We start from the raw sequence: 144,179 nt of genomic DNA, 5'->3' as shown, positions 1-144,179 counted from the left end.
AGAATGTTTGTCACAAAAAAAATAAACTGATCAGAAAAAGAAAAAGAAAGAAAATGATTGCACTCCCTTAAACGAGAGAAAAATGTCCACAAAAGAGAGCTTGAATTAATCATTTTGTTAGCCATTGCTTATATTGTAATCAAAATTTGAGGGGGAAATAATACAGTGATCAGTATTTCAGTGCTCCGGGTTGTATTTATGTATTTAATTTCCAACTAACAGACAGACAGTCACACACTTCGAGTGTGCAGACGTTTCCTTAAGGCAGGAGCTGTAAAAGAGATTATTAAGTCTCAATTCTGACATTCTTATGGCTTTTTAAAAAGACTATTAGTCCATCTTTCTCCCTGTACTCACACTTAGTTCAGACAGCCATTATATGTTGAGGTAAGCTGCACTGAGTATAAAGTCTGTCATTTTTATTGCCCTTACATTCGGCAACACCAACGTGCTCCTAATGTTGTTTTAAGTGACTTTGCTTCTGTTTCTTATTTTCCATCACCTCCTCTCTTCTTCTCTGTTTCTGTCTTGATGTTGTCGTCATCGTACAAATGGACGCTTCTCATGAGATGTGGAGTGGCGTAAGCGCATGAATAATTTGTATCTAATATCCCTTCTGCTCTGAGCAATATAAACATGCTTCTCCTCGGTGTCTCACCTCTCCTGATCTCCTATTCTCTGCCTCGCCTCTCTCTTCTCACTCAATCACTATCTCTGTTTCTCCCTCTCTCCTCTCCATCGCTCCGTGCTTTCTTTCCTCCCAGACGTCACTAAACAGGCTTAGAGAGAAAATGGAAGTGGTTTATCACTCAGGTCCATTATGTTAGCGTTCAGTAGATAGGGCCAAAGGACAACATGATTAATTGAGTAGGCTTCTGTGCAAGAGCGTATATGTCTGTGTTGTGATATTTAAATATTACTGTATGCATTTCTCCTTTAGCATGCCGCATGTATCTCTGCTTTAATGCATCACATTGGCTAAGTATTATTTTATTTGCAAACGCAAATTGCATTGTGTGACTAAATAGAATAAACAGAATACACCACAGGTCAAGGGTAAACGTTTATCACCATTGGTTTCATGGCAAATGTGTCAAAAATCCACTGATCCACTGAGACAGTTTAAAAAGTGTTTATAAGGACGTTTTTTAATCTATGTCGCAGAACTTCTATGTGTCGTCTCCACCAGACAAAGCTAAATGGCTGATTGGACAACATCTAATAATATTCCAATGAGAAATACACCAAAGTGCATTATAAGTACTGATAATCCAGAGCTGGATTTAGGTTCTTTAGGAAAGTTAATGGAGAATTAATAAAATTATAACACAATCTCTGCAACGATGGCAACAGAAGCATGTTAGCAGGGCAGCTGAAGCAGCTTAAGTCTTTGTCTAAGTCCCAGAGTTCCATTCAGAAACAGTTTTGATTGTTGGTCAGTCAGTTCTCGTCTTAGTGTCAGTTGAATCAATTTGGCTTTTCAATGCAAAACATCAAATATTTGTTTCCCTTTTTCACCGCAGTTCCTTTTTTCATTTTCTTCGTGGCATGGACTTCAGTCAGTGCCCTGTAAGCGTTGCGGCACTGACTGAGACAATAAGACACATTCCTGAAGGTTTTCTTTGGAGGAGAGGAGAACAGTGGGGTCATCTCCCATTAAAAACCTTGATATGGTATAGACTAAATGAGATCCTGGTTTGTACTTTGTGCAGCCTGACTTGGTGTTGTTCCTGCATTGCTCTTTATGATGATGTTGCTAAAATCTGCAAATACAGGATATGTTCTCGACCGATCAAAGTATGATTTTTAGGAAGCTGTCCTACCTGCAACGACAAGCTCACTATCACTTTATCATGGCGTTTAGGAAGTACTGGAAGTGTACGTCTGAATTTCATGTGTTTTTACACACACAGTGTGAAGCATGAGAGGAAGCTGAGAAAGTATCTCTGGAGTACTTGTCATATTAATAGAAAGCATACTATTGAACTTATACCTGTAATATGATACATTATCTTACTTTGGCATACATAAAGTCCAGAGGGATTAAGACACATTCAGACACTTGCAGATAGTACAGATAAAAACATCAGTCCCTGGCTAATTATTGGCCAATCCAAACAGGAGCAGATTGACTCTTGCTTGTTTGTTATAAAAGAAAAAAGAAAAGAAGTGAAAAGTTAATGATGTAGTCTCTTGCACAGCAAAGCTTTGTTTGTTGGCAGCCTGCAGCAGTTCAGCTAATCTTAAACCTCTATTTGAAGCCTTACATGTTGTTTAAAAAAAACAATGCGGCTGTGAACTTAAACATATGGTATACACAAAGTAATTGAAATCATCTATCTGAAAGGCTTTAGTCGGATTGCTGCAAATGCAATCAGCTGTGGGACACTACACCTTGCAGCTAACACATCACAATTAATGTGTCACCTCGCTGTGTGCTTGTTTTGTGAACACATTACAAATACTGTTTCAGTGTCAAGCGTTCAACTCACAGGCTGACATTTCAATGATGACAGCTTCAGGCGAAGGCATCTGTTCGCGCCTTTGTGTATATGAAATGTTTATTGAAATCCACACACACTTTGTATGCACCTTTTGACTGTTTCCAACTTTTTATTTTGTGAACATTTTTTGACTGAAGCCTAAAGCATCGTTCTGATTTTTAAATGGAGAAATGGCAACACCTGTCAAAGATGTTTAAGACTTCAATCAGGCATCATTTAACACCCCTCTATAGTGATAGAGAAGGGCCTGAACTGAACTCCCTCCATGCTCTGCAGACTGTCCTTTAAGTGAAATAACAATTTAACAGTTGTATGCAAAGGCTCAACAGCGCCTCTATTTTTTGAGGAAACTAAGAAATTTTAATGTTGACAGCACTATGTTGAAATTATTTTACAAGACTGTTATTGAAAGTGTGCTGACCTTTTGTATTCAGTGTTGGGGAGGAGCACTGTCCTTACAAAATAAGAACAAACTGGACAAAGTTGTTAAACTAGGCAGCAAGATAACTGGGAAGCAAATGTACAGCATTTCTTTCCTGACAGACCGGTACACAGTGAATTTAGCCATCGAGATTACAGCTGACCCTCTGCACCCCCTTTGGTCAGAGTATGAACTCTTGAATTCAGGGCGCAGGTACAGAATGCCCAGGATGAGGACTAAAAGAGGCATTACATCCTTTGTACCGTGCAGTATTCAGCTGCTTAATAAGAACTGATTATACAGGACGAACTCGGCACTCTGCACTTCATTTAACTTGCTGAAATCCCTCATTGAATCATGTGATGCTTTAGTGTGTTTTTATGTGTTCTTATGTGCTGTCCTGTAAATTTTTGTTTGTATTGTGTTTTTTAGCTCTCTGTGCAAGGCAAATTCCCCTAGGGGCAATAAAGGTTTCATTCATTCATTCAGTCAACCAAAAATGTGCAATTTGTTTGTGTTTTCAGAAGGTTTCAATAGTTAAAACTATCATTTGTGGTCTTATGTTCTCCTTCCTTGGACAAAGCCAAAAACCAGCTGAACTGTGAGTAACTCCAACGCTTTTAACTTCCCTGTGGGCAGGTTGAGCTGCGTGCAAAGCACTGTAACTCTGAAATGCACTTCAGTGAGACAGCCTCAGAAGAGACAGGATTCTACATTTAAGAAGCATATGCTCCCTAAAAATAAATTCATGCCACCTTTAAAAATTGAAAGACACCATGTGAGTATCTTTTAGTTATTTTCTGCAATTTTGCATTTCCTTTCTCTGGTTTAATTATTTCTTTCCAGTTCAGGAGTGTGTCACCAAACCCTGCAGGACACACTGCCACAGAAACTGAGGGGGCGTCGTGATATATTATTATAGAGGCATTACCAATAAATACAGCTAAAGCAGGGATTTTAATGGTGTTCTGAGTGCATTAGCCTGCTGAGACTTATTCCATTCTCTCACTACTCTGTTTCTCGCTCTGCCAGGGGATTTGTTGGGTTGACTCAGTTTTCTCAGGTATCACTGGGGACACAGTAAGGTGAGAATGAGGATGACGGAGGGAGGTAGAGTATTGAGAGGCTGGAGGAGGGAGGGTGGTCTGATGGATGAACAGGGCAGGTACTACTGTTTCTGTTCAAGACATCAAATCTGGAATAAAGGCAGAAAGGGATAGTAGTTTAATGACGGTGTCATTGGAGTGCCTAGTCATGGCATGATATTACAAAGTTGTCCAAAATACTGTCATAAAAGTAATACTAGCTGAACATATCGTGAAAAATAACCATATTTATCACAGACAACTATTTTGAAAAAGTATCAATTTTCAGTTGGCTGTCTGTCAACTTTGCATGACAGAAGTTATAAATACCAGTCGAGGAGGGCTGGGATCTTATTCTTATAATTACCACCGTTTTTTTCCCAACTGTGTGAGTCCATCTTAGATTCCTCATATAAAGAAAAATCCAGCGAATACTTCAGGTTAAAATAAGACCTTAACAATCATTGGATGGTACACTGATTCATTATAAATTCACACTCTCTGGACGATCCACCTTTCTGTGATGTGATGTGATTGTCAAGAACTTGTTGCTTCAGTTTGCCCTGAAGGGCTTTTTGCCAGGAACCTCTTTGACCAGGAATACCTGAACAGCTGACTGTGTTCTGCGTAAGAGGCCATGTTGGATATGAATTTTAGCCCATGAGTTCCTGACATTCAGACCCTGAAATGTTTCCGGACTTGCCTTTCAACCCATTCAAAAGCAGCAGCAGCTGGTCTATGTCAGAGGTATTGTTACAACTCAAAATAGTCTCTTTGGTTTAGGTGAGAGGAAAGCCTTGGTGAAGTGTGTTGAGAAAGGAGGAGCATCGATCTGGAATGATGATAGTTTCTGAGATGATAGAAAGACAACTTGTTCAATACCATGATTTTTCCAATACATAATCAAGTAATTAACAATCAACATTAAATGTACCTGTTTAAGTTTAGGTATAACAGCTATTTGTTTTGGGTTAGGATAATTAGTAAAGACAGGAACCTGGTTTAACAAAAGCAGTCTCCTTGGTGAAAGCCTTGTGGTTGACCTACAGTATTGGCTGTCCTACTGGCTATAGCCAATCAGAACACTCCAGTAAAAGCCTATGAAAGCACAGCAGCGTTCTCAGAGCACTGCTGGACAGCTGGAGTCCCGAGACCAAGGAGATCCCGTGGTAATTACAGATTACCTCGCGGCAGCGCAAGATAATGCGGTGTATGTGGTATAAAACTGTATAAAAACAAAAATATACACATCAATAAACAAACATAAGGTCATTGTTCTCAACTTCCACTAGGTAACCTGGATGTTTTAATGTTGTTTAGGTGTCTGACTTCTTGCCACACTCGATCTGCTCTGTGGTAAATTGATTCACCGTGCTCCGGCATCGGGCAAAAATAGAATCCTTACGTATCTGCTGCAGAGGGCTCCGGACAACCGGAGCTGGGATGGAGCTGGGATGGAGCTGAGATGCAGCGCAGCCGAACCATGGGGAGCACACACATTGAATAAAATAAAAACCTATCGGCTCCACTGACCAAACACGCCGCAGGTGGAATTAAACACTTAGTTCAGTATTCTTCATCTGGTTTTATGACAGGGGCAAAAGACATTTTTAAACAGAGGTTCTCCAACAACGCATAACAGAGTTCTTACCCAACTTTATGTTTTTTTTTTTTACAAAGAACCAAACAACCTTATCATAATGCTGTGCCAGTTTGTGATTTTCACAGTGTTACAAGAGCAAAAAGGTACAAAATCTAAGCACACTGCTGTTCAGTTCTTCCCTCTGCTTCCCCGGGTTACAGAGACACAGTTCAGCCTCTGTTACCACTTCCAATGCTGGCTTTATGACGGAACAATTTCGCCGCACCATTTTGCCTTTATACCTTTACAAAGACAGGGAGGTCAATAAAATAGTGAACTGTACTCAGACTTGAACAGCATTGGACGTCAAGACCCACAGAATACCGTTTAAATGTTTCCCTTTACAGACAACTGTGCATGTCCCAATTACAAAATTCACAACAACTTCACATCACATATCTCAAAGGTGAAGCAGAAGTGTTTTTCCAGAGATTCAAAACGTTTTTTTTTTCAACACTTTTCCACAAAATTATTCTCAAGTTTTTCTGAACACATCTGTAATCTCTGATTATTCTTTGCAGCTGTGAGAAGCTCCTCCAGCTCCTTTGTGCATTGCATTCTGGGAGAACAGTGTCTGTCCCTTTGCACAAGTCTGCTAAGTTTCTTGGAGTGCACTTTTTTTTAGTCCGTTGTTTCCAGTGTGAACACACTACACACTTTTTTGTAAATCCTGCTTTGGATTAGTATGTATGGAGTTATGGATACAGCTTTCAACTCTGCCAGCTCTGTCTGTTTCGGTTCTCTGTTCCTCTCTCTCTTTCTCCTCATCCTTCTCTGTCTTTTTCTCCTTCTCATCCCTACTTGTATATTCAAGAATCCACTCTTCTATTTTATTCCCTCAAAAGTCTTGCTCAAATAACACTTTAGCTTGCAGAACACAGTTGACTGCTTATAAAATACAATATTGAACTTAAACTTGCAATGATTCAACATTAAAACCATAATTGGCATTCAGGTTATTTGGACATCTCTAATGGATGGATCTATGGATGATAGTAGTGTTTACAGCAGCAGAGTTTAAGGGGTTGAGAGTTAGGAAGGAGAGGGAGGGTGAGACAGAGGCGGAAAGAGAAAGAGAAAGCTTTTTGCAACCTGCCACCAGAGACATCACAGTTTTTCTGCTCAGAGAGTTTTCACTCGTTAGGAAGAACAGGTTTGTGTGTGTGTATGTGTGAGCGTGTGTGCCCAGCTAAGCCTCGACTTGTTAGCACCGCCGGGAATGCCTTCCACTCTCCTGTCCTCTTGTGCACTCTGCCGTGACTTTTGTCTTTTCTTCTTTTGGATTTAGGTTTTTTTTTTTTCAATTGACCCCATCTCTTCTTTCTTTACTTCTCCTGCTGTTATGCCTTTTTTTTTATGTCTTTCCACGTCTATCACAGATTGCCCTTCTTCTTCCGCAAGGTAGTTTCTGAGTTTTTTTTTTTTCTTCTTATGTACCTGTGCCATTAGGTCCATATCCTATCCCTTTACACCTGAGTGTCTCTGACAGGCTGTGAACACTCATGGAATCCTTTACTGTCAATAATGGATTAACCAACATGCAAAAAGGAGTATGATGTCAAAAAGAAAGGATGAAGTAAATAAAACAACAGAGATGTGTTTTTCGTATTCAGAAATAACCACTATGTGTGAGCTGAAGTTAAGAAAGAAAAAGTGATGCCGATTTTGTGACAGAGTAAAAGAAGAAGACAGGCAGGCAGAGAAAGTTAGTTTTCCATGTCCACCTCAAGAAACTGATTATTGGTGACTGTTTCCAACAAGCTTCATACGACTCAGTAAAATCTGTTTTTCAAACATCAAAAACGCTCTGAACGAGGACGGATACCTCGGCGCAGAGGGTCGTGACACTTCAAGAGATGAGGATGAGATGCGAGATGACAGGCAGACAGATGGATAGACATGCAGGCAGACATGGAATAGAATCGGTCGGTAGGAGGTAAAATTGACTCAGACGTGGGTCGTGTCAAACAGGGCATTGCAAAGACAAATTGTATTTTTCATCCAGTCTACGACAGGTTTAGTGCAGCGAGCAGCAGCCTGGGTTTATGAGAGCTGAAACTTTATTCCAGGGATGAATCTCTCCATCCAATGCCTTTGCTCCCTTAAACTGTCAAACTATATCCTCAAGTTATGGCAGAAGTGATCAATAGTAAAAGGAAAAAAGATTGAAAAAAATATGTTGCAAGGTTAAATAATATGAATAAATCCTTGTCACTGATGTTGCTTGACCAAGAATTTATAATTTCTTCTACTGAGCGTGATGGTAAAAGTGACTCTTGCCTGTTCAATCGTAACATTAAAACAAGGGATGAAACTTAATGATGCAACAGTTATTTTGTGGACAAATATGTAAAGGTGATCACAAGACTCATCCCATGTAAACATCCATAATGCAAAGTAAACTTTCAACAACAAAAAAAGCATTCAGAGAGTGCAAAAATACCTTTACAGTGGTTTCTGGTGTACATAATTAGTAAGAGTAACAGCATTACATGTTTGGATATTTTTCTGATAGCATACACATGGTGCTGAAATGTCATGTGTCAGTTTTGCATTTATAATTTACTTCTGATTTGGCAAAATGTGACATGCTTAAGCTCGTTCATATAAACCAGAAAACACTGCTAGTTATGCTTAGACTGAAATAACATTGTGAACATTGTCCTTAGTCTTGTGAAAATGTCTCATAATATCAACTATGTTCACCATTCATTGCATTCATTTTTACAAAATCAGCAACATGTTTTAAATGCATGATATGCAAGTGTTACATAAAGGGAATATTATGTTGTGATTTGCTTTATACTTGTTTTTTCATAGAATGATATTATCCCTTTATGACTAAAGTACTTTAACTACTGATTAACCACTCATTGGTTTGACCTTAAGGTAGCAATAAACCATGCAGCAATTACCCTCACTGTTGGTTTATTGTTACATTCGGATGTAAGAAACTTTCAACTTCAAAAGAGGTCATTTCATCCGATGCAAAAAGCATCAGTTTTACATGACAAGGTTTGAAGATGTGCTTTTCAGAGGTTTGAAGATAAATGGATTTCATTAAAGATCTGAAACATTGACAGTGGGGGTCCTGCCACAAAGAACTCAAATCTGTTTTCACGGTTAGAAGCCAGAAAGGTCAAGTGTTGCATTTTCGTTCACGTTCCCTCTGCTCCCCTTCTGTCATTCATTCTGAAGTAATCTTCATCTCCTCGATTCCTTCTTCTCTCCCCCTCTCTCAACATGTTTCTTCACTTTTGACAATGTCAACTCCTCTGTCATTACCTCCTGTTTTTCTGCTGCTCTTCCACCCCATCCCCATCCCTATCCCCGCACACACACACACACACACACACCTCCATACGCATATTTATAGCATACTGTAACATACATTTGACCCCTATTGTGCAGAATGTATGATTCATAAATTTTTAGTGTCCTGTGTGGAAAAATCCCCCCCCACCCCCAAGCCTTTCTCTCTCTCTTCCTCTCTCTCTTTGCATTGGTAAAGATACTTTATGAATGGTTTAAGAGGGCAATGTAAAGACAAGTGGCTGCACGTATCTAATGAGTGCTGTTGACTCCCATTAGTGCCGGAAATAGAGCTACATGTGGTAACAATCAAAATCAATTCAGTCCTCTACAATTGAATAGGATTTGGCCCATTTCAGCATGGTGGGGATTTGTATACTATGAAACATTGCCAGGAGGAATATGTGTAGGTTAATATTATATATAGGCTACATTATGTTTGTCAGCATGGGTAAAGGCACATGTATGTATGGAAAGATGGTGTGTTGCTGAATGTTATAGAAGGCAGGTTTACCAAAGCTTAGCTGTTGTTCTTTCTGGGCGCCTCGAAATAATCTGGTGTGTGGCTTTACTTATGATCAGCAGGACAGTATGTGTCATATCATTGAGAGTGTTTTGTTTTTCAGAATCCTCATTTCCATGCATGGGATTGACCATTACAGGCTTTGTTTTAGTAGGTTGTATCCTTCAGCCTCTAGGTGTAAGTGCTGTAAAATATGTATGAATTTATCCATGTTTCATAAAATGAAGACAATTTTAAAAAAACTTCTGAAGGCAACACAACTTCACCTCTAAGTTTTGGAAATGTCACCAATACAGTATGGTACTAAACTAAACAGAACGCTAGACCCCATGTCTGCAACAGAGATTGTCTTATCATATTATATTAGGGCCTGACCAATGTAGGATAATATCGGCCGATATATTATCAGCTAGACGATTAATTGGTCGGGCTCTGTTCTATATGGTAAAGAAATCCACCCTGCTCCACTGAAACTAGCAAAGAACGTCTACAGTTCTCTTGTTCAAACTATTCTGAGTGAATCAATACAACTTCAGTAGCATACTTAAACGCTAAAAACCTTTACTTAGATGATTTATGGATCTGGCCATCTGCCCAGCCTGGTTAAGGAATCTATGTTTAGAAATTATGGCAAATTTTGGTCTCGTCCATTCTGTAGTTTGTCTTTTGACTATGTAAACTAAATGTTACAATTACATTTAAAAGCATCCATTTAAAAGAAGCCCCGGTTGGATTTTTGTAGTTTAATTTCTGTTAATGTTACTTGTTCATCTTTGAGGTGTCATATATACCTCAGGTAGGTACCTTAATTCAGTAGCTATAGGGTGTCATATTCACTCACACTTTGTCTGCTATCCCCCCTTCCCCCCTATTGGACCATACCTTTATTAATGCAGCCTATTGGAGTACCACTGGAATTACCTGTTTCCATGGCTTTTGATCTTTTTCTTTTCTTTGTTTTGTTTTCCAGCTGGAGCACACTGTGTAAAGAAAAAAAAAACAAGGTTGCATTCATTCACCTACATTTCATGATTTTTAAATGGTAAAAAAATAAACATATAATTCCTAGAATTTATATTTCTAAAGCTAGAGTCTGCTTTGCCTATATTAAAAATACCTAGGGGTTGGAACATGTTTGAATTAAATAACTATAGGATAATTCTAGAAAGCAGAAAGGAAAAACAAACATGATGGTTTAAGGGATGAGAACTGGGTTACAGACTGAGGTTATTATTAGAGATAACAGAAGTAAAATTAGAGGATTTAAATCAGGTTTAATTAAAGGTCCAATAGGTAAGATAGCTACTAAATGAACTCAGACATAATCAGACATTAAGTAAACATGATTTGTTTCAAGTACTGGCTCCTCTGACAACGACGCAGCAGCCAGTATGTCCTCCTTCCAAGCTTCGAGTCCAGTCTGTAATGATCTGTATTTATTTTAACCAGAGAAGTAGGAGGTCTTAAGGCTCTGCACACAGCTGTTTTGGAAGCTCCTCCGTTTGCTAGGTAAACGGCAAACCAACACGTGTTGCAGTGATGGAAGCGTGTATGCAAACTGGTTCAGATATAAATGATTCTACCTGACCGAAAAAGCCTTGACATTTTTCTACTAAACTCCACTCCCAGAAACATGGTCAAAGCAGGACTAATATTGTAGATTATTTTGAAAGTTTAAGAGAGGTAAGAAAGTATAAAGGTTTCAAGGCCGATGCAGAGCTGGTTTAATACTGAAGTTTCAGTGTCTGCAACATAGCCATTTGGACTGCAGTACCCATTTCTAACACTAGGTCTACATATTGCTTCTTTAATGGTTTAATGTAATGGTTTCAAGAGTTTAAATCATCCAAGTAACTGATGTGTTGGTTTTGTTTGTTTGAATCTGTCAGACAATGGAGATCTCCATTCTAAAAAAAAAAAAAAAAGTAAACACAGGGGGGGTTAGGGGCTCCATTCCCTGTGTAGCTAATAGTTAGCATTGAGCTCAACAGGTTTATATATGTAGTTCTATAAAAGCCCCTACTTTTTTTTTTTTTGTGCCTTTAATTGAGAGAACCTGGGCCGCCCGCTTGGAAGACTATAGGTGGCGCGCGCACTAACCACTGCGCCACCAGCACCCAGCCCCTACTTTTTTTCTGGATTTTGAAGCCCTTCGGTGCCTATGATTGTCACTGTCACATGGTCATCACCTGGGTACTGGAAGTTCGACCAAAATAAGATATCACAATATTCTCCAACTCTGTCTGGCTAACAGCAGTGATCGTATCCGCTTCATGCACTTCATTTTTTCCCCATATAAAGAGACTATCAAGTGTCTCCTGTAGTGAAATGTACATGTTTTTATACCGTTTTTATGAAAGCCTACATGTTCAAGTTGATATGTAATACAATGCAGCTGAAGTTTCATATTTAGTCGACAAATAAAGTAAAGTACTTGGAAAACATTCCATATCTATTTATTAACATATTAACATATTGAAAGACTACTACTTCATGAAAAGTGTGAAGGTCATTTATCCAGTACCACTTCTTCCCTAACAAGGTAAATAGCAATTTGATCACATTTGCTCCTCAGATAAGCATATCAAGGGTACTCAACTCTGACATATTCTGTATCTGCTTCACATCCAATATGTCCTACAAGCAATATATGAATGAAATGGGTCTACAAGGCGTAACATGGTTAGTGTGTTTTGTGGTTACATTGTGAAGGTCAAGGCGGTGGATGGGAATGTTACAAGTTCATCTTCGATGCTATGGACAGATGTTAGCATCACCAATTACCTTTAACGGTGTCCATGTTAAGAATATGAAATGGTTTTGAAACATCCAAAGTAAATGTACTAGAACACTGTTCCTAAACTTTGCACAAAAGGCCTGATTTGATTTTCTTTTTTTATTTACTTCTGCTTCTCTGACATTTTTTTCCCAGTGTATATGTCCTGGTATGTGGTGAAATTCAATTGGAAGAACTGTCAGCTTTCTTAAATCATCTCCCTCGATGGCGGGTAAATCAGTCAAGTGAAATTCAGACCTCCGAGCCTGCAGCACCTTTGGGGCAGAGCATCGTATTCTCCCCGGGCTGAGGTGTTCTTTCCTGGGAGACAGACAGCCTAATAGAGGGTCATCCATCCGGAGCCTCGAGTGCAGCCTGGCTGATCAATAGGGCAAACACACACAGACACACACACATACACACATTTATGTATTGTGTATAATACAAGGACACAAGGCTGTGCAGGCAAGCACAACCAACAACACTCCGGAGAGTAGCTGCAAAGTTACACGTGCACATAGACATACATTCACAAACATATAAAAAATAATGCAAACACAAAAGGAAGAGATGCATCTAAAAACACATATACATAATGTGTACACACACCAGCATCCCAGCTCCTGGAGGACATGTTGAGCCTACAGTGATCCGTCTTCATAGCAGCAGCATCTGCTCTTGTCCCTGTCTGTCTGTACAATGTATGAGTGGGAGGTAATTGCAGTGCACAACGCCATCACAGTGACATTAACTCATGATGGGGATTAAGTGAAGTCCAATACTGCAGTACCAACATTATCACCCCCGGCCTCTTTTTTAAAGGCATATCATGTTGTTCCTGTCATTCTTGTTTAAATGTTTAGTATTTTTCAATTGTCTGCAACCAGACAAATGCATTCAGCTGGATTACTTTCACGGACCAACTACATAATAACTCGCACCATCATAAAGGCTTACAACAGATTTTAAAAAGATTGTTTTAATAGCTGATCCGCTCTGTGGTGTATAAGTGTATGCAGGACTCAAACAACGTCACTAAGGCTGTTTGTGGCTTTGGTCTAAGCCCACAGAGCTCAGTGGGTGAGGAGAGAGAATCTCCAGAGTCCAAAGATGCAGATTTGCCTGATCTGTATTATTTGAAAAGAAAGAAAGCTAGAGCATTCAATCTCTTTGTAAAAAGAAAGCTCAGGCTTCTGTCCTCTGGTTCTACATTTTGCAGGTTTAAGGTCATAATGTTATGATGCATGCAGTGTAAAACCCCATTGCACTCTGATTTTTAAAACCATCTAATATAGAAAATAAAAAAATGCATACACATAGATTAAATCATTTGTGGAGTGTTTCAAAATATTGTGTTTATGTTTTTAGGCGTTAAAGATCATGAACTATTTAAGTATTTGCACCAAGACATTTCAATACAAAATATATGCTTAAAGATTCACTAACTATGTAGGGAAACCTTCTAATTTATCTGAAATATCTATGTTATTTGTAGTCCTTGTACATTTAGCAGGGTTGTGTCCAGACGTTTTTTGAATGGGGTAGCCCAACATGGGCACTGACTTTTGCAGAGGTGGCCTGAAGTGTGATGTGCACACAAACACACCCAAATAAATATCCATTATTAATAGTCCCTTTTAACATAAGCCCCGCCTCTGATAGGGCAAATAGCCAATCACAGTTGGATCATAGGATTTTTGGGCTGGCACCTAGGGTGGCCAATCAGATTTCTTGGGGACCGGTGCCACCCCTGGCAACCCCTTTGGACACACCACTGCAACAAAGCTCTGCAAAAAATACACATAGACACACATTCACAAACAAATTTAAAAACAAAATAAAATAAAAAAAGTGTGTAAAGAGCAAAATGAGTTAAACGGCCATATGAGATTCAGAACATTGGCGATAGATCAGTCTGCAGGAGTTTGTTCAACTATGTCAGGCATTCTGTGCCTTCAAAGCAGTTTTGTCAGATTATTCCAAATCGTGTCACATATAATCCTCACTCCTGCAAATCTGATGAGTCATTATTACCACTAAATAGTATCACACAAAGGTCACAACAAGTCATTTTAATCTGAATGCTGTGTTATTTTAGTAACTGTAACACACTACTGCTTAAATTTTTTAAATTATCAGATTCATTTAATCACGTTACATTTAATCCCTAACTCTCCCTCATCCTGATGAGTCATCAGTCCCATTAAGAAACAGTCACACATATTACACAGTTGTAATCCTTCATAGCCTTTTATCTCACTTTGCTCTCAGCTAGCTCCCTTATCTTCATAAAAGCAAGCTTTTATCCTGTGTTTTGCTCAAAGCACTGTCTTGGGGGTAGGGCGGAGTGTTTATGTGTGTGTGTGTGTGTGTGTGTATGTGGGGGCTCCTCTTACATCTAAACCAGATTTCATAATTAGCATCCAGCCCCTTGTAGCACAGCGTGTTTCTTCATTGTGCATTGGTTAAATGTCATCACCTTTTATGAGATTTTACAATAAGCCTCCCTTATCTTTCAGGGAACAACCTTTTATCCAATATTTTGTTCATAGCGATGTCTTGTTGGCCTCTGCAATCAAATTTCTTGTTCTTATCGTATCCCTCTTGTTGCCAGTTGCACTATTTTCATTCATAGCTATTTGTTGGGAGATAAAAATTCTGACGAATTGTAGTGCCTGCTACTATTCCAAATGCTATTCTTTTCTGCTTTTTCTGCAGTGTTTTGCAGCGCCTTTAAACTCTTTATTACAAGGTTCTGGCAATGACAGCTAGACACTGACAACATTTTAGAGGTCATTTGGTTGGCACTAAGATCTAGTGTACCTATCAGCACGGCAGTGCTAGTGCCATGTTCCTACCATATGAGTGACATAGCTGACTGATACAAATGTCTTTTGTATGTAATCCAATGTAATCCAAACCTGAAATGTAAATGCAGGAATGTAAGATCATTACCCGACAGCTGGAGAAAGGCATCACTGTCGAGGTGGCTAACACAGTGGGATATATGGGGTAAAACTCGCCCCAGGCGGAGAGAAACTGAATGAATAGTCTAGCCTTTCTCACTGGAAACCATTGTTTCTGAATGGTCATTTGGCTGATGCACTCAAGGCAGACGATTCAGCAGAAGGTTGATAAACCCTGCCTATTCACCCCTTTTTTGTGTCAAAACCCTTGATAGAAGTAATGCCTCATGCATTTTTGTGAGAAAAAAAAAGGAAACAAGTTATAATGGCTGTCTTATCAGAGTTTGTTTTTTTTGTAGTTAACCCAGCAGCATATCCACGGTACAATTCCTAGAATTTGGCTTTCCATTCTTTATGCTGAGGGCAAAGCTTATAGAAGGATTGATAAAGTTGCCATGGAGACAAATATTAAAAAGTAAAATGAACTGAATCAGTCTATTATGGCAAAGGCATTATCAGGGTCACAAACTATGCAGCAATAATGATCCAAACTTGGATCACTGCAGGGAGAGGCAGCTGTTGTGAGAAGGCAAAAGAAACAGACAGAGTTAGTGTTTAAATATACAAAACAAACTAGAACAAATTTGGCAGGTGTAGTGGATGGAAAACACTTTCCCAGCACCTTATGTTGAGCTGCCCCTGAACTTGGCAGTTAACCTTCAGCTGCACAGTTGCAAATAGTAAAATGTGTAGCTGCCAGATAGAGTAGAAATATGAAGAAATGTTTTACATGGTGTTTCTGGATATGACCAAGCATGCTGTGTCTGGATTACCGTAAGTACAGAGAGAGGATAGTTTAGATGCACTCAGGTATAAATCAGTAGTTTTCATTCCTCACGATTTGTATTGCTTTTTTAATTCCCATGACCACTTCTGGTGAGTCTGTATACAAAAGTGAGGCAGATGGCAATGAGTTAAACCTGCAATCATTTGTCTCATAGCCTGCAGGGGGTACTCAGTTGGTTGTAAAAAAATAAATAAGATTGTATGTAAGTAAAATAACACTACTTTCCATTTAGTTTGTAGCCTCAGTAAGACTTTTGCAAATGAGTTTCTGTTCTTGATCACTTGTTTCAAGTCTTCTATAACACAGCATGATATTCACTGTGTGAATAATAGACCTTTAACAGTAGAAACGATGATAGAGGAGGATTTTCTTCTTCACACAAGTAACACAATTTTTTAATATCGGCTGTGTTGACAAGGCAATCTGTAAAGTATCGACCAGTGTATTTAACACCCAGTGTGCAGGCAAGAGTTAATGCAGTGGTTTGATGTTACTGTTGTTGATGTGGTGATCCAAATGTCAAATTTAATACCAACATACAATCAACACCCCATATTTTAAGTTACAAAGAGGTTTTATGTCCCCAAGGAGGGACTGAAATCACTTGAGAACATGCACACAGCGATAAGGACACAAAAAGTGCAGAATACCTATGGGGGCGATGAAATCTAACCAGGCATGTAATCTGAAGATTTCTACCAGAGGAATATTCACTTTTCTACCAGTCTAATGCCACATCCCTCTGTCATCAGGGATAGTGATCCTCCTTCTGCCTCTGCTCCTGCAGGAGCAGACGCTCTCACTTTCTAAAGTAAACATCACCAGATGGAAATGGACTTTTTCTGAGTCCCATTTTACTGTCTATGTGTGTGTATATATATATATTTTTTTTTTACTATTCTGCACCATGCACCTCTCTCTCTCTTCTTGGATTTCCTTCCTAAGAGCAAATATCCCTTTCCAATACACACACACACACACACACACACACACACACACACACACACACACACTGTAATGGGCCGAAGGGCTCCCATGTGTCCAAAGGGGGAAAGCCAATCGTCCCGTCGTGGTATTGCTGCTTTATGAAAAATGTATGACAGGATATGATACAAAGCAAAACTCATACCTACACTGTTGTGAATTAATCATTTGATTTTAAGAGCACTCAATCCCTCTTCCACTGGCTTTAAAATCTTTTTAGCCATGTTTACTTTTTCTGTAACCAGCTGGGTCAGTACTTTGGAACAAGCATTTTCTTCTTCTGCATCTTTAATGTTTCTTTCTAGCTTGCTCTCTGTCATTCTTTCTCTTTTTTTTTTGTCCAAATCCATCCTGCAAACTTCTCTATCTCTTTTGAAACCACAGCTATGACTTAGTAAACACTTGTCTAATCATTCTGCCCTTTCCAGAAATCCGATAGGCTACCAGCTTCCGGTTTGAAATATCATCAATATTTAATTAAGTGATTATCTTTTTAGGACACAACACAGATAGAAAACGGAAAGAGGCTTAAAAGTTGGCTCCAGTTCATCCATAATCCTCTTGTCAAAATGTCTGCCCCCGCAGTGGTGTTAATGTTCAACCACCTGACCAAATTAAAGTCCCACGGATGAAAAAAAAAGAGAGAGTGATGGAATTACGGCACAGAGTGCTTTTAAAGAACTGCGTTTTGTTTCAGGCAAGTGAGCAGCTTGTCCACTGACTTTTTCCTGCTTCTCCTTTAAGTTCTCACAATGCTCTGAGCTCTGCTGGGAGATGTAGCCACTCTTTGTAGTTGCAAAAAGTAGTTTGTATACCCCTGACAGTGGTATGTAGGCGAAAGATAAAGGGAAGAGGATGAACTATGACCATGTAGTGCCGTAAAAGGACATCACCTGCTAATACTGTCTGAAAAATCAACTCTTATGTATCTAATGCATGGAAGCTGGTCCGCCATTGTCTGAAACCAAGGAAGCCTTGAGTCAAACATGTGAGCACATCTCTCACAATATAGAACACAAATAGCTTTTTATGGCAGCCTAGGTGTGTTCCATGCCACCTCCAACAGGATATTTGATATAGCAAATAACTCGTCGTTCTTTAAAGAACATTACACAAATGAAATGAAATGAATAATCTGCATTATACCATAGTCCTTGGTCTGTGACATCCATCAGCTTCAAAAAATAATAGCACCAGAAAAACAGAAAAAAACAAAAGCAGAAATCTCAGAGTGTTATTCATTCCATATCAACAGATACCTTTGGGCGGCTGTGGCTCAGTTGGTACAGTCGGTCGTTTCTTAACCGGAAGGTCGGGGTTCGATCCCAAGCTCATGCAGCCACGTGTCCGATGTGTCCATGGGCGAGACACTAAACCTCAAGTTTCTCCTGCTGCTTTGTCATCGCCGTTTGAATGTGTACTAATGGGATTAATTACTTCTGATGGTCACTTCAAATAGAATACCTCTGCCATCAGTGTGTGAATGGGTAGGTGTGACCTGCGTTGCAAAAGCGCTTAGAGTAGTCTGAAGACTACCAAAGTAGTTACAGTATAGTATAGGGCCAAAATGAGACCGAAAGGCAAACATAAGATAAAGTAAAGACAAAGTAAAAACAAGAACACAAAAGATGTCAAGTGGAGACAGAAGTATGATGACAGTAATTGAATATGAATAAAGAGAGTTAAACAAAAAAAAACAGGATATGTTCTACATTTTCCAGTTGAACTGCATTCTGAGGTTTAATCATAGAGGCTTTCTGGTAAGGAAGCTGAACACTTCCATTATTATAGCTGAAAAAACCTCCCTGAGCCCTGTTAATTTTTTAAGAAAGTCATCCCGTTGTTACTTCCTGGAGGTAGGATCTGCCGCTACACAATCAAACCCATAAGTGTTCTATTACTTGCTGAAATTGCAGCATTTCTTAGAGGCCATTATGCCTTTGTATGGAACTGTCAGCGAGCAAAATAGCTCTTTAAACCTGCTTTGGTTTTAGTAGTGGGGGTCTTTTAACAGCTACTGGGGCTAAAACCACAAATGCTAGTATCAATAGTAACCAAGCTTGGCAGTTGCAGTCTTCAGTGGCAGGATGTTGCTGTCACAGTCGGGCATTGAGTTCTATGGTAGGTAACTCAACACTACTGACTCGTACTTCCCCCATGAATATGAAGGAAATTGATGCCCGTTTCTCATCCATTCCTTGTGGAAATACCACAGATCCATTTAACATTTGAATCACTAATGAAAAAAAATATAATTCTTTACAATCTTTTCATTCCAATTTTGTACTAAAAAAAAACAACAATTGCAGACAAGTTATTAGTCCCAGACCATTGAAAACTTCGCCTTGGCTTGTGCTTTAGTACCGTCTGGGTCTTTTCAGGCATCTGCTACGCATTAAGAGCATATTGCTGTAAGAGTCTCCACTGCTGGGGAAGCTCCTGGACAGTGGGATCTACCCATTAAGACGCATAACTATTAAATCTGTGTTGTTGTTGGAGGTGATAAATCAGCAGCTCTGAATAATTTACCAGTATGGAGGAGGAAAGGGATGAGACATTTTAAAGGTACAACATGAAGAATGGAAAGATCCCATTTCTCTCTTTCACCTTCTCTGGCTTTGGGAAGGAATCATACTGCTTACCTCCAAACACACACATATACACACCCATACCTCTCTTTCTCTATTGTTTGTGGGATCATGTATCACTATGGGCAGGGGTCTTATCAGGCTAAACCTTGATTTGGCATGTATCAAACTCTGGTCTTATCTTAATTATGTTTCCAGACGTTTTCAATCGACAAAGCTATCTATTGATAGAGATTGAGTTTGGATAAGGGTTATCCAAAGGTTTGACAAAGAGCAGAGTGAAGTCTGCAGTAACCTCTGTGTAAGTGGTTGTTTCCTTTCTAAACTGCACCAAGCACAGTATCCCACATGGTCAGTGTTCCTCCAAAAGGTCAGAATTTCCAGATCTGAATCTAGTCTAGGTGGACGTTTGCCTGCTCTTTCATCTTAGAAAACAGAGAGGTCTGTTCTTAAGATAAATTAAGGCAGACAGTGTCATCTAAAATGTAATTTTCTATGATTAAAAGCAACACCAGTATTAAAAGTTGATTTCTCTAAAGTTAAATTGCTTGGGTCATAATCACTTGAGTGTCTTACCTTATAAGTAAAGATTTTCTGTAGAATGATCTGGAATTCTTCTTCTGTAACTTTCATTTCCAATTAATCTATTCATTTTTGTCACAACCTGTACCACTACTTTTGTCTATTTTTTTTTTTTTTTTTTTTTTTTACTTTTGGTTGTGAGATTCATACATTTTTCAATATATTTTTTCTTTCTTCTCTTATTTCTTACAATGCAGTATCATTTATATTGCCAAGCTAACAGCTGACATTGTGTCTATGTTAGCATTGGCTTATTCTTACCCTACACAATGGACAAACAGGATTCTGGTCAACACCAGCCCCGTCTTACATGCGAGGTGAAGATACCAATGTTCAGGGTTTCTGATGTTAACAGTCCAGCTTGCAACTGGAAAAGTGAAAATGTAGTTAGAGCTGAGGGACAACATTTAGGAGTGGAGATTAGCTGCACTCACAAATTCTGCATCGATAAGCAAAATCTGGAGATACACAGTTCTAACAGGACTTCAGCTACAAAGAGCACTTTTAATACTAATAAGGATGCAATGTAAAAAAAAAAAAAAAAAGGCTATTTTCGTAAAAGGTGGCATTATACAAACATTTACCAGAGTAGTGTTATAATGTTTGTTAAGGCAATGTTGGTGAGTGACTATGATGACACACATTTGGTATTTGGTGGTGTGCAGGAAAAAAGAACCAAAAAAGAAGCAAAATTGAGCAAAAACTTAAACATTCTACCTGCATGTACTCAAGTCAAGATAGTTATTCAGAACCTGGCCCTCTTTGCACATAAGTGAACGGTTGTAAACACAGTCCTAGTTTTTAAAGCAGCCTTCAGCAGCCTGTTCTCAGAAATCAAGATGGTACTGTTATTGTGCAAATTTTCAATGGGCTTAGGCCTTAAATGTGTCACTACTTTTATGTTTCTTTTCTGTCCAATTATTTTCATGGGAGGAAAACAAACCCAAAGATGATGGCCTGCAGATTTAATCATGCTTTAATAAAGACGGTGTCAAAAACATGAAACCTACTGTATAATTAACACACAAGCAAAGTAAAGAAAACACACATTTGAGCTAGATTCAAAGACAGCATCATGGACAGATAGACATTTTTCAACATGATTGTTGTGAATATTTTATTTCCATCTGGTAATAGTATCTGCTTCTTACATGGATAAGAATCCATGTGAAAGTTTGAGTAGTTTCATTGAATTCTTTGCATCTTGGCGGCTAAAGGAAGACATTAACATTTCCAGGGTTTAGGAGGAAGACTCCCTCTGCGGCCCCCCGTGCTGGTGAGTGAATGCACTTATGAGAGTGTAAGGCACTTTGTATAAAAGCAAATGGCATCTGCTACTCTGCTTTATCAGCTGCATGAAGCCTCATCTCTGTTTAAACAGAGTCATGTCTGAGTGGTTAGCTTTATCAGAAGCGTGAGGTTGTGATGTCCACATGTGAGACATCTTTGTTTTAAAAGTGGGTCACTAAAAGAGACTTAAAATAGCTTACTGGATATCAATTGTGTTATTTACTTTTGTGTTCATGCCACATTTGTTTTTAAATGAAATTAGCATAATCTATATCCATTGCCACGTGGCTGGATGGAAATATTCTTAAAATGCTTTGCTGCCTGGTTCTGTTTTTCACTACTACTCGTGTGACATGTCAACTAAATGAACATTCAGAAGCAAAGCAAATTAAGCAGGATTCAGCAATGGATATTTGGCAGGTGCCAGTGTTTGCCTAACTGATCCCATTGCCTGCCTCCTGTTTGCCCAAAAGCACAGCACATCCTCTTGAGCGATCTAACATAATTTGGATTCAGTGACGCGGATATTTGAATATGCCCATCTCATGTTCTGATCTCAGACTTCATTTACATCAGTGACTTTTTTTGCCACCAGCCTAGCCAAGTATGAAAGAAAACAAATATCAACATCAACATTTGGCTGTATTCGTGTCATTTAAACTGTAGCACAAGGCTACACATGAGAGCTGTTCTTTAATAAATTCAAGTTGTACATCAAAGTTCCAGTCTAAACACTATCATCCTCGCCACATTGAGTACTCACCGTGTGCTTAAGTTGTAGCCCTCTTCAGACCAATTGGTATTTAACCTGTCAGTCCATCTTTGAATATCCAATTACTAGTCAACAATGCACAGGTTCAAATGTTTCCACCAATCAGAACAACAGAACATCTGACATAGCTGCTGGCTGCTAGGTTAGCTATTATGAATATCCAACGTATATGCAACTTGACATACATAACCTGAACCATCAGTTGGTAAACAGCTTTGTTTGGCTTTAGCTTATTGAAGAGGAATGGGAATTTGTTTGAAAAGGAGGAAAAACAGCCACATTTGCCAGAACAAATTTATTTTCCATTCGAAAAAAGTGGTCTGGTTCATTGGCTATCAGAACCTACTTGCAACACAAAACTTTCGAGGGACTTTATCCAGACATAAAGCCCAGAAATATTTTCATCCTACTGTTGATGCATCAAGCATAGGTACAGATCAAAAGTTTGGTGTCGATCCCAATGTGTTCTACTTGACGATGTTCTTGTTATCAACCCTAAATGTATAAAACATTGCAAGGTCTTTCTTGAATGGCAAATCCCTGTTCCTGTTAGCTCCTTAGCCCTGACATGTATTTACATTTATGAGGAGGTGCATGTTGAGCTTCTGCCTTCGTGGCATAAATCAACCTTTAATGCCAGGTATGTTTCGATGACATGCTTGCCTCTGATGTCAAGCTTCCAAACTCTTGGAGCCGGGGTTGTTAAGGATTACAGCTCAGCTGTTTGTCAGTGCTCCAAGATCAAAGGCAATAACACACACTCACGTGAATGCAGAAGACCATAAACTCTACATTTGTTCAGATGGAAATTCAGATACATACAACCCTGATTTCTGCATGCATATGAAAAAGCCCTGTGTGACAGTGCAGAGGTGTGTGGAAAGGCTTCTGGGTAATGAAGCAGACATTTTAATAAGGTCTCTACAAGTCAGAGATTTGATTCTCTTTCTTTCCCTCATGCTGCCTCTGACACTCACGCATACCTGCACACACCATTTAATTTAAATCCCTCCCAGGCTGAGTGGTCAAGGGGGGAGTTTAGAGAGGGGGAGGAACATGTAATGAATATTGGGACATATATTAACTGTCACAATGGGACGTCCACTTTCACTTTCTCATCTTCTGTGTTGCCTTTCTGCGGGGTCACTCAGCCTTTCGCTCCCCCTCTGAGCAATAGCGGCTTGTCTGCCTTTGACACTCGTCCTTACACAGTCAGACTGGCTAATACACTTCTTGTAGACACGGGGGATGGCAGAGGATGGTAAGGAAAAAGGAAAAAGGAAAAAGGAAAATGGGGAGGGAGTAGACTTTGAGATGGAGAAAAGTAAAATGAGGGGGCCTTGAAACCACTTGTCTTTTTAAGTATTCAAATATGTATTTACTGCAGCAGATTTTCAAACAATTGACTTGGGCTTTGTAAAATGTGAACCCTATTTTATCCATTCATCCATTGTCTTCTGCTTATCTGGGGTCGGGTTGTGGTGGCAGCAGGCTAAGTAAGTCAACCCAGACATCCCTCTCTCCAGCAACATTTTCCAGCTCCTTTGGGGGATTCTGGGGGGTTCCAAGACCAGATGGGACATGTTATCCCTCCAGCAAACTCTGTGTCTATTCTTCCACTTGGACATGCCCGGAGAACGCAATTTAGAAGCCGAATCAGTGACATGGGGTAACCCTGTTGGAGGTCAACACACACTGGGAACATTTGAACTGACTTTTGGCTGATTATGGGGACACTACAGATGAGCCCGAACCCAATTATTAATTCGCAAAGGCACAAATGATGAGATGGATTCAGATATTTTTATATCTGATTGTGCTCATTATTTTTTGGAATAATAAAAAAAAAAAGAGTAAATTTTTAAGTTGTGCGCTTCAATGACGCATGCGCCACTTGAGACCCTGCAGGTCCAGTCATCTTCGTCTGCCCCTTCAGCTTCATTTCAGTCAAAGAGTTGCAACGGGCAGGAAGCTAGAATTTTAGCGGGATGTGTGCATTTCATCCATTTAAAAAAGCCCCGGTCAAAGATTGATTCCTTTAGTCCACGTTACAGAAGTCATTCGCTAGAAATTGTGGACCTCGTCTCTCTACTTGCCGTCAGAAGACTGCACACCGGCGGTGTAGCCGTCTCTCACCTGAACTAGTAGTTACTGGATGTAACTTAAGTTCTATGAGTATGTGTGTAGCCATTGAGGAGGAGAGAGGCCAAGGCTACTTGTAGGAGCTACTGTTGGCAGGCACTGGCATACGACAGCCTGGTATATGAACCCCATATTCCTGCTGTACCACCACTAAACCCCAAAGGACACAATCATAGGCCTTCTCAGAATCCACAGAATCCCTGGAGACTGGAAAAGCAAACTCCCATGCTCCCCTAAGAAGCCCTGCAAAGGTAAGGAATCCTTTTTTAGCTCCAATCTGAACATGTAAGTAAAATGTTTAAAATAAAGCTTTATATTAAAGATATGTTACATTTCCATCAGCAAACACGAAAGTAAACATACATCATAACACTGAGATAACCACACAGAGAGAGGAAACTCAGGGGTGCAGGTATTGTAACCACAGCAGGGGCACTTGTCTGCCATCTTTTACTGAGACAACCTGCGAGAGAGATCAGGGGAGGAGGAGAAACTGAAAAATGCAAGGGGTGGAGGGAGCACAGGGGAGGAGGAGAGGGGTTTTCATGAAGCTCAGTGGAGCATTGATGTGTCTCTGTCCAGCTGAGAGCAAAGAGATAGAGAAGGTATCTGCAGTACCAGGGGGTCTGCAGAGACTCACACATATGATGAACAAAGAGAGTAAGGACGGAGACTAGAAAGGTAAGGCGTGGTGCGGGAGAGCAGGATATGTGATAAAGAGCAAGAGAGACAGAAGTAGGGGATTAAGAGAAGACTGCGGTGATAATTGTCAACCATCAAGATCACTCTCTTCAGATTTTGTTTTTGCAGCCAGCTCCGCCTTTTGGGGAGAATGAGGTAGATCCCTAAAACTGCATCAGACAAGATTTATTTTGTGAAATCACACCAGTGTGGTCGGCCTAAATTACACATCAATGCTGCAAATGGAGAAAAAACAGAATGGCATTCACAAAAAAAGAATCTGACCTTACATATCATCCTGTCTTGTTTATGTTATATAAATCCCTGCACATTTTGTATTTCACACTTGTATTACCATATCTACAATTCTACAATTCACTTAGCAGACGCTTTTATCCAAAGCGACAAGTACAACACAAGCAAGGATCTAGAAAAAAGGGAACAATGTCAGTAAGAGTAAACGATCAGCTTTGAGTCCCATTGGACACACAGGAGCTGACAGGCATTGCACAGAGGCAAAGCACAACATTGACGGCAGTTCTTGAGAGCTCTAATCAGTATAGAAACCATCTTATAAGTCATCGTTATCAAACAAAAACAATCGTCACAACCATCATCATCATCAATAATAGTTGTAAGTTGAATATATATGAATTATTGTTTGGAAGTTTGGGGCAAAAGCAACTTACAACCATTATGCATACTTCAAAAGAGAGCGATCAGGATAGTACACAAGGGGCCTGATTTACTAAAGGTTTGCGTGTCTTAAAACGTGTGCAAACTTGATACCACCAGCAAAAAATATGCTATCTGATCTACTAATGGCGCGCAGTGAGGATTGCGTCTTTCAAATGAGCAAAACGACACGCATTGTCCATTTAGCACGTTTGTCTTAATGAATATGCAATATGGGGCGTTTCTGTCCTAGCGTGCAAAATACTGGGAGGAGAAAATACAAAGAACTGAAGTTAGTACAAGCATTGCGATTTACCAAGCCCGACAAAAATTGATTGTGACGGTGTCTGTATTTAACACCTTTGAAAAGAACGTGCTAACCCAGGATAGCAGTGTTACGCACAACAGGCTGAAGTTATTGTAGTTAGGAGGAGACATAAGGACGATCAAAGAAGGCATACAGATCGCGTTATTCCCCAAGCATGTTAATATGTTTGGAATGAGAGCAGGAAACACCCTGATTAAACTATATTGTTACCTATTTTTAGCCAACAAAACTGAACATTCACAGCCTCTGCATTCTAAAGAATTTCAACATTTACATTTATTTCTTCCTATTTCCCTCATTTCGCAAACATTATATTTTAAACTGGGGATTTCCTTTTTCTCGGGTTGCGCGTCTCTGCCTAAGCTCGTGCCGTCTGGTGCGCTCCTCTCCATAGTGCACTCGTCTCCTCCCTCTACAGCCCGCTGCCGCTACGCTTGGATGGGGGGGACCTCACCACTGCTTGTACCCCCATCTTCGATACCTCTTGCCAGAGCATTTATGTCCGATCAGACACAGCACTGGCCACCTGTCTTGTGCGCAACAATGTGCAGAGTGTCGCGGCTGAGCGCCACAGAGGAGACAGCTGTCCAAACTCTCCATGACGTAAATGTCCTCTCTGTGTATGTGTTTGGTTTTATATCTGACCTTCTTTCTTATGTCACTTATTTTTCAATGGTCAATTAATAATTATTCATTTCATCCTAACTAGCTGGATCCAAGTGTAGTGAGAGTTGATGTGTGCACTTCTATTAAATGTACATTGTGAACATCCCCATTACTTAAACATGGTGATTACACATCCTGAATGGGACCTCTATTCTTTGTATTAAAAATTAATAGACAGTAGAGGAAGGAGAGGGAAGAAAATGAGGATGGGGATGGGGATGGGCTGGGGGGGGGGGCAAGAGTAATAATGGCGGGGGAGAAGATTTAAGGAGGCTAGAGAAGAGGAAAAGGACAGAGCTCTTGCTTTCAAACACAAAGCCTCGAAGCTATAGTACATTGGAGCTTTCAATAAACCAAGAAATAAGAGAGTAGTTTGTGAATCAAGAATAGGAGTTAAATACTGCATTGCTTTTTCTAATAGTTTGAGCATTTGTAGCAGCTGAAAGTAGCTTTCAACCTTCTAAATGTTCCTTGTACTTTTTGAACGGTTCATTTCAAACATGAAACTTTTTCGAGGCTTACTTGTAGGGTCTCTTCTGTTTTCTTTGATATGAACTGTAGCTCTGGTGGCACAAAAAAAGCTATTGTATTTATTATTAAGACACAACAAGTGGGCTCATTACAAACTATCCTTTTACCACAACATTTTTAGAGACATTGCAAATGAAGACAATTCAACAACCTTTTAATGTATTGGTGGATCCTTATTCAATTATTATTGTGCCATGCTCTATTTAAGGGGCTGGTAATTATGTATGTCAGTTTCTGATAAGTTTCCACTTACAACGATTAAAGGCATCTATGTTTTTTAACTAAAACACTATGGGTCTGTATAACAACATGATTGTATGGCTTTTGCGACCGCTGATCCTGTGTGAATGATTTCAAAAGAAACTGTTGATTTTACGGCAAACAGCGTCTCTGTCCGCTGGTGCTGTTAGGGGGTATTCCAATGAGCCATTATGCAGTCGTTTGGTTAGGGGCCCCTTTTTTGCAAACTTACTCATTTCAAAAAGAATGTAGTTCACGAACGCTGGTTCAAATAGCCACACGCAGTGAGAAGAAGTACAACATTTCTGTCTGCAAAGAGTTTTTGCTCCCCATTATTCACAATACAAGGGATATCATGCACCAACTTTCCAGTGATCAGAAAAAACAATTCTGCCTTATTTGAACAGATTTGGCAAGTGCAAAAGCCACACAATCATTTTGTGAATCAGGCCCTCGGCTCTTACAAAGCATCACACTGTTTGGCTGCAGCCGGGACGACAGACATTGTATATTCAAACATTTATGCTCAGCACTTTGCCTATAATTGACAAATAGTAAAAAATATTGAAACCCAAATGTCTCTGCGAATGCCTCGACGGCAAAGTGAGACACATTTCTCTGTGGTGTGTTGTTTAATATGTGCAGGGAGATGTGCTTTATTGAAGGGGAGCTTTCTTTGATCGGGAAGACAGAGCATTTGTTTCGTCTCATCCCAGACGTGCCCGTTGTACATCAGAACTTTTTCACATTTATTGCAACAAAGAAAGTCCACTTCTGATCCATCGTTGTCAGTTTGTTTTGAGAAATTCATCCAAATGTCAGACTTGTCTTGCTTTGTTTTTGTGTTTTAAAAAACAACTTTAATTACTTTTCCACATCATTTGTTCATTCCATCATTGTAAACACTAGATATCCGGGACTGCCCTCTCCCACTCCACAGCAACAAGTATAACCGCCTGCTGCTCCGCCTGCTGCTCCGCATGCAGCCATTTAGCCACAGCATCTCCTTTGGTTTTGAGCGAACATGCATAGTGCAAATAATCAATACTGATGAGTAGAGACTGACCATAGGATTAGATGTTATATTGTAACGAGTAACAAGGTGTCCAATATTAAAGTAGGGGAGTAAAGGTATCAAAGATGAAATGTCGTCAAGTAAATGTAAAAGTTAAATTCTTTGGTAAGGTACAGATTTTCTAAAAACCTACTTAACAATCTACTTGAACGTGTTACTTAAACACTGCATTTCGGAATTTTTGTGGCAGCAATCCATTCTTAACGAATCAGGCTCGATGTGATTCGCCATCAAGATATGAGTTCCAGGATTTTTGAGTCTCAGGTTTGGGGTTTTTATTAAATCAAAAATGTCTAACAATTTTAGGAAAAAAAAGCTACAATGTTGGCTTCAAGGTCAAGATCTTTCTTTTCAATTAAACACAGATTTCAGGGTCATTTTTTTCTCATCCAAGTCTCATCAATTCTGTTCCAACTAAAACACAATTTTCTTGTGGAAATGGAACATCTCTGCCCCAGTCAAGTGTTTTTACGAGCAGAAGTTCGACAATTTAATTAACAATAATATTACATCACCAGAAAGGCGCCCGAGTGAGAAGCTCTTATCCCCCTGCTCTCCCCTCTTACAATTTCTCTTGAAATTTTATGCACAACAGTATTTCCCATTTATTGCTAACTGCCTTTATATTATTACCCATATAAAATCTAGCAACTCTCTTTAACTTGTGTGGTTTACTGGTGACCTTGTTTTATTGGCATTTTAGTGAATTTAATGTTTGAGCTTTTTTAGTTAAAGGCTCCGCTGACCTGCTTAGAAGCTGAGGACAGGGGTTAAGTCACATCATCGAGGATAGTTGTTGCCCTCCTTGAGAAAAGAGTGAGATAATGACTAAACAGTTTCTCTAGTTACTGCATGTAGCTAAAAATGAAGAAGCATTTAACTTTTCTGTTTCTTTACTGTCTCCAAATCAAAGAGATGCGGACATATTGCAAACATCTCAGGTGCCTCTGATTCACACAACAAAACTTTTGTGTGTACCCTTTCTCTGCAGTTTACACCATGCGTTATCATTTACACCCACATCTTGTGTCTGTTATACATTTCCAGCTCTTGTTGGTTACCAAGTACAGTGAGAAACTTCAATTTCTGGTAAGAAAAACAAGTAGAACCTTTGGGGGAGGATCACCTCAACAACTACCTTTGGAGCTGAGTAACTGTGAAATAAATTCAGGATGCAACATGTCAATACTGGATAATAGGAGCGCACAAACAAATAGATGAATAACAAAGACTGGTTGTTCTTTCTCAAGTATTAACTCCAGCAAATATACAATGTTTCTCCATTCTGCATCTGTCTTATGTATTCTAGTCCTTATTTTATTATTGTATTTTTTCTCCCTTTATTTAACTGATGTACATATTTTTGATTTTTAACTTCTTGTTATTTTTGATAATTATATTCCTGTTTCCTGTTTCTTGAGCTGTTGTGACAAAAAAATGTCCCCCGTGGGGATCAATAAAGTTTATCTTTATCTTTATCTTTATCCTGTAACCGTTCCCAATTTCTTTCACTTGAAAGTAGGTAATCATTACAGCCAGAGTAAGAGACGACCACTACCCATATTGCAGTTCATTCAAGTGTCAATATCAATGTTCCGCAATGTGTTGAAAATGATAGAAGACCTTCAAATGGTAGTTATACCAAGTGGTAATGGGCCTTTTTATGGTCAAGGGGACCTCCAAAGAAATCTGATGCACATAGTGCTGCTTGTCAGAGGATAAGACCATTCAAACATTTAAGGGAATCCCATCTAGAAACTTTAGTGTGGAGACTGGTCCTCAGTGGAGGAAATGTGCGACATAATGGCCTTAATGAATGGTTCCAAGTAATTCAACCTAATGGACTAATGGATAGTTATTTTCACATTTATTAAGCGTTGCATTAAGTATATGTATAGTCACTCTTGTTCCGGTTTGATTTTTTTTCAGCAGCTATTTTTGATCCCGATATATTCATTTATGTGGGTGTTAATGAATGTGTTGGTATTCAGTCAGTAGGGAGTCATGAGGCTAGAGCCATGGGTATTGATGTAAACAAATGTTTGTCTGTTAGGTAAGAAAGTATGAAATACTTAAGTATTCGTATCATAGCAACAACCACTTTAGGTTTTAACCACTTTATTAGTTGTATTGTAAGACACGTTTCCTTTTTTCTATATAAGCTAGTGTTACATTGAGAATGGACCTTTCATCAGGTACTGTGATTGATAAATCGTTCTTTGTGAACATAACACTGTGTGGCTCCATTGTGTTCATTTAAAATAGAACTTATGAAACAGGTGACCAGTAGATAGAACATTGTAATAAAATGTAAATGAAAGCTATGGCCTTATTCACACTGCCCGCTGAAGACGCAATAGTCACCCCCCAGTGACATCTTGCCTTAAATATGAATGCCATAGAGGGGGGGGACAAAGTAAATGGTTAAGACTTTAACTTGTATAGCTCTATTCTAAGCTTCGGAATACTCAAAGCACTTTTTACACCGCAAGTCACACCTACCCATCCACATCACATTCACACACTGTTGTCATGTTTCTCTTCACATCCTGCTTCGGAAATTAAGACAAATTTTGTGCTGATGAGATTAAAGTACAAGACACTTACAAAACGAAAACCAAACAAGGAGAAAATACAAACAGTATTCCTCTAAACATCAAGCAGTAAACTATCTGACTTCAGCTGCAACAAAAAAAACAAAACAAGGAAATGCCATGCGTGATGTTAAACAAGAAGGAGAGGTAAATGTTTCAAGAGAAAGCAAAACCAGCGAGTAGTGTACAAGTCAAGACAGACGCATTAAGGAGTAACAAGTAACCTCACGACCTCCCAGATTTTTGATCATATTACTTTCTGAGGTTTTAACCTACACACACATGCATTTTTATTTTTCAAAAACATCATTATGTCCTTCAAAGCTCATGCCTTACACCCGAAGACACTTTCTTTACTCCACAGAGAGCGTCTTGTTTTTCTATAACCTTGTCTTGAATAGGCAAGGATAAGCACCCTCATCTAAAAGCAAAACAGGAAGCTAGGGTATGGAGAGGAAATGATAAGTGACTTTATGCATAGTTCCACAATGAGACTCATTTTACATGTGTGATTTTCTCTGTACAATTTTCAAAGAATGACTGGGAAAAAAATGTGGATTTTACAAGGTGCATTGCACCTCAAAATACTGATTTGTTCGCCTCTCAGTTATAATGTATTTTCAGGATGCAGTTAATGTGCAGGGAAAGACAAGCAACACACCATCAGAGGACAAAATAAAATATTCAAGCAGTTATATGTACAGTAGTCTTATTTAAGTGTGGATGGACCATGACGGGTTGTTTGAATTTAGGCTATTAGTGACTGTACTGAAAAGTGATTATTTATTGCAAGATATTAAGCAAGTCCTTAGATGACAACATGACGTTTTCTTAATGCTTTCTAATCTTGTACTGTTGATTGGGGGTCTCCAAAAAATATTTTACATACTTTGTAAAGCAAATGTGTTCTTTTGTTTACCAATGTTGTTTATCAATGCATTACTGTAAACTGGAGATGTGTGGAGTCAAGGCTTAGAATCGTTGTTGGATATTATGTGAATACTTTTTAAACTATTTAATTGGCTAAATAGAGCCAATCAAACTGTTCTTTTCTGCTCTGTACTTTGTGCCCCTGAATCTCTGAAAGTATTGAAGTGCCTTAACAAGGCAAGGCTGTACAGTGCAAAAAATAATGTAATGTTGCATGAATGAAATAGCCTTGGTTGCAGATCAGAAATGTTTTCAATGAAACATTTTTTTAAACTTTTAAAATGACTTACAAGTACTTAACTAGGCAAGATAGCCTCTTCTTTTTATGTTGCAAGGATTTGTTATGATGAATTAAGTTTGATGGCAGTTACATTTCAGTTTAAATAAGAATACACATTTTGGATTTAAAAACAGTAATTTATAACAAAAGATATAGTTCTTGCAATCCACAAGTATCCATTCAAGTTAGAATAGGAGTGAGGTTTGCTTTATCACCTTTTCCTCACAAGAGATGGACATGTGACTTTTCTCATGACAGCATGTTCCCACAGTGGTGATCTTCATCTGTGACACCAATCAAAACAACAGCCGGACTCCCTTCAGTGCTGAAGTGGCTCTGATTGGCTTTTGATGTTCCCTTCTCATGGGAAAACTCTGTGATCTCAATATACAACAGGGCTTATTCAAGGCAGATTCATGTTGTGTGCGGAATATCAAAAATGTATTTTCTCGGGTATTACACAGGCGACATTGCAAATCAGTTCTGGTGGAAAGACTCGTCTCGTTCCTGTTGTGATTTTATTCTGATATTCTTGTGTGTTTGTATAAGCCACTTGATCCCCAAATGTTCCCTGGGATCAAGAATGTCTCCATATTGAATGCAAGTAAAACAATATATCTGTAAACTACTCATCTGTCATGAGGGATGGGTATTGCTATTTTATTGATAATGCTTATCTATTCAGATACTTATAAATACTCTTCTCAAAACTACACTCCATTGTTAGGTGCAAAAAATAAATGCATGACATAAAAAGATTTTAAAAGACTCAAATTTATTTTTTAGCATGTCTGGTAACATAAGCTCTGTTACATTCTGCAGTAGAAGCCCAACTTTGGGGGCACATTTGAATGTCCTTAAACTATAACATACACTCATATTCAATACATCACTTTACACACGTCACACGTCAATTTAAATCTAAACTGTTAGTGAATTACTTCAAAGAAGAATATGTCCTCTTGTCAGGGCTGTTTAAAGCCTGTCAGACATGGGCTGATATAACTTTTATGTTGGCAACATTGGTTAGTACAAACACAAAATCTATAAACAGCAATTTCACCATTTAAGGGGATTTATTTTATGTTTACATTACAAAAAAAAGTAATTTAAAATAAATCAATTGTTACTTAATGCATTATGGAATTTTTTAAAAATACATCCCCCAAACATCTTAAATATCCCATAAACTGTCTGTAGCACACAAACTCTTGACTTTTTAACTATCTTATGTATATTAGTCTGTAATGTGCCTCCCAGTACATTTGGAGATTTTCTACAACACACTAAAATGCTGATATTTTTAATTGAGATCTTCATATTACTGAAACTAAATATGTCAAGGCACTGGATAGTAATTTAATGATAAGACATGTTGTTCTCCCCTGAGCCGAGAGACACGCACCAACTGAAAGTATGAGAGGGAGTGCCTGCATTCATGTGGACAGAGGAGCAGATCCGACATTATTATCAAATTATCATTTGATTCTACAATTCACTTAGCAGACGCTTTTATCCAAAGCGAGGTACATCAGAGAGTAAGTACAACACAAGCAAGGATCTAGAAAAAAGGGAACAATGTCAGTAAGAGCAAACGATCAGCTTTGAGTCCGATTGGACACACAGGTGCTGACAGGCATTGCACAGAGGCAAAGCACAACATTGACGGCAGTCCTTCAGAGCTCTAATCAGTATAGAAACCATCTTATAAGTCATCGTTATCAAACAAAAACAATCGTCACAACCATCATCATCATCAATGATATCGAAACCATCATCATTAAGTTAATAGGTATTCATGAAAGAGCTGGGTCTTTAGCTTTTTCTTAAAGGTGCAGAGGGACTCTGCAGATCGAATGGAGTTTGGAAGTTCATTCCACCACCGGGGGGCGACAAAGGAGAAGAGTCTAGTCAGACACTTAGGACCTTGTTGTGAAGGTTGGATCAGCCGCCTTTCATTGGCAGAGCGTAGTGGGCGGGAGGGAGTGTAGACCTGGATGAGAGAGTTAAAGTAAGGAGGAGACATTTTTGTCTGTTTTGTAAGCGAGCAGCAGAGTTTTAAATTTGATGCAAGCAGTAACTGTTAGCCAGTGTAAGGAGATGAACAGCGGAGTGACATGTGCTCTTTTAGGAAGGTTGAAGACCAGCCGTGCTTCTGCATTTTGTATCATTTGAACCCGTGAACAGCTGGGTATCGTCAGCATAGCAGTGGTATGACAAGCCATGAGAGCGGATTATTGAACCAAGTGAGCTTGTGTATATGGAGAAGAGAAGGGGACCAAGCACTGACCCTTGAGGTATCCCTGTGGATAAGCTGTGCACTTTGGACACTTCTCCCTTCCACGACACTCTAAAGGATCGCCCAGAGAGGTAGGACACGAACCAGCAGAGGGCAGATCCTGAGATGCCAAGTTCAGAGAGCGTGGATAGGAGGATTGAGCTTGACTTTGTCAAAGGCAGCAGACAGGTCTAGCAGTAATAGAACTGAGGACTGACCCGCAGCTCTGGCAGCTCGTAGCGATTCGGTTACTGACAGTAGTGCAGTTTCAGTAGAGTGGACCCGCTTAAAGCCTGACTGATTTGGGTCAAACAGATTGTCTCTGGACAGGAACTTGGTTAAAGACTGTGCGCTCAAGTATTTTTGACAGAAAGGGCAGAAGAGAAACCGGTCTGTAATTTTCAACCTGGGCTGGGTTTAGTGTGGGTTTTTTGAGCAGAGGGGTTACCCGAGCTTGCTTGAATGCGGTGGGGAACACACCCGTTGACAGAGAGGAGTTGATGATATGCTGAAGTGCAGCATTAAGCAGAGAGGAAATGGTCTGCAGGAGGCTTGATGGTATTGGGTCCAGAGGACAGGTGGTGGGCCGAGAGCACAAGCTTAGAGACTTCGTCCTCAGTCAGAGAGGAGAATGAGTCGAGTGAGGCACTTTTGGTTGGGGCCTTTGGGCTGAGTTGGTCAGGCTCAAAAAACTGGTTACTGATGGTTGCAACCTTTTCAGTAAAATACGAGGCAAACATGTCTGGTGTGAACAGATCGGAGAGTGGAGGAGGAGGTGGTTGAAGCAGTGAGTTAAAAGCAGAAAACATTTTTCTTGTATCTGTGGCATTGCATATCTGGTTCTGATAATATGTTGTCTTGGCCGTTTTCAGGCTGGAGGAGAATGGGACAAGTCTTTGCTTATAGTCATTGAGGTCAGCGGACTGTTTGGATTTTTGCCATTTTCTCTCTGCTGACCTCAGCCCTGCTCTTTGCTCTCTTATGACTTCCGTGAGCCATGGGCTAGGGTGGGTTTTGCGAGCTTGTTCAGAGATGAGGCTAGTGTGGAGCAGAGTGTGTCTGTAGCCTCGTCTGTAGAGAGTGCGGTAAAGACCTTTTGGGCAGGCATGGCAGCTATTACCTCGTTAGACAGCTGAGCTGGTTTAATGCCTTTAAGCCTTTAAGTGTATTTACCAGCAGACCAACGTTTAGTGTACCTGTGGAGAAGGTCAGTGAAGAGAGAGAGAATGATACGGCTGGAGCTTAAGTAACTTCAGCACATTGTGCCCAGGTGTGCTGAGTTACTCTAATTAGTGAGCTGCTGTGGCAAGCGACCGGTTAGAGACAAAACTCAAAAGATGTCTATGAAAACACTACACTCATTTTTCAAATGTAAATTAGCTTCATAACTGCTAACTCTGGCAAAACAGTTGTGTTATGCATGGCCTGCTGTCAAAATAAACCGAACTGATGACACTACAGAGGCATCACACTATCGAACACTGACATCTGTTCTGAGCTGAGCCTCCGCACACACACTTCTAAAAATGTTCAGAGAGGGGCGCTGGTGGTGTGGCGGTTGGTGCGCGCGCCCCATGTATGGAGACTGTAGTCCGTCCTCCAGGAGGGCGGCCCGGGTTCGATTCCAACCTGTGGCTCCTTTTCCCGCATGTCATTCCCTACTCTCTCTCCCTGATTTCCAACTCTGTCCACTGTCCTATCTCTCCATTAAAGGCACAAAAGCCCAAAAATAAATCTTAAAGGTGCTATATGTAACTTTTAAATCGTTTTTTATCGCCCATTAATAAGCGAACGGTTAACTGATGTGAAAAAGTAGATATTCACTGTCTATCTGTGTTGCCTGTCTAAAAATTTTCCCCAGGTCGTATTTTCCACGAAAGCTCCAGGAAGTGACATTTTATGCACGTTCTCAACGTCCTCCTCACTCCTCTCCGCTTACACAGATCAACAGTACAAACTCATCACACACTCCCGGTCTTCACCTCCACAGCCAGAGGACGCCTTCCACACACTTCTATCCGCCCTAGGAGCTCTCAAAGGCGGATAAACTCATCACACACTCCTGCTCTCAGCCAGTGCCTGCCGAGACTGTCGTTTGTAGGATGGAGAATGAATACAGACACACAGACTCCTTCACATGTGTATGACCACTTACCTCCTCTGTAAACATTATGCCGGTAAATATCCAGTGTCTTGCGGCCGATGATGATGCTTGTTTGTGTACGTACGAGCATGTATGACGAGCATGCGAGGGAGAGCGAGCAACAGGTTACTGGTGCAGTTCGCCTAATGGCAATGCTGTGTCGCTACATACGCAATATTTTTGAAAGTTACATATAGCCCCTTTAAAAAAAAAAAAAAAAATGTTCAGGGAAAACAAGTTGCAACTGGTTAGTTTAAACTTTTGTTTTACTTTTTGTGGGCCTTTCTGTCTTTGTTAGCTAGGACAGCTGATGAGAGACAGGAAACATTGGGAGAAGAGAGTGGGGGGATGACATGCAGCAAAAGGCCAAAGTAGGGTTCCAACCCACGGCCTCTTCAACAAGGAATATAGCCTCTGCACATGCTACATAGCCGCTAAGCTATATGAGTTGGCATTCAAGGTTCTTTGTAGATTGTGGATAAAAAATATTTTCTCTACAATCTGACTGCTTGGTCTAAAAATAAAGATCCAGACATTATGTAGCTTCTCTGGGTCAAGGGTTAACCAAGCTACAGCCAATCCATTTCCCATCCATCGTGACTTTTTTTCCGTGTGTGTGTGTGTTTGTGTAGTGGGATCAAACTGAGAGAAATCTATCCAGTAAATCAATCATTCTCCATCACGCGAAGATTAAATGTCTACTAAATCAGCAACTCTTAAGAACACACACACGCACAAACACACACACACACACACACACACACACACACACAGGCATAAAAATATGGTCACATGGATATGTTTGGTGTACTTTTCACCTACAATTTGCTGTCTTAGCTTTTTGACCCAACAAGATCACACACAAACCGACACAGTTGTAATTATGTGGAACGTTCAGTGTCCATCATTTTTTCATAGATGTCACCATTCTGTAAGCAATAAAGCTGGTCTAAAGAACAGGGGCTACATGAAAAAGGACAGTAATAGTGTTTGATTACGTGTCTCAGTTTGACTTAGTGTTGTGTGTTCCAGCAGACACTTCAAGAGAAGACTTTCTTACTGAACCACATCGTCCCTTAAAGGTCATCTTTACCAGTTTAAAGACACAGACACACAAACACAGTCAGGCAGGCATGTGCAAGCACATGAACACAGCATGCTGTTTGTCATGTCTATTAAAGTGTGACTGGTTGTCTGTCATGGAAACTGGCAGTTCATTAGCCAGCTAGCAAGCTATGGAATTAGTCTCTCATGACAGAAACATGCAGACATGTGTTAAAAAGCAAGAGACCTAAATCCAACACACATCACTTGCTGAAAAAAAAACCTGATGCACTGCAGCAATTACGCAAACATGCTTCAAGGCATTTTATATACAGTTGCAGGAAAAAGTATGTGAACCCTTTGGAATTTCCTAGTTTTCTGATTAAATTGGTCATAAAATGTGTTCTGATCTTCATCTAAGTCTCAACAATAGACAAACACAGTCTGCTTAAACTAATACCACAGAAACAATTATATGTTTTCGTTGAACAAAACATCTAAATATTCACAGTGCAGGGTGGAAAAAGTATGTGAACCCCTAGGCAAATGACTTCTCCAAGAGCTAATTGGAGTCAGGAGTCAGCCAACCTGGAGTCCAATCAATGAGACGAGATTGGATGTGTTGGTTAAAGCTGCCCTGCTCTTTAAAAAACACACTCCAGTTTTCTACTCTCAAGAAGCATTGCCTGATGTGAACCATGCCTCGCACAAAAGAACTGTCAGAAGACCGACGATAAAGAATTGTTGACTTGCCTAAAGCTGGAAAGGGTTACAAAAGAATCTCTAAAAGCCTTGATGTTCATCAGTCCATGGTAAGACAAATTGTCTATAAATGGAGAAAGTTCAGCACTGTTGCTACTCTCCCTAGAAGTGGCCGTCCTGTAAAGATGACTGCAAGAGCACAGTGCAAAATGCTCAATGAGGTGAAGAAGAATCCTAGAGTGTCAGCTAAAGACTTACACAAATCTCTGGCACATGCTAACATCTCTGTTGGCGAATCTACGATTCGTAAAACACTAAACAAGAATGGAGTTCATGGGAGGACACCACGGGGAAAGCCACTGCCGTCCAACAAAAACATTGTGCACGTTTGAAGTTTGCAAAAGAGCACCTGGATATTCCACAGCACTACTGGCAAAACATCCTGTGGATAGATGAAACCAAAGTTGAGTTGTTTAGAAGGAACACACAACACTATGTGTGGAGAAAAAAAGGCACAGCACACCAACATCAAAACCTCATCCCAACTGTGAAGTATGGTGGAGGGGGCATCATGGTTTGGGGCTGCATCAGGGTCTGGACAGATTGCTATCATTGACGGAAAAATTAATTCCCAAGTTTATCAAGACATTTTGCAGGAAAACTTAAGGCCATCTGTCCACCAATTGAAGCTCAACAGAAGATGGGTGATGCAACAGGACAACGAACCCAAAGCACAGAAGTAAATCAACAACAGAATGGATTCAACAGAAGAAAATACACCTTCTGGAGTGGTCCAGTCAGAGTCCTGACCTCAAACAGATAGAGATGCCGTGGCATGACCTCATGAGAGCGATTCACACCAGACATCCCAAGAATATTGCTGAACTGAAAAAGTTTTGTAAAGAGGAATGGTCCAAAATTCCTCCTGACTGTTGTGCAGACTGATCTGATCTGCAACTATAGGAAACGTTTGGTTGAAGTTATTGCTGCCAAAGGAGGGTCAACCAGTTATTAAATCCAAGGGTTCACATAGTTTTTCCACCGTGCACTGTGAATGTTTATATGTTGTGTTCAATGAAAACATATAATTGTTTGTGTGGTATTAGTTTAAGCAGACTGTGTTTGTCTATTGTTGAGACTTAGATGAAGATCAGAACACATTTTATGGCCAATTTATGCAGAAAACTAGGTAATTCCAAAGGGTTCACATACTTTTTCTTGCAACTGTATATTGTGTGGAAGAGTGTTCTCTATTGTAAACTTTCATGCATGTAGGACAATAAACAAAAAAACATGGTAATGTTTATTTCAAAGGGTAAAATCCAAAAGTGAATGAAACAGAAAAAATGACCCAGAAATGATTCATTTTACTCTGGAAAGCTTAGGCTCATTTTATCTTTGCTCCTACTCCATTGTCTTTCAGCCCTAAACTAATTAAAATGTATGGATTCTTTACTCATGTAGAACAGACAGAACTGTGGACCTTTTTCAGGTCCAAGTCTTCTGTGTGGCTTTCACTCAAATGATCATCACAGATTGAGCCACATCACTTTTTAGAAATTTTTAACATCCAGGATCTGAGAAGCAATTTATATTTCCCTATGACCTCCAACTTTCAAAGGAAAGTAGGCCTACACTGGCATACTTTAGCATCTATATCTCCTGAATTGATAGTCCTAGTAATTAATGTATCGATAATTCTTGAATCTATTTATCAAGGAAACCCCCCTGCGTATTAATTTAAAGAGGGAAATGTAGGTATTAATGTATTGAATGGCAAAATCAAAATTCAGTATTTAAGTGTATGTGAGGATTGTCTGGTTGGGGCAATTTCCACTCCCCCTATGGACAGAGCAGTACTCTATATCTCTTTGCTCATCTTGTCCTGTATAAATAGTGTTTTCTGATAAAAAGCCTCATCCTTCTTTCTTTTGGCAGTCAAATGTAGCACTATAAATCTTTGCTGAGGAAAACATAAACAAAGGCAGCTCTTGCAGCACGCTGAAACTCACATCATCTGACAACTACCTGGCTGCAGTGGTTACAAGGATTATGAAATAACATGTAAAAAAAAATCATCTTGTGCGGATGATCCAGTTTGCTTTTGTAGCTTATAAAGAGGCATCGGTAATTCCTGGGAATATCATAACCACATAAAAACTCCTCACAGGAGCTTAAAGAATGTTGAAGTTGTTTAGATCTATGTAAAACTGCAATAATGTGACTAATTCATAATCAATGCAGGAGGTCCATGGATGCTTTATTGGATGTCCCTGTGTATATTCAATGTGTAACCAGAAACTGATTGTGTCAGAGGAGCAGGTTTTCAACATTACAGAAGTACATTACAGAAAATGTTATAAAATAACCCCACATGATCCTCCCCTCCCGTACCTGAGAAGGATCTTCACTGACATGAAGAAAAACACGTACACATAAAAGGATACATTTCATAAGCTCAAAAATCATCCAGTATCAATCATTAGCACTTTGGTTTTCACTCCTTCCAATGAACTAAATCATTAAGATCAAGCTCCAACAAGAACATTTGATTTATTTCCAAGTGCACAATTTTCCAAAATTGAATGTGAAAGATATTTATCAGGTATGCTCTTCTGCTAAAAAACAAACTCCAAAGAGAAGTACACACACCTGACCTGGTGGTCTTCACCAATTTGAATACCCATAGAGGGCCTCTTACTGAGGGCTTCATGAGGTACTTGACCCCTTTAAATGCAATGCTCTTTAGGCACCTCTGCATGATTTCTAAACTAAGCCATTTTTATTTCCATTTAATTTCCTTTGGTTAATTATCAAAAATCATTAAGGGATACAATGTAATAATGTCAAGCATTTGACTGTATGGCTGGGAGTGTTTGATATTGCCATTGATAGCGCTCTTAAAATGTTGGACGCTCTGGTAGATCCTTGCCATTAGAAGCATTGCTGGTTAAGAAACATTTTGGGCTGATGATGAACAGGGTTCAACAAATCTTCCCATCGTATGTCATGTTGTTTGCAAAGAAGATTTATTTTTACATGAAAGAGATTTCATGTGATTCAAGAGATTTCAAATATCTCATCTAAGCTAACTGTCCAAAGCTTTGAAACATCTTCTGTTGGAGTTGGGTATCCTTCACAGAACTGTACACAAGGCCAAAAGACCGTAGCACTCCTGTTCCATAATATGTGCTCGATTTTTCCACACACAATAGTTTTACTTAGGAGGAGAAGAGTGACAAGGTCAACATCACGACATTCATTCCAGTGTCTGTACTGTATGGTATCTATCTGCCACCTCTGCTCCTGTGTTATGGTACATATTTGTTAGAAATGTATTCTGAAATGCTTCACATTAATGATTGCCATTGAGACCAGCATTAGCAGTTGAGTCATCATCTGTTATGACATTATTAATCTGAATTCCTCAGTATTCTCTGTAAAGATCACATGTATATTTTTTTTATTTTTTTTATTTTATAACACCATTTTAATTTTAAACCACATGGATAGCTCCAAAATAAGGAGTTTTACACTCATCCTAGCCGATTTACACCTATAGCATCTATGCTACTTAGGAATCCTGTTCTTTATAAATGATAATGCAGTCTTTCTTATCAGTCTTATTGGTTGGTTGTTTTGAGCACTTTATACATATTTTCAGTAACAGTTTCATTTTGTCATGAATCTAAACAGCAATCCCAAGTTTTAATGTTTAGCCAAATATTTTCCTCACTGGTTGTACTTTCTTCTACCAAGCATGGCCATGGTCACGTGTGATTTATGGTGTGTATCATGACAAAGATTATTTCCTGAAACACAGCTCAATTGGGGCAATCAGTTTTCTTTTCCAATTCCAACTCGGATGTACTACTGACATATGAATAAGCATGTAGGTCTCTTGGCTGGTGCACAAGCATTTTGGACCTGCACCATAATTTTTTCCCGGTTCAGTTAAGTCAGCCATGGTTATCATTCTTGTTTTAGCATCATACGCCTGCATGGTTGATTAGTAACAACATATTTAAACCTCATTTAATGTCCAACACGCCTATGAACTCTCAGGTGCATTCAACTTAATTTGGTTATTTAAAAGATACTGCCTGTGCAATTGACAACTGCTCAGCTGTAAATGACACAAATGATTGTGATGCTCTGTGACAGATTGGAGTCCAGTGTTGGATAGGGCCCTGTCGGTTTGAATGAGTGACGAATAAACTAGCTCGCTAATTTAAAGACTGCCTAATGAAAGTCTGACTGGCCAGCTCAATTACTTGCTGATAGATAATAGAGAACATCCTCCCTAACTGCTTCTATACCTCCCCTTCAGTACACCTGTCTTTATGCTTGACTCCTTCCTTCAGTCTCCCCCTCATTACTTCCTCTTATTTTCCAAACCTCCACTTTTCTCTTTCTCAATTCTTTTCTAACCTAGAACTCTCTCAGTCCTAAATCCTGGACTGTATTTACCTCCCTTCCTTATTTCTTTCCCTTCATTTAATATGTCTGTGTCATTATTCCCCTGTTACCTTTATTTGTTTTGGTCTTCTGTTGTCACTCAGAGCCTTCACTTTTTTCTTCACAGAAGACAGCAAGATGTTACAAACTTAATCTGCAAGTGTTGTTTCCTCGAGGTGAAAGGTGAAGAGACGACTACCTATGCCAGAAAAATCTTTTGGAATTTGACTGCGGGAGCGTTCGGAAAAAAGTTGCTGATAAAAGGTTATTTTGATGGGCAGATAGAAGCTACTTCAAAGCCACTTGAGACACAGTTGCAATCACTTATAGATTCAGCTGGGGTGGTTGAAATGTGATCTTGACCTTGAAAAATGTTGTTTTTTTGTTGTTGCTGGGATTACTGATAGTAAATGCTGATAGTCTGCTTTGTCAGCAACTCATGCCAACCATTACCTTTTTTATTCCTTGAACATCTATACATATTTGGTCGTCTTGTTGCATACAATGCCTTGAAATGCAATCACTCAAAGCAACTCTGGACAGCAGAGTGTATGTATTAGTTATCCACAGCATTGAACATAAGGAGGTCAAGACTTTTTTACTTACTGTTGTATTCTTATATTGTCTACTTTGTCATTTGTGTCACTGCCCATATTTGCTCAGTGGCAGTTTTCTCTGACGCCATGCTTGGATGGGAAGCTCAGACACTGTTATAATGTAGTACTGCTGTGTTTCAGGTTGCTAGTCATATACCTTTCTAATAATTATTATCATATCAATCCTGACTGATGAACAACTAAAAAGCCAACGAGTGTTTAAATCCGAAGGGATATGTTGGTGATGTTTCAAGATACTACAGCATATTGGATAAATGTTTAGCTACATTAAGACAACTGCTTATAGCAGCATTCAAGCACTTTTAACATTATGTTAGCTATATTATGTTTGAATAATGTAAAACTATCTAGCATCAAGCATTCTACTTGATATTACACTTACAGGTAGCAGTGATGTTGACAGCAATTCTGGAGAGTGATTTTACAGTTTTGTCATTTATATTAGACAAAAAGGAAAGGAAGGTTATATTCCAAGTTAACTAAATCTAAGCTTGGACCTAAATACTTGTCAACACTTTCTAGCTTACATAATGTTATCGTGTTCTTCCTGAGGTGGCTTATGGGTTATCAAAGTTTTTTTTTTCTTTGAAATATGGTCAATGTCAATTGTCTGTTCAGTTGCTCTAAGAGTGTTCCAATGATAACATTTTCAGGTGCACAACATTCAAACAACTAACAACCCGGAAAAAAGCAGAATAGACATCTTTTCATGGCCGCTGTGCCGAAAATATTGTGACTTTCAAAAAATAATTCAAACCTTTGCTTCCACTTGATAAGCCTCAATGTACAATAGCTAACACTTTCCTTGGCTGGACTCAAAGGTGCGTTTGGCTGTAGTTCTTCACAGCAACACTGACAACTTTAATTCAATAATGTGGCTTAAAGGAACAGAAATATGGACTTGAGGACCACAATTTCATTGTACCCTGTGTTTCTCTCAATATGGACCTTGAAGACCACTATTTCATTGTACCTTGTGTTTCTTTCAAGTGCCATTCAACCTCAACATATTATTCTCAAATATAAGTCAATGTTTTACGCCCAAGCAAAAATAAATAAAATATGCTTAACTACAAAACTATTGTTGCACATGCATTCTCACAATAGGGCTCATGAAACCCCAAACTTCAATTTTCTGTGGACTCCATCAGACTTTTGAATTTTTTTTCCTGGGACTGGTCAGAGCAACAACAACAACATACCTAAGTTGGATGTCTTGGTGACATTTTCTTTTACATTACCAAACTAGATGCAACATTAACTGTTTATTGTTAAAATCATGTGTTAACAATTCAAAGGAAGGGAAAGTAAAATTTAACAATAAAGTGAGGGAGAGAAGGGGGAGAAGAACATGAGTGTAATCCACAGGGAGACACCTGAGCAGAGAAAACAGTGACAGAAACAGAGATGAAACTCATCCAATCATCCCCCCTGTTGCATCAAAGACAGACCAAACAAAAATCACCCGAATTCCTCCTTTGTTCCACTGAGCCCTAGTGACTTAGAATCCGCTGTTGCTGCTGCTGTGATAGATTTCAAGGAAATAACCCGTCATTTTCCACTCAGCAAAATCATCCATTAGGCTCCAATCGAAAGCACCAGGCTTTATCTGTCTCAAAGACGCAGGGAGAGAAGCATATAGAGAGATACTGGGGGGAGAAAATTCATACATATTAAAATCTGCCAGGGAGACAGAGTGCACAAGGGAGGCGATGGGATGCAAAAATGAAATCAAAAACTCAATTGAGTGGCACAACAGATAGATATGGAGATATAATTTGGCTGATTTAGTTTTGTGTCATGTGTGATTTTGTGCTATCACTCACAATAAACATGGAGATATCAACAGGCCTGGTGGGTAGCAGTGATGAAATTGTTGGATGTAGTGTGCCTTCTGTTATTGGTATTTCCACTTTTTTAATGTTTTGGTGGGAGAATAAGAAATCCGATATGCCACTTGGTGCAAAAGTAGTTTCATGTTTTACACAAGATTAGACAGTATGTATATTTTTAGCAAGTGGAGATAAGACTCCTTTTACTGGTAAAATGTCTAAATGTGGAAATACCATACACCATGTTAGGTTTGTATTTGCTGTAAAAGGAATAGTGCCCCGTACAATAACTTAATTTGATATAAAACTGAAGATTTCAACTCAATACCCAACAAACAGAATGTCTAGGCATTCAGGTCAGCTTATTTACTGCCAAAAGAGCCTTTGTTTACATTTGTTTATCTTTTGTAAAGATTTATTTCAGGGCTTTTTGCCTTCATTTGAAATGAGAGTAGATAGTATAGGAAACCTGGGAGGGAGAGTGGGGAATGACATGCAGAAAAAGAATCCACAGGTCCGACTTAAACCCAGGCACCCGCCCTTTTTACATTATCCAAAGATTCTCTGAAAGAGATACAGCAATCAGCCATAACATTATGACAACTGACAGGTGAAGTGAATAACATTGATTATCCTCTTACAATGGCATTTGTCACCAAGTGGGATATGTGGACATTTTGTCCTCGAAGTAATTGTTTTGGGAGAAGGAAAAGGGGCCATGGTAAGAATGTGAACGGCTTTGACAAGCGGCAAATCTGTAATGGCTAGATGATTGGGTCAGAGAAGCTCCAAAACTGCTGATCTTGTGGAATGTCCCCAGTCTGCAATGGTGAGTATCTACCAAAGGTGGTACACAGAAGAAAAAGCTGTGAACCAGAGGCCGGGGGACCAAAACTCATAAGCATGAGGAGGGAAGCTTATGTGGTTCAATCCAACAGAAGAGTTATTAAAGCTCACATTGCTGAAACAGTTTATACTGATTCTGAAATAAAGGTTTCATATGCCAGTGCATTCACAGTTTGTTGTGTTAGGGGCTGCTTAGCTGCGGACTAGTCAGGTGTCCATGCTGAACCCTGTCCACCCTGAAAGCGCCTAGAATGAGCACAGCAAAGGTTCTCTAGCTAAAGCTATTGTGCCAGATACCGCAGAACATCCTCAGAGGTCTGATGGAGTCCATGTCTCATCAGGTCAGGCCTTTTCTGGACCTGGCCAGACAAGAGGGGAACCTACACAATACTATGTTTTACTTTAAAAAAAAAAAATGTTTTGTTTATAATACAAGTGTTGATTATAGTTGTCCCACGTCATCATTAATTATTATCCAGCAACAATATCTGATCATTTGATATATGTCTGAATTGTTTGTATTTTTTTTTACTCTGTTTGCACAAGGACAGTTTGTTAAAAAGGTTTAATAATTTTGGACTTGCTGATCACTTGATTCTTTCAGTGTGAACAGAACGACATCTTACTGTAAAAAAAACAGGAAAGATGTTTGTTTATGTTTGTCTTTATTTTTTTTTTCATTTTAAGCCAAGCTTGTTAGCTGTATTACATCACATTCTCCCTCTCTTAAACCCTCCTGCAGTCTCTCATCCCCGACCCCTCTCTTTCTCTTAAATAAAGGAAATGCCTTATAAAATAACCATTGAAAATGTGGGACTGACCTCCACTCCCTACTGGTTTGGCGTGCTGAGGCTTACTGGTTGGTGAATAGTGAATATTGATATTTTGTCCCAACTAGGGACTTATGTGTTGTTGAATCTATGTATGCCCTGGAACCCCTACGTTTACAGACACACACAGAGAGACACGTTGACACAAACCCAAAGACACAAAGGTGTACACAAAACCCACTGATGTTTAAAAGACAGAATTTTGCATTACAACTGCAAAATTCTTCTCAAAATACATTTTTATTATAAAAATGCACTCTATTCACACAAACACCTCAATGATGTACACAGAAGCTTAAGGCTGTTACAAATGCACAAAAAAACTAAGCTGAAGATGCACTTATTCCCACGCAGAATTCTACCTCCCTCCTTTCATTCAGGTACGTGTTTAGGGATCTGATCAGAATTTCAATTCCTCTCCGCAGACACAGAGGATGATTGACGGCTGTCGTTTTCTCACTGTGCTATTCCCTAGCTGTCTTTCTCTTCACACATTACCCTCCGCTCTCGCCATCTGTCTATGTTTCTGTCTCACTCCCCCTGTCTTGCTTTCTGCCTCATATGCTTTGTAGTCTACGGCAGTCTGAGATCGGTGATTTGTTTAAATAACTTTCTACCTGCATGTGAAATCCACATTCTGCAGGGATCTCAAACAGCTACAGCTCACAGTTTAGTTACTGCTGGTATAGGCTTTTCTAAATGGTTTACAAATCTGTTGGGTGTGGTTACAGGTTCAGCAAAACTCTCAACAAATCAAATCAAACTTTGAAATAAGAGAGATGACAATCGAACAGCCTGGTACAACGGTACTTTAAAGAGGAGGATCATAGTCAGAAAAAATGAACTAGTACATATCTGGGACCGATCCTACAGTTATTTGATCAGACTAAACAAATGATCCAAATCTTTTTTGGACTTACTTGAAGGAGGAGGATTTACAAGTTTGTATTTAACAAAGACTTGTTAAAGTTTTCTTCTAAAACTCCCGGCTAAGAAAAGTCCAGAGTCAACCAAGGCAACACCATACATGAAAATCCGGGCAGATGACAGGGTCTCTATTTTATCTTTTAGGAAAAAGCTACTGACTCCAAAAACTCAACAAATGCCTAAATCCATTTGTTATGTCCTTACATCATTGACTGTATTATTTAGGCGGGTAAGTCAAAATAAATTAAGAATATATTTGTTAAATATGAATAAGTAAAACCACTGCCTGAGAGGTTTTGTTGTCAGTCCTATTTGAACATTTTTTTGTTAGCAGGACTCAGAAGTTTTTCCTCACATGTCCTCCAACCTACATGTTTGGGTGGTGCCTAAACTACTACCGGGTTACTGTACTACTTTACAGCGTTTAGGCACTCCAACGTTATGTCATTTGGGACTTGATCTCAGATCTCCTTGTAATAAATCCTTTTTATTTATTTTTTTACTCTTCCATTTGCTTTGATGGCCACACCAGCCTGATTTTATTGCTCTTCACTTTAATAACTGCGATCTTTAGGAGACATGGCCAACAAGAAGCCAAGCATTACGGTTACATATTTGATGCGTGAAGTCACAAAATGTGATGGAATTTCTCCTTGAAATGGCTCGACATTACGACTGAGTTCGACTCGAAATGCTCCATCTTGTACAAAGCTGTATTCTCAAGGTCCATACAACCCAAATACCTAATATTGGGTGATAAATCAGTGTCTTATTCTATTTCTACACCCAATATTGATATCTTTCTCATATTTATCTTTGACTTTACCACTTAGAAGTCATGTTTACATTAAGATCGCATACACAAAAAAGTAATCTAATCAGGCTGTTGACACAGAAATAGCAATTAAACATTTGAGGAATAAACATGAATTCAATGTTTACAGCTTGGCTATTGAAAGAAGTCGTCGATCTGAGTATGTCAGCATTGACTGTGTTAAAAAACTGCCAGTAGGAATGTAAAGTGAAAATCATTTGACTGTTAATATCCTCTGTTTCAAGGACTTTTTGATTTAAGGAAGTCTTAAACAAGCAACTAGACTTACCTGTCAATTCTCTTTGGATCTTTGCATGTAGTATCTGTGTTTAAAGCTAAATTGAATATTGATTACTTTTAATATTAAGGACACTTTTTCATGAGCATGTATTCAACTTCTAAATGAAGATGCAACCATCACGGCGGTCCAATCCTCAAACTGATTTTGGCACTGTTAAGCCCTCAGAATGTGCAAACCAAAGTTGACAGGTAGCAGTCGTACGGATTTATGTTCTTTCACTGTACCAGTTTGAGTCTCTCAGAGGCAGAACATTGGAGAGAAATGTACTGCGACGGCTGAGGCAGCAGTAATGGAAGATAAGTGCAGGGTCAGAGCAGGATTGTGGGATTCTGTCTGGCTCTATGTGAGTCTATTTCAAAGTTGAGTTTCCCTTTAAGTAGTTGGAGTTATATCTCCACCCATATAAAACAACGATAGTTCATTTCCACAAAATGGCCCAATAAAGTTTTATGGTATTGTATCATTTCTTTTTATGATATCGTATCACATACTGCAGGCGACTTCATCTCATTTTACTGAGATGAAAACAAAAACCGGCTCATCTGAAATGAGATGTAACCCATGGAGTTATAAGGCAAACTCTTTTAGTGCTGCAAACTCTCAAAAAGGAGGAAATAACCGAACGGCAGAACCAACTACAGTGTTTGCAAAACGAGGGATTTTAGTCATTGAGTGCTTACTATGAAATTAGGTTTTATAATGTAGAAAACAAACACACGGACACACACACACACACACACACACACACACATACATACACACTTGTTCAGTAGATAATGAAAATAGCTTGTGTGGGGATAATTCCAAATTCCTGACATTACAGTAATACACCTGCTTTATTTGAAAAACATTTTCCTTCCAAAAAATTATTTTCCTTCTTTTATGATTTTAATGTTAAATTCTTCTTCCTATATTTAGTGGCCAAACTACACACACAAATGCATACACAAACACCCACATGTTCTGTGCTAGATTTACTCCACTGGTTGATAGAGGTTTGGTTGATGTTACATTGATTCAGCTTAATTCACACAACCCCTTCATACATGTTATGTTCATCTTGCCCTTACTAAGCCAGTCATCATTCTACTGTATCATTGTACCATTTCTGCTAACGCTTAGTCATTTAAATTACTAAAAAAAGGCATGTTGGATACAGACACATGAAAATACTATACATAGCTTCATGAAAAGTTTTAGATTATTTAATCAATAGAAGCTTCACTCTCTATTAACTCCCTTAGGACCTCCCCCAATGTTTCCAACTCTACTTCATTATAAGTAGAGTTCGGTATAACTCCATGTCCCAGAAATGAAAATGTTTTCTCTGAGCACAATGGTCCTAATAAAGATTAGAGCAGTGTTGCTAAAACCTGCTATAGATAGCAGATAGTAAATATTAAAATATTAACCCAATGGTTCCCACTCTTTTTCTGCCATGCCCAACTAAATTGAAAATATTTTTAAGTGACCACCCCGACCCCTGACCATACACATCAACATATATCAACGTGCACTAAACACAGTCAGTCACACTCTTTGCGAGGGATTCCTAGATTTTGGGAATTTATGTCAAACATTGGCTTCAAAAAGTACAGAATATCATTTCAGTGTTTGACAAAAACTGAAAAAACTAACAAGCCACTTTGAAAGAGGAAACAATTACAAGTGACACTGCAACATGAATAATGTTTGCCTTTAAAACATGTTTCAAACGTACACTTCTGAGAAGGACTTGAATTCACTAATCTTTTATGTTTTAACACTATTGTCTGTTTTCCCAGTCTGTGTCAAAGTAAGCCACAGGTGTTCCAGATTAGCCTGGCCATGAAAATACTAAAAGTGACCTTTCTGTGCCTTCAGTGAACTGAGCAGGGCACACCTGACTGCCAACTTTCAGTGCCACAGAGTTTCAGAAAAAAATCAGCCCACTGTGATGATGGTTCAGGTTCAGGATTTTTTGGTTTTCTTTATTTTTAACTCTGAGAAAAACAATACCTGTTGTTTTGAATCCAGGCGTCATTTATACTGACTGAACATGCTGAGGAAAGGCGTTAGAAGAAGAGGAGAGGAATGGAAATGAGTTGTAGAGAGAGAAAGAGAGAGAGAAATTCCAACAAACAGACAAGAGAGGGGAGCACAGGGTGGGAAATGAGTGGGAGAGTAGGAGGGATGAGACTGTTTACTTTTTGGTGGTAGACTATTCTGTTCAACTGCATGTTTTTCATTGAGTTGAAATGAAGAAATGTTGAATACAGCTGACTGCCTTGGATGAAGGTCATTGTGCAACGTCAGACACAAGTTAAACTAAACAGACAGACAAGGAGACATGAGAATGGGGGAATGGATGGAGGTGTTTTTGTTTTAGAGGAGTTGATCTAACATCACTTCACAGTCCATCTGTTTCCGTTGTTGATTTAGCCGAAATTGAGAAATTCTGCGCTTGGGTCCTTGTTGTGAAAAGTTGAATGCAAACAAAAAAGAGGCAAGCAGAGGAGATTAGAGGTAAAGAAAGCAGGGGAGTGTTTACTTTTACCAATTAGCCTGTCAGGCCTCCACAGCGCATTTCTATCCGATGTTGACTTTGTGGTGAAATACTGGAGTGAGGAAACTTTGGAGCAGAGCTTCCTCTTGGGTAACATCACATCTAAACAAATCTTAATGCCATCAGAGCCTTTCAGAAAGCTCAAAACTTTTGAAAGGTCAACTTTTCTTTCTGCCTTTGATGCCAATATATATATATAGACAGTATATATTTCACGACAGTTTGCAATGCTGCGGTCATGTTTTGATTCTGTCTCTGGAAGGAAATATTTGCTATGCATCGGGGAGACGAAGTCAAAATGTAATTACAATGGAGACGATCAAGAAAAGGCCCGAGCCGTGTTTCTGTTTGGGATATCAGACAAGAGAAGAAGAGTGTAAACATGGACATGAGGTAGGAAGAGAACAAAGGAAAGGATCAGATCCTGAGGTTGGACTGAGACATGTAGAGTTGTAGAGAAGCGTTAGAATATGATAGATGCTAATTATGATAACTTCATGAAGTCATGAAAGTATTCTTGGGGAAAAGGAGATAGTTTTATTTTAAGCAACAACACAGACACTATCCATCGATCATCACCTTGTATTGAGTTTCATTTAACAACAATTCATCTTTCTTCTTTATTGGTTTCTTCTCAGTATTAAAACTGAAAAACGTTGTTAGGGATTTATTTTGTTCTGTGTTCATTCATACAGGTAGATAAAAGATGAATGGGGAAATCTAAATAAACAACCAGTTGCATGATGTTAACCACAGCTACAAATCTGAGTAGATACTTGAGAGAGATGTTGGAGTAGTGTTGTGGGGAATGTCAAACCTCATTGTTCAGTCCAATTGGTTTGCAATTGGTGCAGACCAAAACTATCATTAAATGAAAGGGTCTAAACCCTTAATTGTTGCCAACTAGGGGACAGAACCAAAAAGAATCGAGGTCCACGGCGGACCAAGATTTGTGTAAGTCCCCAACAGTAATCTGTAGAGGAACAAAGTGACAGATGGGAAAGGACAAGAGACAAGGATCTTTAGAAATCAGACAGCAATTGTCATATCAGATCAAATCAAATTACAGAGTTGATAGTATTCCAGTGGGACAAATGTTGAACACAAGTTGTTTTCATCCAGAGACACAGTAAAGCAAACCTTGACCCCACAAACTCACAGTGTCATATCCATCTCATCACACCGACTCCTTCACGTGGGTGGGGACCTTGAATTCAACCCAGTGTTGTGCAACATTCATGTCTGGAGAGCGATGGGAGGTTGGGCACAGGCAGATATTTTTTTTCTCGTCATTGCATTCCACATCTGGTAGAGAATGGTAATCGAGGAAAGAAGGTTTCAGTGATTCGGTGGGCGAAGTAAGACTATGAATCCAGATTAGAACAAATTGAAACGTTTTTTGGTTTTTTTTAAAGGAAAAATTTCCATTAGCATTTCAGCCTTATAATTCTGCAATAGCATTGGTAAGGCATTGTGTTTTTGATGTTCTTTTTGGGAGTATTTTCACACATGAATATGACTTATCTGTTCAGCCTTAGCTAAAAGGTTATGTCAGTCCACGAGTTAAGAAGTTTTTACCAGGGTTAAATAATATAAGTCAAATATTTTTCTTCTTTTATATTTTGCAAAATATAGGCATAGTACATTTTGAACAAAATAAATTATCAGTGTACAAACATGAATAAAATATTGTTGGTGTTTCATAAACCATCACATTTTTAGTTACAAAGATGTGCAATTTTTAATGAGCAGAGAGAAAAGGGGATCCGGTGGATAAAGAACCTTCAGATGCTTTGTATGTTGCTGCATCTGGTTTCTAGTTTGGTTCATTTTAACTGTGCAATCAAATCTTAGCTGGTCGGACACAATGGCTGTGCACAATGAAAATATAACATGTTTCAATTTGAAAGGAGATCAGAGAAATAAAGGCTCCAGCTCTTGTTGGTTTTATTTTGACATTAATTCCAACAAAATGATTCAATCAATGAGCTGCATATGATCATTGTTTGAGAGGTTTATAATAAAAAGTTTTCAAATCTGTGTGTTGTGTGTCGTTAAAGCCTACCTCACACTCTAACACAGTCATCAATCCTGGCATCAGTAATCTTTTGCACATAACCTTACCTCTAAAAACAGTAACAGCAACAGCTTTTACAGATTTGTATCTGGAAATGTAATTTAATGTTGCTATATTAGTGGTTGTGATAATCATATATGAAGCTCTCTGACAGAAAGCCTTTCCAGCTTTGATTGATAGTAAATCAGACTGTGTAGCATCTTAGAAATGGCTGCCTACTTTCCTTCCCTCCCAGTAAAAGCCTTCTGAGGGCTCCTCTGAGATTAATAATATTGGACAACATGCTTAATGACAGACTGTTAGCCTAATGAGGATCTGAGGTTCGGGCTAAAGCACATCCAATGACTTCGACTCTGTGTACCAAGATCTTTCTGCAGCTGTTCTATAGGCTTGGGCTTGCTGAAATGGGGTTGGTTAGGAGGACTCAGGGAAAGGTAATGGGTGGTGAGGTAATTTTGACAGACACAGGCTCTAGACTGGTGCCATTATTTGCAAGGACGAGTCAGAGAGAGGTAGAGAAAGAGCGAGGGAGAGGGACATCCAGAGACAGACAGACAGAGACAGAAGGTGATTAGTGTGAGACGTGGTGCCACTGCAAGGCTGGATCTATAGAAATAGCCTCTTAACATGATGTATGAGGTACACACAGCAACAAAAAAAACACACTAGAGCTAGAGTTGGTAGCTTTTTGTTGTCAGCAAGGCTGGAAAAAACAACTGGGTAAAGAGTGTGTTATACATCTTGTGCCACTGTTATCATGAAACATTGATAATAAACATTGATAATATGTCAAACACACAGCAATTGTATTTTAATCGGTGTGTTTGCCAGCTGCTCCGTACTTTCTATAATACCCCGATTTATCCTCAACACAAATTATTCAGCTGCTGGTAGTTTTATTGTTTTTAGAAGATCAACACATTCTCAAAACGTTCACAGACTATGTTCTTTTTTTCTTCAAATAACAGCCTCCAACTAGTAGATTAAATAGTCTGTGTATAGAGTTGTGGGCTCTCCTAAGTATATCATAGGCAAAAGGGATTAATGCAGTTTAGTGCTTTAATCAGTGGACCATGAAACCAGCTGATATTTCAGTCATAGTTGTAAAGAGCTGTACCGCAGGTTACATTAGCACTGTAACTTGCAGAGCACCCCGCTCACCTGGGAAAAGTCCTGCTGAGAGTGATGGTGTGCCTTTAGATGCTGATCCTGATATATACACAACTGGCAGTCTAGCTTGTTTATAACATTATGCTGGATGACAGTCCCCCTACATTTCTTTTATAGTTTATATGCTAACGTAATGTTCTCAAACAATGTTGTAATTATGATGGGTGAGATCCAAAAGTAGTTTCGCGTGTACTTCATGTTGGTCTTTTTGAATATTGTTGATTCATCCAGGTTTGTGTCCAGTCTTTTTTTGATTGGGATGGTCCAGTTGAGGCACCGACTCGATGCAGGGGTGACGTGAAATTTGTCTGCACACACACACACACGCATTAATTTCATGTATTAACCCATTCTATCTCAACTCAACTCATCACATCTACATTTAAGTTACTCAACAAAGGGGCCACAAAAATCTTTTTAGCTTCCTTCTATAAGGACTTTAAGAGAAGATGCACGTCCAAAGTCACAACTCCAAGTTTTTCAAAAATTGCATGCAAACTCCTGCACACTGTCCGACTTGCAAAAATACATTTATTGGCAATGTTTGGTTATGAAACATGTCCATGTCTTTAATTGGTAGTTAGACAGCCTGCAGGAGTTTGCTTGCAAATTGTCATGGAATCCATTCCCACGCATGTGAGCAATTTATTCACAATTCAAAATCAGAGGCCGGTGTGCACCGTCAGCTTTTCCCAAGTCGAGAGTGGGTACCTGGAGCGCATCACAAAGACAGACAGACGCACAAACAAGAAAGGAGCACAAAGCCCCACAAAGGCAGATCCCATAATAACAAAACATTTTAACACACTTATGACTCACAGTCATAACATACATAGCCAGAGAAATTCCAGAAAAATGGTCTGAATTCACTGGGGCTCCAAGGCCACTCCCAGGCCCTTCCCTAAAGAAGAGGCTTGACCAGAGCTTAAGGTGGGTGATTAAATTCATGAATGGTCAAATATAGGCTTCTTCACAGATTATCTGTTTAGCATCTACAGACACAGTGAAAGAGTAGGACCGTAACCATGTAGATAAGATAATATAAATCAATAGCACTTACTGTATGTTCTGATGTATGTTTCAGCCTGCTGACTTTGGCTGATGCCTCCAATTTCTTGTTGGGATCCTGAAGTATGACTCCAGTACTCCCCAGTCCATTGTGGCCCTAAGCTTTCATGTAAAGTTACACTTACTTGTTCCCCTTCCTCTATGGAGTTACCAATTTCATCCAGAAGAAAAAGGACATGGTGAAATTTGCTACAGCAAAGTGCCGATACATCAGTTTCCATCGGTGCAAAATTACCACAGTGGCACCACCAGCTGTCCCCAGCTTGAGCCAGCTCTCGCCCCTCTCTCTGTAGTGCCAACATTACAGTACAAGCATACAGTATAATTTCCTCCATATCCAACCTAACACCGCTTTCTGCCTTGTTCTTCCAACATGTTTTTCATTGGCTGACTGCCCCTCTCTAGAGGCGGCTTTCCATGTGCAGGCACAGAAAATTTGGAAGTACAGGTAGTAGTCGGAGGGTATTTGAATACTCTGCCGGGTGGGTTGCTGGTATTTCTGCAGGGAGCTGTTTGTCCAGTTAACACAGAGGGAGAGTGAACCACTGTTCAGTTACATATAATTTCTTTGTTATAGTGATAAGCACCTGTTTTGCCAAATGATAGCAGTGGGGATTAATGATTTTTCCCTTTGTCATTCTCTTGACATGGGATGAATGTAGCATTGATTGATTGAAGCATCGAAACATAACAACAGGTCTCTCAACATAATTTCTAGCACATACTGTACGAAGGTGGTTTGATGTTCCTTTAAAGCCATCCTAGAATGCATCACACACATACTGTATACCTGTGTCCTTTCATGTCCATTGTCCCTTCCTTTGAGGACATGGTGTGTCATGTTGGATGGTTTTGGTCATTTTGAACAATAGCATTGCCACTCTGGTGCCTTTTCATCCCCCCCCCCCTTCTCTTAGAAAATGAGAAAAAATATAAACAGGCATGGAGAAAATGACATAAAAGCAACAGCTCTGTATCGTTAGGATAATGGTCCATTATCTGCTGAGTTACATATCCAGGGTTTTGCAATTGCAGTAAAAAAAACATGGTTTACTGTTCTAGTAGTTCTTCCCCTGCCCTAAACACGTTTGTACATTTTGTGATATAACTTCATTTCACTTGTTTTTTAAGCATTGAACTCCGTGAACTGTGCCGAACCTGACAGTACATCACCCACACATTTCTAGAAACGTGAACGGTAAGGCCCCATAATCCGCTGAGGGATGAACACTGTTTGCATATTCCCATCATATAATTCAATTTTCACTTCATGTGAGAGAGTGAGCGGCAAAAAAACAACAACTGTTTGTTCTTGAATCCCAAACTGTGTAATAGATTACTTTTCGGCATGCGATCGTAATAGTGGAGACAATGTGTCACGTCATTTTTTGCATGTTGAGTGTGTGTATTGAGTGCAGTGTTTGGCAGTGTTTAAGAGGTGGACATGAGGCTGAGTAGATGGTCGAAATTACTTTGAAAAGAGAGGGAGGAAGACGGAAACAGACGGGGGAGAGGTAGAACAAGAAAATAAGGAAGGAAAGAGAGCAAGGATAGACAGCCTCAAACAAATACTAGGAAATAACAGTGGTGATGACTATAGTCTGAGGTGAACTAAGGTTTTAAAGCCTCTCAAGGTTTGACGAAGAATTCCTTTTGCCTCAGATGGGATCCAAAGTTTGTTTCTTCTTTGTGAATCAGTTTCTGACTTTCAACAAACCGCCGACCAGCTTGGCTATTGTGGAGCCGAGTGAAGTGAAATGACCTCTCAATCCAAGTTTAGCGGAGTGTGTAATGTTGTTGAGACTGCGTGGTAACTTTGCCCTCCTAAATTTGCCATTAAAGAGAGTTTCTTTTAAAAGTACTGGGTAAGATAAGGGCAATTGCCAGGTCTGAAAACTGTTAAAGGCAAAAGGTACAAGCCAAATTGTTCTCTGTGGACAAACTTTCAATTGAATGTAATAAGTAACAACAGTCACAATGTTTGTGTGTGTTCTTCACTTGGTTTTCTCCTGCATCAATGAAGGTCAAAATATGTTTTTGTTGATTATAAGTGAAAAGAAACACAAGATATTTGTGCCCTAATCTGATGATTAGTGAATGGTTTCTTATTGGTTTAAGGTTCTGAAAGTGATCCACAATCATGCATCATTCTCACATTCTTGAAAGCATTTAATAATATTTTGAACAGAAAGTCGTTTTGTCGACGTGTCTTGTCGAGGCGGCCGCCATGATGAGCTGCCATGACAGAGAGAATGTTTATTGTTGCTGTGGAAACACCGGATGTTACGTCAAAGACCGCTACATATGGAAGCAGGAGCTGCTACTGAAAGCTGCCGTACTGTTGCTGAATGTGCTGCTGTGATAAGAATGTCATGTAAATTATACCGTAAAATCCGGTGTATAAGACGCACTTTTAATACCTATTTTTTCGTCTTAAAAGTGGGCTGCGTCTTATACACCGGTGCGACCAATATACCAGTATAAAATACTGAAACACGCGCTATCATTACAGCGGGTGCAGCAGCCCCTATCACTGCAACCTGATGCGATTAAAAAAAAACATCCCCATTCATTGTGTATTGAAAGCTGGCTGCACGCTGTGCTGGGAAAGACGGCGACACAGACCAGGCTGGCTGCGCGACTTTTTCCACATCTTTTCTTCCTTAAATAAACCTTGTGGAGTGCTCTTTTGATTGAAAGAGTCCTATATTAAAGTTAGCTAGGAGTCTGTACTTCACAACTTTCCCTGCAGGCTGAGAGCTCCACTACCGTACTGTAGCTAGTGGGAGTGCAAACTCCCGAAAGTGAAAACAGACGGAACTAAAAGAGCGGCACAGCTGCAAAGAAACTGCATGTTGTAGACGTTGCTGAACACAATATAAATCGCCACGCAGGAAGACCGCTTAAACTTTTTTTTCTCTCTAAGAGACCTTCAAAACAGGGTGCGACTTATATTCCGGATTTTACGGTAATTGGAAACATCTTCAGTTAACATATTCTCTTCCTCAGGTCTGTTCTGCCCATTCGTCTTTACTACTACCGCTACTCCCCCAGCAGAGAGAACTCCCATGATTCCCCTGCTCGCCTCGATGGGATCTTTTGTTATTGTAGTACTGATTGAGAGCCCCCTTACAAAGTAAGTTGTAATAATAAGCCACAAAAGGTGTTAATTTTATAATGATCAGGTTGATTCGAAGCCGTAAGCTCTCAGAAGTGTTTGACCTACTGCCCTCCGTGTACAATATCACAACAATATGAGCACAATGCCGGGTTTGTATATCAAATAATGACACAGCTAATCAGCTTATGTATTCATGTTGGCTGTAATCTTTTAATCCCGCATCCAGATAAAAGACAGACGAATCTGATGAATCTGATACTGAATCCCCCTTGTTGTTTTGTTATCATCAGATAAAAGTAAAGAACCGAAAAGGAAAAAAAAAAAAAAAAAAAAAAGAACTGTACTGCACCGTACTCTCTCTGTGTGCACAGGAGGCTAACATGGAGGGAACAAGAAGATACAGCACTCACACAGACGGTACAAAAGGACTGGACCAACATGTGCTGAAAAACACATCATCTGTTTGAACCATGAAAGTAAAGAGACAAACAGTAAACAAAGGAAGAAAAAGCTTGGGAACAAAGTGTATCTGCATGTGGAAGCTGTGTTTCAAAGGAAAAGAAAGAAAATGCCATGTTATACATGTTATCCATTGCGAATGGCTAATGGATTGTAAAAGGCATGAATAGAAAAATAGTACAGGAGAAATATTAATGGAGACAATCATTTGCATGCTTTTCTACACAATCTGCTTTTTATGATTCATAAAAGGCAGCATTAAGAAACCGCATGATTCATGGTGGAAAAATAAGCCTTCATTTTCTCAAACTAATGTGTAACCCTTTCACCATCGGCTCCTCACTTGTACTGTATATCACTTCATGTAGCGCTGAATAAAGTATGAACCCCTTTAAAATCAAATACTGTCTAATGGTGAAAGAGACTTCTCATTGCAAAATTACTATCAAGGGTAAATGATGACTCTTGAGTGCACCCGATGGACAAGTGGTTAGGGCGTGCACCCCATGTACAGAGGCTGTGGACGGAAGTAGACGGCCCAGGTTCAAATCCGACCTGTGGCTCCTGTCATGCATGTCATTCCCCACTCTCTCTGTCCTGGATTTCTGACTCTATCCACTGTCCTATCTCTACAATAAAAGGCATAAAAATGCCTTCCCTTCTGTGTCAGTTCATTGTATGTGTGTGTCGGTTGTTGTATGTCAGTTTACCCACGGCTCCTTGTTTTCTCCTGTTTGGATTTTTGGAAGTAAGTTTTTGTTTAATGAAATATTTTTGTTAATTGGGTCCTCCTCTCAGTGATTGTTGAACATTACTACTCATAAGCAGTAGAAGTGTTCCAATAATTGAACTATGATCTTCGAGGTGACGCATTCTACATTCCATATTATTCATATCATTTTGAGTACGACCAGCAACTTTTCAAAAATAGTTTTGACGTTCAAGAAATTATTGTTATATTTCAGCTGATGTCATTTTGCAAAACCAACATATTCAGCAGGGTGTCTTTTTGATGACAACAATGAAACTGGTGGATTTGGAGAATTGAAATCACCTTCAATTCCATATATTCAGACTTCATTCAATATATTAATTTCCTGAACGGCTTGCCATATATATATTATAATATTTATTCACTCAATAAAAGCATAATTGGTTTCATAAAACTGAAGAAACAGGGTGGATTTACAGAGTTTAAATATTCAGAGTATTCTGATTTCTCCCTGCTTGTTTATTGCACTTGTAAAAAAAAAATCTCTCAACATTATACATCATGCATAAGTGTCTCTTAAACTATATTATAAGCAGCCAGAGATTGAAGTGTTTTTACAGTATGTCAAAAGTCCTACAGTGACCCAGAGTCAGGGTCCCGAATTGATTGACCATAATGAGAGCGCTAATATGAAATATAATATCCAGCAGTAATTGGATGGTGCTCTTTGGTAATGGTTTTACTGTGAGAGTCCATTAAACAGGAGCAAACTCTTCAGTTTGAAATAAAATGGTTTCACTAACGCAGCATTGTTCTGATCTGAGTCCCAGGGTAAGAAACTAAATTCACTCCATTTGGGTCCTTTGCTTGGAATGTTAAACTCAGTGGAATAACATAAAGAGACAAAGGGGAGCGGGGTGAGTACTGAACCATTTTAAACAATGACACCTGTCAAACAGAAAAACACCAGACCTCCTTTATGAAATTAGATATCCAAGTCCAGCTTTTGACAAGTGACACCAACTCTAATAAATGTGCTGTTAGGTTGAAACGACCAATCACTGAGGAATATAGAGTTATTGGATGTCTGAAAACTCTCCTGCCAGTTCTAGAGGTCCAAAGTTTTTTATTTTAGAGCAACAATAAAATGGATGTATTAATTCATCTATTTTTTAGATACATACTATGATGGTCAGCAGGGGGTCACAGATACGTTAGGAATGCCCTACACATATCTTACAGTTCTCTACTACCCAAACACACACCCAATGAACAAAAATGATGCTAGAAGATACATGAGAGAGTAAGTGAGGAGCTCTCTTCACAAATATCCATGTCTGCAAGAGCTAGTGATCCAAGCTATTCTTGCTGAGTCAGAGTGAAAAACCCAAGGACACAAGTAAGGATTCTGATGTTATGTTGCAGGTGTTATGCCTTGAATGCTGTGCTCTCATTTGCTTTAAGTTGTCACTTATGCCATTGTTGGTCAATTAAAGATATGTGAAACTTAAAGATTTGGAAGTACAGATCTTAAAACTGCTTGAAATCTTTAAAACCAGGATGCTTCAGTAACTTTCTCACACTGCGTCTTTGACAAGTTATAATCTGCTGTTATAATCAATAAGAATTCATGTTGATTTGTTTCTGATTTGGTTGCTTTTGTGATCTTAAGAAAAACTCTATTACCTGTTATTTCATTGCTTAAACCTTGAAGTATTTACTCGGCATAACTTGCACTAGATTGGATTTCCTCTGTTCCAGTGAGACTACTCAGTATCCAAAATATTCAAACATTATAAAGCTGATGTGTTGCATTTCATTTAAGATGATTTATAAGAAAATTACAGAATGTGTCATGCTGGTGAATTGTATTGCACTGTTTCAAAACACTGAGGACGGCCTGTCATGTCAGCTTTAAAAGAAAAAAAGTCTGATTCATGTGTTCACTCACAGGGCCTGATTTACTAAAGGTTTGCGTGTCTTAAAACGTGTGCAAACTTGATACCACCAGCAAAAAAGTGCTATCTGATCTACTAACGGCGCGCAGTGAGGATTGCATCTTTCATATGAGCAAAACAACACGCATTGTCCATTTAGTACATTTGTCTTAATGAATATGCAATATGGGGCGTTTCTGTCCTAGCGTGCAAATACTGGGAGGAGAAAATGCAAAGAACTCAAGTTAGTACACACATTGCGATGATTGTGACGGTGTCTGTATTTAACACCTTTGAAAAGAACGTGCTAACCCAGGATAGCAGTGTTACGCACAACAGGCTGCTGTTATTGTAGTTAGGTGGAGACATAAGGACGATCAAAGAAGGCATACAGATCGCGTTATTCCTCAAACATGTTAATATGTTTGGAATGAGAGCAGGAAACACCCTGATTAAACTGTATTGTTACCTATTTTTAGCCAACAAAACTGAACATTCACAGCCTCTGCATTCTAAAGAATTTCAACATTCACATTTATTTCTTCCTATTTCCCTCATTTCGCAAACATCATATTTTAAACTGGGGATTTCCTTTTTCTCGGGCTGCGCGTCTCTGCCTAAGCTCGTGCCGTCTGGTGCGCTCCTCTCCATAGTGCACTCGTCTCCTCCCTCTACAGCCCGCTGCCGCTACGCTTGGATGGGGGGGACCTCACCACTGCTTGTACCCCCATCTTCGATACCTCTTGCCAGAGCATTTATGGCCGATCAGACACAGCACTGGCCACCTGTCTTGTGCGCAACAATGTGCCGAGTGTCACGCCTGAGCGCCACAGAGGAGACAGCTCGCACCTTCTGCGCAATGTATGACAACTCATGGTCAAAAGATGGAGGGAAGAAAAGAGAGGCCCTGTTTAATGCCGAGGTTTTCTGATAAGCAAAATTTTATTTTTTCAATATTCAGTTTTATCTGCTATAACTCGAATACTGTACGTTTAATGTCTCTTCCACTGATACCTATTTTGCACCTGTTGTCATTCACGCAAATTTGCTTAGTAGATCACCCGCAAAACGCCCACCAACCAAACGTGCAATTTGTTGAAACGAACACGCAATTTAGTAATCTTTCATTGGGATCTTAGTAAATCAGGCCCACAGTGTGATGAGCAATCAATGTTCTAATAGAAACTTATTATCATGTACTTATTTCTACACTATTAATAAAAAAGGTAAATATGTATTTCTTACTTTGCTCAGTTTTGCATGCTGCTTCCTCTGTAATACAAGTGAATTGAATGAGGTGGAAATAATGTGTCGTGTTGCCCTTGAGCTTTTCAAATGAATCCTGTCGCTTGAGTTCAGTGACAGGTGGATACTCAAGGCCGCTGCACTCTCAGCGATCAGCGCTAATGCACTCACACTCTCCTGTGCTTTGTTCCCTCTGCTTTTCACATGATGTCGGTCACCAGAGCATCTTTTTTTTTTTCAGAGAGCTGATGGAATAATTCACAAAGACAACCCCCCCCTCCTCCGCCATATCGTCATGTTCTTCCACAACCTCATCTTTGTCTCCCCTTTTCCTTCCTTTCCTTCTACTAAACTACCCATCGTCCCTCCCCTGCCATTATTTTCAAATTTTATTGACTCGTAAAACAAAAGGGTAGCTAGTAAAAAAAAAGAACCTAGATGACGGACCGGAAAACCACAGCCCAAGCAATGACACCAGCAACGTTTTTTTTTTTCTTCTTACTTTAATTAATTAACCAGTAGAGGAAGGACTCATACTGCAAAGAAAGCACACCATGGTTAAGATTTATGGACTTGTGCTTGTTAATTATTCAACAGAAAATGTCTCACTAAATGTCATGTAACAATATTTAATGCTGTATAACATTTAGAGCAGCAGGTGAAAAGAGGTAAAAGAGGATACTTGAGTGCAGAAATGTTCAACCTCCATAACACTTAGTCTTCTTTGTCCTCACGAGGGACAGAATGCTCAGGGTCCATGGTTTGAAATCTTCACCTAAAGCATTACATCGTATCAGTGTGACGGTTTCAACACAGACTAGCTCGATTCAATATCAGAGTTGAGAGTGATTACAATTTAAAAAAAAAAAAAAAATCTTATATCCATTTATAAATAATATATTCTGAATATTTAGCCTCTGATGGTCTATTTTTTTTTATTTATTTTTTTTAATCTTGGTGCTTTTGCCACTGTCGACCCTGTGTTGTCACTGTGTTTTACGCTCCATTTATCATGATATAATCAAGAGCCAACCTCCTGTGTTGGAATATGAAACCAATGCAGAAGTGCAAAATCCTTCAGTTCGGAAGTCACATACACACCACAGCCAAAAAAAAAGCCAGTTTTTAAAATAGAAATAAACATGTTTACAGCCTGGTACAAAGAATCAAAATAGGTCCGTACGGAGGTAAACATTTTTTACAATGCATCCATTTTGATTTGACGATTGATACTTGTTATCCATTGTTATTGCTATCCAGGTGCATAGCTGACCTGGTTGACAGGCAACGCGGTATGCTGCCTTTTCAAGACGCATCAGCTCCAGCTCTCAGCCTTTCATTAGGTTGACTGAAAGTTAGGCTGAGACAGGATTTCCAGCATGTTGGCTGCTGCCGATGAGCCTCCGGTGGCCCCCTGCAGTAACAGATGGCTGACGTCACTCAGGCTTTGTCCATTAATATTTCCAGGCGATGGATATAATCAATTTCTGAATGCAAATAGAGTAAATGTATTTGCTTTTCATTTTAGAACAAAGACATACGTCTGTATGTAAATCTAAATCTGGGACCCCTCTTTTGTTTAACATATCCAAACTGTATATTTATCCTAAAGTCCAAACATAATGGCTGTATTGTCTGAGAACACCCACATCTTTCTTCTTCTTATTTCTCCATCCTGTCAGTCAGCACTCAGGGGGCAGTTTGACCACACAACACTCACGCATACTTCTCTTCCTCTCTTCTGAGAGCAAGAGGTCTTTTGTCTTATGAGCTTTACTCATACACTTTAGCTCAGCTAAACACGACTTCACACAAAGCCATCTGCATTCACAGGAATTTTCCCAGAATAGCACGAAAGACAGAGTGGAAAAAGGAAAAAGGAACAAAGAAAGTCTGAGATGACTCTCCTGGTTAATTGTCCATTGCCCTGGGACTCTGGCTCAACCCACGGCTCATTAGCCGAGAGTTTCAACCTCCAGTGACACACACACAGATGATCGCTGCATTTTATCCCCGATCTGCAGCTTTTTACAAAGTCATTTATGTAATTAAATATTACCAGTTGTTGTTTTATTGCTCAATGATTAAACCCAACGGCTGAAGTACTAAACCCAGTGAAGAAAAAAATCACAGATGCCAGTGAGGAAATTAACTTCTGTGTCTGGGTGAGATGAAAATGACTCTGTGAAGTTTGAATGGGTCATTACAGGCTGAATGTGTATCCCTCTGTGACAATTTCACATGCACTTCACAAAAGCTCTGTAACAATGAGATAGAGGACAGTAGAAATACATAATGGTTGATATACTTGACTTCTTCTGTTTCAAATACTTAATGTGGATAGACTTTTGGAAACTGAATGTGTTAAAATCAGCACTGCAGCAAAAGTTCAATCAACACTTGGCAATATCAGTGCTATCAGTTTGTTTGCAACCTACTGAAATGTTTTGGTTATCGCTTTCTCTGAAATAACTTTTTAATTAGCTTTTCTGGATCTCTGTCAGTGTTCTAAGAGTAAATTCAATTGTATAATGGTTGCAAGTGCAGATCCACAGGTCGGAATTATTGGTTTCTATTCAGTAGATCTATAATTGCACACCATTTAACATCTTGGCATGGTTATATGCTCATGACACAATGGAGATGAAAAATGAAGCCTCTGAATGATACCTGATGATAAAGATGTTGCTGGATTAATACCAGTTTGACAGTATCAATCGAAAACTACATCATAAATACATCCTACTACAAAAACATAGACATTTTGTCCCGTAAATGTGAGAGCAGGGCAGAGAGACGTGGTAAAAATGGTCCATCTTCCTGCCGGTTGCGATGAGAAGGTGCTAAATGAAACCACAAATCCTTTTTTTTCCCCCCTCATGTCACTTTTATCAATGCAACACCCTGAAAGGCTCAATTATTGAAACTACAAGGTCAAAACCCTTTAGATGTGGATGAGAAGTATCAAAGGAGAAGTCTGTGCACTGCTCTTTTCAGTGATCACAGCCAAAGGTCAATTGGTCTTTGATGATCAACAAAAAAGCTAGAGCTAACCGGTAACTGTGTGTGCCCTATTGGATTTAAAAGGCTTTTTGAATGTTGGAAGGTATAGCGGCTGGTTATGTCTCCTATTAAGAAAACTTTATTTTCCTCTACAGTCATGCTGGGTCACAGGGTTTGGACTGCTGTGAGTTCAAGTGCAGACTAAAGCTGAGAGAAGATGTTAGCTTGTGTTTGTTCAGAATACAACACTTATGATGTTGGCAGGTTAATATTTATCAAACACATATAAAGACAACAAGGGTACAACAGCTGAAACATCGCAAGAGAAGGCAGTGAGCATGTTGCAGATTCAGACATCTTTATTAATACCAGAAATGTAATAAGTGTTTTTTTCATAGAGTTTCAGAGGCATTGATGAATAGTGCTTAAAGGCAGAATGTATTTCTGTCACTGCTTCTGATTACTGGTTCAACAATCACATGAGTTCAGACAGTTAGTGTTTTTTAGCTATGGCAACTAGTGATGGGAAGTTCGGCTCAGCTCCCAAAGAAGAGCTGGCTCTTTCGACTCCCAAACGGCTCTTAATTTAGGATCTTTTGTAGCCTCATATTTTAGCTTAACTTTGCAAAAATTAATGGTTTGTGTGTCGAAAACCCTTTTTGCTTGCATTTATTCTGTTACAAAAGCATTCTTACCCTTGTTAAATATTTTAATCAAACTTTTTAATTGCACAAATACAAAAAACTGCAAACAAATCCACAGAACAGAACCAGAACTCTTCAATCAAACATTATGGATGTCCTCAGTGCAGGTTGGCCTTGCGAAAAAATTAGATGCCTCAGCTTGGATTGGCTGATGCGATTCCTTCTTTCTGTAAGTATCTGCCCAGTTTTTGAGAAGATTCTCTCGGAAGGAACAGATGTTGCCACAATACAGTGTCAACAAAGTCTTCCCTCCTTCACCAGGCGTGGGAAGACTGAGGTCTTGGCCTGCCACCATCCTCAAGATAGGATCTCACCTCCATTACAGCATCAGCTGTAGGATTTCTCCTAGCAGCATCACCTGTAGCTCTTTCATCAAAGAGCCTCCAAACAGGTTCAGAGGTTTAGAAATTTTCGGTCCATGGCTGAACAAAGAGCTACAACCATTTCCTTTACTTTCTGCACGGTTACTGGCCATACTGACCAATCAAAACAAAGTACTGCTATGAGCAGAGCTGGGGCTAACCCACTGTGAGAGCTAAGCAGTGAAAGGAAAAAACTGGGAGCCGGCTCTCACTCGATGAGAGTTGGCTCTTCTGATTCACTAATGGCAACTTTAACTCACGCTATCAAATACTGTTACAATACCACAGCAAACAAATTTTTGTCCCTAAGATAAAGAGATGCACACTTGACAACCACTTAAACATAACGATTTTTACAACATGACTTTATCCTGGTTTCCAAGAAGAAATCATTATAAAAAGTATATTGCAACATTATACACATTTTAAAGAAATGTAGACAGTTCAAGAACCTTCCCAAGAACTTAGTTTAGTTTTTAGTGTTTTTAAAGTATTATCTGCACTAACTTCAGGATTTGATCAGGACAGTGGATAAGTATCTATCCCATCTTACACCATAAGCCTTTATTTAATGTTATTAATGTTTAATCATCGGAAAGACTAGTGTAATTCCTAATAACCATGTAACTGTTAATACAATTTATTTCTATTACTATGATAATAACAATTTTAAATCATTTTACAAAAAACATGGACAAGTGTAAGAAAAGAGCTGCTTAGTTTTTATAGGTGATATTGCCAATGGAGAGTGAAAAGGGTTACTGTATGAATCTTTATAATCTAAGTATAAGATTAATTTGATTATTTTATCTCTTCATCAAAAAAGACTATAACCTTTTTATTTTTGAGAATAACTCTTTTCTGTTGCTATTGACGTGACCAGCCCGGACTTGGCAGCCTAATATTCAAACTAAATACAGTCTTGTAGGTCTAGTATAACGAAGCAGGACTGTGAATGGAGACAGACGACAGATCATAAATGTGGTTGAGAGAGAGAAGATAGAGAAGGACAGGAGCGACGAGTCAGTAAAGAAAGAGGAAGTCGATGCTTGACCTACAAGCCTGCATTCAGTCACAGCCACTGAACCCACAACAATGAGTTTGTCAGGCAAATATTTGTATTAAATACACCACGCCAAGGAGAGAAGAAGGATGAGAAGACAAGAAACAAAACAGGGAAAGAAACCTATATTATATGAAGAAGACCCAAGAGTAGGTGAGGCGGATAAGGAATCATGAAAGGCGAAAAAGTGCAAAGAAACACCACTGTGACAAACGCCCTTTTCAGTCAACCACTTGTGGAGTTGTCAGAGTAATAGTCATGTTAAATACGCCCGCACAGGCGGTGCATTGTAGAGACAGTCTGCAATATCTGGGCCATCATAAAGAACCATTAAGACTGGCTAATATAGAAAGTTCCCTCAGCCCAGAAAATGAAGTCATCAGAGCAGTTAAGAGGATGGCCTGCGGCGGGGATGAAAAAAAAGAGGAAGATGGAAAATGATGGAGAGAGTAAGCGGAGATGAAGAGAGAGAGAGAGAGAGAATAGAAGAGGAAGGCTGAGAAAGTGTGCGTGTTTGCAGAAAACAAAAAAGCAAGTGAAAGAACGAGAACAAACTGTCCCAGCGGACAACTCATCCAGGATCTAATATAGTCGTATTCCCTCTGTATGTCTGTTAATTACTTCCTCCGTAGCCATAACGGTGAAAAGTGTGGGCTGGTAGGAATACCTGGAAAATGAACTGCGAGCACAGCTAACTGTATCTGGGTTAATTACTTCATCTGCTGTTGCAACGATGAAGAGCTCCATTTCTTGCTAACTGCCTCAAGCTTATGTTCAACATGGCTTTACAGAGGCTCACATAAATGAGGGTGAACTCAAATCGCATGCAAACGTACGTGAAAATAATGTTCCTCCACAATGAAAGTGACCATAGAGCAATGTGGGAAAATCATTTTCATTGTCTATTTAATAAGAAATAATAACAATGACTGGTTTGTTTTACTAACAACTGTATTCATTGTTTAGGATAGAGTTTCAGAAAAGATGTAGGTAAAAAAAAAACTCTCCATGTTTGGGGAATTCAAAGCATATGGATGCTTGTAGTCTGAATGTTAAAATTCACTGAAGTAAAGACTTGAAGTACAAGATGGAAACATTTGTATTACGCAATGCTGATCCAGCATACTGTACTGTACTGTCAATTCAACACTGTTAAAAGCCCTTGGCTGTGTTGCCAAACTGCAGGTGATGAGTTGACTCATATATGCAAAATCGTAAGCACTATACACAATGTGTTGCAGTCTCTACCAAGCAGTAGATGTTGGGCCTACAGAGAGAATCAACAGTGCTAACACAACAGACTCAATCCTCACTTCACTTCACCAGGACATCATTAAAGTGATGTCCTGTTTTTATCATTCTCTGCAAGCATTGTGATTAAGCAGGGTTCTTTTTCAAACAGATGAAGAAAAGATCAATGATGTGACAAACAACAGACTGCTGAGGTTGAATAGAATCTGAAAAACACATCCAAAAAACACCCCGGAAATGACAGATAATTGCCATTGATCTTCAAGCTTGTTTCTTTAACCAAAATATTTTTGTTTCGTATAATGAACTTCATACCAAACACAGGACGTAAACACACCTTATCAAGATGACCGTTCAAGTGAACAATAGATAAATTCAACATTTTAAATGGAACAGTAGCATGAGTTTATTATAACTTCAACATATCTTGGGCTGCCATGTGTGAAATTTACTCTTAGTGACTTGCCGTAAAAATTCACAGAGTCTGAGTCACAGGGTGTAAATTTAGTGTATTGGCCTACCAACCTAGTTCCCCTTCTGTTGTCAGCCTGAAGTGGAAATAACCGAACAGGCATTAAACAATAAGCTCTGAAAATAGCAGCCTAAATGCAGCCAATGAAAGGTACTGTCAATGATTCAAATGTGCTATCAAGCAAGCCTTAACATCTTCTTTCCTTATGTTGTTAACAGTTTTTAACGTTTTCTATGGTGTTGTATTTAATTATTTAAATGCAAGGGCTAACCTCCCCTCTGCAAATGGTCCTCTAAAACCAGTTTGCTTCAAAAGGACAATTTCAATGCATCCTAGGACAATAGAGCCACCAAAGACAATTCCGATTGGTTTGTATCAAAGAGTGTTTTTTCCCCTTAATGCAGTGGTGTGATGAGTTCAGCGGACCTTTCTGTGCAACTGGCATAGTGCAGAGTGGAGATATATCTGGTATTATAAATATGGAATAAGCTTGAATAAGCCAATAACGTTCACCTTGTTGGCAGGATTGTTATGAGCATTTCAAAGGTTTTCATTAGATCAGGCTGGTTGGTCTGGGACAGCGTCGCCTTCTAGGCCAGCAGCTCTGTTTCAACACTCCACACGTTTACACACTTTCATCAGTCACATATAATTAGCTTCTAGTCCTTTTCCTTCTCTCTGCGAATAACAACTCACAAAGTGTCTTTCGCTGGCCTCCGTACATTCCCCCCCCCCCCTGTCTTCTCCCTGTCATTGACAACTGATCTCATACACAACAATGTGCTGAAGGCAATCTCTGCAGAGCACGACATAAAAGAGAGTGTGAGCATGAAAGAGCGAGCAGAAACAGAGGGAGAGTGGGAGTGTGCTCTAACAATACAGCGCTTTATTAAAATGTCAAACACAAAGGACTACAGAAAAGGGGATATTAACTGGTACCAGAAGCATATTAGGCAGAAGTAGATTTCTTTGGAGTGGGATGGAAATGTCAGTAGAACTAATTTTACTCTGACCTCAAACGTCTAAGCTAGCATGGTGTGCTCTACTGCTTTGAAAAAAATGGTATACGATTAATTGATGGGTAAATCAAAACTAAAAGCACAAAACTTCACATTAATTTGAATATGATTTTATTAAAATCAAAACCTATGAAGGTCTAAAATAGTTACTTTGAATGGTTACCATATTTATTTTTCAAGAACAAAGATGGAATATTTAATGTTGTAACAGTAAAAAACACCATTTCCAAACCTCTAAAAGGAAGAGATGTTTTTCTACCAACCTTATTGCTTGTCAAAGCTACAAGATTTACATTTAATCAAGAAGACAATTATAGGCAAAGACACAGAATGCTTTTCTTGATCGACAGTTGCTTGACCTCTTTAAAGTAGGCTATATTGTTGGGTTTTTCCATGTCACTTTAATCAAATAAGAATGTTGGAGACATGTAAAATGACTTGCTTTGGTTACAATCTCTCTTTTCTTTTGTATGTATCATGTTATCCTCTCACTAAAGTACTGCCTTTCAGACCATAGAGATTTTATGCAATATTTCTTTGGCTTGTGTTTTATCAGCTCACAGAAGATGCATAATGCAGTCTGCTCGGCAGCCAATTGCCAATTTTGGGCTGTTATAGCAGCCATTATGACTGAGAGGTTTATATGTGGAAATTTTCATTTTGGTTGAGTTTTTGAACTCAATATGATTGGAAGTTGCGACTTTATGTACAAAATCACAAACTTAACAGAAGAGGTGTCATGATTGGAAAACAAGGAGGTGTGGACCCAAGTGCAGAATTAACTGAACTATTTATTTTAACAAAAAGCCAAACAAAAACTTACTTCAAAAGTTCAACAAAATACACAGGGATCAAAAACAGGGAGCCACAGAGGCGCACGAGCAAAAACTGACATACCAAAGAACGACATACATACAACTGACATAGAGGGGAAGAAACACAGAGACTAAATAGACATAGGGTAATCAGACACAGGTGAGACTAACAAGACACAGGTGAAGACAATCAGGGCACTCACACTGGGAAACACACAGGGGCAGGAATACAAGAAACACTGAGGACAACCACAAACTAAATCATGAAACACTAAAGATACACAGAACTCAAGAATCTAACAAAACACACTAGAACACAGAGATACACGAGGATAATAAATGACAAAATAAAACAGAAAACACTGAAGACAAAACTAGGAAACACACAAGGGAAAAACCAGCAACACTAGGGAACATTAACACACAAGGGAAACAAGCAACACTGGGATAAAACAGGGAAACTCAAAAACAAAACCAAATCATGACAAGAGGCAGGTATAGCATCTTGGTTTCAAAAGTAAAGTCAATGCAGGAATGCTTCACTGTGTCATCTTTCTGATGGCGAGTTAGGGAAGACTCAACTGGTACTGAAAAGACATCTGATTGTATTCTTCTGATTTGTTTCCTTTGTAAACATTTTCTTAATTTTTTTCTTCTTGTTCGTCAATAAAGCAATATGTTCATTTATTATGATTAGAGTAGACAATGAAGCCGGGTGTGCTTTAGGGTGAGTCTTTCTGTAATTGACAACTCACCACCACTCCGACATGTCGATCATGGAGATGTATGTATGGGGATCAATCCTGTGGTCCAAATATAGTCAGCTGTGGCTCAAAAAATGGGCTACAAAATGGTAGTACCCAAACCAATGGGTGATTTAGCTGGCAGTATTAACTGACTACCAAAGGAAACTCCTTCAAACAAGAATGGGAAGGAATATAACTGTTTGCTGGTGTCTAAGGTCTCAGAAAACCAATTTACCTCTGCTTGTCAGAGCAGTCACTGAAGTGAACATAAAAAGTACTTTCTGACAATGAAAAAAAAATAATAAATGAAATCACTAAAGGAAATAGCACATTCCAAAAGAATATTCCTCGCCAATAAAACAGTGGGACCTTAGGAACTGTGAGAACTTTTGTCTTTTCTTCTCTTCCTAAAGCAAGATGTGCTGCACAAAACACGACTTTCACACAGTTGACGCATAAAGCAGAACTGTGGGAAATAGAGAGTGTGAAACTGACAAAATGGAATGAAAACATTGTGAAAGTTTGGGATTTTGGGGGGGTTTCTGGGAACTTTTCTTCCCTCTTGATTTCCTTGCCAGCAGAAAAAAAAAAATCAAGCCCATGTTTTTCGTCTCCATTAAATCACAGAGACAAAAAATTACAAGGACAATGTTAAAGGAGCTGGTCAGGTCAGCTGGAAGTCTATGGACAATTATCATTCTATCTGATAAAGTGAATATGAAGGTAAAAATAAATTGATTTCTCTCCATTCACCTCTGTTTTCTCTGTTCTTGGCTCATCCCCCTGTTGTTCATTGTCTACCTCTATCGCTCTGTCTCCATATTGTTGGAGGAGAAAAGGGATCAGGAGACTGGGAGCTGTCTACACTCTTTATAGCTCAAAAAAGAAGTCAACAAATGCACACTCACAAGCTTGTACAAACACACAGATAGAAGACACACAAATGCAATATGAATCACTGTACGGACAGAACAAAAAAAAAAGAATAATCGTCTATCTCTTTACTCAAAGAGCATACATCTCCCCAAAGCTCCCTTTATATATCAATGTACAGACAGGCTTCTGTGCATATTTGTTATGAAAGGTGATTTTAAGGATATGTAGGGGCTTTCTTCAAGGCAGCAATTTTCAACAGGATATGCAGTATGCTGTCTTATTATTTGTTGATTATTGTGCAGTTGCCCAGGAGCCCTTACAGGGGCAACGGAGAATGATGTATTTTAAAGAGAAATATAGTTAACAGTTATACGAGCAAAAGTTAATTTCACAACAGAAGTTTTCCACAATAAACTTGTCATGCAGTACACCAAGAGTCTCAACAAATTTGAATGTTTTGAAAGTCAATGTTTGACCTGAGTTAACAGGATCAACCCACAAATTATTTCTGCTGAGGTCACTAGATAGAAAGGTTTGGCAGCCTACGCTTTGGTGCACCAAAGCTCGGTTCGGCGTAGGTGGGAACCAATCGGCAACCTTGGGTTTTGAAAAATGAAGCCAATGCGGTAGTTCAAAGTCCTGCAGTTCCTCTAGAGTCCGCTAGACCTCACAGACACAGGACTTGCAAAAAAGCTGTTTTTACCGCATAAATAACCATGTTTACAGCCTGGTTATTGTCATCACTGGCACACACTGTACGGGTGGTCATTTTTTTTTTAAATGGCTCTGTTTTGAATAGGAAAAGATACGTGTTATCTATAGTCAGGCAAACATGATTGACATTTGGGTGCGATGCAATGGCTCGTCAAGAGGCTTAAAACCCGCCTCAGCTCCAGCTCTCAGCCTGTTGTTAGGTTGACTGGAAGTTAGGCTGACTGGAAGTTAGGCTGAGAAAACATTTCCAGCATGGTGGCTGCTGCTGATGAGCCTGCTGCCGTAACAGATGGCTGACATCACTCGCGCTTCGTCCAATAAGATTTACAGTCTATGGTGAGAACGCATTCTTGACCAAACAATGGAAGTGAACCAAAAAGCAGTACGTTGTGGGTTGAATTTGGCCGTAAACGATGTCAAACCGAATGACTCCAATGAACTTCATCTGTGAAAGCGACCTTATTTGAATACTGATATTCTTCTGTTGATACCAATTTAAACTTTGCTTCAAATTGATGGATTAACACTTTTTCGTTGTATACCTACAGCAAGTGTTCACTCGAGGGCCCCCGGAAATTGTAGGTTATTAAGTTGTTCCAGCAGCATGGGTTCTAGCCCAGCTTGAGAAGATGACCCCCATTTTCTTTCTCCCAAAAATGTGTTTATTTCAAATGGTGGTGGTACAACAGGGATTTACAAAACACAAGTGGATTGTAAAGTGATTTACGTAAACAAACTTAGTCATATACGTTTTTGATATGTCAATAAGCTTTGTTATCAGAGTCTTGTACCCTGAGAATCAACCTTGAAGATACTCTGCTTATATTTTTGAGTATTGTGTGCAGTATTGTCCTTGTTCAGGGCTCTTGCGGCTTTGCTCTGCCCAAACAGGACACGCCATAATTCTCCTAAGCACTATGCATGACAAATTCTCGCACACAATTGAATGCCTGAATGAACACGAAACCTAATCTTGCATAGCCAGACGTCTGCCTCATCAACTTCTCTGAGTCTGGAGAAATTGAAGCACAAAAGTTGGTCAAAAAAAAAAGAGCAGGGACACAGGGAGTTGTCTTTGTAAGTTATACCAGCAAATAATAATAATGTAGAGAACTTGCCTTTCCAAAACCAAAACCAATCGAAGGTGCAGTTTTCTCAGGAAAAAGTGAAGATTAAAGTGGAAAAGGGACAGTAAGAAAGAAAGAACAAACCACTGGAACTTGACAGGAGCTGGACAAAAAGAGAAGTAATAAGTCTGTCTGACAGCTTGGTCTTTTTTGGGGGTCAGAAGGTCAACCTTCAACACAAAATTGGTCTTTCAATAGCAACAGACATCAGAGGTAATTTTATTTATGACACCTTATTCAACAACCATAGAAGGATTGGATGAAGACATTTTAAAAGTTGTTTTTTTTTCTGCAAGAGGCACAGGGCTATTGTAAATGTTTGTTCACCATTTAAACCAAACGATTTCAAACTTTCTGTCATGGTGGGGTTTTGGACAGTGCTCTTGCATTGTAATGATAAAAAGTATTAAATAAATGGCAAAGATATAAAGTATGTCTTAATGTTTAGAGAAGTTCCACCATTTTTACAATTTTTTCCTTCCCGAAATCTACTCAAATACGTGGACATGAATATTTGGCGTTGGAGTTAGGCATTGACTGACATATTGCAGACATTAAAAATCATGTCCGAGTCAGTATTGCCGGCTAGAGATAATTCTGTCACTTTTGGAAAAACTCTGTTTGACTAAATCTTTTGAGGAACAGGATACGTTATCAATACTTGATCAGATTGAATAACTATAGCTTCCTTAATAAAAAAATCAGCTCTTAAATAATTTTTCATGCATTAAGTTTGATAGTAAAGACTCTTTTTTTATTTATTCAAGTTAAATGCAACGAATAAAAGTTAATTCACATGAAGCACAGTTCCAAGTTCAGTGAATTAGGTTAAAGGTTGAATAACCAGGCAGCCCATGGTAATGTCTACAACCTGTTTTGTTTTTTTTCCTGATGAATAAGTAAACTCTGTGTCATTGTTACGACATAAGGACTCTTTTGGAGAACAGTGACACAGTGAGGGGGGCATGCAAAAGAGAGGGATGGAAAGAGACAGAGTGAGCAGAAGAAAGAAGAAAGATAAGAGTATTTAGCCCATTATTTCCACGGGCGAGGTCAAAATGAATAAGAGTCAGCGAGAGAATGAAAAGTCGTCTTCAAAGAGCAGAGAAGACTTGGCTATTATTCTCTGTCTGAAAAGTGACACCCCACTCTAAGTGTTCCGCTTTAGGATGGCCTTGGGAGGTTAGAACCATGAATGTCAAAGTTGATTTCACACTCTGTAACTCTCTGGACTGTCTGATAGATGTGGCAGCCGTGCACGCACATACACACTTATGTCTGTGAGGAAATACTGTATTCAGGCAAACACACAGACGTGCATGGAAACACACAGGGCAGACAAATAGAGATGCTAACATGTATGCATTAACAGAGTCTCGAATAGAGGATTTCAAGCAATTTAGGAGATTCACTTTTTTGCTTTTTCAGAAAAGACAGCAGGAAAAAGAAGTGATGCCGTTTTTTTTATTTTGGTTATTGTATGAATTAAACAAAGCAAACGCAGTTTAGGAGGGCTGGGGTGGCATTTGATCAGTTGGGAAAGTCGGTTGTCTTTCAACCGCAACGTCAGGGGTTCGATCCCCAGCTCCTGCAGCCATATGTCGATGTCCTTGGGCATGACACTTTATCCCAAATTGCTCCCATTGCTACATCAGCAGCCTGTGAATGTGTATGAATGGATTAGTTAATATAGATGAACACTTAAAATGCGTTTTTTTTTCTAGTCAGAAGACTAGAAAAGCGATATAAAAGCTCAAGTTACCATTATAATTAAACACAGCCGCCCCACCTAATAACTGTTGGCATGGCAGGGCCAGCTGTTTCAGAATTGTTTTCATCTCTTTAGCTCAGCTAAGCTAAATAGCTGCTGGAGCCTTATTTTGAATGGGCAGATGGCAAAAATGGTTTCAAACTCATCATTGCACTTTTGCCTAGAACGTATAGATTTAAGTAAAGAAGACCAAGTCGTTTTGTGGATTGAACGCAAATTGGTTTATTTCTGGATGGTGGACAACCAAACATTGCAGGGGGGGGACAAAATAGCCAGCTGTCAGCTACCTGCTGTGGACTGCATGCAGAGTGTTTACAGATGATTGTGCATAAGGGTCCAATAAACACACTGTGTTTAATGTCAGTAAAACAAAAGCAACAACTTGAATATATGTCAAAATGTTCATAACTCCATGTTCTATTCTGATTTAAAGTAAAAGTTATTAAATGAATGTCAGAACACTTTCCTTGTTAGACTTGTAACAGTTATACGTTGTAAATGTATTGCTTGAGGAGAAGATAGGAAGATATTTTTATTTCCAATGGATGTGTGAACACCTCCTTTAAAACATTGAAGAGAACATAGAAAAATTGGTAGTGACTCCTGTCTTGCCGTGAACAGTCGGTGGTGTACATTGGATCTGTAGTTAGGGGTTTGGTAAGTGCTCAGCAATTAGATATAAGTGCTGTTTGCTGATAGTGGCAGATTACTGCTGCTGGAACCAAAGTGCTCGCTGTCTGTCAAATTATCAGCAGAAGATGAGGCTGAGGTAGCAATTTGTCCTCAGAAACAGAATGGAGTTAGCCTTATTTGCCACACGTGTGTAAATAAACCTTCCAATCGAGATCAGCACGGTGTCAGGCCTTCAAATACCACCTTATTGTGTGCTTTGTGCTTTAAGTAAGCAAAGGAATAACTTGTAAAGCTCATTGTTATTCTACATTAAAATACAGTTCTGATTCTATTGAATTATTTCAGCCTTTGTTTGTTAAGAAAGAAACATTCTTTACCACTTTACACTATTCTTTCCTTGGCCCTGTTACAATGACGGCCTCTAGCCTGTATAAATGTAGAATTGTAGCAACTCCACAAGTAAAGGTAAAAAACATGAAGTTCTCGTATGTATCAAAGGTTTTTTTCTGAATGCTAAAATAAAGTTTTCCAACAAGGAGTTACTAATGTGTAGAAATGGCGATAATTGTTTGATCTAGACTATTATATCTTGAGCCATTGTTTGTGTACTTTTTCATCAATCAGGAAGCTTTAAAATGAGAACAGTTGCTTGGATTTGCGACATTAATGACTTAAACCTGGAGCATAACAGTAAGAAAGAAAGTGACCAAACAATGGAAGTGAAACTTTTATGTGTGCTGTCATGTGTTTACGGTCAGACTAGAAACATAAAAAGCCAGAATGGATTTGAAGTTGAGAGGATAAATCTAAAACTGGATTAGGGCCAGACCAATATGGGATTTTCGGGGGCCGATACCAATATCCACGTTCAGGAAATCATATTCCGACATATCGGCCAATATATTTCTTAGATCTATGTTTGATCTATAGAGATGGATAGATCTAGATATATAAATGTATTACTTTGATCCTTAAATGCAGTTATCAAACACAAAAGATGTACTGTAAAATGAAAACAAGGTGGTCACAACTGCCAGAAAGACAACTGCTAATGTAATTCAATGAAACTCAAATGAAATGCTATATGACTGGTGAATAAATGTAGTAATATCTGCACATTTCTGCGATAAATTTAGCCAATACAGATAGTCACTGGATGCGCTAATATCAGATGATATTATCAGCTGGACGATTAATCGGTCGGGCTCTAGACTGGATTGCATGGAAATTTCAGTTAGTAGAGATTAATAGAACGCTAAACAATCATTAGCTGATAGCCAATAGGAATCCGGGGGATTGAACCCCCCCCCAAACAACCCCCTACACATAACATTAAATGCAAGTTCATATCATGAAGAAAAAGTGACAGTCTTGGAAGACAGTACAACATATTACAAAACATGTGTGCTTAAAAAGCACACCAAACTGAAGATTTTTGATATGCCGGGAGCTTGTCTGACGTTCTGATTCCCTGAGGTCATAACAGACAAAACAGAGCAAAGCAACAGACAGGTGACTCAGTGTGACATGGGGAGCCACTTTCTATTGACACAGAAAACATAGTCACACTAGTTTTTTTTTCCAACTGAGATAAATCATAAGCACCCTGCAGTGCAGATAATATCTCGGAAATATGTCACTTAGTCGAGACTAGCAGCATTTAGTTGCTGACTAAGGCCTGCAACTGTGAGAAGCATAAGCTGTTTTGGGAGATACATTCATTCTAATTCCTCCAGGAAACAGCAGCATGTTTGCATGCACGCAGCATTTTAAACACCGACTCACATCCTGCTTGAGGACATAACAGGTTATTTCAGGATGCACGCTAAACCTCAAATCACAGTTATTACAGTGAGAACAAAATGAATGAAAGATGGATAAGTAGGAGTTTAAAAAAAAATCAGCACAAGCAGGATTCTCAGTTGTTTGAAGCATCACTGTAAAAGTGTTCCTGGTATGAAGTAAAAATGTGTTACAATTCTACAATTAATTTAACAGATGATTTTGTGTAAAACAAACAATATGAGAGAGTACAACACAAGCAAAGTTCTAGAGAGAGGGAATCTCTCTAAGCTTTCATTTGCAGAGCATAATGGGAAAGAGGCAGTGTAGACCTGGATGACAATTTCCACATAGTCCTTGCAAAAACTTGTCAAGTTGAACAGAGTACATCAACCAAGACAGGAAGTCAGACAAGGGAATGCACAGAGCATCCGGTCAATTTCAAAATATAACACACCATCAATATGTTGTTTGCACGTTATTATCTTTATTCTCGCGTGTGATGGAATCATGACACTGACATAATGCGGCATGACTATGTGGAAAATGGGAGTGAGAGAGTTTAGGTAAGGAGGAGCTGTTTTTTGTTGTAACCAAGCAGCAGGGTGTTGATTTTGATATACGAGCAGTAACTTGAGGGACCAGCCGGGGTGATCGGGGAGCTCAGTATTTGGTATTTGAGTTAAAGGTGGCATTCATTAATCCATTTAGAGATATCCGTAAGTCATGACGAAATTCTTGCTGAGACTATCATGTCATCTGGCGGGAATAACAGGAGTATAGAAATGGTATGGAAAATTGTTGGAGCGGATAATTGCACCAAGTGAGGTGGTGTCTATTTAGAAGAGAAGGGGACAGAGCACTGACCCTTGAGGCATCCCTGTTGATAAATTGTGTGCTTCAGACACTTCTCCCTTTCCAAGACACTCTAAAAGATCTCCCTGAGAGGTAGGACACAAACCAGCAGAGGGCAGATCTTGAGATTTGCCAGTTCAGAGAGTGTGTCATGTTTCTTATCAAGGTTTCACCTGACCAATGCATGATCAATAATACACTTTTCTTTCTCTAATAACAACCTTTTTGCTGCTTATTTTGTTTCTATTCATGTGTACACTCAACATTGTGCTCCTGCTGTGTCAGCATGTTTTTTTTAATCAATTGCAAAATGCATAATAATTATTTTTTTACCTGAGAAACCTTTGAGCCATTAAATGTAGATCTTCAATTTTCATGAGTGTGCTGATGCTTTTTGCACAATCATTCTGTAAAATCTCACTTAAAATATTAAATTGCCAGATAATTTGATCTGATTTGGTAGCAGTGGTACTAAAGAGGAATCATTATTCATTTCAGTCTGTTTCATAAACAGCTAAATCCTCCTCATTGTAGCTTTGAACTAAAAAAAATCTATTATATTAAAGACAAAAAATGTGTCCACAAACAGGTCATGAGTCCATGTGGCTGAAAATGCCTATTATCACACCTGGTCTCTGTCACAGAAACATGCACAAGCTCTAACAAATCAGCCTCAACTTGTGAAGGTCAACTTTAGTGTGTACAGACCATTCTTCATCTCTCCATGGGATTTTCGCCTTCTCTCTTTCCCACTGTTATTCTCTACTCTATTTTATATGTTGATTTTCTCTGTTTTCTCCTTTCCCACTGCTTTTGTCTCTCGTCTCTTTGCATCACCTCCAGTCTTTCATCCCCAGCACACCCTTACACCCACACTTTTATGGCTCCCTTTTCCCCGTCTCCTCCCACGCCATTGCCTCTGGTCTAGCTGTCACCCCCTGTCATGCAGAAGCACAATGCCGCTGCTTGTTTTAGAAAATAGGATGCTCCATTGTCTGACTGTCTGCTCAACAAGGTGCTCCTGTTGTACATTTCTCTTCTCCTCTCCTTGCCTTCACCTCACTGAGAAAGATGGAGGGATGATTAGAAGGAGGAGACAAACCTTGAGTGAGGGATGTTGGAAGTAGGGAAATGTGGAGAAGGAGAGAATGAGGGGTATAGGGCGGATGTGTGAAAATCACAGAGCTAGAGTGAGCGTGAGAGCTCTCCCATCTCTCAATCTTTCAGTCTGTTTCATCAGTTGATTGCTCCTATCAGACAGATTGAAGGAGGCTCCATCTCTCTGTCTGACCGCCTCGATAACAGCACTGCAACTTGATTAGCTTTTCATCACCAGCCATCGCTTTCCACTCAAAATTCTCTCTCTTTTTTTCAATTTCTATCAGGTCCCTTATTTAAGCAGGCAAGTTGCCAGAAATAATGCTTTTATTTGAAGCATCAGTTTGTGGGGCATTAGTTGTAGGAGAGGGGAGGATTATGCACAAAACAACACTCAACAGTTACACACCTGAGGGTGGATGAAGTCCCACTGCAGTCAACTTAAATACATCTTCAGTACACCTTGGATAACCATTGGTTTTAAGTGTTCTCCACTTCTATTCTGTAAACCATCAACAAAAATGTGTCAATTGCTCCTGCAGGAAATTTCCCATTTTATGAGAATAGTCTTCATAATAATCAAATAGATAGAGCTGAGATTTGGTAGTTTCAATTTTGTACATTCAACACATGGGGATCATAGAGCAGAAGCCTAGAGAATGATAAACTAATAAAGTGACAAAGCTACCATATGTCACTGCTCCAGATAGACTTAACTAGTATCATTGTTGTGCTTATATTGTCATTTTTTTTCTTTTTGTTTACATTTATTTTTGGGCTTTTTGCCTTCATTGGATAGGAAAGTGGATAGAGTAGGAAACCAGGGAGAGAGAGTGGGAAAATGACATGCGGGAAGGAAGCCACAGGCCAGACTTGAACCCTGATTGCCCGCTTTGAAGACTATAGCCTTTGTAGGCCATCTGTGCCGTATCGTTTTATAGTTTGTTTGAAATTGGTCAATTTCTCTGTTGGACTGTCATTGGTATAAAGTAAGGCTGATGAATTGAGCTGAGAGGATATTGAGCTATATATAAAGTATCTAGAGTGTAATAAAAAAGCTGTGTTTTATATGTGGGCATGTTCAAGACATTTGTCAGGGAGTGTGGGAAAGTTAAAGTATGATATAGTGAGAAAAAATCCACTGCAGAGATTATATTCCAGATTGTGTGTGGTAATTTAAATCATGAGTGGAATGCATGCAAAATGTAATATAAAACTGAACGTATTGAAGGGAAGTCATGTCTAATCTGAGTAACCCATCCCATGAAAAATGTTCTAGTGTGGTTGACTATATTTTAGCAGATTAGCAAGAGTGAAGTTCAGACAAGTCAGCAGGTAGCCAATTAGGCAGCCACCTCGGCAGGAAGCATGATGTGGAAGTAGTTTAACATTTTGACAGTCATCCAATTAACTGACCTTGGATTTCACATGTGTTCCTAAAAGTCTACATATTTTCTCTGTTTTATTTTAGGGAGAAAAAAAAAACATTAATTGAATGCCACAGCCAGTCAGTCAGCTAGCCAGGCAAAGGTTTGTCCGGTCAGCCCAGCTCGTGTGTTATCTATGCACTTCATAGTGGACTTTAAATCCTCTGATAAATGCAGCTGCTGTATTTTGTCACCACACTTACCTGGAAGTCCTCAAGTTTTCTACAAAGCATGCCAGTGAGCTAATGAAGGAATATGTGCAGTATGTAAAATAGGCTAACATTTTTTTTTCTGCCATTCATAACAAAAGGTGTATATCTGCAGGCCTATTAAGGGGAAAAGGCTATTCAGGCAAATAGCCAAAAACTGTAAAATAAATCTCTCCCTAGACATACAGTAATAGTATAATTTCCACACAACTGCATACAATCACTTACTCATCCTGTCAGCCAATCAAACACAGGGTCGGTGTGCAGCCTGCAAACTGATCTGCGATACTGACATTTGAAATAGTGATGGCCCCACATGTTCAAACTTTATCTCCACTCTTATACATTAGGAGTTCAAGTGCTGGATAAATCATTGCCACTGAATTCTATATTAATAATAATCACATCACCCTGAGAGTCCACAGTGACTTATAGTTTTATAGATGGATCATGCTGCAGTTCAATGCTTCAAGTGATCTGTGTGTAAGTGTGAGAGAGAGAGTGAGAGCGAGAGGGAGAGAAAGTTCAGTGCAAAGGAGCCACATAGCAATCATCTTTGAAGTCATATCTTTACATACCCACACAAACACACCAACGCCAACACACAGATTTATTGTTGACAGAAGCTTTACAATAGGCATCCATTTCCAGCAACAGAAGTTAGAATGACACTAGATATAGTGGTATCAATATAAAAAGGATGAATGAAATGCTGTTAGAGATACAGTGGAGTATAGATTTTTCCTACCATAAATATATATTTCATATATATACGTTTTACCATATATATATAATGCACTTTATATTAAAGTCACAATATTCACCATTAAGGAGTTGCTTATTAGCATGCCAATAATAAACTTTTTGACTGCTATATTAGTCATTAATAAGCACTTATTAGTTCCCTATTCTACCCGACCATAGTCTGTAGCTAAGAGATGACCCTCAATACCTTCCTAATTACTGCTCATTGATAGTAAGTTAGGAAGTTGTTGAATATAAAATATGATTTTAATATGCCTTGCTTAGAAGTAAGCTTAAAGGCTTTATATGCGATTTTTCACACTTAAATATAATATAAATCAAGTATATCCTCTGAAAATAACTCTGTGAGTCATGACTGTCTACAATGGGTGTAACACCCGAGTCCCACTGTCTGTGATGTTTTCCGAGTTTTCCGAGTCATATTTTCTGTTTGTTGACATCGCCGGCCCGACGGATGACTCCTCCCCTCACGAATAAAAGTTGTTTAATTGAGGGACTAGAGAAAAGAAGAATAACATACTGTACTCACTGCTTAACTGTGTTTCTAGATCAAGCTCATTTCGGGTAAATTTACATGCAGTGTGAAGATACGAGCATAATAAAGATCGCTAGCATTAGCATGCTAACCCACAATGCACCGCGAGTTGTTTTGGTTACATGCTGGTGCTCAAGGGCGACATCTGCTGGATCAAAAAATCGCATATAAAGCTTTTGTCGGTCAACATTTGATGTGTTGCTGGGATTGCATGTTGTGAATTTGTTCGATCTCTTTTGCTCTCCACATGGACTGTTTTTCTTGCACACAACCAAAACCCACCCAATCTTGATTCTTTAATATTATTTGAACTATGACCGTAAAACAGAACACTTCCACTCTAAAATAATGATCTAAAGACTAAATCAGAAAGCTGTAATTAGGCCAATGGTGACCTAGTTAAACTGTAAATTATGATGGATTAAAGCTGCTTTGAGGAACTTTTGGTAAGTGTCAATTGTGATGACCCCTATGGACAAAGCCATATGTCTTATCTCTTTGCTTGTCCTGTCCTGTGCATGTGTAGGTAGTGTTTTCTGATGAAAAATGATCCTACTTCTTTCTTCTAACAGTCCGACATCTCCCTCAATGTGAATCATTGCTGTGGAAAATGTCAACAAACGCTGTTTTGCCAGTGGTTACAAGCATTAAAAATTCCAAAATAGTAGTGTCAATCTTTGTTTTTATAGGTGATAAAGATGCGTAAATATTCATTACAGTCTGCTTCTTAACCAGCTAAAAACTCCTCGCAGGGTCAAAATTAAATAGTTTAGTTTTCTCGCTAAGTGCTGCTCACTTTGTAAAACCTGAAGTATCATCTGACAGCTTGTTTACCACCCAATCAACGTCTCTTTAACACTGCCAGCTTATTTTCAAATTAGCTTGATGACTACAGTATTATAATTGCTGATGGTTTAAACACTCAAACTGAGTGCAGCTTGTTACAGTCGCTCTTCTATCAGTTAATATCTGCAATCTAAAGGCGGTAAAATGAAGTGAAACAACTACTTTTTCAGGGTTTGATAGTAAAGAGACAAAACAGATACTGTCATTGTTATTAAGACTTGCTTTCATATGACACTCATTACACAGGTAACCTTTCTTGACCTCATTGGCCAATGCAGTTAGCTGGGGTCATTGTATTGAAATGTATCGATGGTAGTTTCAATATGCCTTGCAATTAGTGTCGGACATGACTGCAGGCCAATAGGTCGTACAGGTGAATGGATTTATGTTCGTGCTCTGCTGATGCATTTCACACAAAATAGAGGAGGCAGCTTGAAGCCATTCGGCATGTGTTTGAAGCATGAACATATTCTAAAAAAGAGGTTGACATAAGAATGGCATTGCTTTTTTTCTTTCTGGCTACTCTTAACGATAAAGCTTGAAGAAGAGGACTTTTTATTTGTGGGTTAAAGTTAGGGTTAGGGTAGGGTTAGGGTTAGGGTTAAGCTGCAGAGACAAAAAGGACCTGCCATTGATTATATGTCGTCTTTGTTAACTGTAATTACAGCAGTATTAAATTATAATCACAGTGCTAGTGTAACATTTCAGTGTTATTCACATTGAGATAACATTGTACGGCACCTTCACTCTCATGCATGCACCATTTGAAGTAGAAATGGAAACGTCTTTCACTTATAGAAGGATTGGGATGGATTTATTTAGCATGTATTATATGTGATTAATAAATCAACATTCACTGATATTTCTTGTCATGTTCCTTTAAAGTATTCGAAAAGGGACTTAACTTGATTCATGTTGCTCATGCTGCCAGCTTTCTCTGCCAGCTCCTCCAATAGAAGTAAGTCGTCTTACACTGCTAGTGTAAAGTTGACACTCAATATATGTGTTTGTGTGTGTGTGTGTGTGTGTGTGTGTGTGTGTGTGTGTGTGTGTGTGTGTGTGTGTGTGTGTGTGTGTGTGTGTGTGTGTGTGTGCGCGCATGTGTAGTGTGTGTTAAGTCTATGAATTTTAGGCTTTTGTGTGGGGATGACAGTTTGGGAGCTTAGAGAGAGGAGGAGGAGACGAAAGAACACGAGTACAGACAGAGAAGGAGGAGAGGGGGTAAGGAGCTGGAGAGGGAAGGAGAAGATTCATGACTTCAGTTTATTTCCTTCCTTTATTCCTTTTTTTATGTTCCTCTCGCCCTGTGACACACACACACGCACGCGCACACGCACACACACACACACACACTTATACTCTCAGTCTGTCAGTCAGTCAGTCAGTCCCAGCAGACACTCTCCAGAGGAGATAAAGGCTGAAAGACAGACAGGGGTCACACTGTATTAGCTAGCCACAGGGACCGTTGTGAGTGTGTGTGAAGAATATTATACTCTAGAACAAACATTGCACAACCGAGTTTAAGGAAGTCAAAAACAAGCAGAGCATGTTTTCTTGAACCCTAATATTAATGTCAGCTGGATGCATTGTACCAACGATTGTTCCAAGATTGACCCTTCAGACGTTGCATCGTTAGAGACATGACACAGCTCTGGACCTCTCGCTTGGTTAATCAATAATAAGCTATTGAATTATTTAAAAATGGATATATGAGTAATTTTATCATGGGTGCTGTTTTGGAATTAAACATCTATACCACTCTTCTACCTCCGGTTTCAGACTGGAGACACGGCAGCTTAGTGGCGGCTGCGTATTCATTCCAGCGTACATCTTCTCAAGTCAGAGCTTTCACACTTCTGACATTAGCAGCGCAGCTCATGCATGCGTGTGGTGCTTCTCGCACACATGTGATGCATCTGAAACTCACACTAAATACAATAGAAGGCTTGCACTTGGTTTAACCGTGAGCCACGTTCAGTTCTTAGAAAGAATGGACAATAAAATGATTGTATAATACCCATATGAGCAATATTTGCAGTATACATCTACATCGAGAAGATGAACATGGAATATGTGAAACGCAAGAAAACCAAAGTGTGGTAATGCTTCCGGTTTGATTTTCAAAGTAAAGGCCCGTTCTAGCATTTCTGTGCAGAAAGTGCCTTGGCTCATACAAAATGCTTTTATTCTGAAGCTGGTCCGGGACAGTTGTCCATTATTAAATCAAGTTACCCTCAAGAAAACTTACTGGGTTCCCAAATTAACGTTTTTGAAATAAAACATATTCATGAAACTCAAAGGCTTTAAGTCCATTGTGTAAAAAATTTAATTACTTGAGGTTAAGAGTGATATTTCTCTGTCCCTTTCTCCTTCTGCTCGGAGAATTGTTGCCATGCACTTAATCTTAGTACCTATACTAAGTTGATTTTTTTCTGATAAACGCAGCTACCAAAACTTTTATATAGACATTTGAAACCACTAAGTATTTGGCACACAACCTAGTAAGGTGAATAGTTAATAATATGTCTTTATCAACATCTATTTATTATAGCACACACGTCTTTCCTGTAAAGACTAAATCTTTATTTTTATGAAACATACACAGTACCAAAACCTGTATGAAAAAATATAGAGTTTACAGACTTTATAGAAGTTTCCAAAGTCAGTGGAACGGCCCGCCTGAGGACTTGAGAGGGGCCCCAACACTAAACACATTTTAAAGTAGATTAAAAACCTTTCTGGAGTATGTGGGCCTAGAGAGGTCACATCCACGGAGGCTATACTCCTCCAAGCGGTGGTCCGAGTTCAAGTCTGACCTGCAGCTCTTTTCCTGCATGTCATTCTCCACTCTCTCTCCAGATTTTCTTCTTTATACACCGTCATAGCTAAATAAATGCAAAAGCCCCACAAATGAAAAAAATCTTTAAAACCTTTTATCATCAGTTTTTGGCTTAACTTTTAACGTGTTTATGCACATGCATGGTGTTGTGCTTATCTGGACACTTTATATTCAGATGTGCAGGGGTGTGGGTGAATGTATGCAATTTTTAGGCATGTATGTATGAGCTCTGAATCTTTTATGACCCTTTTCTCTGTGTGCATTTCATGATAGTGTTGTTTCTTCGGTTTAAGTGAAACACATTGTGTTGCCCTGTGTATGAAATATGCTCCAGTATATAAATAAAGTTTGACTTGACTTTACTTATTTTAGGGAAAACTTATGAAGAAAGACTTGGCTGATAGCAGCAGGGACAAACAGGCAATACCTAACCAACAAAAAATCTGGGTGAATATCATGACAGCCAGACCCAAAGCAGCAGCCGTCATGCACTGCAGCCAAAACGCATTCAACACACAGCCAGTCTGAAGCAGGCCTAAGATGTTCTGCAGCGGCCTGACATACAAATACAGCGTCTCCTTCTTGTAACTGAGAGGACGTTATTCACACACAAATAAGAAAAAAAACAATACTAGTTTTCACATCCCTCATGCCATACTTTAAACATGTACAGAATACGGTTTAACCACATACAGCTCATGTAGCTCAGAGTGTGATAGACCTACAGGATTAAAACAGTGACAAAGCACCTTCACATGCTTCAGCATGTTTGAACAATGGTAGAAGAGGGAATTATTTTTAAAAAAATCACATTGTCCTGGAGAGAAAACACTGTATATTACGTTGTGTTACATGTATAAATTACTGAGTCATTTCATCATTAATGGTATAAATACTGCTATAATTGATATTTACCCAGCCTACACTAAAAAAAAAAATCTGGTAATACACTTTATTTTGATTTTGAATTTACATTGACTTAATAACGGAATGTCAAAAAACTATTTCTCACAAAGCCAATATACCGATAATTTCCACATGTTTAGCTGTATATTGTATTCAAATCATTCAGTAACAATATCACATTTAGTACGCAGAGTGTATGGTGATGGCAGGAGAAACATATGAGAATGAAGAATGTATTGTCATCTCCGTTGAAAGACCTACATCTTTAATAGTTTACATTATTTATCCTTCACAATCAATGTCATAGCAAAGAATAGTGACAGCAGAGCGAGAGTGGTCACTTTTTGCTCTCCTGGTTAGTGGGGCTCCATGATTTCCCATGGGGACTCTGTCCTTTGCCCGTTCATTTTTAACAGGATTTTTTGCTTCATCAGCAGGTTTGCAGGGTCAGTGGGGCAGTATGACACTGCACATTTATATCAGACAAAAAGAGAGACAGAAGATAGAAAAGACAATGTGAAGCACTTTTACCACTGAAGGAACGTTATATTGACATGTATGTTTTTAAAAGAAGTTACTGATTTAAAATTTGAGGTATTCATTATTTTATTCACATTTATGTGAAATGCCTCTGAAACAACATTTAGTCCATCATAAAAACCCCTCAATGATTAAAAAAATAACAAAATTGCAATTTGGAGTGTCCTTACCTTCATGTTATTCATATTCTATAGTGACACTGCGATAGTGGCCACTAAGGGTGTTTTTACATTAAGCACAATTGTCTTTGTACCGTGCCCCAGCACGATTGCTCCCCCTCCCCCACTGGTCTGCAATCCCCTTTGTAACATCGTTCAGTGCCCAAGTACACTTGTGTATGCACACAGTCCGATACAGCAGGTGGCAGTATGCACATAGTTGGTTTGCAAATCCGCCAAGAAAAAGTAATAACCATGGTAACCACTAGCGGGCTAAGTCGATCCTGCTAACTGTGGATGTTTTTGTTATTTCTGAGAGGACAACAACGACCCTCTTTCTACTTCCACATCTAACTTACAGCTCAGAGGACATAACAGGCCTGTGCTGCTCGGATCTGACAGTTTTTGAAGTGACAGGAGGAGGAGTTTAGAATTACGTCATATAGCGGTCCACTTCCTTGTTTGAGCACATGCACATCTCACGCGGACCGTACTGCAGTACACGAGTCATGCCAGAGACCGCCTCTTCAAGTAGACTCAAGCTTAGTACCCGAGTACGGTATTAGTACAGTACGTTTGTGTTTACAATGATCGAATGAGCCGGCCGACTCTGGTGTCAGGCATACTTGGACTTGGTCTCTAACCTGAAACCACACTAAAACTACAAGGGGCTCTGTCACAGTAACATGTTATAAGAACCAATTCAAGTGAAGCTCTGGTTCTCTTATATAGTTTTACACTTATTTCCTAATTAAATGTAGAGGTAGTGAGCAATCACATCTGGACCCTATATATAAAAAGTCTTTTTGAACAAGCGTTCTCCCATTCTCCACTTTTTGGCTCTTTACAGAGAAGTCACACTTCCAGCTGGCACTGAACATTGTCATTTGATTTAAATTGTAGTCGACAAATAAAATCTGATTACATTTGAATGCAAGTCTTGTTGATATTCCAAGCCTTTGAAGCTAAAAAGAAATAGCATCCTATAATATGCTACCTCATGTCATTAACCAAGTGTTGCCACATGATAAGAAGACAATCACAGAGGGGAAATGGAAAACAACTTTGGAGTTACATTTCTTTTTGTTTTTTCACATCAGCATGTTTAGGAATAAGACTAAATCCAGCGTTAGAGTTTTATATCTTCTGAACACCCTTGTGAATTTTTGACTATTCATCCAAAAAGTTATTCAAAAATAGCTAATCAAGCGGCATTTATTTGCTGTCTCTAAGGTGCCCTCCCATTCACAAGCATGTACACAGCTGAAAGGTGCTGGTTTTACAGTTGGGAGCATATTTTTGACTTGCTCAAGGACACTATGACATGTTGACATGTGGCATAAGGAGTTTGTGTGTTCTGTGTGATAACTGTGCCACTCATGTCACTCTCCCCCCCCCTTCCATCTCCCTGTGCATGTGTATTTAGTGGATATGTGTATCCATCAAGGTTGCTTGAAAGCTTGAGCTGCGATTCTGTCAGTAATATGTTTATGTGTGTGTGTGTGTGTGTGTGTGTGTGTGTGTGTGTGTGTGTGTGTGTGTGTGTGTGTGTGTGTGTGTGTGTGTGTGTGTGTGTGTGTGTGCGTGTGTGTATTGAGAGTGATGATACATACATCAGCTTTTTGCCTGTCTCTCTCTTTCTATTTCTCTCTCTCTCTCACACACACACACACACACACACACACACACACACACACACACACACACACACACACACACACACACACACACACACACACACACACACTGTTTCTTATGTACAAGGACATAGGTGCCTAGAAGTACATGTGCACCTATCTGACTCACACACATACACAGGTCAATTTAAGGATCCATTATTCATGTGTGTGTGTGTGTGTGTGTGTGTGTGTGTGTGTGTGTGTGTGTGTGTGTGTGTGTGTGTGTGTAATGACCATGCTATTACAGGGTTCAGCACTGGACAGATTGGTTAGACATGTGATTGATGTGTCTCTTTGTTTATATGTACATGTAGGTGTGTACATGTGTGTCTCTTATGACAGACAAGGTTAACTTGTTTTCAGTTTCTGATGTAAACAAGAACATTACATCCATGATTGGACAGGAAGGAGCGAATGAAGGGGTCCAGTGGTTACAGAATGTCAGTTCAATGACGTTAGTTTTCATATATGTATTGCACTTTTCCTATTATCTTTTCAATCAGGCTCTCAACCAGAGGGACAATTGAAACACTGGATAAGAATTTGACATGTTTTTATGGATCTTGATTGAGCCTCGATGCTGAACGCTTTGTTTATTTAAAATGTGAAACCCTTTTTTTCAAATGTGAGTGCTTGTAATAAAAGCATCAGATGAATCTTAAAAGTTTGTTATAAGATAGAAGATACTTTTTAAACTCTCTCCTTAGATTTAGGGAACATTTTAACACAAACTAAAAGGTAAACATCAGGTTACTCCTGTTGACTGTATGTCCTATGTTGGGTTTTTTAAAAATATTTAGTTTAAACTGTTCACTATGCAGCTCCCAGGCATTAAAAATGCAAATTGATTAAAGTTGAAAAAAAAAAGTACTTTGCAGAATCTCCTCTAAAGGTTGCATTTGTATCACACACCACATGAACAGAGCGCAATGAATAGCTCCCCAAGCAAGAGCTACAGTTTGTGCATCTAATGCTGCTCTACTTCTCTTTTAAACTATGTGCCTGGTGAAGAGGGAAATGTTCGGTGGCTGCTGACTGCTAATCAAAGGCTGATGTATAATTTACATTGGGCCTGTACACAGTTATGCATGACTACAAATTCAGGTTAATTGTAGACGTTAGCAGCAAGCTGAGGATTTTCCCTCAGATGATCTAGCAGAGAAAAGAATGAGTCAATGAATACATCTGTATATATATTTTTTCTTTGAACAATAATTGCATTTTGAGGTCCTCTGAGGACACTTGTATGTAGATTTTGGATAAAAATGAGCCACAACAAAAAAAAAGGCATGAAATTGCTTTACTTCATCAGGTGTATGTTACATCTTTGTTCTTACTGTGAAATCTTCAATGTTCATATATTGAAGCACATAGTGATTGTTGCATTTAAAGGTAAAATAAGTGCAGCTTCACAGTGCAATCACTGTGATCCTCAGTGGAGTCCAGGGAAAGTTAGATGAAAAAAAACTTCTGATAATTGACTTCATGACTTAAAGATAATCTGATGATGTAATTTGAGTAATTCACAGCACATACTGTATAATGCTGGAACACTACAGTGCACATTTTTCTAAATACATAACTTATGTTGATCTATGTTGACAAAATATCACTTTAACATCCAACCAGTCAGTTTGTTGATATCAGGTGTGTGTACGTAGTAAAGTAGGTTTCTATAGTTTATACATCTATTAACAATGTAGTTTTGTCAAAGCTGATTGGTCTGATCATTTTCTATGAGAAGCACGGCCGAGTGAGCTCTTGTCTCGTCTCATTGCTGGAAAAATTACACTCAAGACTGTTTTTAAACCATCAGCTAATTTGGAAGGGCACCTCATTTGTCTTTCTTAAAAGATAAGTTTTCTGAGAAAGAACATGTTGGTCTTGTTAAAAGGAAAGCGTCGTGACACTGAACTGAAGATGTCATTTTAAATGTGGACGTTTGTGACTGTGAACAAAGTATGGTCATGGTAATAACACTAGCTCAGGCTCAGTGTCATGATAATCCACCAATAATTCAAAGTAATGGTTACAGGTGAATTATTATGACACTGAGCCTGAGCTAGTGTTTTGCTGCTGCCAGTGACCTTATGATTATTTTACAAGACATTGTCATGTTAACAGTGTATTAGAGTTGATAAAGTAGTTTCTCTGGGGAAAGTGAGCAGCAGTCTGCCATTTTAATTGTCAAAAAGTGTTGATGGAGAGATCTGAATGTGACAGAGAAAGGGAAACTCAGTCTTTGATGTTCAAGTTAGGGATTTCATCTCAAAGTATGATCTACCTTTGTTTAACCGCAATGGAAGACAATTTGTCCTAAGGCGTGTACATAAAAGGTCTGTTTTTCATGTTTCCTGCCATATGTGACAGTTTGAATGGGAGTGTCAGTTAGCTTCAGCAATTCTAAAATATTACTGTATTGGTGCAGTGGTCAGCGCTGTAGCCTCACAGTGAGAAGATTCCTGGTTCGAGTTCCCAGACTGGAGTTTGCATGTTCTCCCCGTGCATGCGTTGCGAGTTCTCCACCAGATAGGGGGCGGGTGTGGCTCAGTTTGTAGAGTTGTCGTCTCTAAATCGGAAGGTCAAGGGTACGATCCCCAGCGCCTGCAGCAACATGTCCAATGTGCCCTTGGGCAAGACACTTAACCCCAAATTTGTCCCGCTGCTTCTTCGGCGGCGTATGAATGCGTATGAATGGGATTAATTACTTCTGATGGTCTCACTACATAGTGACCACTACCATCAGTGTGTGAATGGGTAGGTGTGGCATGCAGTGTAAAAGCGCTTTGAGTGGTCTGAAGACTAGAAAAGCGCTATATAAGCTCAAGTCAATGTACCATTTACTCCGGCCTCCTCTACTGTCCAAAGACATGCTAGTTAGGTTAGCTTGTTGGTGACTCTACATTGATTGTAGGTGTGTGGCTGGTTGTCTGTCTACATATGTCAGCCCTGTGATTGACTGGCCAACAGTCCAGTACACCGCCTCCTGCCCAATGACAGCTGGAATCGGCTCCATCGCCCTTGCGACCCCGAACTAGAAAAGTGGTATTGAATGGATGGATTGATGACAGCAATATCTTAAACTAGAAAGAAGCAAATTGCCAATCAGCTCAAGACCTCCTTCCAGTTGGTTTAACTTGAGTAGTAATAAATAAATAATAAATTAAAGCAAACAAACAATTGGACACAACAATAGAACAATACAACACACAACAGAGATGATCTTCATTATCGTTAGAATCCTGTACAGCTGAATGATTTCTGAGAAAGAAATGTTTTTTTTAGCAAAGATAATATCTGCATTTTGCTCACTTTGAATTGACCACACCAAAGGAGGCTTCTCCGTACTAACACAAAAACCTCTGCTGTCAAATATAAGTAATTGATCCAGTGACACAATGGATTAACTCGTGCTCCTTAAAGTCCTGTACCTTACTCAGCACATGACGGTCTAATATAAGCAATTAAAACACAAGATAATGAGGGATGGGGATAAGAGTGCTTTCATGTGAATTCTGGTGACGTGGATGTGTTGTTCCTCACTGGATCTCCTCTCCCGTGAGAGAACACCTGACCAGTTTTGTGTTTTAGCGTAAAGGACTGCTGCTCTCTTGGGGTTGGCTCAATTTGAAAATGCCAGCTGCAGCACCAACAACCATCTAGGGAAAGGTGGGAATGATTGGCTGCTGACAGGCAGAGTCTCTAAAATACTGACATGCAGATACTACCTCTTTATCTCTTGGAAGTAAATAAAATCAATGCTAAACAGGATACAGCAGTGATTCCCCAGGGAATGAGTGCATTATTTCATCAAAGTTAGAAATGATGTACCATGGGATGTAATGTATGAACACAAATCAGTCATTTGTACACTTGCTATGTTAGTTAACTTAATCTCTTTTTTCAATAAAGTACATTTTCCAACGGACTCTTTGGGCATATTATCGTTTACCTGCAGGTTATACAGTATATATTTAATTTGGCTAAAACATTGTTAATGTCAAGTGTCCATAATAAAGATGTATACTTTACATGTTCATACCTATATGTAACAACGGTTTGCAGTCCAATTTGTGCCCCATTCAAAATACCATTCTGTTTGGGTCTAGTGGTTAAGTAAGACATGGAATGCTTTTGATATAACCCTGGTCTCCTTAAAACAACTCACAATATTTTTTTCAACAACACATGTGGGGACATCCTGAGATTTTGTTTGACGTCTAGCTTTGCATTAAAAGCCTCACCACCCATGGGTTTTTGCGGTTGGTATAACTATCAAAGTTTGAAACTACATCCTTCAGCTGATCTTAAAAGCTTAAACTGGTGGAGGTTTATGTGTCCTGTGTCTCCTGAACAATGCCCCGCTCCAGTGCAGAGCATTAGAAATCATACAGGCTCTCAAATTTAGTAAATGTTTCTCTTTCATACTAAAGATAAACTTTATTCATCCCATATTTGGTTGTTATAATAGCTCAAAAAAAGAGGAGTACAATCAGCAAAAAATAGTAAAAACTTAAAAGCTAACATATTTACAGTAGATATAGTACTAGAAATATACACTATGTGAACGTTCACTTGTTGAAAGACAGAACTGTTATTTACAAAAACACACACAGTGTGTAGCATCTTGATTGTAATGAACATTATGACACAGTCAGGTAAAACCTCTCACATGGGAGTGTGGTGGTGGTGATAATGTTGAATAATCTGACTGCAGTTGGAATATATGACCTGCTGTAGCCCTCTTTCTTGCAGGGTGGATACAACCAGTTGAATTTAGTATTGCTGTTGCAAAATTTGACATCTATATTGATTGATTTGGTATACAGTCCCAATAAACTGTATTAAGGAGAACGTCGCAAATTACATTGAAAAGGTTTGTGAAACAAAAGCACTTGTGAAATCACACATTTTCCCTTGTGCTTTAAAAGCCGGTGGTTTAAAAACATCAGAAAGAATTGATGGTTACAGGTTGTAGGGAAAAGTAAAACATCGAGCAAAATTGTCTGTAGGCATTTATGCAGAACCACACACTCTGAGGTAATGGAATGGTAAATCATTAAAATGCTGCTATTTAGGGTTTGAGTTAGTGATTACATAGCCAAAAGACTGATAACAATTTGGAAAACAGAAGAATAAAATTGTTATTTTCTGTAAACAACAGAACATCAGTTGCATATAAAAAGTTTTCGTCTCTTTGTTTTTTAAGGCATTTGTTGTTGAGAATGAACATGAGCCTGTTTGTGTGAGGCGTCATCACGTCATGTGAGCGAGAGGCGGAGTGGTAATTACCAGTCCATCTGACTAATAAACTCAGAGCATTAATGCAATCAACCTCAACAGCAATTAATTGAACATCTGCTCTGATCAAATGTGTCTCTGCCATGTTTTGATGATGTATCCACACACAATTATTCCCAACATCTGATGAGAACAATTAGTCGTCTTGACACGGTGTTGCCGTCTAATTATCAAATATCGCTGATCCGCATCACACCAGTCCAAACCGTTCTCTTCTGCTGTCCTTCACTAATTTTATTCAACAAGAGTGTCTGTCTTTTACAGATAATTACATTTGTTTTTGTGGAAATGTTTGTTGTTCATGTCCAAAGTTTCATGAACAAGTTTCTTGTATTGTGTCGCAGTGACACACGGCAGTGAAATGCATTTTTTTTTATACTTTCACTATATTACTGTCATTTCCTTCTTTCTTTACTTTATCTCGTTTTCAGTTATTTCTGGATTTCATCTGTACTCATTCTTCCTTTCCCTCTCTTCCTGTCTTGCACCATCCCTTTTATCTTTTCTTTTCTTAAATTTATTTTGGACTTTGCATTTTTTCTTCTTTAATTTCTCTGTCAATTCTTCCATACTATATACTATAATTTGTCTCTCGTTCTTTTAACTTCCCCTCCTATATGACTCTCTCTTTGTCCTGCAGTTATTTCGTTTATTCTTTCTTTTTTGTCTTTTGTTTGTTTTAGAATTTATTCTGGTTTTTTTTTCAAGTTGGCCTCCCTCTCTTTTCACTTTACACTTTATGCACAAGCTCTTACACTCTAAATTGTATGGACCACTATATCTGAATATGTACACATACAAGTCATTTCACACCTATAAATTATAAACTATATACAGTACAGTTGACCTTGTCTCACCCATTTGTGAGGGCACGGCAACCCAATCAACACCATAAATCACTTTTATTCACTGACACTCAAAGCCACAAACACAGTCTAAGTGACACACAAACACCCATCATAGGGGTACAATGATAGGTATGTGTATCGTGACAGGTATGTGTGCTGACAGTATGCCACCTATAGCCCCATAAGTCACTGTTTGTGTAGTACAGGTTGATTTAAGTAGCTGGTTTAAATGCTAAGTCCCAACACTCACTCAGCAGCAGTGACAGCTGCTATATAGGCACTGCAGAGAAACTCACATTAATCAAAGGCCAATCATCAGTAATCTGAACTGTACCAACACCAACTGTGAAGGTGTAAGTGGACTAAAGCAATATTAGAATGCAGTCTTTCCAATAACCCCTTATTATTCAGCATTGATTACCTGTTAGAGTTTTAATTCAGATTATTAACCCAAAGTTTGGGAAGGCTGAAACGCACCGGTGTAAGAACCACTACACATTTGGTCAATCCAGTATAATTTATGTAATGTATTTTTTTTTTGTTGGGACTGCGTCACTGAACACCTCATTGGTGAATTTGGATTGAATGTCAATTCGGACTCAAGCATGAATTTAGGGCCAGCTTTCTGTTCTTCATTTTAAAAAAGCCTGTTTAAGCAGTTTATTTTTTACCTACACGTCAGATCACATATATTTAACTTGTTTGGACGGACATGGATGTAAACTGTAATATGATTTTCTGGCAGAGGCAGAGTACCTCTTAATCCTATAGAGACTGGAAATATGGATTGGACACTCTTGATAAATGAGAACTAACTGATTGAGGTATCTCATTACAATACTGCAACATACAGTACATCATTAACACATCTTGTCATAAATACTACCACTGAGACTTAAAAGGACTTCATCTCCAAGCAGTGTATTTAAAGATCTTTGACATGACTCACCTTCAGATGCAGATGTCCTTGTGCAGAAGTATGAAATTACATTCATAGTAATATTAAATCAATAGATTTTGAAACTAATCTTTGCATGTCATGTGAAGAGCTTGTAAGGAGAACTCACAGTTGCAAGCACTTAAAATACAGTACCCCCCCCCCCCTTTGAAAACAAACACACAAACAATTTAGCACATAAGTAATTGGCTAATCAACGCTAGATTAGTTATTAACCCTTTAGCCCCCAGTCATCCGAGATGTCACTTGTTGTATGAGACTGTGTTCGGAGTAGTTTCCGTGCCATAGTTTGTAGTCTTTTTTACCCTGGATTGATGTACTGTTATAAACATTACACTGTATTTTCTATGTAAGTCTTTCCACCTGCTGCACATACATTCAGATTCGCAGTTGCCCCAGCTTATCAAAAACTCAACATGAAAAGCTTTACAGGGGTTGCTTTTTTTCAGTGTACAACATGTTCAACTGTCAGGTGTTGCTGATATTTTGTCCATCTTTTGTGTTTGCCTCTGTCAGCCCAGGAGGCAACTGCACCACCCACGGGGAGACGGCATGTTTACTCTTGCTCTGTTTTCTCTCTCTCTGTTTCGAAAGACACCAGCTCAGGTAAACACATGTGGTTGCGCACGAAGAGTAACAAACAGGGGTGTTGTTTGATGAATCATCCTCAGGTTAGCAATGTAACAAGACCCACGTCTGGTGAGAGAGGAAACATGGAGGATAAATAAAAGCTGGGGGAAGAGGGAGCCCAGGAATTGGAAGAGATTGAGAGAAAACCAATTTGGGCAATGTCAACCATTTCATCTGCAGTTAACGTGAACTGGCTAATTGCAGATTTGCATTTCCATCCAAACAGATTGATTGCGGCAACAGATTAGAAACAGCATAAAAGGCTGGAGATGAGAGTGTAAGATGTAAACACAGGAAAAGGCCGATTGAGAGTCTGAGGGAGAGAGTGGAGAATGAGAAAGAGCAGGGATGTTGTTACAGTTATCAGGGCCATGATGTGAATGATAATGAGGCAGGGACAGTCGCTGTCAAACTACTGCTGCACCAGGTTTATTTGATGCTTTTACAATATGCTAGTGTACTGTTCTTCTAGGGATCCTGAGGTAAATGACGAAAAAATACAACATTTTAGTGAAAGTAACTGATTTGATACAAATTGAGCAAAGGACTAACCTCTGTGTTGGAGGAATTAAGGATTCAAACAACTGATAAAATGAATAAAGCAAAAACTTGTCTATCACCGGTAAGTGAGCATGTGTCCTTGTGCAACCTTTTCTTTGGACTGAAATATAAAAGAGGTGTTGAGAGTCATATATTGCTTCCAACATCAGAGATGTGTTTTTTGATTAATCTCTGTTAAAGAGTCGTGTTATTGTTATCTTTTAAAATATGGTTTTGTTGCCCACTTTAAGCCAGACAAAGCTCGTGAAGATATACACACAGCACACCTAGCTTGTTTAACCAACATTTTTTCCTGGGTTGGAGCACATAATAAGATTAAAGCATAGCATTTTTTTTACATTCAAAGAGAGTTTTTACAGGTCCTACAAAATAAGAAATGCCATCATGAACATTATCTTTCAGTGTTCAGGCCTTTACATTTCAGAACGGCTCCTAACTGACCCTCGGTCAGTCTCAGCCATTCAAAGTCCTCCAGGGATGGTAGCTGAGGCCAGAGCCTGTTATTGTGGATTAACTGGCTGGCATTAAAGCAACATCTTCTTCTAGTCTTTCTGAATTTGTTCAAGACTTATTAATATATATTTGGTTTAACATGGATTTTGATGATTCAGTCTACAGATAGATTTGGTCATTGCATTTGATTTTTGATTTGATACACGGGTCTACACTGTTATTTATAGGGACATGCTTCTCACACACATAGGCCCAAATCACACTCATGCACAAACAGGACCTGTGGACATGCATTAGTGTAGAGATGTCAGAGTGGGGCTGCTACACACTGCTACGCAGGGAGCGTACCAGAGCAGTTGGGGGTTTGGTGCCTTTGCTCAAGGGCACCTCGGCAGTGCTCAGGAAGTGCCCTGGCACCTCTCCAGCTACCACACCAACTTCCATATTATGGTCTGCATCGGGACTTGAATGGGCGACCCTCCGGTTCCCAACAAAAGTCCCTATGGACTGAGCTACTGCCACCTCTATTTGGTTATTATTTCCAATAAATAACAACAAAGTCGATTCAGGTATCCCTTATGGGTATCTGCTAGTTTCCCTGTTTGAACTGCTTTATGTGGAAAATAATTATTTCCCAACCAGACATAATGATACTTTTGTGCATACTTTAATCAACTACCCCCTCCTTTTTAATAAATGCAATTGTATTACTAGGTTAATAAAAGCATGTATCAAGATTTGCACCTGTATCTAAGAATACTGCCAGTGGAAAAATATGTCTTCTGACATCTTATAGAGATCCAATAATTCCTTGCAGTATTGGCTCATCCTTGTAGTTACAGTGATGTTCTCCACAGCTGTTTGCAGATTAAATGGCCAGGTTTTTTGTGAGTTTCCAAAGGTCATTCTGCAGTGTCTTTACTTGCCAACCCGCTAAAGAGTATACAATCACAGCTTATGTAAACTACTCCCAATATGACGACCAACTAGAGGATTGTGCTTCTACAATGTTAAGGTCTAGGCAGCCTACCTCAGCCTGTCCTGTCCTGTTTTTTAGTTTAAAGCTACTGTGAGGAGTTGTTTTGCCAGTTATGAAACAGTCTGAAATAAATAGTGATGACTCTTTGAGAAACAAAAGCAAAACAAAACCATCAGTATGAAGATTGACTATTTCTATATAGTTATTTTTAATGTCTAAAAAACGCTGCCGCAGGGTAGGTGTCAGACGAAGCCTTTTACAGTACACTGACAGAACAGCATATCTTTTTTAATTTTCCACTGTAAGGATTCTTGATGAGTGGTACGTTTTATTGTTAAAAAAAAAGATGTATGTATGCATTGTTCACAGGGGGCCTCAAGATCCACACAAACCAAACGATCCTTAATTGATCTTTAATGTTGACTCTTTCACCTCAAATGATGAATAAAAAAGGGTATTTTAAAACTATTTTAATGTGAAATACTTTCCCCAAAAACTATAGGATCTATGTTTTCATCTGTCAGTGACTCTTGTTTGCATATAAAATTGTGGCTTTAAAATAATGCTCAAAACCACTGTGTAAAACCACACACACACACACACACACACACACAAACACATAAACAAACGTCGACTAGCAACACAGAAGAGTCAAGTGGAAATCTTTGCCATCGGCTACAAACAATAAGAAACTGATTAGCATTCAGCACCCTGAACACAACACAGCTCTCAATCCCTGCTTCACTCACTCTCTCTATCTATCTCTCTCTCTCTCTCTCTCTATCTCTCTCTCTCCTATTTGTTTTTTACCCCCTTCTCCCTCTTTCTGCTTTCTGTTGATGTGATGCTTTCACAGCTCATGATACTAGCAGTAGGATGGCGGATCAGTGTGTCTGTGCTCGTATACGTACGGTGATGACTGAAATAGAACATAATGAGGTACAGTTACTACTTTGCTGATATGACAGCATGCGGCAGGCAACATCTCTCCCTCCGTCCCTCCCTCGCTCTCTCCCGCCTCATCCGTCTGTCCTTTCTTTCTGCTGTAAACAGATGTAGAGTACAACATTGTAACCACAATCCCCCTGGGCCCTTTGGGAGGCTCTCACTCATGAAATCTATCTCCCCCCCTCTTCTCCTCTCTTCTTGTCAGCCTCCCTTCCTCTGTTGGGCCACAGCGGGCCGGTTGTGGCTCAGTTGTAATTACGGAGCCGAATGATTTGGCTTGTAGTGCCATTGATGGGTTTGTTGCCGCTCTTGTTTTCGGTCCGATCTGAGGGAATTTTCTTGAGTAGGACACGCCACATCATGGCCCGCTCTGTAGCATTCAATCCAAACATGAATCAATAACTAGTTTAGTACAACTTATGAACAGACACAGAGTGCAAAACTTGAGAATGCTGTTTTACACTTTACTGCACGAGTGAGTTGTTATTAATGATGTGCTAAGTGATTTAAAGCCCCTGCTTTCAAACACAATCAGTACTCAGTAAAATCTGTCTCTCAAAGGTTATTTAAGGACATGTTTTTAATTTACACCAATTCAAGTGGGATGACTGATACACCAGTTAGCTTTGAAAATGATTTGCACCTGATTTTATATCTGGATTTTGGCAGTTTTCACTGAGGTGGGCAGAGAAATGGGGGGAAACTCAAACAATCCAATCTACATGGCTTCTACATTTTGTTTTTGTTTCATGGTCTTCCAATGTCTCATACGCTGTGTATGACTTAGGGTACTTCAATTGTGTCTAACAACATGCACTGATAAAATGGGCTTTGGGGCAAGTCAGGCAACCAAACAATCCCATATTGCCTGTGTACGGACAGCAACGTTCTATCGTACCAGATGAGCTCCATAGAACTGAACATTAGAAAAACAGATGAGGTTTACAGCAGGGGGAACTCTCTGGACCACTCAGGCTTGAGGGTATGGGTGGTGGAAGCGACCAATATCTTAAGTAAGCAAGTCAATTTTATTTAGCACTTTTCGCTGAAGTCACATAGTGCTTAACTTATATTTATAATAGGCCTACACATACATAAAATAATGAAAAAGGTGGTGAAATGAGCCATGTAATAAAAAAAAATGTATTCATACTGAAAATGCAACAACAGGATATGGTAAACAGTAGAATGAAATACACAGACAATTCACAGTTAATAGACCATATGAACACAATAACATGAATGCCTACCTAAACAGCCATGTTTTTAAAAAAAATGTAAAGACTCAATCTAAGAGGTCCCCTGGCACTGAAGAGTCATAAAGCATGCATCTTAAAATCCCCGTAAACTCTCGAACACAACTGTCAGGTCTTTACAGTCTCTTGGTAAACATAAATTCAGACACAGGGCAGCAACTTGGTGTAGTTACAAACAGCACAGCAGGGGGCTGATAACAAAAGAAAAAAAAAACCTTCTACTGCAATATCCATTTAAAAAGAGACCACATATTGTCACTATGGCTTAGTGCATCTTTGCATGTGCTTAAGTTTATTTTTGGATTTATCAAAATGTAATTTTCTGCGTTTGACTTCTCTATCATAAAGATATATCATAAAGAGATCAACAACAAAACAAAGCGTTTTTGAGTCTTGAATAGAGAGGTTGGAAAAGCTCTGTGATGATACTGTTGTAGTAGTAACAGAAGTTGAGACTGATTTGATTTTGGTTTCCATCCTGCTTGAAATTTTCACAAGGGAATGACATCAAATAGACAATTCCCTGAAAACCACAGATTAATTATGCTATTTTGCACCAATTCTTAAGACTGAAAAACCTTTACAGTTTGTACTATCTGCACACTTATTGTATATTGTTACATGAAGAGGACACTGGATATGCCATTGGCAAAATTAACCCTGGACGTGAATCAATTTTAAAACCTGAGAAACTTTGCCTTAATGTTACCATCCACTTACAAAAACATATCCTCACAGAGGTTAACCTACATCTGTCCTTCATCTTTACCTTTTAAGGAAATAAACTGTAGCCTGGCATCACCTATTTACAAAAGTGAGTAGTCTTCAATCTCTCCCTTTTTTTCCCAGTTTCCTTCTGTTGTTACATTTTTCTAGACACAAAACCAATCACAGCAAAGAAACATGCGGAATAAAGCTGTACTGCTAAGCTAGTCAGTTGCAATATCTAAATCATATGGATTCTAGTCCAACACAATGCACAGAAGAAGTGCACAACATGATGAAGTATAAACACTTACAGTTTTCCATCCACTAGGTTCACTGACGATCAGCTGTCAAATCACAGCAGGCAGCCAATTAGTGGAAAGTGATTTTAGGCTATATCCAATTTTTTTCACTGAAGTGTCACGACTCATCTCTTCCCTTGTTATGACACTTTCTTTGTTCCTGTCTGCATGTCTTCCTCTGTTGAAACAAAGCATTAGAGAGTAAACCAGAGTGGCTTGGTTCATGATTGGTTTTGGATTGTTATCTCAATGAATATTAACCGGGATTAAACGGATTAAATATGTTTTGCCTCCCAGACTGAGCTTATCTGCCACTGTAGCATTACTCATCTGTCAATGATGGACCTTCTATCCATATATCTGACTGTCTTATCAGCCTGTTGCTCTGCCTGTCTATGTAAACCAATGTCTCTGCTGCCCTGCTTGTCATTTCAAAGGGACGACTTCAAGTAGCACTGTGTCCAGAGTGTGTGTGTGTGTGTGTGCGTGTGTGTGTTTCTGTTTGTCTTAACAAGCTCAGAGAGGTTGATGTACGACCGGCCAGCTCCCATTCGTTCCCTGCTTGATCATTTTGATGGATTGTTGGTCCAAATGTATGTGTGTCTGTAAGTGTGTGTGTGTGTCTGTGTCCCATACTATAGATTGAGAGATATATGGGTGTTTTTTTTGTTTGTGGTGAATGCCCAGTGGTCAAACTTAAACAGCACCTGAAAAAGCTTACATGTGAGTGTGTGTTGAAAAGCTAGTGCTACTAGCACCACAGCAACCGTCAAATTAGACTGCAAGATGTCAGAGAGACCTCATCTGCACTCTGTATTAAACTGCAGTCTACCGCTGCATATGCTGTGAATGTAATGAACAGTCCCATCATGCCCCTGCATATGCTGGTATTACATTGTTCTTGATGTCAGCATTCTCTCCGCAGCATGATTGAATCTTGTTTGTTGCCTGCAGTATATGCAAAGCAGGCGTCTAGGTTGGGAAGTCTGGGTTGATAGTCAACAAAAAATATGGCTGTCACCTTACAGCCTGGCTTTCTTTTCCTTTCTTTTTTGTCCTTTGGGTTTTCTTAAAGAGGGATTCCCAGTTGTTTTCTGCCCATGCTCTCATAATAAGGCCCAAAAAATTATGATGCAAGTTATTCATTTTTTATTATAATACAAACAGTATCAGATTTTGGGTATTGTTGTTTTGTTGTTGTTGTGGAGACATCTAAATGTGTGCAGGATTTTGTACCGCATCGCATCGTACTGTAGCTTATCATATCATTACATGAAGAGCTCAAAAAGATCCAGAAACACTAGTAGTATGAAGATCAACTTCATTTACTTTATAAAGTAAATAAAGTTGTTGCTGGAGCCTTTTGACCTCATTGAACCATTTACTCTCTCTGCACTGTGGTAGTCGGGGGAAGTTGTGCGAGAAAACCCTACACTGCTACTATGCTTCATCATTCATTGTGGTGCATTGCACTGCATCACGTCACAATGCAATGCAACATAATGCACATGAGGTATTGTATGGTTTACAATTGTTGCCTATGGAAATGTTATTCATATTTGTGTGTTCGCTATATATATATATATATGTATATATATACAGTATATAGTTCTAAATGAATCTATGGTGACTCAATGTAAACGTCACTCAGCCATGACTAAGCTCGCTAACAGGTCATCATACTATAGGCTAGTGTCGTAGAGCTTGAAATCGGTCTTGCTCACTTTTTGAAGGTCTTGTCTCGGAATCAACGTTTTTTTTTTACTCAGTCTACAATCTAAAAAAATATACCCTGGATGAACTTGAAAAAAAAAACAAGGTAACAATTTGCATGGATCTTTTTAAGTAGATCCAACTCTAGTGTTATTGAGTAAATCCTTTAAGGTATTTATTGTCAAACTTACCAAATTAGTTGAGTACAACCAACATCATTAGTTTTGACCTCTCCAAGCTTAATTAAGTTGAACTAACTTATTTTTTATTAAAAAGTTGTAGTCATATTAAGTTGTTAATTCATTTCATTTAAGTTGTTCTAACTTATTTATTTTTACTTTGCTCAAACTTAATACAATTCAGGTGCATTGCATTGACTTTTTTAAGTAACTAAATTCACTTAAGTCAGACCAAAAAACACATTGCAACTTTATGTTAAAACTGTTCATTATAAAAGCATATACACAATAGCATACCAAAAGCACACTTTAAAAACAATCACCATAGATTTCATATTTTTTTGCAGGAAAGCAGTCTATTGTTTTAAGAACATTACCTTTAGGCTTGCTTTCAGACCATCTAGCTTTAAAAAATATCTGTTGAAATACCTCAAGCGTTCTGATCAATTCTTTTGGGTATCTGAGGTTGAGTTGTATACCAGACTCATCAGCAAGGCACAGCTCTTGGTTCATCCAGGTCTTCAAGGCTACGTTCCTTCACTATCTTTGTGCTGGCTGCATCAGACATTATGGCTCCTCTGGTAACAACAATCTCCATCAGTATCCTTCACTTCAGAATCCTGGCATAAGGACGTCAGAATCGACATGTCAGTTTTTTTTAAGTCATCATGGTTTAAAACAAAAGTTACACAAGTAGTGTTTCTAAACTTTAATGTCTGAATTGACCTACCATGTTTTCCTTGAAGGCCTTCCCCCAGAGATAAACCACCAGGCAGAAGGGGAAAAAATTTCTTAAAACTGATTCTCAACAGCAATGTACAACAAAGTACATAGCAGGGTGGAGAGGACTGAGTGTTGACCAGTCTGTATTTTATAGATTTATCATGTACAACTAAAATTGATTCAGAAACATATCATTTTCAAATAAGACATATCTATTAGTTTTTGCATTATAAAACTTAAAGTAATCCGTCAAATTTTTAAAGTATTAGACAAATATTTCAAAATATTTAACACAAAAATGCCTTTACCATTCCGTCTTGAACATGTCATCGACTTTAACCCAAAAACATCTTAACCTACATTTGTCACAGGTTAAACTACACCTGAATGCCAAACAGCCCAGCCACACAACCTAAAGCAAACTTTAAATTAGAACCAAATACAAAAGTTAGTATTAGTTTTCAAACAACAAGTGCATGCTGAGTAACAGCATTCAGTTGACTCTGTGAAACACAAACAAAATAAAGAGTACATTGAAAACACTGAAAGCTAGGTCAGTGAAGTTCTAGCAACATGTCAATGCTACATTAACGTTAGCTTAGGACAAACATCACATTAATTTAAGTTTAGCGCTGTGTTAAAATGATTTTTGGAACTGTGTGCAGGTACAGTCATGAAAAATAGTAAAAAAATAGCTACTTACCTAGTATCTGAATGAGTTTTCTTGAAGAAAAAACACGCTTCTCTCAAACATGGTGGACACTGTGTGTCAGCAGGACAAGTCTGAGCAAATTCACACGTGACCGCTTAGAAATGACGCACGCAGTTGAAAAAGAGTAGGTAATTAAGATATACTAACTTAATATCTACAAATGTTAATTGGATGCAGAAAAATGTGTTTGAAATCAATATAATAATAAGTTAAGACAATGTTCTTTCATTTTGAGTTTGTCAAAAACTCCATATAAGAATGTGGTGAATTTACTAAATCTAGTACAAGTAACAAACTTATTATTTTATGTTGAAAAACATATTTATTGTAAGTGTATTTTACTAACCCCACGAATCATTTCTTAAAGTGTATAGTCTCGGTCTCCAGATTTTAAATCAAGACTGGTCAAGACCGCCATTGATTGGCTATTTTTCCACGTAATTACTGTGATTAGAAGGAAAAGAGACCCTTTCTAAAACAACAAATCATTTTAATGTATTCATGATCAGACTTTTTATCCCTCGGTTACGGCCGCAATCTTTCTGTGTTACGGTCGAAGTGATTGACATGCTCGCTGCACACAAGATGATGATTTTTCTTTGATAGTTATGGTCTTGGTCTTGTCTCAGTCTCAGAGCACTCTGGTCTCAGTTAGTGTGGTCTTGACTACAACACTACTATACTGTACAGCCATGTGTAGCTTGGAGCAGCTAAATAGTTCATCAAAATACAGATGTACTGAAGAAGGCATGAACGTCTTTTTTGAAAATATCTGGAAGGGCCAATGTTTGTGGATAGATTTGGCAAACCCAATTGAACAAACTCACTTGCCAAACTCTCGTAGGTTTTGCAGAAGTTTGGTGTTTTCCTCAGAGTCATTTTGACAAGCATGGAAAAATGAATCAGTCCAAATTCTGACAGAGAGAGAGAGAGAGAAGACAATCCAAGCATCTACATGACTGTTTGACAGTCTTAGAGCAAACACATGTTGAGGCTGTGGCAATGAAATTTCTACCCTTTGTGGTTATGCTTCTGTTTTTTGAGATGCCGGTTTCTTCTTGATGAGATTTTTTGCTGCGTTTGAACTGCTTGTAATGAGTTTTACACCTGCAGTGGTGAAGGTTTCAGGTGATAATGAGGTCTCTACCTGCCATGTCCCCTTTGGTTTTCACTCTTTAAAATGAGGTTTCGAAAACAAACACAGCTTGCATTTAAACCTCTAAGATGTTGTTCTAAAGATGTGGACACATCCTAACCTTAAATGGTAGACAAAGTGTAATGACATTCAAATACCAACAGTTTTAAGGGATGATGGCTTACAAGTATAATGCGAACAGTTTTCCATTATAAATTCTAAAGGCACTGAGATATATGATACACTTTTTATCGAGCTGTGTACACGTTGTATGCCAAATGTTTGAAACGATGTTCACAACAAAATGCTGACTCAAAGTTCAAACGAGGTCTGAGTAACACTAACCGGTGTTGTTTTGCTATGTTTTAACCACAGCCAGCACCTACAACACATGACATCAGGAAGAGCATATTAAGACGTAGAAGAGCTTGTCTTATTTAGCTACCCTCCTTTGACATTTTTCTGACTTTAATGAGAGATATAAGAAGATACATGTGATCTCTTTTAGAGTTATTCATAAGAATATGAATTTGGCTTTTTATAAAAGCAGTAGTAATGGTAGGAGTGTAGAGTGAAAGCTTGCGACTACTGTAAACATTTTATATAGACAATATCCTCATTTTGGATGAATGAAATGAAAAGTGGGTACTGCCAGTACTGATAAGGACATAGATAAGGACTAAAAGCATTCAGCTGCTTAATAAGCTCTGATTATACTGAACACTCTTGGCACTCTGCACTTTACTGAACCTGCTGCTTGACATCCTTTCATGTGAACATGCGATGCTTTGATGATGTATTTTCGGGATGTATTGATTGGTGCAAGACAATTTCCCCTAATGGCAATAAAGGTTCCCTTCATTCATTCATTCATAGAGAAATGCACATTTTTCACACAAGTAAGGGCAGCACATCACTTAGATATACTGTATGTTGCATTTCAGATCTAAATGGTGACATTTTTTAGAGTTGAGATTTTGATCGTGATCATAAAAAGCCCCAGCGGATTATCCTGAAAACTTTAAACACATTTTGATTGACATAAAAAACACACAAAATACTATTTGTTTAATAAATCAATAATATATGTAAGCTGGTTGGTAAAAACTCACATATGTGAGTTACAAAATAAGATAAAGTTGACTGATGGAAATGATATATTTATAAGCAGTGATAGGGGATTTTCTCTCCTAGAAGGCCTGTGTGGTGAAAGCTCTGTCTATAATCTCCTCCATCATCTCCATTGCTCCCTGTCAGAATGTGTTTTCTACCCCTGTGCATAAATCACAGTATTTGTCTCAACATCCTCTTCCTGAAGGTAGTGAGATCCGGTTAAACATGAATGGTTTTTACTCCATTTCAGCACAAGTTCAGTTTATGACTTCACAAGCTTGTTGTTGGCTTTTTCTGTTTTTCTCTCAAAATAAGCCGATAACACTGCTCCAATTAAGAATGAATTCCATCATATAGTGTCCATAAATCTATCAAGACAACATTATGGTCTCAACTCTGAAAGCAGATACCTTTCAGTGCATGTGTAACTCAGGTGAACTGACAGTTTAAAGTTAAGTTTATAGTAATAAGACGTACAAAGATGTGTAGCAGTTCATACAGTAATGGACAGAAATCAAGTTAACCATGATAATAAGACAACAACCATCTCTGTTTTTTCGCCTTTTGTTTTCAGTTTAAGACAACAGCCTGTTACTATTGTTTCTTACAGCAGTCATGGAATTATAATGTATTATGAATTGTTTTTCTTTTTTGGGACATATGCATAAAGAATCAGATTAAGTAACTAACTAACTAACTAATTAACTGACTGACTTAGGCCCGTGTCCAACCAGCAGTTTTTTTTTTCTGATCGCCAGCGTCTTTTTTCAGTTGTTTTCAGTTGAGTAGAGAGCGTTCACAGCAGAAAAGCTAAATTTCTTTCAACAGAAAGGCACTGTTGACGTCACCATCGCTCTTTTCCAAATGAATGATATTACCCTTAGTTTTGCCGCCAACGGTTGTGTCTTGTACCCACATGGTCTTTGATCCGTGTCTGATCCGGAAATAAAAAATCTAGATGATAAATCATACAGTAAAAAGCAACAGAGCACTGTCAGTCATACATTGTCAACAGACTGTTGTCATAGAGACAGGCAGCACTTTTCTTCTCAGTGCAAAAACACTTCATGCAAGCACTCTGCAGCGCACAGCCAGCGCTTTTCTGCGTAGAAAAAGATGCTAGGTGGACGAAGGGCCTAATTAACTACTAACTAGTCACAGATAAGAGGTTGACTTTTTTATACTATAACGTATTAATCTTAAAGACCGACAATCTATACAGACCTTTTTTTTTTCTTCTTGAAAACAATTTTACTAAGGAATTACCGTCCTGTTGCATTTGGCACAATCTGCATCATGAAGGAAACTTTTACAAGGCTCAGCTGTGAAAATGACACCCAGCAATCAGCTCTGTCTAGGCGGACCTGTGTGAGTTCTGATCTGTCCAAGCCTTTGCTTCCTGGACTGATATGATCTCTACTTCCTGCAGATTGATGTCACTCTCTCACTCTGCCCCATCATTAAGGCTCTCTGGAGACGCCCAGGTTTCCCTCTTATCCTCCTTTTCTTTCGTCCGTTTCCATGTTTTCCTCTCCTCTTCTCATCTAATCCGCGATTCAAATTACCTGAACGCCTAATGCTTCCTTTTAGCGATGCATGAGTGGGATCAACTGAAGGGAGTCAAGCAGTGGATTAATTCACACATCCATCCACCCACACACACACACACACACACACACACTCAAACACACTCTCACATACACACAGGGTATTAATAAACAGCCCAGGAAGAGGATGCTATAAATTCCAGCTACTCCCTCCCTTGGATCGCTCCCATAACCTCTTCAATGTTTATGTATGTCCATGCGTGAGTCTGTGTGTGTGTGTGTGTGTGTGTGTGTGTGTGTGTGTGTGTGTGTGTGTGTTTATTGAAAAAACCTGCCAGGTGCTGGTTTGAATCAGCCACATCTGGAAGTCTGAAGTGTGGAGAATCAATGTCAGGCCTCTGAATGTCTCACATACACACATGAACACACTCTTGGTTATGTTGTTATTATGAAGCATGCCAGGCCTATTTTCTGCTTGTAAAGGTGAAGTAATTAGGGCTTACGAGGTAAATACAAGAAGTTTGTGCCAATTTAGTTCATTCTGGGCGTTAGTAATTAAATCAGACTAGTATTTAGGTGGCCTTTCTAAAGATGGAAAAGGGTTCTTACTTGGCATTCAAGCAACAGTTTACTGATCCAAGAAATAAAGCTTACAATGTGTTCAACTTATTCAATATCAAAAGAAAAACATGTGACTTTCATCCAGGGGATCAAGATTTGTGTTCCGTGTAAACCAAGGATTAAAGTTTGTTTATTTAAAAAAAAAGTTACACTATGGACAGGATAGGACTTTACTTCTTCTTTTGAATGTCTGTATTTAATGCGCCTGTGAAATGATCTACCAAAAGCAACAGAGACCATCTGCACAAAGGTCGATGATTTCTACCTGTTTGTTTTTTGAATGTCTGAAACAGCTGCCAGAATGTAGATTATTAACAGCACTTTCACGAATGAGCCTTTTTTCAATGGCAAAGATTCTTGATGAGTGATACATTTGACTGGCAAAAAGATGCATGAAAAGCACAAACTCAGCAAAGAGATATGACATATGATTTTATCCACAGGGGGTAACCAAAACTGACAAAAACTTAAATTTCCCCACGGGAGCTTAAACCAAAAACCCTGCGTTGTTACACGGCCTAACTTGGCTCTTTTGGTTTCTTTACCTAACCAAACTGCAAACGTTTCATAATCATAATCTTGTCCTGAGAATCAAGTCTGCATACCTTCCACAGGCAACAACAGTGTGCAACTATCTGCACATTGACCTGCTCCACTCACACATCTGATCACTCTGACAATATGCAGGCTTATACTAAAGAATTGGCACAATGAAGTTCATTTAATGTCCAGTTCAACGGATTTTGACTTTTTTCTTCTCACATACAAGGTATGTGTGAAACTGTTTGCATGTGTGTGAATGGGACCTTTTTAGTCTTACGACAAGATCCTGCTCTGGACCTAATAAGAAATGCTTCTTGAAGTTTTATTTATTTATTTATTGAGTTTTGTACTTAAAATATGGAGCATAAATAAGTAAAACCAGATATTTCCTGCAATTGAAATCTAAAAGTACAAGGGCTGTTCAGTTTCAGTTCATTCTTCCCAAGGAGAGCGAACACTGAACAACATCAGGCATCATTATGCTTTTTGAAAAATTGGGAGCTTCAATCAGAAATAAGCATCACATCCTTTTGTCTGGCTCAAAGTGGAACTGGATTCTCATGTGCTGCACTATAATCAGTGGTATAGTGCAGGTTATATGCATCTATACAAAACCACTTCTTATTAAGTTGGCTTTGAGCATTAAGTGCCACTTCATACCAACATCTGCTCACATACTCTTTCATCAAGAGAATATATCAAGAAACAGCCATTTATTTTAGCATTTTTGTCCTTCTATTGAGAGTGCAAGGCTGTTTGATTTACAACAATGGCAGCAAGAACCATTCATGTTGCACTTGTGTCCTGTATAATCAAGTCCCTTTAAAGACTTGTACTAGCTTTTTGTGTCCTTTAACATTAAATTCCAACAACAAGTAGTGTAAAAAAAAAAGAAATTTTCATTGTGCAAAGTAAAATAAAAAGGCAAAAAAAAATGTCACACCCATTTACTCAGCTTGTGTCACACAGGGGTAAGGTACAAAAAATGACTTTATTGGCTAAAGCCAGCTGAAGTTGTTCAAAGAAACAGCTGGAATCTCAAAGCTGCCATTTCGAAGGTGGTTCATATGCAAATATTTTTGTGAAATTGGATAAGTCCAGCTCCACTTTCCCTAAAATCCTAAAATGGAGAGAAACACAGCACCACAGATGTGTATTCCCATTCCAATTGTAACCATGAAAGAGAGAAAAAGAAGGAGGACAAACTAAGGGGAAAAAAAAAAGTTTTTGCAACTCTGCACTCTGTGTAGTTGTGCGGTCGCTTTGTAGCTGTAATGAAACAGCAGGCTGTGGAGCTCAACTTCTGGAAGTAATCTAAGGCCTGGCCACAGACACACACACACACACACACACACACACACACACACACAAAGACAGACAGACACACACACACACACACAGATATGTAGAGTCACAGAGGCCCACAAAGACATACTCGTGCTCACACATACACGCAGCTGGCCATCCAAGAGACGCTGCCCTGCATAACCGCTCGCTGCTTTAATGAAAGCCTGTAAATCTATTTGGGGAGCTGGAGCAACCAAGAGGCAGGGCAGGGTCACTTTACAGACCTGCTCTCATACCCTTTAAGTCTTAAATATATATTTATTTTTTATAGCTTCAACTCGCTCGCTAGCCAAGTGTCGCAGACTGCCAAATGTGGGTTTTTTCTTTTCTGCGCGACTATTAAAAAGCTATGATATCATGTCTCTCCAAGTCTCTGAACTAGCTGTATCTCATAAGCAACTAAAATGAGTTTAACTAAGTCCACATTGGAGTATAGAGCATACATCTGGCTTCTTCTTGGCTACATTTAAAAACAGCTCATACAGATGCAGCTTTGTGAAGGAACAGAGAATTGTCGCATGTGGATTAGAGTAGCATTTGTGAAACTCCAAATGAAAGACACACTGTAAGTCAATCCATCCATTATCTATACCCCTGTTCCCGTTCGGGGTTCGAACCAGGAACCTCTTCGCTGTGAGGCAACAGTGAAAACCACTGCAGCCCTTATAGTTTAAGTGACTACTACCAAAATAAAATGCTCAGATTTTAAGTTTATTTGTCAACACTTTGTTACTCCTTGGTCATGATTCAGGAGGGCTTCAAATTTAGTTTATGACACCTAAGTGAAAAATAAGTGGAATGCTTCCTTAGAACAATGAAGAGTTCTCAGATAAGATTTTGTCATTGTATGCAATACAACCCAATTCTGTTGGTGGCAAACAGCCCAGCAGCAATAGACATGAAAAAAAATGTATATATAAAAATACAAACAGGAGGTTAAAGACGAGAGCAAGCAACGGACAATATAGAAAATAAAAATGAATCATGGTTATTGCACAAAGTGACCGACATGCAGCAGGTTCAAAAGTGCACAGTAGAGCTTTATTATTCAGAACAGTCCTTAGCAGCGATTTTAAGTCGTGTCAGTATGGTGAGTATGTTTTAGGGGGGTTGATGGAGGCTACAGCTCAGGGTAAGAAGCCGTTTCTCAATCTGTTAGTCCAGGCTCAAATTGTGTTATACCTCTTTGGAGATGGTAGGGGGAAAAACAAACTGTGTCCTGGGTGTGTTGTGTCCTTGCCAATGTTGGTGGCTCTCTTTTGTAGGCGGCCAGCATACAATGCGTCTGAACAGCAGATGATTGTTTGCAGATGATGTGGTTCTGTTTGCTTTAAGCTGTTGTTCTTTGCTGGAAACTGTGGAGTGCTTCCTTTGGTTTAAAGTTAATTATTGTCATAAGTGGATACATTTCTTGGGATTTTGCTCACAAGTGAGCATAAAATGGATCTGAGATGGAGTGATTTTATGTTGTATGTAAATATATGATGTTATGATGTATGTAAACCCTCATCTTTGGTCAGGAAGTCTTGATGGTGACCATAATATAGAAACCTATGCAGGTTAGCCAGGCTCAGCTGCAGCGATATGGAAAAGGAGCTTAGAAACCCAAAGGAAGCTGAGAAGTGTCGCTGCTGCTTCTTAATGAAAAGATCCAGCTGAGGAGGTTCATGCATCTGGTCATAATGCTTCCCATGCAGCTCCTTTTGGAGGTTTTCATGACTCATCCAACTGGACCAGAGGTACAGTCGATCAAGGAAACATTGGAGGAGTTACAAACCTCATCTGGCCTAGTAATGCCTTGATATCCTCTAGGGGTGTCAAACTCATTTAGGATTCCAGCAAAGTGGGGGTGTATTTGTTCAAACGAGATGTCATGGAGGCCAGATTATAACAATATAATTTAACACATGGATATAAAGACTGCTAGCAGATGATTAGTTCTTTTAAACCAGGGCTATCAAACCCCAACACAGAGTATAATCTTGGTCAATTTTGTTGTTTTTTTTTATTCCTTTATTGTATTGACAGGACAGTGGATAGATTTGGAAATCAGGGAGCGATAGTGGGAAATGACATGCGGGAAAGGAGGCACAGGCTTGAATCGGGCCGCCTGCTTCGAGGATTTGAGGACTACAGCCTCTGTACAGGGGGGCGCACAAACTAAACACGGAGCCACCGGCGTCCCAAATCTGGGTCTAATTTAAAGGTCAAACAGGGTCAGCATTTACTGAACAACAGACTTAAATTGACCTTGTTTTAACAATAAGTATTATGAATAAATATTCAAACAGAAATATGAACTTAACTGCTCCCAAAACAGCTTAGAGTTAAGAAAAAAAACAAGGACATAAAAACATTAATGAAATGATGAATTCAATTAAATGAGAGCTAAAACTTAGAGTTAAAAAAACACATCAGCATAACTTTATTTTCAAGTCTCAACCTCTATCAGCTGTTTTTCACTGTGTCATTTCCCATGATGAATTTTTATATCAGACAATCCACAACAGCCAGAAATGTATCACTTGCCCAAAATAATTTTTCATATTTCTTTCTTTAACTGCACTTTCATGCCAAATAAAAATATTTCAAGAGTGTTCAACCGGGGCTAAATGTGCAAATATAACAACCATGAAGAAGAACCTTGTGAGTCCAGGAATAATGGCAAAAAGAAAACATATTTGTGCACTTTGCTCTTATGTTTGGACTAAAAAAAAGGAAGATGAAAGGTTCAGTGTTTTGCTTATAAGTGCTGAACCTATTACAAATGCACATTAACTTTGAAGCGCGAAACCCAACAGCACTCCTTTGCACCGCCACGAGAGCATTCCTCAGTGTCACGAATGAGACAAACGACTGTTTCAACCACTTCCTGCAGCAGCAGTTCACTGCATCCGCCCAGTCAAAGAAGAGAGTTTCTGTCATGTCTACATCTGTACTCTGCATGCCTGCCCAGAACGGCCAGTTAGCCTCAAGTGTTCCAGCTTTAAGACCTCTGCTTTCACTTTGATGGGAACTTAATTGTTCGGGCTGGAAGCAGTTGTGTGAGACTACTAAGGAAAGAGATCGAGGGAGAGGGAGGGAAGGCTTAGCCAGGATATCTGGAGGTGCATGTGTGTGTGTGTGTGTGTGTGTGTGTGTGTGTGTGTGTGTGTGTGTGTGTGTGTGTGTGAAATTGATGTGTGTGTGTGTGTGTGTGTGTGTGTGTGTGTGTGTGTGTGTGTGTGTGAAATTGATGTGTGTGTGAGACAGCACGCCTGACCAGTGTCAGCATGTGGAATTAATTAGACGGGTAATAACTGCCTGGAAGAGGGACACAGAGACAGGGAGAAAGAGGATAAAGTCAGACAGAGAAAACAAGTTAAAGAGGATGAGAAAAAAAAAATAATGAAAAGGGGCAAAAAAAAAAGTCCCTCCAAGGGCAAGTGTTTAATGATGAGTGGAGAATCAGCTCAAACTACGTGTTAAATAGAAGAAGACCCCATCATGAGTGTTCCTATCCCTTTGTAAGACACATGGTTGCAATTCTGTTGTTGTAAGGCCTTACTGCCATCTTTAACCTAAAACAAATGTTTCCTTTATACCAACCCATCCAATTTAATCAAAAGAACTTTCAAAACCCTTTGTGACACACACACACACACACACACACACACACACACACACACACACACACACACACACACACACACACACACACACACACACCTATCTATCTTAAAAGGGAAAAGAAATGAACACTGTGAATGCTACCCATCCTCCGGCTGCTGAATACATTACAGTGTCTTTGCTTAATACAGTAATTAGTCTTGCTGGAGACCCCCATGAGGGGTTCATAATTACTACAATACAGTATATACAATATAGTCCATGTACAGCAGCAATGTAACAACACTAAAACTGCTAATTTCAACCTTACTTGACATTTGATGCAGTTGAATTCTAGCAGCAATCCTTTTCTAGCAGCGATCCTTCTACCAAGCTTCTTGTTCTGTAATCATTTAGGCAATGAACCGTCTTGTAGTTTCCTGCTTAGTGACTTTGATTTTTTTAGACACATTTTTTTTGTCATTGTAGAAATCCTATACCAGTGGTACAGGCTGCTTGTTCAAAAATTCAGTGTGTGTTGGCAGAAAAAAAGCAATATCACCTAACCTCTCTCTCCCCTCTACATCACCCCCCCTCTGCCGCTCTCCTTCTTCCCTCCGTCTCCCTCGACACAAACTCAAAAGCGTTCTTGGACTCTCTCCATTTGTGGAAGACCAAATTGATCGCAGAGACGGAAAACTGATCAGTTGGATGCAAAAAAAAAAAACTGGGACGTTTTTTTTTTAACTTAGCGAGGGCTTTTCAGCACTCAGGACTGCTCTGGAAAACCCAGCCAAGAGGACTGGAGGGATTCACTGTGCTCCTGAATGCCAGCTGCCTGCCTGAAATTATAATCAGTTTCACTCAAACAAACAGACACATGCATTATGCACACGTTTTCTAAAAAACCTAAGGTATACACATATTTTTGTTTGCCTATGTGTATCCTTTTCCCTTCAGATAGCACAGTAGCCTAAACATGATTTGTACAGTTATTTAGTGTGTGTCGTATCAAACTCCACTAATCAAATTGAAGTAATTTCTCTAATATATATACATATATATATATGAGGAGTTTGTAGTACTTTTATTTTACAAGAACTTTTTTTTAAAGATTTTTGAAACTCCCCAAAACTCCCCGCCTCTGCAGAGATGATGCTCACGGCTATTTATACATAAACACACACACTCTTAAAAAAGGATCACACTTACGATACCCACACTGATGTTGACACACACAAAGACTCTTACTGCCCGGAAGCACTTTCCTATCCTGCTCCCGAGCAATAAAAAAAAAGAGAGAAAAGGAGCTGAATAAATGACAAGAGGAAAAGACAACCTCTAATTCAATTTAATTCTAGGCTACTCCCCTCATATTCGCTCGAATTTCTTCCCTTAAAAAAACAACTGAGATTTTGGAAAGTGCGTCCATGTGTGTGTGTGTGTGCTGTGGTGTGGTGTGTCAGAGCCATGGTATGTAAGCAGCAGTTCTCTGAGGTAGCTGGAAGTAAACCAAAACCAGCTCATAACACACAGTAAAAAGCACTCAAACACACACACACACACACACACACACACACACACACACACACACACACACACACACACACACACACACACACACATGCACGCACACACAGACGACACATATGCATACACTCACACAGGCAGAAGGCAGTGGGAGGGTGGGCTTCAGTGTGAATGACATGGCCTAGATTTGAGGGTGAGTCATTTCCACTTAGTGGTAGAAAAGTCAGGGAATGTCCCTTTATGGAAAGAAAAAAGGAATCCACTCTTTTTAATAAACTCTCATCTTTTCCTCTATCCATCCATCCATCCATCCATCCATCTCTCTGTCCCTGTCTTTTCTTGCCCGTCTCTACCTCTCTCTCTCTCTCTCCTGTCATATGTGCTATGAGCAGATGTCTTCACCCTCCATGTCTTTCCTCAGCTGCTCTGATCTTATTTATATTTAAATTTCAATCAGAGTCTGCTGCAATATCTATGGACAGTATTAGTGAGATGTGACCTTCTTTTGACCCAGCAAACGTACTGAGGTGTGAAGGTGACATTAATTGTGTCTTGTGGTTTCAATGTATAATGTATTTGGCAAAAAGAAAGCTAACCTAAAAAGTCACTGAAATGATAAACAAGCTGAAAATATCCAAGGTTGAGAGAAGACAGGACGAATATTTTTAAATAACGGTACATATAAGAATGCAAAGATCAGCATAAATACATACAAAGAGTAGTGATGTAACATGCATGAAAGAAAGACTCCATTCAAGTCAAGTGTTTAACTGTCGTTATAAACAATGGAAATATAGATAATGAATAGAATCCATTATCAATCCTTTTGGTTGAAATTCAATGAATGAGTGTAGAGTTTTGTAAGTGCAGTTGTACAGAGAGGGGCTCTAAAGCAAAGACCAACGGATCATCTAGCCAAAACAATTCAAAATCAGCAGGAGCCTGAAAGCAGCAATTTCCATAGACATGCTTGGCGACAAAGATTTTTCTCAACATTCTACAATTCACTTAGCAGACGTTTTATCCAAAGCGACGTACATCAGAGAGTAAGTACAACACAAGCAAGGATCTAGAAGTGAGGAAACAATGTCAGTAAGTGCAAACGGTCAGCTTTGAGTCCCATTGGACACACAGGTGCTGACAGGCATTGCACAGAGGCAAAGCACAACATTGACGGCTGTTCTTGAGAGCTCTAATCAGTATAGAAACCATCTTAAAAGTCGTCGTTATCAAACAAAACCATCGTCATTACCATCATCATCATAATCAATAAAATGGAGACCATCGTCATCATCATCATTAAGGTCGTAGGTACTCATGAAGGAGCTGGGTCTTTAGCTAGCTCTTTTGTTTTGTATATTTATATAGTTTCCCCCAGAAACATCCACCAACCAATCAAATGATTAATAATGCATCCTTACGCTCCACCAGTGTCGGAGCAAAGATATCCACTTGTGGATAATTAAGAAAAATATTTCAATCAGGAGAGACTTGATTAAGAGTGAAGAATAATTTATTTAACAGTTTAGGAAAAGATAAATATGCAAAGTCTTTGGCGATTAGACTCCATCATGATGACTGCATGCCCTCAGAGGGGTAGTGATGCTGACAGCAGGAGAGGGTACCTTCCTATGGGGTCTAGACACTGGTGGTGGTGGTGGTGATAGAAGAATGAATGACGTGATGAGGAGTGGGCTTCTGAGGCTGTATCTGAACTCTGCTGTGCTGGAATGGAGGTGACTGGGTCGCAGCAATCACACTGAAATGACAAACTGACTGAGGAAGAGAGAGAACCGATTTTCAAATTAGACAGCGGCAGGATGATTGGTTGAGAGAGGCTGTGGCAGAAACTGGTTGGTTTACTTCTTACAGAGTAAACGCTCAGAATTAGCAGAGCAGGCAGACAGAGGGAATGGAAGAGAGTTAGTGTCTAACTTGAATGAAGGAAAAGAATGAATGAGAGAATAAAAACAGTTTTCCTGCTTCACCATAGTTGTTTCTTTGTTTTTGTCTCAAACCTAAGTTGCTCTTGGTCATCATTTTACAACAGATATTGTTTTATGATCGCTTTTTCTGTTTTTGAAGTCTGTGAAAAATAAGTTTGATTTCTGCTTGCTTGAGTGTAAGAAAAGGAGAAACAAGGATGACTATGGTGTTCAGTTATCTGTGCTTCTACATTATTGTGTCAGTCGGGAGAACCATGTAGCAGGCCTTAGCCTATATCCATTAAATTCAGAACTTTGGAGACAAATACTGAAATGAACACCACAACCATAGTTTTATTTCCTTTAAAAACAGAATTTCATTCCACTTCTTGTAGTTTAAAGTTGTTATCATGGTTAAGAAAACATTACGAAATAGCCTAATCTGAGCGCTGGTCATCTTGGAGTAATTACCCTTGGCTTCAAATTGCATTCTCAGTCTTAATAAAGCACATAATTGACTTGGAGGAAGACAGAGACCTGCTTATTCAGGTGCTGAGCAGCTACTTTCAGACTACAAAGAGCTACCCTGAATTAGTCTCTGGGAACATGCGGGGGGCTGAGTTACAACAAGTTACTATTATCCAAGGAGACCCTTAATCTCTTTTTCATTCCCACTGTGGTGCCCCTGAATGCACCCCCTCCCCCACATCTCCTAATAATTGTACAATGACAGAAAATATCACAGGAAGTGTCTATATTGAGAAAACTATTTAAAAAATCGGATTAAATCAACAACAGAAAATTATAGACTGCACGGACATGCCCGTCTTTTGTCATGCTGATTTCAATCTTTATGAGTTTAATTGTAATTCTTACTGTGAGCTGTTAAGGTTAACACACAGACATATTATTTTGGTGAGTTTATAATTACACTGCTGGGTTTCTGTTCAGTTACTAAAATAGTGTGTAATTTAGTTATTGCTCTATTTTTCCACCATTCTTCACAGCTTTGGGTTTGAATTCCAACATGAGACATTCATCATTTGAAAAAAACTATACATGTATAATTGGTAATCATCTGCATAACTGAAAAATTAACAGAATAGCAGACACCATTTGTTTGTCAAAATCTATCTCCAGCTTTGAATAGTAACACCATCTGGCTGGTTTCCCATCATGAGACCAGGAAACGTCTCTCATTTGAAGAAAATGAGTTGTGCAGTGGTATCTCCTTCAGCCTGTTCATTAAAAAGATAAAAAATGGTCACAGGGAAGATAGTGCTACTATGTTTTAATCAGCTGGCTCGCTCAGGATGAGGAATGACATTTACTTAGGTTAAACTCCCACATGGCAGGACTATTGGTATATTTAATGGGCCCTGGTCCCAGGGTGAGAGAATACCCTTACCTTGATGGGGTCCCCACATGATATAAGAATGTCTTAATAAACCTGACTCCGGCTAAAGAAGAGCACATCATTAACACAAGTCGGAGTCTGAACTGATGAATCCCAAGAACCCCCATGCATGTTACAGAGTCTGCTCTCTGCTCCACTCTTTTAAAGTCATTATTATTCTGTTGTAAGTAAGCATTCTGGGAATCTCTAAGTGGAGTAGAATTTGACAAATAAAAACAAACTGACTAGAATATGATTAGTAAGAGCCTATCAAATTTCAGGTAATGCTCTTGGGAAAATAATATTGCTTCCCCCGACATGACTGAATTTTAATACATGCAGTAATACAAGGTCTAATTTATAAATAGACCAAATCCCAAATCACAAGGTGTTATTTCAGCAGGATCTTGAGAGTGAGGCAGTGATTATGATGTACAGTAATGCTGTTATGCTGCTATACGTATCTGAAATGGAATACTGCAAGTACCTAATGTGTAAAAGGAAAAAGTGGATCATTTGTAAAATAGAATGCCTCTCATGGTTTTCTGTCAACAGTGTACGCCCAGCTAAAGGTTCTGTTTTAAAGTCTGTTGTTTTTTTCTTTCCAACATGTGATAGCTTTCTAAAACAGTGTCCGATTCAGTTTCAGAACTTAAAAGTGATTTAGTAAAGGAAACTGCTCTACTGAGATAAAAGGCTTTTGTGAGAAACGTTAGTGTCAGTGTTGCGGGGAGGCTGTGGCTCAGTTGGTAGAGTCAATCATCTTTTAACCGGAAGGTCGGGGATTCGATCCCCAGCTGCTGCAGCTTCATGTCCGATGTGTCCTTTGGCAAGACACTTAACCCCAAATTGCTCCTGTTGCTTCGTCAGTGACATATGAATGTGTATGAATGGGATTAGTTACTTACTGATGGTCACTGATAGCAGCCCTCTGCCATCAGTGTGTGAATGGGTAGGTGTGAACTGCGCTTTGAGTAGTCAAAAAACTAGAAAAGCACTATACAAGCTCATGTTCATTTACCATTTACAATGTGTCCCATGTGGACAAAGTGGTATGTCTTTGTTGATTCTTTCCTGTGGAGGTAGAAAAAACCTCCCCATGTTGTCAATTGTTGAGTGTATTCAACTTTCTACTTTATTGTCACTGAGGGGAAATTTGCTTTGCAGCCAGTTGAAAATATAAAAACAATATAAAAAACCTATACGTAGAAAGTTGAATGTTTTCCATTCTTACCATACTTACTTACTGTAGAGTTTCAAATCGTGTGTTTTAAGACCTGCGATTAAAACAAGACTTTAAGTTTGTGTCCAGAATAACTCTCTGGCATAAAAAGATGTCACGCACAGCTACATGACAACTTCATGTGTATATTTCTCTTTGTGCGTGTGCAGAATTAAGTCATGTTGGCTTCTTGTTTGCCACAGATTTTATTTCATGTCTCTCGAAACAGCACCATGTCCAGCATTTCATACTTTTGGAACAATATCAAATCTTTTTGAAAAAAGAAAAAAGACCTTTAACTTTTGGCTGGTGCGTTTTTATTTCTTTTGAAGGTGAGAATAATAAAGTTATGCTCGTACACAGTTTCTCATGAAACCACTGTCCAATTATGTGACAATCTCCTGTAACACCGTGTCATTTCCTTTCCAAAACAAATAACGGCTATACGTCTCACTATATTCATCCACTTTCACAAAAACACAGATTTCGGGACACCTTCATTTTCATCTCCGTATATTCACCCACTCGTCGCAAAACCACATTATCTATCATATTACATTCATCCTGCCTCCATTCCCCACGAGCGATTCTGTGCTGTTTGGTTTTGACCCCTCCTGTGTTCCGACAAGCCGCTACACGCTTTAATTTAATCAAGCAGAAGCCCAGAGTCTGGAGAAAATAATAAAACCTAATCACTTTACTCTGCTCCTCGCTCCATCTCCATCACTGCTGGAGGAAGAGCAGAGATCTTACTCGTCTTATCTCCAAAGTCTATTTATTACCAGCCTCATGTTACTCCATACACACTTCAAAACCCCAGCTCTGGGCAAAAAATAACTATAAGACAGAGTGTATTTATTACCAGCACATAGACATTATAGTTTGGAGATCGTTTGTTCCACTGCAGATATACAGCACACTGTGAGCCAAAGGGAATGGGCCAAAATAACAGAAACATGTTGTACTATAAGGCTCAATTCCACTGGGAATATCAATGAGGGGTTCCTTGATATTGCTTTCCTCGCATCTATATCTGTAAACTTAAAGATGTGAAGGGAAAAAGGAGGGTTTTAATCTGGAAAATGAGGATAAAAAAAAATAAATACTCACATTCATACATTATAGGGTTTCTGTTTCACTTAATCTGCATGCTTTTGAACTGTAAACACAAAGAATCTCACCTCAAAGATGGCCTCAGGCACATTATTTTATAACTGAAAGTACTGGACTCAAGACATATGTGACCCTTTAACAATTATCAGCAGTAACTACTATTCAGGATGTTTGATTCTCAAAAAATGGTAAAAGACCACTAAGTTCCCAATCTCTACTAGAATACCTACTGGTTCTCTGCGTCCAAATTATTTGACTTTGATTTCTGAGATGATGATTAGGAATTTTGATTAAAAAAAAAGGTGGAGAACTGTAACTATAAATGTGCCATCGGTGTTCCCTCTTTGAACCATCATGTTCCTTAACTGAATTATATGCATGTCAGTACCTGGTGCTGCTTGAGTTGAGGACCAGCATGCACTGGGGCAACCACACAGAGCAGCACTCATGTGACAGCAGTCTGTAGGGATTCTTGTTCTCTACCACTGACAGCCAGTTAATGTCACCTCTGATGGTTTTCTAGTCTGAACCTAAACAATACTTAGTTCCAATCCATCACATTATTGATCTCCGTATTGAGTGACATAATGAATCCTGGCTGGCTGCCTTAATTACACACAATTGCTGTATTTCAACAAGGTGGCTGAGGTCACCGCTGAAAGTGACCTTTGACTCCTGTCACTAAAACTTGATTTACTGGGAATAAGCGGCCATGGTTAAAGGGTAAAACAAGACTTTTAATCTGGTGTTTTGGCTCCAGCTCTCCTATAGACAAGATGATAGAGACGTCTTGTGTTTGGATTGGATCTAGTGTAAATTCATGCTGTAAGGATTGACTTATAGTTAACTTGGTTGTGAAATTTCAAATTGTAGATGAAAGGTCTCTATACATGTCCGGCTAATAAGATGATTTATTATAGCATTTACATCTTGCCTTTAAAGCTCCCATGTAGCCAAATAATGTAAGAGGAGTTATCTGGTAGTTCTCACCATATAACATCAAAATCCAGGAATGCTCTCTGAGCTGTGTATGATTGTAATGCACATAAACGGAGATACTTTATCCCGCACAGATCCAATGACATGTGTCACCCGAGACTTTGTTTGCAACAGGGTTTATACACCAAACACAAATCACAGCTGAGTCTGGATCGTGTCTAGATATGGATGCAATGTGCATTTAAACACTGGAGAACAATTTTGAATGATGGAGCATTTATAAAGCTCTGCAGGGGCTTTGTGAGAAAGCAATATGCATCATTCAGCACATGATATATACCCAGGGGCATGTTTATGTTAAGTTTCCAGGAATTTAAAGTAAAGCACACTGAGATAGGGTCAGACAGATATATGGATTTATGAACAGTACAAATATCTATAAAGAAACTACTATTTGTCAGAAGTCTTAACTGTATCAGCAAAGTAAAGTGAAATTGTTGGTAGATCTAATATTCCTATCTTACAGATGATCTATTACTCCAATGATAGATATTACTTTTGGGTTAAAAGTCTCAATAGCTGGTTTCAGGTCTCCTAAAACACACCATCATGTTCATTTTGTATAGTCCCATTCAGAATACAATAGCCTATTAAGCATTGTGTGCTTAACCACAATAGAGGATTATATAAGCATACCTCTATGGTGAAGTATTGTCGGTTCTTGTTGTTCAGAGGATGAGTTAGAAAGAGGTGCATACTTGAGTGAGTTCATAACAGACTTCCTCTCTACCTGTTAAACACACAGGGAAGCACAGCAGCACTGCCAATGCTCAGATAAATAAATGTTTAACATTTTCTGACACATGAAAATAGAGTTCTTGATGCTAACTGGCTCTTCAAGGGATGGAGCGCTGACACTACAATTGGTTTGATTCATTTTACACCCAAAACACGCCCATGTACAATAAAGGGACTTAATCCAACCTCTTTGCGTCGCTGGCTCTGAGCCCAGATTGTGCGCTGCTCAAATAGCAAAGATAGTTAGACACGCCCCCAAATCACTTCGCACCAAGTGCTTTAAACATTTCGCTTTATGCTGTCAAAATAGGGTCCAAAAAGAGTTTGGTTTGTTTAATTTGACAATGTTAACAACACAATCTGAAAATAATTAATGTGTGAGTTCTATATTTTTTTTTAAATACTGGGAAAATATGTGAGCAATAAATATCACACTTTTTTGTTATAGAGACAAAAAAGGGCTTTAGTATTTCAAAATAATGTGTAGTTAAAGGATCGCAGGCAGGCAGACAGAGAGACATGCTGAAGTGTCAGACTTCTGTCCCTGTGGTAATTGGGGCCACATCTGGTGTAAATCCTGCACTGTGAATGGAGCCCCAGTGAAAACCATTATGTCTCAAGGCTTCCAGGCAGCGCAGGTGTTGCTACCTCTTGTGCTGTTTAAATACAAAAAAGACTTCTGCCATGTGTGTTTGCAACACACCAACATGCTCGGCATGTGAAGGCACTCACACACAGCAGTAACATACACACACACACACACACACACACACACACACACACACACACACACACACACACACACAGATAGAGACACAACCAAAAAAATAAACTAAGACCCAGAGATTAAAGAAGGAGACACTGACTCTAAAAATAATATCAATAGAAGACTACAGCTCCTGCTGTACTCGATTCACACCAACACACTGACCTTCCTTCAAATGTGGAAAAACCCACAATAAAAAACAATTATCCACCGGGATATGATAAAGTCAGTAATTTCATGCCTTGTGGAAAAGCTGTCAGCATGCTGTGAAAATCACTGTCATGCATCTCAGTTATTTATTTCAAAGCCTCAGAATAGTGACACACTGTAAGGAAAAAACAGGATGTGTGAAAAGGCAAATACATAATAAACTGATATGTACCTATTATACCAGTCAAGCCCAAACAATGTCAAGATGGCTTACAGAAAGGCTTTTTCCACTGCAATCTGGCCTAATGTGTTATATTATCATGATTTTATAGAAGACAAGTATATTTTTCACGTGTTTTTTGATGTAATAAATGCTTAGTTCATCTTGGCCCTGGTAAGCCTGGCTTGGCATACATGTGGAAAAGCTGTTCTCATGTTCTGAATATGAGTCTAGAAATAACATGGCCGAGATAAAGAAATGCTACAATATACATCAGACGTCTTCCCAAACTGAGCAAAGACAGCTGGCCTCATGTAGCTCCTGAATTTAATCTGATATATATGTATATATATAATTGTTTATAAAAGTGAAACGTTGTTGTTGTAGAACATTTCACCTACTGGGATCCTAGACTAAACAATGAGTCAAAGTCTGATCCAGATGGCGAGACAGCGTCTGGCAATTTGCCAAATGCACATCCAGACTAAATACATGCTAATGAAACATGGAAATGATACAGATATCAGACTGACAGCGACATTTTTTTAAATATTGTTTGTTCAGTGTTTAAAAGTTCAATATCTAACTTATATGTGTGAACTATGACATACACCTGAATTTGCCCCAGAGGATGAATAAATAATTGATCTATTAGGGGTGCAAGAGGTGCAAGCTACAGTTGGTTGTACAGTTTGCCCTGAGTGTATGAAGTGTGCGGTCACATATCTTTAAGGGACGGGAGGTCCATCCGTTATTAATACAACTCTGCTGGTTGACCGCAGGGACTTCATTTTACTCATCTATAACCATGTTCTGTTTGCTTTGTGTTCAAAGGTTAATCAATCAATCAATCAATCAATCAATCAATCAATCAATCAATCAATCAATCAATCAATCAATCAATCAATCAATCAACAAACAAATCAATCAACCAATCAATCAACAAACAAATCAATCAACCAATCAATCAATCAATCAACAAACAAATCAATCAACCAATCAATCAACCAATCAATCAACAAACAAATCAATTAATCAACCAATCAATCAACAAACAAATCAATCAATCAATCAACCAATCAATCAACCAATCAATCAACCAACCAACCAATCAATCAATCAATCAATCACTCACTCCACCAATGAACCCATCAATCCTTGTATGCCAGTGTTTTTAGATGGGTAGTAGTTGAATATATTTTCTCTACTCTGCTGTAAAAGCTCATTTTAACAGAAATGCCCAACTTTGATACTTTGATTCAACTGTACATAAAAAAATGCTTATAAGATGCTTATATTTACTTTGTGTCATCTACAAATAGGAAGTCTTAATATGAATCTAATGATGGATCTGTTTCCTTCAACATCTTGTTTTTTAATGTTTAATTAAAAGATGACACTGATGGGTTTCATATGTTAGATTTTTCACCTTCAATAAAGTTGGATATAAAAAAAAAACTTTGATTCTACGTAATAACTTTGAAGCGAAGAAAAACAAAAAACACCCATTTTCCCACTGCACCATACACATTAAAACAAAATAACAAACACACACACACACACACACACACACACACACACACACACACACACACACACACACACACACACACACTCACACACACTCAAGCTCAAGCGAGAAAATAGGGGTGGTAGGAGCACATTGTTCATGTCATGCGTTAATTTTTTGGGCTGATAACAAACAGATGCTTTAATCATTTTTATCCCTTGCTTCTTCCTCCCTGTGACAAGTGACAAGTGTCTGATTGTTTCGCCTTGAAAGATGGTACCAATGGAGGGAGAAAAAAGGGAAGGGACGAATAACTCTGAAAGAAAAGGCAAAGAGAAAGAGAAAATGAAATGGGAAAAATTGTTGTAGGGACTAAAAGAGCAAGATAAAAGAGGACAAGGATAAAGAGTTTAGAAAAATAATTTGCTATTTAGATTAAAAAAAACCAACATATTTTTATTTTCTAAATGATACAAGGTGAGTTTGGCTGTGACACAGCGTGTTTGAAAAGTTTACAAGGACCACTAGTGCTTTACAAATATTTAGAGCAACATGAGGAAAAAAATGTCAGTATTTCTCAGCTATGACTCTGCGGCTTTCAGCTCCGGCACTGATTATCGGATGGAGTATGACGCTAAGCCTTTTGAAATGAAACTTATTCTACTTTCACACAGACTGTCAGTCTCTTTGATAATTTCTACTGAGCCAAATGTTGAACGCATTTCATGTTTCGTAATTCAGACTGAAGTCAATTTATGCAAACAAAATAGGTTGAATGCTTTAGAAGGGTGTAATACTGTATGAGACTATGGTGTGAAAACGTTTTGTATTCAGACACTGAAATGTGTGAATGTGGGGAAATATGTTAATCAAATGAATTTAAATGATTGAATGTGAAAAACAACAGCAACCAGATCAGATAGATATTGACACCTACAGATCAACACCACACCTTCAACTTATTCTGTCCATTAAAAACATCGTCCTCCTGAAGATTCAGTGGAAATGCTCTGATTTACATATCACATGACTTTCCAATGTGGTATTTGATCCCCCTTAACTCTTGTATAACTGAGTGGCTTTTTAAAAGAACCATTGTTTTATTTTGAAGAAAAAGAGAGGAGCAGCAGGTGTGTGGTGCTTGGATGATAGGTGAATTTGGGGGAAGTGTAGTAGTGCCAGAACACTTTACTATGAGCAGACGAAGGAGAGGCTGTTGAAGATCTCTGTTCAACTATGGCCTCTCTCTGAAAGGTGTTGGCACTCACTCTCCTCACAGGCTGAAGTGCAGGGTTGTTGAACAATTGGGCGTTTCTAAGTCTGAAGTTAAAACTGTTGCCCACCTGACATTCTTAGGTACTTTCAGGGCTATCTGGTACAATTAGGCCAAAAGGACTAAGGCCTCAATTTCATATAAAGTAATGATGAGGAAATTATTCTTAAAATGTCTCACAACATATTGTTTTAAATATTGATGGAACCTAGAGAAAAATACACATCATATCTTTATTTGTTTGTTTTCACAGCCCAATTAATGCAACATTCCTCTTCCATTCACTCACGCCTGGCTCAGACTACAGGATAATCAGGACGATTTGAGGTCTGAATCCTCCTTCCCCACAATGGTGGGGGGGGTTCTGACTCCAGGCTGCTAGGAACTTACTATCTGCCCAGATTGTTCTGTAGTGTGATTGGTATAAAGGTCCAATCTTAACCTCCCTGATCTGCCTAGAGAGCATCAGGGCCGCCCCAGTTTGTATATAAAGATGTTTGAGATTTACGATTTAAAAAGAACATCAAAGGGTCTGGCAGAAGTGCGTGACTATAGTTACCACGAGAGACAATGAAGTACAGTAGTAGGTGGACAGAAATGGTTAGTGTTTTTAATGTTTTTTCCTCTCTTCCAAAGCATTCAAATTGCTAATTTTACCACAGACTCCATTGTTTACGTGAGGTCATGTGAGGTGCTGAGTTCCTCCGCCGGGTACGGTAATCTTAATCAAATCCTGTAGTGTGTGATATGCCATTATTTTCACATGTTGTAGTCTGTGCATGCATAAAATCGGGTAAGATTTGAGTGTGAGTATAAGGCTTTAGTGTAACTGAGGTTCCAGAAGAAAGTGCATGCTAGTTAGTTTTCTTGTCATGTAGAAACCCACCAGAGAAACAAAGTCTGAATCTATGGGGTAAGTAGCCGAGATCCAAAGTGTAAACAGTCTGAGCTCACAATCAATAGCTCAAAAGGTGACTTATTGAAGATTCAAGAGTTCTTTTTTTTCTTTTTTTTTTTTTGGCCCGGACAGGCTGTCTCCTCTCCCTTGTTCACTTTAACCAGCCTCACCATCCAGCTCTCCCTCCCTCGAGGGCCGACTTCTGCTCAATTTGCCCTGACCTTTTCCGCCTGTAAACAGCCAGACGGCAAGGTGACTGACTGGCTGTCCAACGGATTCTAAATGGAACAGAATGACACTGGTAGGGAGGGAGGGAGACACATGGGGACTGATCAGAGGAAGGAGCGAAAGTACACAGAGAAAAAAAAAAAAGGAAGAAAAAAAACCAACAAAAACGTCTCAGTGAAAGTTCCGTGGGAAATCACAGTATGGAACAGAACAAGTAGAGCTCTGACTGAATCTTACTGAGCCGGCATGAAGAAAGAACATTCACATGAGTGTTTAAAGATGGAAAGGATCAGGAGAGATAAATCATCTAATACAGGGAGACACACATAAGCAATGTTATCAGTCATTCTACAGTATGTCATCACAAAGAAGGCAGGTGAGATGAGATGGACTGTGTGAACACAAAAATATTTATGTACAAAATGGCTGCCATTATTTATCAGAAAATGTTGAAATTACATAAAAAGAGTAACTCAAAACCTTTCTTACTTAGCTGACTATGTGTCCAGTCACTGTAGCAGAATGTGGTCCGAGGAGGTTTATGCTCTTTACAACAGAAGCTGTTTGCCTATACTTTTGTAAAATAGACACAATCAAAATCTTTGAAAATGATGTCAAGTTCCCTGCCCAACACATCCTCAATACCTTGTCACCTAAAGCACAACGGGGTATTTTACTAACTTCTACAGCAAGCAACAACAGTGACTGTATTTGTGAAGGTAAAGGCAAATACAGTCCCAACAGTACTCTGTAGTAAGACACATCTAGCAGCACCACCATCATGTGTGCATTAATCCTAATTGATACTGTTTTGGTATCCTTTTCTCATTGTCATGATTTCTTACTGTACATAGTAGACAATTTTTGGGCGTGTGCGCATGTGTGTGTGTGTGTGTTTGTGTGTGTACATAAAGTAGTATGCTCTTGGTAGGGTGGCAGGTTACAGGTTAAGGAATGTGGCTCTAATATAATTTGGTTTTATTAGCTCATAATATTATTTTGTATTGATCAATTGTGTAATGTATTTTTGCATTGTTTGTGTGTGGAGGGACTGCTGACGGAATCTAATCAATCAATCAATCAGTCATTATTTGTATAGCGCCAATGAAAACAAGTGTTATGTCGAGACGCTTTACAAAAGAGTATATGGGATAATATGCAGGAAGGGTTTCTCCTTTGTATTCCTCATGTTCCTGTTGCCGAAACTTCCTTGCAGCTCAGGTGGAGGTCGGAGCAGGCCGGGCATGAATGAGGACGGCGGTGGTTGTGGGACGACAACATGTTGGGTGGTGGATGGGGCATCATCCAATCTAACCAATCAGATTAATGTGGTGCAAAGCATCTCCTCTCATTAATTGGGAGTCATGTATATTTCGCACATGGTCCCTGACAAACTGAACTCAAGTAACCTTTAGATCTAAAAAACAAACAATGAAAGTAAGAGAGCAGAGAATATGGATGCCTTTTGAAGAGGAACCCCAGAAGGAACAGGCAGTCAAAATTAACAAAAGTGCAGCAAACGCAGTACATAAAATAAAAGCTTGCCATATGTCCTGTTTTCAAAATGTTTTCCTCTTAGGGAAAGTGTCTAACTTTACCAAATCAACACAAACTTCTTTAACAGGATGTTGCAAAAACTAATTTATCGCATGTCATCACAAATTTATGAACAATGACAACACAATGCTAATCCATCCCCTTCAAAATAAAGGCCTACTTCACAGATGCAGGTGAGAAAGTATGTGAAGTTTGCTCCTGACCAACAAAGTGCAGGTCAGTATCGTCCCTTAGTGTCAGCCCCTATCTCTGATGAAGGTCATTTTACTAAAAGTCATTGACTCAAGAAGTGTTTTTTTTTAGGTCCGTAAAGATGATGTGGTTCACTTCTCTTTGGTTATAAGCCTGTTTTGTTTTAAAACCTCAGCTTTTGATGGTATGCTGGATATATTCATCACGCACGGACAGACATCGTGCTATGGAGGACTCAGTGATTTTGCTTTTGTGAGTGGTGCGATATAAAGTTTGTTATGAATTATAAAGACTGAGGTGGGCTGAAAAAAAAACAAATACTTGGATATTACATTTAGCCCCACACAAGAAGTGAGGCAGAGGGAGATGAAAACAGAAACAGAGTCTGGAGATGAGAACGATGTTAAATGGAGTGTAGAATTTAAGTCTAACTTATTGAAGATGAGATGTAGCAACAGACACTGACAGACCAATTGTAACAAAAAACGAAACAGAAATGTTTTTTCATGCAGCAGCAATTTACTGTTCTTGATTTCTGTGAAACAACAAAGCACATCTGTGCTGTAAACACAAACCCTATTTGGATCTACATAGGTCAAAGTCAAAATGGTCTCCATACATGCACTGTTTCCTACACCTGTTTACTTTTCTACAGGCTCACAATGTGTAAGATGTTTATCACAGAATGATCTTGCTTCAAAAGGAGGGAAACTTTCCAGATGCCCCTCTGCACTCAGACAGATAGGTCTATAGCCTCGGGCAGTTTGGGGGAAACATGCGAAGTCCACACAGAAAAAGGACCTGGACTGGGACACGAACACAGAACAGCACTGATGTGAGGTGACAGTGAAAAAACCACCAAGCCAGCCTGTCACCCATACTCAAATTTGTCCAGATGAAAGTTACATTTTCAAATAAGCACTGTTTTTCATCCAGGGTGCTGAAAAATGAAGCCAATGCGGAAGTGCAAAAAAACTACAGTTCATCGATGAACTGTAGTTTCCCCCAAACTGCCCGAGGCTATAGACCTATCTGTCTGAGTGCAGAGGGGCATCTGGAAAGTTTCCCTCCTTTTGAAGCAAGATCATTCTGTGATAAACATCTTACACATTGTGAGCCTGTAGAAAAGTAAACAGGTGTAGGAAACAGTGCATGTATGGAGACCATTTTGACTTTGACCAATGTAGATCCAAATAGGGTTTGTGTTTACAGCACACACCACTTTAAAAAGGCCTGTTTTTACAGCAGAAATAAACATGTTTAAAGCCTGGTTCAAAAAACAAAATTGGTCTGAATAAATCATGTCTTTGTACATACTGTATCTCGTTATAAGGTTGACCGACTGATGAGCAGGCGAAGTGTGTCTGTTTGTCAGGAGGCTTAAGACACACATCAGTTTCAGCTCGTTGACTGAAAGTTAGAGACAGCGTTTCCAGCATGGCGACCGAAGTCGACACGCTTCAGTAACCAATGGGTGACGTCACTCAGGTTTCGTTCATGTTTATTCACAGTCTATGTTTACGCCCCATAATAGTTTAAATATTATTTAAAAACAATGTATTCTAAACTTGGATGTTATTGTGTTAACCTCCAAAGAGGACACTGTACACATACCAATTGATGATCCATTTCATTTTCACTTTGGGCAGGTCATTTAAGACAAATGTTAAGAAAACAAACAGACTCAGGAAAGAAATGAGACCCGATGCTTTTTTATTTTTAAAGGTGTTTATCGTGCTGTGCATGCTTTGTGAATAAGGAATTACTTGTTTCTCTGTTGACTTAAAAATTGGACTTCCAAGGAAGAAATCTAGAAAGACAACTATCTTCTTTTTCAAAACATTTTTAATAAGACTTGTAATGAGGGGTCACAGATCTATTTTGAGGGAGTAAAATGTAGAAATCATTTTTATATTTTAAACAGACTTCATTATAATGCTTTTGCAGAAATATGAGCTTGACCTTTAGAACTCCTAACTGAATATTTATTTTCCTTTCATTTATTTTCTTTCAGTTTAAATTATTTGAGAGAAAATAAAAGAATGAGTGATTTGTTGAATTAACATCTGAGGCAAGATGAACCTCTACATCAATAAGATTGATTAAGTCACACTGAGGGGAAATAAATGCATTAATTTCCTGGTTCATGCCAGATTAGATGCCAGATTTCCACACAGAGTGATAAAAAGATCAGACAGACAGACAGATGATAGGCACTGAGGCGGTGGAGATGCTGGATTTCTGGGCGTAGTAGAAGAATTTGTGACATCATTGTGAAGAAAATAAAATGTGCTGCTTTGTCCACAGGGGGCGCTAAAATCGACAGAAACACTAAGTTCCTCGCAGCAGCTTTAAATGATTTGTATGCACATTTCTGCGATGACTTATTCTCTGGGAGGATTTGTTTTTACAAAATAATTGATGGTTCATGGTACAGAAGAGGATTAGGGTCACTGAAAATAACTTTTGGCGGTTCTGCCTTTTTTAGAATTTTCTCAGAGGAATTCTAAAACTACTAATTTATGCACACTTAATTCATTAGAAGGTTATTACGGCAGAGTGCAGGATAGTCAAACCAGTTACAACCAAGTAATGTCACATTATAAGTCACTACAGAGTTTTTATATTCACCATTATCCTTAAAAAGTGGAAAAAGTATGTAGCATAACAATGCAAGTGATTAGTGCATTGCAGAATTCTCAGTTTTATCAGAAATTCAATGAAAGACGTTACTTGAATGCATAATTTGGATTATTCAATATCTACATTTTTGTGCTTTGCCAGGTTTTTTTTTTTTTTTTAGAAACAAAACTTCTTCATTGTGAGAAAACATGACTCAGTTGGCCTTAGGTATCCCTAAAAATATATTTACTGAAAAAAAGTTACGAACAGAGGGGTTTTTGTGCCCGCTTAATCTGTACAAATAAATCAAAAAGACACCTTCTAAAACACAAGCAGGGGCTTAAACGCGCCTGTAACCCTGCTGCAGAGCAAACACTGTTTCTGTGCACTGTTGCTGTTTGCATGTATTTAAATGACTCATTCTGCAGCCATTTGGGTAAAAATTGGCCCCTTCCTATGCAAATCAGTGTCCAAAACATCCAATTCACTAACACTGGTGCTCATACCCACACGCAGTTAGACTGTAGCAACAACACTCTGTTGAGACCACTCACAAACTATCCAGTGATCAGGATCTCTGTATGAATTTACTATAAAGCATCTGTTTATAAAGACTATGAATATTTCTTTGACTTTCCTATTATTAACATATCCAGGGTTTAAATCAGTTGTGTAGTCAGATGCTCGACCTTACACATGAAGATGTAAGTTTTAGAAGTTTTTTCTCAATATCATTAGCGCTATATGCTTTGTGAATAAGACCTTGAGACAGAGAAGAAAGCGGGAGCAGATGATGCACAGTTTTGGATGCAATTAGCGGCTGCAAATCATTCAATCAGGCCCTGAATGTTATGAGACAGAGCTGATGGGTTTTTAGATAGACAGATAGATAGATAGATAGATAGATAGATAGATAGAAACTTTATTGATCCCGAGGGAAATTCAAACTGTATACTGTGTATGGAGCTGGTATAAAAAGACATACAGTATGCAGAAAGCACACAACATGAACTGCATTCAGAGGTTAATGCACACACACAGGAAGAAAAAGCAGTTCGGTCAATGGAAAATGGTGCTGAAGCAAAAAAAACACACCATTAATGTAACAGCTTCACACACGCACACACACGCACACACACCCAAACACATGTGTAAAGTCACTCTGCTCACACACCTCGCACATAAAAGAAACACATGTATAAACACACAGCTGCACTAAAGCTCACCATAAATCCAACTCCAACATGTGCAGCCACACAAAAAACAGTGTCATTAAAGTCACATAAACCTGGTGCACTTGTAAGTCAATGTAAATGAAGAAATGTTCCACACACACCCCATTAACATCTACACACTCACACACACACACACACCGCATTTAAACACACTATAAATGTAAGTCTCTCTGTCATACACATGCACATACACACACAGAGGAGGATTGCGGTGTCCACGTGGCCGTGTGGTTTTAGGCTCAGCTGCATCAAGCCTAAGGTGGAGGAAATGGAAGACTTTCTTTCTCATGCGTTTTTCTCTCTCTCTCTCTCTCTCTCTCTCTCTCTCTCTCTCTCTCTCTCTCTCTCTCTCTCTGAATTTTCTGTAACCTTTTGTTGACCTTGTTTTTCATACTCTCTTTGCTTGTTGCTTTGTTTGTCTGATTTCTTCAGTAATTGCACTTTATGGACAGAGAGGGTAAAGAAACACTAGCATGAAAATGCAACATTCCAATGAAAAAAGCGCCAATAGTTTGAAAGCCAATAATCTTTACATATGCTAAACAAAGGACAAAGAGTACGATTTCTTTTTTTCCAATTCCCTACATAACTGTCAGTCCTTTTTAATTCACAATCACTCATTTGAACCCCCCCCCCCCCCCCCCCCCCATTTCAGTTGCCCCTCTTCTGGACATTTTAAGCCATTATAAAGCCTCTTTGGCAGCCTGGTGTGTGTTCATACGGTGCCGTTCTGTAAAAAAAGACCAAGATTGGAGCTTTGTGGAAAATCCTTCGGCTTCCTTCTTAAATACACCCGGCATCACTGTCCAAGGTCTCGGGAGGGAGGGACGGAGGGGGACAAGAGGGGGAGAAAAATATAGAGGGAGAAGAAGGAGGAGGAGGTGGAGAGGAAAGGGGTTATGGAAAGATTTGAGTTCTGAGGGGAAAAGGCCTAAAAGGAGGAAGAGACGGGTCTTAGAAAAAGGAAAAGAGAACTATTGTGGCTTGAAGGGAACATTCTTGGTGTCTGAAATTATACTTACTTTTGGTTTGAGGAGGAGGAGGAGGAGGAGGAGGAGGAGGAGGAAGGGAGAAATGGAAGAGAGAGCAATATGGAGAGTTGGAAATAGGAATAATGATAGGAGACAAAAGACAGAACAGAATTGGTCTCCTAAATTTAGTAAGTTTTGGGAACCAAAAGGAAAACCTTTTTTTAACCTTTTTTTTTCAATTACCTTTTTTGTTTCTGAAATGAATTTCAATGATCCTTGAATTGCATTCAAGGAACAAAAAACTCCTTTTCAAAATAAAACAGGCTAATCAAATGATCTTGAAAAATTAGACTTTTTATTGCAGTTGTCATACTTTGACTCCGACTTCTATTTGTCTCCTTTTGCAATGGAGAGCATGGCCTGCCATTCATCCAGGAAAGCTTGACACATTGGCCCTCACATGCACACATGACAATCAGCCCAATTATCATAAAGTGAAGTGAACTGACGGAGAGACAGAGACGGATAGGCTGACACTGGATACGGAGCTGCAGAAAGAAACCCAGTAAGAGAGGTAATCAGCTCCATGTGTCTCTGAGTGCCACATTGAGACCCCCGTATGTGTCCTTTCCACCTCTGTGTGTGATTTCTCAACTGCATTCCACTGAGGACACACACATGCACACACAAACACATTCAACCCTGTGTTTGATTGATGATTTTGTATGATGGAATGTTTGTGGCCTTGAGAAAATACACAAAACACTGTCGCCGCTTCACAAGGTTTCAGACTTTAGCTTCAACATTTACTATTATTATGTCAGATCTTTTTATTAAAACATCAACACACATTTTCTCACAAACATAATGACCAGCTCTTCATATTTTTCTGAACGATGGACCACAGACTAAGCTGATAGATTTGACAAGTTACAAGTGAGAATGAGCTAAAATTAAACATTCACTCGAGTCATTCAGTCGTCATAATTTTTCTCCTTTTGAACGATGTTGGCACATTCCTCTTTGGTCTCTCAATTAAAACCAGTACACATCTTTAGGGAATATAGGTATCCTTAAGTATCATGTAAGTAGCACATTTTCTAAGACTTTCCCTTTCGTCATGAGGTGAAGACCTTTTATATGTAGATCATGTTGAAGTTTGACCTTGCTGGTGGCAGTTTCCTAAAATCATGGTCCTATATCCGAAAAATATACTACTAAGAATGAAGAAATTCATATTTAATTATTTCACCTCACTCAATGTTAAGTGCATTTGGCTTGATAGGGAAAAAACACATTTAAAAGATGATGGGTAAATCATTTGCAAGATGTCAGTTTCATGATTGAATCCCAACTTAAATACAACTACCCCTCAGTAAAAACATTTCTGGAACATTTTTTTTTGATCTAAAGAAAGAAAACTATGTCAGATGGTCTTCTGATACGTTACCTTGTTCAACCTTTTCGTCCTCAATGTCTCTGCAGATTGTGCAGGTTGAATCTTGAACGTATTCTTCTCTGTAAAGCTTTCCAGTTTTTCAGTGATTTAGAATAATGATATCTTTGAACATTACACCACCTTTACCGAGTCAGCAGTATTCTGTCTTTCGGTGTAAATTTTGGGAGCAAGGCTGACATAAATGTTTAAAGAGAGAACGAGGCAGTTAAAAATCAACAGTGGGAAAAGTGTTGAGTTGAAAATGAAGTGAACAGTTGGATCAGTGGTGATTTTACCGGTTTAACTAAAGTATACGACACATGGGATGACTTTAGCTTGCGTGTTCCATATGTGCTTTCATGAATGTATTGATGTTTTCTTTAACTCTTGGCTTAGAGAATTGCCCCTTGAGTACAATGAAGCAGAATTGAAATGAATTGATTTGTACTGCGGTATGCTGACTCACTCAGAAGGCACGTATGGAAAAAAACTTTAGCCTGCGTTCAGGCTGCTAACCCTGGGGTCTTGCAACACAGCATAGCCAATGAGTTCTGACATCAATTTCTAGAGAGTAATTCGAGGGCCAGTTTTAATCTTCCCATGACCCACTTTTGGTCTCAAACCAGACTTTGACAAAACACTGCCTTCATTTTTTTGAGGACCAGAACCTAAAATAAGACGAAAGGTTTGTTTCTGTTGGGTCACAACCTGGCCAGGGAATGTTTTCGTTAGACTGGATCCCAGGGTGGAGGACTATATTTAAAGCTCTACATATGTCAGCATTTCTGAAACTATAGATCAGGACCCTGGAATGGTTCATAGAACTTTCATGGGTCAATTGAAGTGGTTCCCATTGGTGAGAGGGTTGGCTCCCGTTGGTGAGAAGGTAAAAGCACCAGTGGAGTGTAGACAAACTCATCTCATGACACGACTAGTTAGTATGACACGTTGGGGTCCTTTGGGAGGCATGCACAATGGGGGAAGGGAGGTTAGAGAGACAGAGTGCAGACAGATTGTGTGTTTCTGTCATGATATGTGAAGCAAATTAGTCCCCGAGGAATATCAAACATGTCAAAAACACTAACTCTGATCCCACACAGTCCCCAGTTACTCACATATCTCTGCACAGCGTCAACATGTTTGCCAGGTAAATGCACCTCCGCAAATCCCACAGCCTCCACCTCCAGCGCTTTTGAGAGCTTTCTCACGAGTCTAGGAGTTCGATGGATCACCTAACATCCATCAGAGCAGAACCAATTAACCCATATCAGCCTGTGAGGGAGCTACACTTGATTTTAGTTTTTTTATGTATAAAAGATTTCAAAACCGGCTTGAGGGAGAAAAAAAATCCTCTCTGTCAATCTGAGCCTTACGTTTTGCTTTTATCTGCAAAGCTTCTGATGCTGGGTATTTTTTCATACTTAGTATAAAGCAGACATAATCATCAAATGTGCACACATATGCAGATCTATGTACGCAATTACAATAGCAAGCAGAGTGAAGGAGAAACAGCTTTCTGATCCCAACCACTCCTATTATGGTGAATATGTACCAACCTTGATATTGCATGAATATGATCTAAAGGAAAGGATGGCATCTTCTCCAGGTGTTCCCCATAAATTACTGCAATGTAAATGTCCAGACATCCAATCCACAACCTGACATCCTGATGCTCTTGAATTACCAATGACATTTCAAACAAATTATATAAGAAGAAAAACGGAGTCTTGCCGACGTCGACAGGGAGAGTGCATCCACGCTCCGATTCCCCCTGTTGCACACCTCTGTCTGATTTTGGCAAGGTTAGGACTCTTGTCCCCAATACAGTGAGTTCTGGCAGGAGGACTTTATTCTTTCGCCTGTCTGACAAATATCCAACTTGACATCTGAGACGTTTCTATTTTTGATGAAATATGGAGGGTTGATGCATGGAGGGATAAAGCTGCAGTGCTTTTTAGAATTACCATTTTTTTTACTAAAGGCACTGAAATCAAACTTCAAAGGTTGGAGTTTAAAAATCCAACAGCTTGTATGCAGATTGGGGCAAGAGTTGCTTGTGGACTAGTCAAGAAGCTCAAGCTCGACACACTTGTGGTGAGGGATTAAGGGTATATCTTACACTTGATTTTTGATATCTCACAGCATAAATTGCAAGCTACATCCTGGCCATTTTACTTTGATTTTACAATAAATTGTGTGCAGTTATAGCCACATCTCTATTCCACAGCACCAGGCCTGCTGTACATTTTGCTCCATCCCTTGGATACATTTTTGAAGGAAATGAAGTCTTCCTCTCTCTTCAAATGTTTATTTTCTCTGTGTGCCTAGTCTAGTTTGTGTTTGAAAGGCATTGCAGTTTTTCTACTTCAATGTCAAATTTGTCTCTAGTGTAACATCAACAAAGCTTTGACTGGTGTTGAGCTGGATACACACAGACAGTACATTTGAAACAGGACTGTGTTTTTTTATAGCAAGAGTCAAGCAAGAGGGACAAAAGCACCAAAAGCCTTTGTCTGTTTGTGTTCGGTCTGACAGACAAGCAGAGCCGCTGCCGGTGAGTCTTTGGGTGAACTTGTACAAGACTCTTGAATAGTGGGAACACTCAGAAATCGTTACATTGTCACATCACATTAACTTGAGACTGAAGGAATAAGAGAGGTTGTGTGTGAGCAGGAGAGAAAACAGGAGGAGGGTGGAGAGGTTGAGCTTTTGTCAAAAACAAATGTGTGTGATTTTCTGCTCCTGTTCTCTTCCTCTTTGATTTTTTCCTAATTCTTTTAACAATTTGCATGTTTGAAAAAAGCACAAACAAGTTTCATGCTACTGCAGCAACTCAAACAAAAGTGTCTATTTAAATGTAGCTTTAACCACAAATAGCCTTTTAGCATAAAAGAGCCAGGAAACACAAAGACATGCTACTTTAGTGCAAGCTGTGTGACATTGAAAGCCAAATACTAAAAATAAATTGTTTTTCCAAGTGCATGCTATTGATCTTTATCATGACTGCAACAGCCCTCTAACAGCTTAGCAGTTGGCCATCGCAACATGAAAGCCAGGCAGCAAAAGATAGCCTGTGTGTGTTGAAGGCTGCAATGGCAATTACAGAAACAAAGCCAAATTACAAAGCAGAGGCTCTTTTGTTCCGACCGGGAGGTTTGTTGTACAAATGCTAACAATTCTAGCATGAAAAGGTGATATCAAAGACAGAGAAGCATGTTTGAAGAGCACTTTGAGCAAGAAAGCATCACAGTCGGGAAACTTTTGGGGGGTTTTCAACAGCAATGTCATACACTGCCTTGAAAAGCCCCAAGCAGTCAATGAGTTGACATAGTGAGCCTGCTTTCTACTGCATTGCATAGTGCAATGATTCACCTTGATGACATGTTGGAGATGTGCTGTTCACAGTCCACAGCAAGAGGATGTTGCCTGCAGCTTTTGTAAGCCAACTGTCGCTCAGCCTGCAATATTTAAATCTAATGACCAAGAAATGTTTGTTGTTTTCAATGACAAGTTCAGGCTCATATATTTAAATGTCCAGCAACATTACAGCAGCTTCAAAATGGCCAGATTCCACTCACAACAACATTTATTTTACCTAATGTGCTTTTCTGCTGCTGTCCTGGTCTGTTGAAGGATCCAATCTAACAATTTCACACACTGAAGTATCACAATAACAAACATAAATTAACTTGTCCAGTCTGCAGTAGATCAGCAGCTCCCATATTCTTCCCAACAAAATCACTGTTTTGTAAATGGAGTATGGTGTTTTTTGTTAGAGTAATTAAGTAGCTGTTTCTGGTTAGAGGAATAATCTTTCTTTACGAAAATAGAGCGATCTGGAAGCCAAACATTGGGATCTGATATCAGCCCAATGTCGAGATCTGGGATAATTTAAGATAAAATATTAGAGTCAATTCAACTTTGGGATTTGCTATCAGCCATGTCTGGATATGATGTCTACCCACATTTGTATCCGATGTCACTAAACTGTCAGGATTTAATGGCATTACAATGTCTGGATGTGTCAATTGAACATCAGGATCTGACATCAGTCGACCGTATGAGTCTGACTTCAGTTGGGATCTGACTTCAGCCCAACGTCAGGATCTGAAGTTGGCCTAACAGAAGGATCTGGCATCAGTTTAACATCTGGATCGATGTCAGCTAAATGCTAGGGTTTATTTTAGCACAATATTGGGATCTGACATCAATTCAACATCAGGATTTGATGTCACCCTTGCAAGACAGCCAGAAGTGTTGGTGCTGCCATTAGCTTGTTTTGCTTGCCACTGACTGAAGGAGTCAGCTATACTAAGCCCTTATAAGTTGTAGGGACCCT

Source organism: Labrus mixtus, chromosome 6, assembly GCF_963584025.1.
Source record: "Labrus mixtus chromosome 6, fLabMix1.1, whole genome shotgun sequence".
NCBI classification, from domain to species: domain Eukaryota; kingdom Metazoa; phylum Chordata; class Actinopteri; order Labriformes; family Labridae; genus Labrus; species Labrus mixtus.
This window is presented reverse-complemented; position numbering follows the sequence as displayed.